At 41.8% G+C, this 107,641-nt stretch overlaps 3 protein-coding genes across 9 annotated transcripts; 1 reads left to right on the plus strand and 2 right to left on the minus strand.

The window, feature by feature from the left end:
- Positions 1-25,599: 25,599 nt before the first annotated feature.
- cobll1a (cordon-bleu WH2 repeat protein-like 1a) lies at positions 25,600-36,728 on the minus strand. Of its 5 annotated transcripts, XR_007571150.1 has the most exons (11): positions 35,578-35,761; positions 34,434-34,597; positions 33,352-33,553; positions 32,931-33,204; positions 32,496-32,537; positions 32,328-32,410; positions 32,033-32,227; positions 31,620-31,719; positions 27,628-29,187; positions 26,479-26,584; positions 25,600-26,328 (listed from the first exon to the last, which is right to left on the minus strand). XR_007571150.1 is itself a non-coding variant. In XM_050063689.1 (10 exons), the coding sequence occupies exons 2-10, from the start codon at positions 34,523-34,525 to the stop codon at positions 26,577-26,579; spliced, it is 2,556 nt and encodes an 851-aa protein (XP_049919646.1). In that variant the 5' UTR covers positions 34,526-34,597; positions 36,618-36,728; the 3' UTR covers positions 25,600-26,576. The 5 variants fall into 5 exon arrangements, 4 of the variants coding, with proteins under 4 accessions (XP_049919646.1, XP_049919647.1, XP_049919648.1 ...); XM_050063689.1 differs by lacking the exon at positions 35,578-35,761 and adding an exon at positions 36,618-36,728 and having other exon boundaries at positions 25,600-26,584; XM_050063690.1 differs by lacking the exon at positions 35,578-35,761 and adding an exon at positions 35,773-35,874 and having other exon boundaries at positions 25,600-26,584.
- An 8,649-nt stretch (positions 36,729-45,377) lies between these two features.
- scn1lab (sodium channel, voltage-gated, type I like, alpha b) lies at positions 45,378-87,224 on the plus strand. Its single transcript, XM_050063376.1, has 27 exons — positions 45,378-45,639; positions 50,742-51,061; positions 54,014-54,131; positions 54,434-54,524; positions 55,210-55,338; positions 56,195-56,286; positions 59,545-59,838; positions 60,686-60,749; positions 62,154-62,295; positions 62,712-62,918; positions 64,474-64,752; positions 65,068-65,409; positions 66,355-66,487; positions 66,603-66,841; positions 66,941-67,114; positions 68,659-69,015; positions 69,192-69,716; positions 73,899-74,034; positions 74,652-74,806; positions 75,051-75,224; positions 76,234-76,356; positions 77,310-77,585; positions 79,402-79,455; positions 79,547-79,684; positions 82,034-82,138; positions 82,242-82,512; positions 82,594-87,224. Exons 2-27 carry the CDS (start codon positions 50,795-50,797, stop codon positions 83,775-83,777), a joined length of 6,069 nt encoding a protein of 2,022 aa, XP_049919333.1. The 5' UTR covers positions 45,378-45,639; positions 50,742-50,794; the 3' UTR covers positions 83,778-87,224.
- A 3,101-nt stretch (positions 87,225-90,325) lies between these two features.
- On the minus strand, positions 90,326-100,224 carry LOC126402037 (cysteine/serine-rich nuclear protein 3-like). 3 transcript variants are annotated; one of them, XM_050063687.1, is made up of 5 exons: positions 99,923-100,224; positions 96,829-96,999; positions 95,062-95,318; positions 94,542-94,838; positions 90,326-93,202 (listed from the first exon to the last, which is right to left on the minus strand). In XM_050063687.1, the coding sequence occupies exons 2-5, from the start codon at positions 96,974-96,976 to the stop codon at positions 92,084-92,086; spliced, it is 1,821 nt and encodes a 606-aa protein (XP_049919644.1). In that variant the 5' UTR covers positions 96,977-96,999; positions 99,923-100,224; the 3' UTR covers positions 90,326-92,083. The 3 variants fall into 3 exon arrangements, with proteins under 3 accessions (XP_049919644.1, XP_049919643.1, XP_049919642.1); XM_050063686.1 differs by having other exon boundaries at positions 94,530-94,838; XM_050063685.1 differs by having other exon boundaries at positions 94,527-94,838.
- Between the last annotated feature and the right edge of the window lie 7,417 nt (positions 100,225-107,641).

Genomic DNA, 107,641 nt, shown 5'->3' on the forward strand with positions numbered 1-107,641 from the left:
CAATTTGTTGGAATCATGCCTCCTGAATCCTTCCAACTGAGGTGACGAGTTCAATGTTATCACATTCATTTGTCAGAACGGACGTAGTTATTAAAATGTGACCCAGGTTGAAAAATACCATAATTTCCTTTGTAGGATACGGACATCCTGAAAACAACACCAGTGCTTGGGCCACAAGGCACACATCAACTTTTTTATTCATATGTGGTGTATGGATGTTGGAATAAAAACACAACTCTTGCTTTTTGAGCCATTATGTGAAAAAACATATTTTGTAAAAATCAAAAACTGATACTTCAGCTACACTACGTCCTTGTAAGACGAAAGTAAACATTCCAGCACTTCACTAGTTTCATTTTTGAAAAACACTTTGGAAATAAACAGCAGTAATAACCATGCCTTTAACGGATCATCCTTCACCTTCTCTCCCTTTAGATTCTCAAGTCCCAACACTTCAAAATATCACATTAAAATCATTTTTAATCTTTTCTGACAAAAAGCGAACAACAAATCATTGTGAGCTTTGCTTCCCTGATGCAATGTCAGAAAACCATGTGTGCCCATCAGCTTGCGTCTTGAAAACCTTGTGCACTGACAGAAAAATCCCCTCCTTCCCCTATAGACGACATCATCTTATGTGGCGGGTGAAACACTCGTTAGTGCCATAAGAAAGGAGGAGAGGGGAGGACGGCACTTCTCAGACAGCTGTGTCCCTGACAGACAATGGATGGCCCAGGCCCATCTGGATGCAGCAGCCCTGGACCAACATGATGTATACATCTTCACTAGCCAATGGGTGCCATCAATCCCCCCATCACCATGGTGACTGGCGGTGACAGCTAGCCGAGGACCACGGCCTCTATCTAACTATCATCTGTCTATCTTTATCTTATTAGGCATGTAAACAAACACATTATTGGGATATTAGCAGATAATAGGCTCTGAACAGACCCACATATTTGCAGTTAGGTTTAGTTCTGGTCCCAACAGACTACTTTTTCTCAGTGTCATCGCTCAGTCAAACTGAAACACACAAACATCATACATACGAGGATGAATCATGTAGGATATGTATCAATAAATACATTAAAATATCACTGAAGAAGATGCTTAGGCCTGCATGACTTGATAGTAGACAACAAACTGAAGTTAGGGACCGTCTCAAAAGTGCAAGCAAAAGGGCAAGAGGGTTTTCAACTTTTGTCATTGCATGCTTTCTTAAAAAAATGCAGTATTGTGGCCTGTTTTTTGTCAGTAGCTTTGCCACTATCTATCTATCTATCTATCTATCTATCTATCTATCTATCTATCTATCTGTCTATCCGTCCATCTGTTCGTCCATACTGTTTGTCCTGTTCTGCCATCTATTCACATGATGTTTTGAATTCAATATTATCCTTTTAGCGGTCCCTGCTTTTGAGTTGAGTGTTTGCAACATTCCTCTCTAATCTCCATCTTTAAAAAAAATAACAGGCAACCTTGTCAGCCGAGCAGTGGAGATGCAAAGAGGAATTGGAGGAACGGCCTTGCTACAGGACCATTCTGAATATGTTAACAGCGCCGCTTCCCTTGAACTGTCACAACTTGAAAATCCACCGTGTTAAGAGCTTCACATGCAGGCAGCCATGAATATCTGCCGTTTCCGTAGACTTGGCCACAGAGGCCCTTAAAAAGCACTTGTTGTAATACATGACCAATTTCCCTGCAGCGAGTGCAGGGGAGTATTAACATCTCCTCAGCCTGGTTCGGTTTTAATGTGATGGAGATGTTATTAGAGCCATCACAGGCCCAAATGAATGGCCAGTGGAAGCGCCACAGCAGGAGAGAGAGGGGGGAACACATCGACCTTCGCCTCACCAAGGACAAGGACACTTGTGCTCGTAAAAAGGGGTGGTTCAATTGTTCACACCAGCCATGGCTGCTGAACCAAGCCTTGGAGTCAGGCTTACATGACCATATTACACTCACTTAGTCGGCTCGTATTTCACTGGATTTCTCTGATTGGTGAGTTTGTTAATCTAGCATTTCTTTGTTACATAAATACACCAATAAACTGTAAAAAAAAAAAAAAAAAAAAAAAAAAAAAAAAAAAAAAAAAACCCAGCAACTACAAATTATTGATCATTTCAGGGGGACATCTACATTTCTAATCATTTATAAGATAGGAAATTATAACTAACTTCACGGTGGAGGCATGAAATCAAATCATTTTGTTATATAGGAGTAATTAATATGTGGTGCTGTGTATGTGAAGTTGACTGTGATTTACCTCACACTTTAACTTGTGTAATAAAAAGACTTTAATATCTCTGCAATCCATTTGATTAATTTTGCTGTCCTGCATTGTTGTGTTGAGCAATTCTCCCTGTGACAAGAGGTGCTCTCGTCTTTGAACAGTTATCCTGTCTCCCTGCTCCTTTGAAGTATAATTATTTCACTTTAATTAGAAGCGAATCATGCTTAGTAAACACAAAAACACGGTCTCTTCAGATTAATAGGCCGGGGTAATGCGTTAGGCACGAGGAGTTGCTTTGAATGGGCTTTGGCTCCGCTCCAATTCGGGCATGATTCTCATTGTGCAGCAGCTCCCAGCCTTGACGAACTGACCAGTGACTAGCGGTTGCAGAGGGGGAGAGTGAAGATACAGGCCTGTGTCTAACACTGAATTCTCCTATTGTTTCAACACAGAACATGTTGTTCTTTGTTGTCTGCTATTAATAATACATTGGCCACAATCTGTAAGTCTAATACGGCAGAATTAGGAATGAGGCACCTTGTTCAAAACCCAAACTGAGTGTTACATAACGTATGCACATGCAGGGAGCCTTTTCTGTCATGCAGAATTTAAGATTCTTGATTAAAGTTACATGCTTATTTCAGCAAATTAATTTACAGTCTAATATGCAGCCAAGGGTGTAGATCTTATTTTGTGGGGAGGACACAACAGGGAGGAAACGGTGGAGGTTGGGGGTCCTTCCCAAGTAAATTTTGAGCGTCAATCATGTAATTTCCTGCATTCTGGTGATTTTTTTATGCACCAATTTTTGCTTTTTCTGCTTCAGGTAAAGTGGAAAAGCCTCTCCTACAGTCGTTTCTGTGTTGGGAGGGGACAAGAGCACATGTTTAAACATGTTCTAAATATTGAGAGGGACTTGTCCCCTGCGTCCACTCCCCTCGACCTCAACACTGGGGAGGGCACTCACGAAATGGGTGTTTGGGGGTCCTCATCCAGGAAATTTTTAAGGTCAAACACTTAATTTTCACATTTTGCTAATTTTTAAACACCAATTTTTGCCTTTCCTGAATCAATTTCAGGTGGAAATGTCTTCCTTTTAGTCAAAATTGGGGGGGCAAATACATGTTCTAAATATTCAGTGTATCCTCATACAACTGCTTGTATGACATCCTTCATCCTTGTACTTAAAGTAAAGTTACGTACTTAATGTAAAGTTACGGAGGGTAGGTTTTATACTATTTATACTGTATGTTGTGTTACATGGACCTGTGTCTGCAATAAAGCTTTATTATTATTAGGAAAAGAAAAATGGTGATGTCATACCTTAAAATGACTCAAAGTTCACACGGTTTTGAACACTGGTCTCCTGGGGAAAGTCCTGTGTTTTGTGACCTATCCACCACCCCAACCTACATCCTTACGGGGCCGCTTCCTTTTTTATACCCATCAGTGTGTAGGTCACGTAATCACAGACTTCCCAAACACATAGGGTTTAGATTAATTACCTGCTCGTGATTACATGGACTGTGTACGAATTTTGGTGCTTTACTTTTCGTAGGAAAGCGTACGAACAGTACATGGGAACAGTCTGAAATATCAAAGGGGAGGTGTCCCCCCCACCCCCAATGAAATCTACGCCTATGTAAGCAACCTTTTACCTACACTCCACCTTTAAATTAGAATACAAAATGGGCCTTTAGTGCAATCGGGTGCAATTCCTCAAAATACTTTGAAAGAAGAAAAAAGCAACGCAGGCTTTGTAGTTCAAATCAGCTGAGCACAACATCCCTTTGGTCGTACAGTTTACTGAATCCAAGCTGGATTATTTCATATCAAACAATCTTTAGATGAATTTAGATTACAGGAAATCTAACAACCTTTCCTTAACACATTCAATTACACTATCAAACTGAAAAGATAAAATGCTCTAATATTTACTTGCCAGTTTCAGCAGCTATGTGGAGGGAGGGAGTGGAGGAGGGGGGTGTCGCTCTCCCAGCAACTAATTACTTAAGCAGTTGTCAAAGGTTTGAAGCTCGCTCTTGAATTCCAATGAACACTGTCCATGGACAGCGGTGGTTTTGCATATATTATGAATATTTCAGCTTCTCCCAGTAACCTTGGTGTCGTTTGGCAGATAGGGGCTGGCAGAGAGCCATTTAAAAGCTTCTCTGTTGCAGAAGGGAGGAGACAGGGTATTAAGCTTTATCTATACTTGACATTTCGAAGCATTTGTAATTAATTCATATAGAAAATCTTTCCCCCTTTTTCTAAATGACTGGCCGTGAATGGTCTGCAGCACAAGGTAACCGCCATTGTTTCTGTGAGAGGACACACACCAAAGTGGTACATGTCAAAATCACATATCAAAATAAAGACAAAAGCTCACTAAATCAAATCAAGTTTTTCTTAAGCAAACATATAGACATCTCTGTTTACACATGCTATTCAAGATTCAAGGGAAGAGCTCGCACGCAGCCGGACCCTGAATACAATCACAGAGGTTTGAGTGTGAATAAAGATGCATGTGTAAATGTTTAGGAATGTGGACGCGCAGCCAGATGGACAAAACTAAAGTCTGTCTGCATGTCACAACTCCTGGCACAGAGCCAAAGACGCAGGTGTGTGTGTCTCTGTGTGTGTGTGTGTGTGTGTGTGTGTGTGTAAAATCTTATCCATTTGATAAATAAGAAGCACCTGAAGTTAATCCTTAAATATAAAAAGTTTTCTAAATTAATTCTAAAAAATATAACCACCATGATATATTTGTGCACTTTCATTCTGCTCTTCCTTCCTTGCACACAGAGAGATTAATACATTTCTATACTTCGTCATGTTTGGGTTGGTTAACTGAAAAGGCCGGCATGAACTACTGAAAGAAATGAGTCAGACCTTCAGATAGCCTGAACAAACAGCCCGTACACTGAATAGTTCTGCAGTTCTTGTTCTCCATTGCTGGCCACCAGCAACCACTTGCATCCACCTTGAAATCATAAAAGCAGCCGTCATTCCACAACGCTCTGAAAAGCCTCTCATGCAGCAGCTCCTTAGCTTGTTGGCAAGACATTTAATTGGTTTAATAATTTAATGGTAAAATAAGTGAAAGGATAAAATGTATCAAAACTGAGGACAAAACGTGGCACCTACGTTACGTTACCTGCAACTTGACCCACAAAAGTTTGGCTGGTGTGAACACCTCTCTCTCGGGCGAAAGTCGGTGTTTGTTGGACCCATCCACCACCCCTCCTGCTGGCCCTTGTCGGACTTTCGCCGCTGTGTTTCCCCCTGACGCCGTCTGGAATGATACCCGGATGAGCTGAGCGGCACTGAGTCCCTCCATCTTGTGTGTGTTTGAGTGTGTTTTGTAGAGTGGGGCAGAGAAGGTGGAAGGTGGACTATTGCACGTAATGTTTCTGTAAGTCATTAATAACTTAGCTTTACTCAGAGTGACGCGGGCCCTGCTGGTTGACTGGCGAATCACTAATCACCCAACCTACAGGCAGCACAATAGATGGTGTGAATCATTCAGTCAGTCAGTCATCATCAGGCTGTCAGTGCACACAATGTTCGGGCAATTTGAGTTTGCTTTTCTGGAAATATTATGTTATTTTCTCTTCTTGAGAAAAAATTAGACCTATAGTAGTGGATTTGAATTACTATTAAAGGATAAACCTCAGTGTGTTTTAGAAATTACTGTTATTCCATTTTACTTTAAGTTATTTGATTTGAAGGACTGTGAAGCTGCATAACATAGGCCTATCAAAATATGTTTTTGATGGTTCCACTGCTTACATTTCATCATTGTGATCATGGGTACAATCACAGATTAAAATCTGACAGTTGTCCCACAGTGTGTTACAGCAGCATTAAAATAAGGAGAATCGAAGCAGATTTTTTAAAGTAACCCAAAAGCTACTTTCCATGGTTACTATATAATTTATATATGCAGTAATTGGTTTTCTCAAAACATTCTACACAAGATCTCTTCCTGCTAGTATCCAAAGATGTGAGTACATTTTAAAGAAGACTGAATCTGTAAATAACTCTGTACAGAGTACATGACAATACGTAGGTCGTAGGTATTCACTTTTTCAAAATGCTCTTTAGTGATTCAATAAATACCATCCTCAGTTCTCCCTGATAGACGGTTAGCTCTTCAGTGGCTCAGCCTCTTTCCTGGAGGTGATGTCAGTCCACTGAGATGACTACGCAAGTGTAAAGCCTTCAATCTGCGGCCGTGCCTCATCTAAAGCCGGACCCATCCACACCATTGTGTCCATTTTCTAAAAGAGTGAGTGAGTTAGAGCAGCGTGGGGGTAGTGAGCGAGCCTCCGAGTGTGTTTGTGTGTGCGCATTTGTTTGTGTGTGTGTGTGGAGAGAGTGTGCCTGTCCAAGAGGTTGCCAACTGGCATTAGGGGAATGTGAATCAGTGGAGGGACCACCGCGGTGGTATCCAGTGGTGTTGTGAGTGTGTCCCCCTCAACGCGCACAGCTTCCCCCCCACCTCCACCCCTGTGTTCTCTTTCACAGCCCACCCCCTCCCCAATCCTTGTCCCTTGTTTCTGCCTCCAGCTTTAGCACTTCCTAGTTTAGTTCTGCCTGAGCGCAGAGCAGCTCTCTCTCCAATTTAGTGAGTGGCAGGGAAGATGCAGACTGACACCATACTGATTCAGTGGAGTGTGTGTACTTGTGTGTGTGCGCGGGATGTGTGAGCCATTATGTGTGGGTTAATTGAAGGGAGAACAAACCGCTAAGAGTGAGAGAGGGAAAAAAATGAAGACATAAATAAGGTTTAAGAGTGTATATGTGTGTAAGGAAGAAAAAGGGCGCATTAGCAGCTGAACAATATCTTGATTTCACCTCTATAATCTTTCTAAAATTATCCGCAACTGTTGCCACATGACCCGCGTGTGTCTTTTCTAATTAATAACCCATTCATGTGAGAGAAAAGAAGACAAAAAGAGGCTTTTAAAAAAGGATCAAATCATATCTTTTATCAGCTGCGATGCCATATCTCTAAATCCTTTCTTTTCATAGCGAAGACTGGTGTTTGCACAGGGGCTGCTTCCATGTGAAGCCTGTATGTGTAGAAAGCTATAGCTCTCTATGAGAAGGCCAGCTCTCAGTCTTCAGGGTGCCATCCTGTGGCAACATCAGAAGAAATGTCAAAGATTTTGAAGGCTTGGTTAAATACAACTGGATTTCTTTGCCTTAAACCTTCAATGACATTTTTGGCTGTCGGAAAGGTCAGCGTGCAGCTCCTGTGAAATGCTAGCTCTTTTGGGGTGAACTTCAATACAGGATAATAAATCCCTCTCTCTATTTTTCCCTCCATGCTTACAGCGCTGGCCTTACCACAATAGCCCGTCAACAAGTAGGGAAACATACGTGGCTTGATGGATATTTCTGTGCGTACTGTCTTCTGTGTGATAAATCTCTCCGTCCTAAAGCAATAATGATGAAATTTTTACTGAACTCCACCTCACAACTGTTAAACAGAGATATTAATGTCTGCAGAGTTATTAAAAAGAACACATAAAGCCAAATTTTAAGTGAATTACATTTACCTTCAGAATAATGGATGTAAGTGCAGTGTTTATCCATCAAAGTCAGCACCGGTTATGAACCCAGCTTTAACTTTGTCAATCTCCAAATAAAGTTTTTTTTTAAGTTAATTTACACGTGAATTCACCAAGGACTTAAGCCTTAACATTTCACCCTTACAATTTACAGTTTGTTATCCTTTTTATAATCATGATAATGTGTCAGTCTTGACTGGAGGTTCAGGGCAAGCTCCATTTTGAAAGCTCATTCCATGAGCACCATTCAGAATACTGTAATTACTTGTGAAATGCCTGTCAATGCATACTCGTGAGTTATGCATATGAAAATATGTTGTTAGGTAAAACCTCAAAATGAGAAATAAGTAAAAAAAAAAAAAAAAAAAAAAGGTTAAAAAATTTTGAGCAGTTGTCATGGAGATGGTTAAGAGGTTATCCTTTGTAGACCATCTTTAGAGAGAGGGGTCAGGAGCTGCACTCCGATACAACCACCCATTCAGCCAAGTGTTGGGCAGTGACACAGTATTTAGTGGCATGAGAAAGTAACTTTTGTAACTCTTTTAGTTACTTTTCAGTAATGAGTAGTGTCATGGATTACAATTTAAATTCCATTAAGCCCAGCCATATCACAGTTTACCTCAAGGGGCTTTACAGTATGTGACTCGCCCCAAAAAGAGCAACGGGCGACGTCTAATAAATGCCATGTGTACAGAATAGACCAACATAATAAATTACAATATAGACAATCAAAATAAGATACACAGAGTGTAAACATATTTGAGGAAGATGGATCCTGGAGGATGTCAAGCAGCCTCCAGGTGTCTCCAAATAGCTTGAGCTTGATCCACACATTTCACAAGGGTAACGGCACACAATTTGGCTCCATTAACTTACTTTTAGTTCACAGATAAGAAACAATAAATTGTGAAGATAATAAAGCCTTCACAAAATAACATTTTAAGTCTTGTGTGTGATTTATCCCTCAGGGATTTACACTTCGGAATTTATTCATATGTATATTTATTCATTCTGTGCTGCTTGTATGTCATGACATGTCAGCTTCATTAAAAGCATAGCTGCAAATTAAAGCAACAATAGAGACAATACATCTGTGATCAGTTTCCTAATTTAATTTTATCAATTTTTTCAATCTATTCCTCTTTTCCAATTTCTTGTTTTATTTTATGGAAGTGATCAATGCAAGTGTACTTGTCCTTTAAACTAAATAAAAAATAAAAGCTAACAAAACAAAAGACGCGTTCGTTCGTTACAGGCGTATCAGTTTGTAGAACAAGATTGTAAAACAGTTTTGAACAGTTAGAACAAGAGGATGCACTACAACGTGCAAATCACTCCTTCTTGTGGCTGCCTGCGCTTTCCCTGTCCTAGCGGCCGCAACTTACACTCTCTTCATCTACTTCATCTCCAGATTGGGAACTTGCAGGCAGGGCCAGCAGGAGAAATGATACTGCACTTAAGCAAAAATCTTTTTGGGTGTATGAGCCAGGCGAGCAACTCCATTGAACTGAATAGGCACCATCTTGACATCCTATATCTAGGTATTATAGTAAATCCATGGTGTGAACCCACACAGCTTAACTGTGTGGATGGGACCCCTGAACAGCTGCATGCTCTGGACTGAGCCGTGTAATGGATGTAACAAGTCATGTAACTACTTACATTTTTGTACCTAGTGTAATAAAAGTCACGACATTACTTTTAAAAGGGTAATTGACTTCATTTTCAAATTACTTAACAAATGGTAAATGGACCTGCACTTGTACAGCACCTTTCTAGTCCTCCGACCACTCAAAGCGCTTTTTACACTACGAGTCACATTCACCCATTCACACACACATTCACACACTGGTGGCTGAGGCAACCATACAAGGTGCCACCTGCTACTCAGTTTTAAACACACACACACCAGTGGAACAGCCACAAGGAGCATATTGGGCTTCAGTATCTTGCTCAAGGATACTTGGGATACTTTGACATGTGGATCGGAGCCAGGGATCAAACCACACAAGTATAAATGCTGTGGCGTAGGCTCTGCATAGAGCTGACGCACAAGTATGAATCCTGCTTTACAACTAACTTAACTTCATCCAATGGATCCAACAACTGCAGTTCCTCTAATGGCCACATGGGGCTGGCTCCAAAATCGAGTCAATCCCTGTAGACCCTGATGTTAAAATGCCAAACTTCACAGCAGAAATCAATGTTTCTTCATTAGCAAGTGAACTGGACATTGTGTTGAGATTTTTTTTAGGTAAAAAATAGTGTAACTAGAAAAAAGTCTACTGTATCAAAGTGCAAGAAAAAAATCTAACTTATTTACTTATTATTGGTGAAGGAGCAGCATCATGGTACTTTCCACAAAGATGTAATTAAAATATTGATCCTGTAGCAGGTATTGGTTTGCAGTCACTTTTCATTAGTTGCAGTTGTTTTCACAGCTGTGACTGCAGTCCCTGAGTCACTTCCACTGAAAAACAACATTATAGTATTGTAAAGAGTAAGCACAGGGCCAAGACAGTAGGAGCAGGGTACGCTGAAACAATAACAGCGCTCGAGGATGTCTCATTTTTGTGCAGTTCACAAGAGGTAAATGTGCCACAGACATAAGTAATCAAGCTGCAACTTGAGTCGGATAATATTTTGTAGTTCAACTGTCTGGCTGTAATTTTACCCCTGGCTTTACCAGAGGATGTTGCACTCCACCATCCACAGTGATGCACAATTACTCCTTCAATATGATGCCACACAAAGACGATTTGGAGAGATGGAGAATCTGATGAAAAGCACTGAACAGGAATTAAATCATGTTTTCCACACCATAGGTTCAGAAAATGGTGCTTGAGACACTGGAGAGCCCAGCGGCGGATTCCAATCTGTGGGCTGAAATTGGAAATGAACAGCAGTGCCGTCTCCATTCTGACAGCCTCGTGTCAATAAAAGTCAGTTTCCCTCCATTGCTTCCCATCGCTGACCACAAAGGGACTTTTGTCAGCTACAGTCAGAGCGCCGCACGGCTAACATTTTGCTAACGTGCAGCAAATGGTGATTGCGTTCACAACCAGTGAGATCTGAACGATTAATCTGAACATACATGCAGACAGGGTGCGACAGAAAGAGGAAAACAACGTCTTTAATACCACCACCTGTGCCCGTAAGTGCCATATTATACAGCAGTGAATTGGTCGTTTTCTGCAGTCAGAGTGAACAGCACTCGCCAGCTCCCTGTGCAGAGATCATATAATGTGATTTATGGTTCTGGAGTGAATTATGGAAACACTGACCTTCCCTTTACATCCCATCAAACAGATAACTGGCCAGTAAGTTGCTGTTATGATAGGAGGAGGGGGAAGAACACTGTCATGCCTGTTTACATGTTTTGATGCAGGCGAATGGCAAATAGGACAAGATTCATATCGGACTCTGCCTTTGATATATGAATAGGAGTCAAAAATTTGGCTGTGGAGAAACTGAGTGTTTTTTTTTCCTATCATGTCCACACATTTGCAGCAATGCTACCAGCTCTGGCCTTGGTCTTACAAAATGCCATTAAAGGTAGTATCTCACATTTTTCTTTTTTTTAACAGAATGTCATGACAATACCATCTCTGAGATTTTTTTTTTTTTTACTATTTTGAAAAAAAAAAAAAAAATCTCCCCCACCTTTGTTTGCACTTTCAATTTGCATATCAAAGAAATCCCATCGGGACCTGCTTTGCATATTTACATCTGATTAGTAACTTTAAATGAACATGTCAAAAATGGTCGAGTTTTCTTTTTTGAATGTGCGAGGACTACCTAGCTTGTATAATTAGTGCCAGCACATGTAACATAGCCAAAAAACAAAACAAGCTGATTTCAAACAACACAAGAGGCACCTTTTATATTGCCTTTCATTAGGCATACTCAAATATTCCTGTCTCACCTTGGACCTCAAAGCTTGCTAAATGATAACTCCCTTCGAATGATAAAGACAAAAATATGTACTGTATGTTTGTGGTAATATTTCTTTGCAATGACATTAGGTCTTGTAAATTCTATCAGTTTGCTTCTGATGGGAATATTTTTAGATGTACGGAGGAAGAGTTTGAAAAGAGAACGGTTGGGTTCAAGGTCAGTTAGTTCTGTGACAAAAACAATCTGTCTGCTTACCGTCATATAGTTCAAAGTCACAATAGGGTAAAGTGATATTCTGTCTTCTTACCTGACAGCAGAGTATGTCTCAATGCTGACATGTTATTCCTCTCATTTTAGAGACCAGAAGTGAGATCTAAAACCAAATTTAAACATTTTATTTTGCCTGTGTTTTGTCACATGTGGGAGGGAAAGGAGAGACAGACTCAAGGGCCTGTGCTTTCTTATTTCCACCGAGTTGACATGTTTGACGCCTCCTGTGTGTTTGTGTGTGTGTGTGTGTGTGGGTGAAATTTAAACCAAACTTTTCCCTGATGAAACTTCTGGAAGGAAGAGCTCTCCTGCAGGCCACGGTGTGCACACAGGGAGCCCAAAAATGAACTAACTATGTGATTATTAATTGGAGTCTATTTTGATTCAGTATTCCACGCTGCATATCGTCACGGGTCCTCAGTGGGATTGTGTCTGCGTAGCGGTGTGTTGGGGGGAAGCAGTCTGGAAGGCTGTGCCGTTTGGAGCACGGCTCGCTACCCGCACATCGGCATACCAATGAGTGGGGTTAAGAAGGCACGGCTCCTCGCGGAGACACCGTTCCTTCAGCAGACCCAATCCGCCAAGTCTCCACGGACCTATTTCCAAAAGCTGCTCCTAATGTGGGCCTGTGTCAATCACCCCCACAGACAGCTCCCCCTCGCCCCCCTCTCCTGTCCATATGAAATAGTCATACATTAGGAACCAGGGGAGAGCACCTTGCTGTCTAGGAGTCCTCATGTATTCTAATGCAATTCAAAAGCTATGGGTAGTTAAGTGGAAGACAGTTGCTGGTTGTTACACCCGCTCACTGGAAGCGCTTCCTTCTTTTTTGGCTTTCAAAGAGTCGAATTTCGACATGTAAGAATTCGGCTGTCTTTTGTCTCTGTTTGTTTGTTTATGAAGAGTCATACTGTGCAGGCAAGGAGAGGATTTAACAGAGGAAGCGTCGCTCTGTCAGCGAGTGGACGGGGGCTAGATATTGGATGTCGCCGTGACATGTTTATGTGACAACATCATTTGACAGCTCTGACACTCCATAGACAAACACCTTCAAAAGAGTCGACAGTATACCTGCTCAAAAAATATAGGGATACCTTTTTGCTGCCAAATGTACACCAAGTTGACGGGCTAATTTTATTTTATTTTTAAACAGGGCTTGGAGTGTATTTCAAACATCAGGGTTACATTTGGCAGATGTGCCTTTAATACACAACTTAATGCTGCTCGACTGGAATAAGCAAAATCTTAGTCTTAGGTGATCAAAAAAGTTAAGATGTTGGCAAAGAAAGGATAAATTTACTCTTCCTGTAGTTTTATCTTCATCGAGAATTCAAATTTTTGATTTATTCTTCCTATATAATGAACAAATCCCAAAACAAAACAGTCCTTTACATTGTAAGTGAAGATTTAAGGGACTGTGTAAAAATTATTAGGGGATCAAAAAAGAGAAAAGGTTATATATTTTTTACTTTTGCTTAATGAGTGTCTTTTCTTTCTTTCCTCAACGTAGATTTGTATTCAATTTTACCCTTCTCTTAACTGGTAACAGTGACAAGTTCAAAATGATACACCATTTTGAAAAAACTAACATTGAAAATTCATGACGAAATTAGCACAAATGAAAGCTAAAGTTTGGAACAAAACTTCCAAGGTTATTTAACTTAAGCAAACAACCCCACAACATCCACCACATCTCCGTTTAAATGTTGCCAAATCCGGATTTGTGCACAGAAATACATGACATCCCCCATTTCCAACCGAGCCCCGCCCATTTACACGGATAAAACAAACTAAAACAAAAAAAATAATACAGAAAACCTGGCAAAGCTGTTCTAATTTTGGCAGAGAATTGTGTGTTCATGTGGGATCCCATCACTTATAATAAGAAGATGACTGAAAAAAAAAAACTTTAAACAAGTTGTACCAATTCAACACTGTGTTATTTTAAGGGAAGGGTGTTGTCTTTTTTTCTAAATTAAGAGGAGGGTCCATTTTTTTTTTAGTCAAGATGGGGAGTGAACCATAAGATTTAACCACCCTCACCACATCAAATAATTTTCATACAGTTCCTAGATATTTAAAAACGGGACGTTTGTTTTTGATTTAATATTTTTGTGATTATTTGTTGATTGGAAAATTACAGAATATTACGAAATCTTTAATCTATTGTAAATGTTGGAAGTCCAGGATTCATCAGATTACTAGGTTAACGGGTACAGCTGGAAATGCACGACTGTTAAATCCACTCCACCGACAGAAAAAGTTGAAAAAGTGAAGAGGATCATCCTTTCTATCCTGTATTGACTCCTGATTTATTGCAGCCTGGAGTCTTATCACTCTACAACTAACACATTATCCCACTGTCAGGAGTCGTACTGCGGTGCCACGGAGGCAGCCGCCGCTAAGTTCCTCCACGACCAAGGATCCAATCTCCTCTGGGGTCAAAGTACATAGGGCTTCCATGGCTGGTCCAATAGCACCATGCTTGGCTGAGTGCAGCCCACGCTGGGCCCGAGGTATAGTGGCAAGTCCACGGGACGTGAGGTAGGATGAGTAAACCACAGGGATCTGAGTGGATTTACTCTCCTGCCAGCATCCTTTTTGGTTGGTAGTGGACCTATTGTGCTGGCTCGATGCGTTATAAGCAACACGGAGACAAAGAGGGACTTGGGGAGACAGCACATAAAGGCAGGCAGAAGATGGTGCTTAGAGATGTGGAGCAACAAGGACACATTTCTATTAATTCATTAAAAATTGTTTCTCTATCATATGGCAAAAATTAAGCCCCATAGAAAGAACGAACTGAAGGCCATCAGCCTGTAAATTATCAACACTTGAAGTATAGTTTTTGGTTCATGTTTACTGCCATACAACTTGACTCAGAACTTAATTTTACATATCTGAAAAGAAGTTGATAACCCAATTAATTGTGAAGAAGTCTGCTATGTAGAGAATGTGGATTTATTTTAAATAGATTCATTTAAGATAAAATGCTGAAGGCTACTCCTCAGAGAATATCATTCTACTCACATCTAAAACTTAATTGATTTGTTCCCGTTTATTGTTCTGACCTGAAATTAAGTTTTAGAGCGCTGACAATGAAATAAAGCACCGCATTAGTTATCTAGTTACAGACCTACCTCGAGACTAGTCTTTGAGAATTCGTGTTGGAATAAAAAAAAAAAAGAGGGGTCACAGGAGGATTATAAAACGTTCTCGCTGAAGAAACCGCTTTGAAAAGTTGTTTCTTTATGATGCCCAAACCTTAAATACCGACACAGAGTGAGGCACTGTGCTGCGGCTCAATAGCAGCAGCAGTAATGAACAATTCAGATGGTTGTTTGTGCCTGTGTGTTATGATTTATTGAGAAGCGCCTGACTTAGGCTACCTTTCGTCTTCACCTTTATCCGCGCTTTCAGAGTTACGTAATTAATTTTCGATTCAGTGAGGTACCTGCGAAGCTGTTGAAGGCTACAGAGATTCAGTGTTCCTCCTCGGTGGCACAAGATAGTACAATTAGACTCTGCTTGTACTGTTTTCTCTTCCTGGTAATGAACCAGTTAAAGTGCAGATACAATGCACTCCCCTGCCTGGAAATTTTTATCTCTTTTACTGAAAGAATTACCATTTATTAGCAAGTTTAAATAAGGGACTGTACAAAAATTATCAGGGTGTCAAAAAAGAGGCAAGGTTATTTTGTGTTTTCTATGGTTTGTAATGTGCAATTTGGTGGATAAACCATCTCCAAAATGTTTTAATCTTTAATAAACTAAAAAGAAACGTTGTCTTTCTGCCATTTTTCAGATAATCACATGGTTTTTAAAATAGCTTATTTAGAATAAGTGTTGGAAGAAGTATTTAGGCCCTTTTTAAGTACAAGTACCGAGACAAAAAGGCGGTAATCATAATATATATTTGGGGGGGAACGTAAACCCCAGACCCTGCGGCAGATTTGGTCAACCTCCCCTCACCAGTGCCGACTCTATGGCTATGGCCTTGCAATACAACACTGGAAGCATCAAAAGTAAAAGTTTTCACAATGCCCCCAGTAAGTGTTGCATCTAAAATGGTACACCATCTAAAATTCTTTGAGCACTTTAGGTTTTATGATTAAACCAGTTGTATCCATTCAGCGCATGTTTTACTTGGGATATCTGGTGTTTTTAATACATCTAGAGAAGACCTTGAAGGCCACCTGAATCAGCCGCCTTTCCAAACCACAAATAGTTTCCTTCGGTCCCTATTGTTACCTCAAAACAAACTCTTTTTAAGTTGTGCACACTTTCCAGAATTCCATCCTTCAATTCAACTGGACGCAGAACAACCTAAAGTCCTTTTTTAAACAGTATCAAGCAGACTTGCTATATAGCATGAAGCCCAGTGGAGGAATTTATCATTACTGTGCGAAGCCTGATGGTATGTGTGCTTTTAAAATTAATGACGGAAGCACTCTGACTTTTAGTCCATCTAAAATTTTCATTAAATTTCATTATTCAGCTGTCTCTGTGGCCCTGAATTAATAAACTCCAGGTATCATACCATGAATTCATATTACATTTGAGACGGATAGAGCCAGGTATGCAGCCCCCCCGCCCCCCCCTTTTTTTCCTTTACAATATCCTAAAAAAACATACAATTAAAAGTAAGTTCAAAGCACTTTCCTCGGTGCTGAACTTTGGTTATTGCCATGAAAATAGATTGTGAGGACAAACTAAAGGCTGCTGCCTTGTAAGGCTGCCGTACACACACACACACACACACACACACACACACACACACACACACACATTCAGGTGCTATTTTTACAGATGCTCAAGTCAATGGTTCCAACATATATCATTCAATTGGCTGGGAAAGCATCTCTTTTCAGTGACACTGACAAATGAAGAGCACATGATAAAGACTTTCCTTCAGCGGCTGAAAACCTGTAATTTCTAAAAGGCTACCATCAGGCAATAGTCAGCACTGCTCCTAACTGTCTTTTTTATTTATTAATAACCTTATTATATTTTATATTTAGGGAAAGAAATGAGGCACATGAAAGCTGGTGGAAAAAAAACTTGGTTGAAGCTTCTTAAACTAACACAGCTCAGGCAGGAGTCAGAAACATGAATAAAACTTGTGCCAAATTATTCCTGGATGACATCTGGGGCCACTTTGTCAAAAAGACCTTCTGTTTACTGCTTTTTTACATAAAATATCTGCATCAATACAAAGTGGGTTTTTGGATGTTTCCCCTTATTTCATATTGTACAGAAAAAGCCTGCCAGAATTCTTAAAAAACATCCTCAGATAAAATGGCGAAGTCCATATATCTTCACTTCACAATCACGATTTCCTGCACGCAATAACAGATTCTGAATAGAAGATTCCTGCTGTGTGTAGAGTTCATGTTTGTTTACCCTAAGTGTGATGGCACTGAGGTTAAAGCTACCTTTAGGCTTAATAAAGAGCCAAAGCTGGAAGGTGGCGGGAACACCTGTTAATAGCGCTGCCCCGACGGTTTTTCTTCAACAGACTCTTCAAAATGAGATTTGAAAGCAGCAGTGCATCAGGCTCCGCAGCTTCCACCTTAAACTTGTAGCAAGATGTAACGCGTGCGTACCGCAGCACAACAATGCATAAGATAAGAAAGGATATTGTAAATAATACGCTTTGGAGAGGGAAGGTTCAGTGTCTGCAGAGGAGGAGGAGGTATGGGAAGCGATGCTCAGGTTGGGTCTGGGCAGTCACTGCTCAGGCCTGGTGAGAGGTAAACTCAGGGAACAGTTATCAACACAGACTTCAGGTGAGAAAAGTCATTAACTGCATTCAAAGATAGTCTTTTATCTTTTCCCTCTGGAAGCAAAGCGCTTCTGTACTCCCGCTGGCCTAGAATGGATTCCTGCCAGATCTTTCTCTCCTGTGTCTCCTTGACTTTTTCGATCCCTCTCGTTTTAATAAAGGAAACAACGTATTACTGATAGACTGTGGATATATAAAAAATAAACCACATACTGGAGTCGATTCCCACAACACAGGCAGCTTTTGGTTGTACTTCCATCTGAGGCTAAATATGAACCTGAGGACTAATCCCAGGTAGCAAAACAATGATGTCATAATAAGCAATGTGAAGACTGTGCTCTTGGATTCGGCTTCTCAAAAAGCAGTGTCAGGTGTGTGTTAGCACCACCATATGGAAAATGCCCACACACTGACTGATTACAAAGACGCTTGTCAAATGGAGATAAATACATATATTAGACAGCCAAAATATGACAAAGAGTTAAAGATTTGGAAAAATATTAACATTTACACTTTATTTTTTAAGGGATTTAAATAAGCATTCAGACAACAGCATGGCCAGGGGGAGCTGTGTGAAGTCCATGGATGGATTATGACACAATGGGGCCCTGGGCACAGATATAGAAAAGGCCCCACCATCTCTCCCAGTGTAGGACACACACAGACTTAATTGTTGTTTACCCTCTTTTTGTGAATTATTTTGAATTTCTTTGTAGTCGTAATGCATCTTTGTGTCTTTATGTAGCCATTTTGTTTCTCTTTGTAGTTGTTTAGTCTTTTTTTTGGTTGTTTTGTGTCTCTGAGGTAATTTTGTGTCTTTTTTTGGTTGTTTTGTGTCTGAGATAATTTTGTGTCTTTTTTAGTTGTTTTGTGTCTCTTCGTAGTTGTTTCGTGTCTGTTTGAGGTCATTTTGTGTCTTTTTTTGGTTGTTTTGTGTCTCTGAGGTACTTTTGTGTCTTTTTTTAGTTGTTTTGTGTCTCTTTGAGGTCATTTTGTGTCTTTTTTTGGTTGTTTTGGGTCTCTTTGGTTATTTTGTCCCTTTTTGTAGCTTTTTTGTGTATCTCTGAGAAAATTTTATCTTTTTCAGTTGCGTTGTGTCTCTTTGTAGTAGTTTTGTGTCTCTTTGAGGTAATTTTGTGTCTTTTTCAGTTGTTTTTTTGTCTCTTAGTGGTTATTTTGCCCCCTTTTGTACTTATTTTGTGTTTGTTTGCTGTTTCATTTCATCTCTTTGTCATCATTTTTGTCTCTTTGTGGTCTTTCTGACTGTCTTGAGTGACACTTTGAAGCTGAAGGTCAGTGGGGTCCCTGACACTTTGGGCCCCTGGGCCTGTGCCCAGCAGGTCTGTGCGATAATGGTTCCATTGTGATGTCACTTGAGTCAGTGTCTGTTGGGTCTGAAGACTACAAGTATGAAAATGAAACATTTTTTTGGAGGTGTTGAGTTCAAGAGAAGTGCGGCTACATTAGCTGCTACTAGCATAACACACCCAAATCTGCGACCAAAGTGACAGTGGTCAAGTTGCATTGTGGGTAATGTAGATTCCATGTTGTGGGGTAAAAAAGACAGTATCTTTGTCTGTTTTGCATCAATTTTGATGTTCTCTTTTTATTTCAGTCAAGTGGAAAACCCTACAGTGATGTAAAGTTAGGTATTTTGAAGTTTGAATCTTCAGATATCCTACCTGAATAAATGCTGCCACGGTTAAAAGAAAAAAGTTATACATCAGAGCTGTCATTATAGGACAGTGACTCAATTGTTCAGTGTGTAATTTTACAATAAAAAAGCCTGACAAATGGAACACTGAGGATTATATGTTCTATAATAAGTGTTAAATTAGCCATTCCTCTTAAAGAACTGATGATATAAGTGCCAGAAGCCTATTGAAGAGGCCCATGTATGTTACAGAGAACAGGACAACTACGAAGACAGCGGAGACAAATGTAACTAATTGTCATATAACCTCAAATTGGGGGCATAAAAGTGTCTAAATAATGGCAGCTAATTTGCCTTGTATTGTGCTTTCTTGATGGGTTTAAATTGAATGAGTCAGGATCCATTCTGGCGTAATGTGAAAGCTGGGGCACTGGTTCACACCGGAGACATTCAAGGTCGAGCTACTCCAAATGAAGGGGTGACGGGGGAGTGAAGAGATTTAAAGTAAGGCAGCTGAGTCAATGGACGGCCGGGGTGCAAATTTGGCACCATATTCATGTAACCTTGAATTATTGTTTTGTTTTTTTCTGCACTGAAAGCTTTTCTACTGGCCCTTCTCAAAAATATATCCTTTTTTGTCACCCACATTAATGACACAATCAGTCAGGAAAAATTGCAGTCACAAATTATTCATTGTAATCCTCCATTTTAGGACCCTAATGCCTCTAATTGGGCTTTTATGACTTACAAACTGTATCTTCCTCTCTTTTTTTTCTATTTTTCCCCTCTGGCGTTTGTTTTTCTTCCTTCCCGCCATGCTGTGGAGTGACATTGAGCCTCTCCCTGTCGGGGTGCTCTCTTGTCTCACTCCAGTGCACATTTTCGCTGTCCCCTCTCCTCCTCCCCTAGACAATGAGCTTTTGACTGAATACATTATCTGAGCTGTTGTTCTGTTTGTTGTTGTTTTAGCATCCAAGAAAAGAGATGAATTATTAATGATGACAGACAAAAAAGAAAGAGGAAGAATAAAAAGCTCTAGTATTTTTAGGAATGCTGCTGAGTGCTGCGGCTCCATCAAGAGGCCTGCAAATAAGACTGTAAAAGGTAGTATTTTAATAATGCAGCCTGTGACTTACAGTGTCGTTTTGTTGTATGAATCAGGTACCAATAAATATTTACTGGTTTCCTCCTGGTATGTTACATTTTAAAGAAAAGGGGAAATATATTTTTGCTGAGACAGTTAATACTGGGTACAGGAGTGGTAAGAAAACTAAAGTTTGGGCAAACTGGTCAACACTTCATATAACTGACTTCTTACTGTGACTAAAAGGGGTAGAACAGCCAGCACTTTATATTACAGCCCACACATCTCGTTCTTATTGTGTAGTTACAGTCTGCACACTTTGTTCTTACCTCGTCATTAGAACACACACACCTTGTTCTCACTGTGTAATCACGGCCTGCAGACTTCATTCATTTATTTTTTAACTCAAGAAAGGTACATTTATTTTCTACTCCAGCGTACCCATAATAAGCTGATACAGCAGTGATCTTTTGACTTGTATTTTTTTTGTCCTACAAATTGCATTTAAGTGTGTATGTGTATTTTAAATTCTTTCAAGTTTCAAGTTTATTGTATATTGTGACAGGACGTATATCTCTATAGTACTTACTGTCATACGGACACCAGATTTTCTGTTACCCAATAACTGCAATGCCATTTTTACTGTACTTGATCCATTACTCAAAGGGAAAGCACCTAAACTGTGGTCAATCCAAAGATTTTAAACTAAATTACCTATGCAGTAAGCTAGATTTAAACTAGTAAAGTCCCTTTTAAGCACAATTCTGACTGACAATTCCCCATTATTCTAAGATTTGTACCCCTTTTTCTTTGAGCTTCCCACCCCAAAACTTAATTGCTGTACCCTAACATTGGTGAGTTTCATATTTCATTCCACTACATTTAAGTACCAGCAGGAACCTAATTCATACCTTGTATTATGCTATAAATCACAGGGTGTTTTTTTAATGCGTTACCACAGTAAACTTGAAATAAGTTGGAAGCACTCTGAGGCCTGAGTTAGACATATACAAAAAAAATGTGGGTGCAGTGCAGTTCAACATAGCTCTTAGTCAAGCCCTAAAAATAAAGCTTCTTACCTAAGTGTATAACATTATTCTTAACACAAGATAATTCCTGCTAATCTGTAACAACTTTAACAATCGTTGTTGACTGTCCCGTGCTTATATCTCAATACCACCATCAAAGTCAATGTATTTCTCAGGTCCATCTTAATACCACAGATCTGAAGCAGGGATTACTGTGCCCCCTCTTGGTTATACATCAGCACTGCATTGTCATACAGAGCATCATTACAAGCAAGTTCTTATAGTGAGATTATGGCCAACTGGTGTGATCATTAGAGTGATTAGAGTTGAGCAGCAGCGAAGCCAAAGACATACACAAGGGTGTCACAACAGACGGAGAAAAATACATTGTTTTACATTAAAGTGCTTTTATTGTATAGAACCAAGAGGGCAGGGCCGTCTGTTTTGATCAAAGCAGCAGCCCCCGGTGACAAATTAACCGCAGTGATTGTGTCAGTTTGTCACTGCATTGAATCTGAGACGTCGCCCATTCATCACGGAGGAGAGACGCATTTTCCCCCCTTCTCTCAGGATTCAGTGATAAGGGATGAATGAAGAAAAATGACAGAGAGATAGGGCTTGTCCACTATCTATCACGGAGCAACAGGGGCCGTCTACTGTACGTTCAACCATCAAACGCTGCTTCTGCTTTTGTTCCTAGTTGCTTATTTTATATAGTGCTGCCAAGCATCATGAATCAAACCGGCTTGACTTTGCGGTTTGTGTCAGAAATGTTTCACTACGTCCTTTAACGTACGAGCAACAGTGGATTGTGATTTAAAAGGCTTCAGTTGCAGTAGAGAGCCTTGAAATGTGATTGATTTTAACACCATGCAGCTCTGTTTTGGACATCTATTTTTTCCTGTTGTTTGTATTTTTAGCGCCTCTTTAAGTCCTTCTTCCCTCAACCAGGGAAAAAAAAAAGCCCTGCCTGTTTGGAGTTTACAGGATCAAAGAAGAGGTAAATATCATTTCCATAACATTTGAACCAGTTAACCACCAGCACAATGCAGATAAACACTACTGTAAGCGCCTGACAATGCCAATGAGGCAGGAACTCTGTGATTTGCCGCTCCGCCAAAGAGGAGGGAAGCGAGCGCAAACATGGAGGAGGTGAGAGGTCAACTGTGCTCTCCCCGCATCACTTTCCAAGCAGCCCCTCAAGCAGTGGTGATGTTTTAGGCAACCGTGCCTCACTTTGGGGGGAGGCCTGATGGATGCCATTCCCAAGGTGAATGGAAAGAATAGCATTAAGCTGCACCACACTGCCTGGGGAGAGCTACACTGCTTTGGGTGATTCATCTATTGATTATTTCTACCCAAGCATGGAGGTGCCATGTAAACACACATATATTAGTAGTCTACAATGCACATGTGCGCCCCTGACACACATGCAGACACAGTGGATTCAGTGAAGCACGCCTCGGGGCCTACTCACTGTTTTATAATCACATTCCGACTTCTACCAGCTCGTGGGCATCTTCAAACCACAAGGCAGATGCATCTGATGGATAGCTAAATAGAGATGAATGAAGAGATGAAGGAATAAATAAATGATAAATGTGGATTACCGCTATTTGTGTGGGCCAACTATTGTGTTATTGATCAGAGCTGGTGTTTTTTTTTATGTATACTCGCAGTAGGCTACAGTATGTGGGCCAAGTTATATTGTTATGCTCATTCTGTGCTAAACAAAATGTGTAAAATTGGATTTTTTTGCTCAGTGTAGTGCTGAGGATATCCATGTTTTATCATGGGATGACAAAGGAATAACAATGTTCAATGATTTCTGTGCCCCATGCAATTCATGAGGAAACTTTTATGTGAACAAAAGGCAGACTTTGGAAACTTCACTTTCACAACTTCCCTCGGAACTTCTGTATGAGCTTTCACAAAAACATTTTAGGTGTAAGACCAGTGTGAATATTGCTTTTAGATTAGTCTAATCCAAGTTAGACAGTCCAAGAAAATAAAGACTGACTTATTCTGAGCCTAAAAAGTTCTGTGTAGATTTTGGGGAGGATGCAGGGGAGACTTTCCCCTCCAATAAAAACATATAGCAGAGGAAATTTGAGACATTTGCACCATAAAATAAATAAAAACATGGCTTATAATTTGTTATTGTTTGTAAAATGACTTTGTAACTGTTAAATCTTTCAGAAGACATTTCTGCAGGAGTGAACAGAGCCAAGGAGTTTGATGCATTTGCTCCTTCAGGAATTTGTATAATTTGTTTTTAAAAAGTCTTAAATTCGTGTCAAATTAGATTCACTTAAGATAATCAAGAATTAGACAGTTTCATACAACAGATGAATTCAGACATCTATCTGAAGTCTGACTCTTAGTTTGATGCTGGTTTCTCCAATGCACTCTATTTTAATGAAATCAATTCGTAGCCCTTCTAATTTTCACAGATCTGGATCTAATGACCTTAACTGGCAAAGTGTTTGGACAATACTACTAAAGATCCTGCACAAAGACTAAAATATTTCAAACTCTTACATCATTTTTACATCATTAACATATGCACTGGGAGAGTCCTGCTGTTCCACTCGATGCCATTTACTTAATTTGCTCATACTTTGTTGCCCCAAATTCTTACAATTAATGAATTATTCTTCCTCGAGACTATAAACACAACAATGGATCTTTCTGAAAGCAGAATGCATGAGACTACATATCAAACAATTTAACCCCTTTATTTTGGTTTTTCTTTTTAAGTTTAAGTATTTTCCTTTTAACGAAATGGGAGGAAGCTGGTGCAGAGCTATCTAATGGTGCTCTTTTGAATATATAACAGCAAGTTCCCAAGGAAAAGTCTTAAAAGGCTCTGAATTCATTAATCCAAAAACAAGGCTTTAGTTAGTATTTAAATGTCTTAAATCAATTTTTTTTTTAAACACCTGATGTTGCAAAGTAAAATCTCAAAATAATTTATAACATCTTTTTTTTTGGTGGTGTGGGTGCGGTAAGGTGATTATAAAAAGATTCATGTATATACAATATATTGTCAATCGTCTTCACTCAAAAGTAACACACGACACGAGCTTGAAAAAAAAAAAAAAAAGTCTGGTTGTGGCCAATTGATCCATGTTTGTTCAGGTGTGTAAGTTTAAACAAGAGTGATCCACTGAGTGATTCTGCATGCACGCCACGGCCTCCTCATCAATTTGTTAGAACCAGGAAGTGCTCATGTGACTGAGGTGTCCTCCAGGGTTTAGAATAGCCCGTTTGTTAATGTCTCTCTCCCGAGACAATAATCAACAAAACCTCTTTGTGCAGACGTTTTTGTTCAAAGGTTCATCTGTGCTGATAGCATCTTATGTCACGTGCTGGATCATGAATGTACATGACAGCGTAGCATTTCATGTTATACCGCATTATAAATCCAGCTTTCTTTTGTCTGCATAATCATGAACATCACTGCTCGGGTTGAAATCCAACCTTTCACTGCTAAAAAAGGATAATGCCAGAGTTGTCACTTACATTTGATATCATTGCTTTGGGCAGAAAAAGAGCTCCTCTCCGGCATGTGTGTGTCTCTCTTTCCACAGACTTTCTTTCTTTTTTTTTTAAACGTTAGACATGGCTCTCTCCCTTAGGGGCGGTAATGGCATTCTCCATGACAACGGCAGTGTGACACGGCTGTGCCCTTGAGGGCCGGGCGCCCCCTCTGGGGGGAGCGCCGCGGAAACACGACAGGGTCAACGGTCACCTCCCATCATCCACCAGCAACCCGTCCTCCTGTTTCTCTGCCTCTCTCTCTCCCTCTCTCCTCAGGTGGAGCAAGGAATGTTAGAGAGAGAAAGAAAGTCTTGAAGCAAGCCCACTCAGTCCAGGCCTGGCAAACGTGGAGCTTTAGCCACAGGCGGTTCTGGCTAGGTCTCTACCTCGCATAGCTCCTTGCTGTTCCTCCAAGGCCAGGGCTGGATCAATACGTATAGTAGTGCGGATTCTTTTGGCACCCAAGTATAGCTATGCAGTATTGCCCTGAGGTATGGGTCCGTTAAAGACATAACAGTGTGTGCATGTGAGCAAAGTGGACTGAGTTTATTCAGGAAGGTGTTGAGATGCTTGGCATAAAACTGATGTTTCCAACAAGGATGTTTTTTTGTTGTTATTGCTGGAAATGCAGGAAATTCTCATGTCCCCATTAAATACTGTATGTAGTTTTTATTCTGGGAAAGTCTTTGAAATGGATGTGGACAGAGATAACCTTCGGAAAAATCCTAAGACATTTAAAGATGATTTAATATTAGAATAATGTGTCATTCATGCTCCTGAGTAATTAGAAAACAATATTTATGGTTATTTCTTTAAGAATAATACAAAATGTGTCACTTGTGTTACATCCAGCAGAACTCCAATGATGAAAAAGACCTCACAAATGGATGCTGTCAGGATTTTCATTTCAGAAACAATGCTCTTCTGCCACCTGCTGACTAAAAAGCAAACCAGTCTGAGTTCATGATTTTACTGCATTCTTCATGTCTGGAAGCAGACAAACGTACACCCCGAGGGAGACAACACATCCCGGCAAACACATTCAATAAGCCTATTATTGTGAGTACATCACATCTTTTGTTTTACACAAACAAAAATTAAAAAGCTCTCACGTCAGCGTTGTGTCCGCTTTGGCACGTCTTCAATGACAATTCAAAAGGGAAGTAAAGAAAAAAAACAGGACACTGTCAGTTCAACAGCTCGCGTCCTGTGCGTTTGGCTTTCCTTAGAACAGAAAATGTTCATGTTCAACCTGTGAACATAAAGTCCAACATAAAATGAGACAACAAGGTGTCTTGCACAAAAATGAAAGAGAGAAAAATAAAAACAATCGTAGAAAGAAACCAAGTCGGTTGCTTGTCGTCATAGAACAGTTTGTCTGCGTAGAAATGATTCAGCTGACCTTTTGTTTAAGTTATCTGGAGGTCACATGCCGGCGTCCTCGCTCTGATTCCTCACCCTAAACACGGACTTCTGTTCAAAGATGTGTGAGGTAACCAGTCAGGCACCTGCAGCAGAGAGAAATATTTACATCACATCTAGTCATATACTTGTCATCATGCTTTCAGTGTCTCCATTATATTTTCTATTCCAAGAGAGCTTAAAAAATATACGTCTATTTCTTCTTTCTCAATGTTAGAGAATCTACTGTGTGACATTTATAATTCTGTGTGTACAGTGAAGTTTCACTATGAAGGTAAACAAGCAACTGTTATTCTTCAAATTTTTAAGGCTTTATAACACTTCAGATGCATTTTTATTTATTTATTTTATTTGTTTTCTATTAGTTTTTATTTTCATTTCATTTTTAAATTTTGTTTTCCATTCAGGTTAGATGAAGTTAGTTGCCAGAGTGGGGTTGCTCCTTTCAGTTTAATTCTTGTTGTTTCAAAATATTTCATTTTATTTGTCAGTAGCATTTTATTATAATGTGGAGGGTATTTGTCAGGAGCAAGATTTAAGAATTTCAGAAAAGGTATTACAATACAAACACAACTAAGGACTAATTTCCCTGACATTTTAAAGTAAAGTAAAAAACACTCAGTCAAAATTGAGCCTTATTTAATCTACAAGGTTAAACACTGTCACACAAAGTAAAAAGCATGTTATAAGAGCCATTCAAAATTTGTAATCACATCTTTTAATAACTATATCTGATTTTAGCTTCAGTAAACATATGCATCAGCTGACAAAGACTAAAACTAAAGACACTTCCTGTATATTTTAATTTCATTTTAGTTAGTTCTGTAAGTGCACATTATCATTTGTTAGTTTTCTTTTTTTAAATCTAGTTTTCGTCAGCTATACTGATCTTGTTTCTGAGACCAGATATTTCACCTTAACGCTGAATACTACAAGAAAGCAAAGGACCTCTAATGTCAATATTTCTGCTTATTATAATGTTTTGTCATTTATTTTGTCAGAATTTGTTCTGTTTGTAAGATTTCCATTGAAATGTACCACATATAAATTATGGTGCAGGACATCTAGAGGGTTTTAATAAGGTTCCACATATTAATATCTCAGTGATTACTGTGTGTGTGGTACGCACCGTACTGGTACGTGGACCTGGGTGGTGAGGGAAGTGTGCTGTGTGGACCGCCGGGGGCCTGAGGGCCTAAACTTTTTCCACGGCTCTGGGACCTCTGCACGGCCAACGCTACTGCCTGTGCGAATCTGGACGGGGCCGCACTCATCTTATCCAGAGGTTTTGGTGCAGCTGCAGACTGGTCTGTGGCCGTGGCTGTAGTGGGCTCGTTTTCATGGTCCTCACTGAATGCATTGGTTTGTCCGTTGGAGGTCGGACTTGGGGGCACAGAAGATGGCAGAGAGGAAGCTGTGGTTTGTTCTCTCTCCGCCTCCATGACCTCTGTGTCAAAGAAGACAGGTGGAGGAGGGGGAGGGAAACATTCCTCATCTTCATCCCCTTCTTGGACCACTTCCTCCTCAACTTCCTTCTCATCGTTTTCCTCTTCTTGGACCACTTCCTCCTCAGCTTCTTCCTTAACGTCATCTTCTTCTTGGACCACTTCCTCCTCAGCTTCTTCCTTAACGTCATCTTCTTTTTGGACCACTTCCTCCTCAGCTTCTTCCTTAACATCATCTTCTTTTTGGACCACTTCCTCCTCAGCTTCCTTCTCATCATCATCATCTTCTTGAACCACTACCTCCTCTGCGTCCTTCACATCGTCATCCTCTTCTTGTACTACTACCTCCTCAACTTCCTCCTCATCAGTGTATGAACCACAGTGGTCGACATCTGCCCTTCCAGACTGTCCATTGAGGCTTTGAAACTCAGTCTGATCCTCTGAGTTGATCTGAACATCACTTGTAAGTTCTCCATCAATGCAGTCTGGCTGTGCTGCTGCTGTCACCTCTGTGGTATCTTCAGGTTCATCCTCCTCCATCTGCTTTTCATCAGCCTCAGACAGAGGTGAACCTGGACTATCCTGATGGTGAAGTGGAGGTGAAAGATAAGCTGGCCTGTCAGAAGTCTGATTGGAAGGTTCTGGACTCTGCGGCGGTGTTTCAGCCTCCAATCTGTCAGGAGGGCACAGATCCTCCTCAGTCTCAACCTTGGGAGAAGCTTCACTCTCAGGGTTATCTTCTACTGCTATCTTGTCTGAGGTGACTTCTGGATCATGAGACTTCGGTTTCTTTGCAGGAACCACTTTGAATGTGGTCATTCCCTTCCTGTGTACAGGATCCTCCCAGTCATTCTCAGTGGGGAGGTTGGACGTTATAACAGGTTCAAGCTCTGCACAGAAAACCCCATTATCTGAACACCTCTGCGTTGCGGACATATAGGAGGAGCCAGTGTGTAGTTTGGAGAAGGTGGCAGAGTTACTCAAACGCTTGACTAGTGTTCCTTTGGAAACAGAGGACGTCAGGATTTTGGCAAGAGCACAGCGGGCCTCGGATAAGTCTTTCCCACGAAACGAAGGCAGATATGGCTCAGCAGCTTCATGGAGGTGAGCGAATGATGGACGGGAGGAGGATGAGCGTGGATGTGATGGATGTGGTGATGAAGATGAGGATAGTGGGAGGTTTACATAGTCTGACTCTTCGCTTTCTCTCAGCTCCTCCACAGTGTTCAGGGAGTTTACAGTCCCTGGAGAAACAGGAGAGGCTGAATTATTCAAATTAAGGGTTTTCACAAGCCCTTTTTAGCACCAAGTTTCATTCCATGGTCTGATAATGGCCTTCTCAACCTGACAATGGGCGTGAAAGGCCCCTCCTAAACCATATCTGTGATGCTTATCACCACTGATAACGGCCATTCAATGGTCTTATAACAGCCATGTCGGCTGCTTAGTTGAAAGTTCCTAGAGACCTAAACAAATTTTAAAAATGAAACCAAGTAATAAAGTTAAATTAATTGTTCCCATTTTTATTGGAGTAAGATAAATACTAATTAATAATGAATAAACCCTGCATATAAAACTGTAAAATGTCACATTATTCATCATGATTGAAGAATCATAATGAACCACAAACATACACAATATGTAGATCTACATAAAAGAGACAGAAATGAGCATGTAACATTAAAAATGATTTTAGAAAAGACAACATTTATCATTTTACAAATTGGTCTGGAAAAACAGTCGTTGTTCACAGGTGTACCGCAAGAGTTGATTAATTTACCAAATACTACTGTGATCTGGCTTCTGTTATGAAGTAAAGGCACAGCAATTAGTTTACAAAGTCTAAACAACTGAAACGAGAACACACGGAAAAGAGAAAAAAGAAAGATACAGAATTTTCACAAAAAATAACAGAATAAGCAGACAAAAACAAAAACAGGACAAATAATAAATAGCAATCAAGTGCAGCAGGCAACAGTGACACACATCCGTAAAAGCCACTAAGATGGGAAAGAGGAAGAAGAGGCCAGCGCAGGAGGAGGACGCAGAGGAGGAATAGGGATGGTGGAAGGAGGAGAGGAAAAGGAGACGGCAGCAGCAGCAGCAGCCCTCAATCACCCCCCTCAGGTAACACAGAGTCTGTAAGCAGGGAGGAGAGAAAGCTCGGCTTTAGGGCAGCGGTCTTCAGTCTAAAGATGTCCAACAAACACAATTCCAAGACGTGTACAGCTAAGTCTATTAATGACACAAAATTCTGTTTAGTCAGTGTGCAGCCCTGTCTCCTAGATATAACCTTTAACATTTAATCAAAATCATGACCTTTCCTTCCCCTAACCGAAGTTCTTTCGTTGCCTAAACTAAGACAGTAGTCAGGACATGAACCTGAAGTTCTGGTGTAAAGATCCTGCGCTTTGTACGTCCACCGTCCTCCCCAACCTACTCCTGCCAAAGCCTACGAGGCACATAAATGTAGTGTTTCATTACCTAAAACAATCTGAAGACAGCATTTAAGAAAGCAGTTTAATAATACACAAACATAATTTCTAGGAAACAGGGTTGGCCTGAAGCTCCCAGTGATAAAAAACTTCTTCCGTCTAACATGAAAATGCCATTTTGAACTCTCAGAGACCATGTTTGTGAACGTGTAGGAGGACAGCTCAAGAATGTGATCAACAACTCTTGGCTGGGAGTTGTTTTCTCAGCCTAGGATTGACACCAACTCAGCAGAGTGCTGCATGATCGTGGCAAAGAAAACAAGGGAGTGAAGCAAAGACACTGCTGAGGGCAATTTAGCCAGATAATTACAACACTTTATGTTTTAAACTTCTTTTCTTTTATGTTCCTTTTTTAAACCAATGCCACCTGAGTGCATAATGCAGTGTTTCTCACTTAATTACAGATCCCTAATAACCTACGTCTCCTAACAGCATGGTCATTGTCCATTCAAGTCAGTGACAGCAGATCAGTGGAAAGGAGCTGTGCACAGAGAGAACCAAGGTGGGGAAAGCATATCAGACAGACTAATACAGGGGAATGAAAGCTTGGACAATAGAGGGATTTATCTTGGAACAAACTAAAGCCAGTGCGTTCTATAGACATGGCTCTCCGGGTCACTTTAATTGCCCTGAACAGGGTTAAATTGTTCTGACTGATAAAAGCTGCGTTTTGCGCTGGATTTAACTGCAGAATCTTCTTGTCTGACCGTATTCGGTTTGACATTTTAATCTTGATTTAACTTCAATCTCTCTTGACCTCGCGTGGCGCTGGCTGAAGCCGTGAGGATTTGGCAGATACAAGAACTCACCCCTCTCTAAACCCATTTTGATTTCCCCCTGACATACTGTAAAAGGTCAATTGGGATTATCGTACAAGCATATTTCATAACTTCCGCGATTTCAATGATACTGCCTCCACAGTCACCACCAGATGGCAAAACAAACAGAAAGCTTACCAGTGGGATCAGGCTGCATTTGGACTGTCAATATTAACTCAGAATCGACTTTTATGTAATGGCACTGACCCTAATTTATACCTTTAAAATGCCAGAATTAACACCCATTTTATTGGGTTGGCAGGCTCAGATCTTAATCATTAGAATTAAAATGTGTCCAGCACAGGATCCAGTAAATGTCAATCACTAAAGCCAAAGGTCATCAATCATCAATGAAGGTTTTACCTTTAACCTGGGTGTCTGCCTGCAGCTCCTGGTGGCCGTTTGCACAGGGAGGGGGTGGGGCCCTCCTCTTGGTTCTCTTTAAGGTGGATTCTGCAGACCTCTACAGAGAGACAGTTGAATGGCATCGGTGCTTCTTCATTTATATCACAAACTTGGCCCATGCACGAATTTTCCACCATGTTTATTTAAATCTATTAAAAGGGGGGGCTGTAATGCTCATTTACGGGTCCATACACATATTTTGGGTTTCTACTAGAGCATGTTTATATGATTTAATGTTAAATTTTTCTCATACTGTCTGTGTTGGAACAACTGTAATCACCCTCTGTCCAAAACTCTAAAACAAAACTCTTTGTTTTAGTTAGAATGAGACGAACAAAAGAAGAAGACTTTCCTCCCCACCATCAACCCACCTGTGATCCTCCTATATGACAGGTGCCAAGGTTGTTTGGGACGCTCTGTGACGCACCCATGGGCGGCTGAGGGGCTCGCCTCTTCTTGGGCATGTCTGTTGGCAGGGTGTTAGAAGGGGAAACACCCTGCTCATTATTATTGACTCCCCCTTGTTTGATGAGACCAGGAGAAGCTGGGGCACTCCTTGCCCCCTCCTACAAAGAGGGAAATATTTGGTCACAAGCAGAAAAGGTTAGAAAATCTACATTCAAGTGTAGATTCACATTTCTCCTACAAGCTGATAACACACTGTACCCTTTCAGCGTTGTTCTTTCTTCGTCTGAATAAGCTGAGAAACCCTGTGTTCTCCTTCTGTTTCTTCTCCTTCTTTGGCAGGTCTGTGTAATAATAGAAGATCTTGATCAGTAACGGGTGGGTAGCAGAGCGGGCGGATAACACTGAGACTGTGCATGAATGTGTTACCTTGTAGCGGAGGTGGTGAGATGACCTCTGTTGGCGTGACAGCTGTTTCAGACAGAAAACAATGCCATTATCAGGTCAGATTGTACAGTATGAGCAGATATATTTAGAAGCAGGTATACAGTAGGAGTGAAATGTCTTCTAAACATTCTTTTAGATAAGCTTTATTGACTGCAGGGTTTTGTCAGAGCACCAAAAGTATAAAACAAAACTAAAAGACAAACTTTGTGGTGCCAATTTAGGTACACAAAGGCTCAGTTCCAATACACCCCCCATGCCCTGCCAACTGAGCCTGTAACACTCTGTTTAGTGTGTCCATGTGTAGTGGTATGGTGTTCTGATTAATCCTCAAGACTGGGGATGGATTTCATCTGTATTTGAAATACTCAGAGGGGCACATAATGTATTGTTTTCATATTAATGTATCCTCTAACATACCTGCTTCAGGTGTTTTGGGTTGGTGCTGGTGGTCAGTAGGCTCCTTACCAGCTGTGTCTTTGGCAAACACTTCCCTCAGGCCGTGGTCATTTAAGGTCTTGGTCAGGTCCAGCGTCTCTTTGGACTGAGAGTCTCTCAGTAAGACGGTCGTTTCCACTTGAAACTCACACTTGTCACACACCACTGGCAGCAGCACCTCAAGGGGCACTCTGGGGTTCACTCGCACCACAGCCTTATGGGACTTATTGTAGTTGATCAACAGACGTACAGATGCCTGCAAAGAGAAAGTACAGTTTCTACTTATCTTATGCAGCTAAGGAAGATAAAGACAGATAAATACTGAATTTCCATTAGTTAGGACTTAAATTATGTTTGTGTCCGTTCACTATGAAGCTGATAGACACAACTTTTTTTATGCTACCTCAGGCATGTACGGCTTCCTGATCTTTTCCTCCACCCCTCTGGGCTTCAGCACAATCTTCTCCGCTTCCAGTGAGCCAATAGGAGAGTTTGGTTTGAAGTTGATGTTGTTCTTGTTGGGCGACAGAACCTCAACAGTGTAGTCCGATGGATTCAGGTGGTAACTTGCACAGAGGGTCACCAGTAAGTCCATCACTGGTTTACTGTGAAGAGGAGAAAATTCAAAGGAAATAAATGACCATAAATAACCTGTGAGTGTTATGTGTGATTATGTGATTGTTGTGTTATGATTACAGCATGATTAAAGTATGCAGGTGCAAGTTTATCATACAACTAGAACTTTACACAGAGGAAACATACCAATCATTGGCAGTAAAACTATTTAAATAGCTTTTTATCAGCAAACTTGACTCAATTTCCACTTGTGGCCAAGACCAGGACAAGGTTAAAGGGGCACTTGTCAGGGATTTCAGCTCGTTCTCATTCCAAGGGGATCAAATATAGACACTTTCTCACACTGCTTAGTGCGTGATATGATTTCCAAAGACACTCTTTAACATCATTATGAGATGCACTGGGCTTTTAACTGACTCCAGTGTAAACCCATCTACAGCAATGCTTGATGCTGAGACCTCCTGACACAGTATAAAGGGTGAGAAAGTCAGCGTAGGGTGGGATGAAGGGGAGGTGGATGGGTCTAACAAAACTGGACTTTCATCCAGGAGAACATAGTTCATACAGTGATTGAAAACAACATTAACCGCTTGTTACAATATGTTTCAACTGTGCGTCACATGGATATGCTAAAGGGGGCCCTGTATTATGAGGCACCAAGGAGTGTAATAAAATGTCAGTATTAAACGACTTTGGAATGACAATTGGGGATTTGCCAGAGACAGATGAAAAAATTTAAAATCAATGCAGGTGAGGCCAAGACATCCTGTTTTAACCCCTCATATGGGTCAAGCTCCAAGAACACTGACTCCTACATTTCCCATAATGCAGTCTACACTAGCACAACCAAGACAGGTCCAAGGCATCAAACAATGGCATTTTTTTTAAAAAGCTTGTAATATGGCCTACCTTCCATGCACTGTGGCACTCTTCTCCATCCCCCCTGGCAGGACCACAGACAGAGAGTGGTCCCTCTCCAATGGATTCACTTGCTCATCCATCTCAATGGACCTCAAGGGCTGTCAAAACCCTCTCTCTAGATCTGAAGCTGATCCCAGTGTCAGGTAAACCTCCTGAAAGGAAAGAAATCCTTTTTAGTGGAAAAACATACCTCATGTCTAAGAGAGTTGAGGCTTCGTCTCTAGAAACACCACACGGTCAGTGACAGGGTTGCCTAGCGCTAGTGTGAAATATCTTACAGCTGCTCTAAAACATTTCAACAATGAGATTTGAAGGCTCGACTCTAACTCCCATAGATACACCGAAAAATCTAATGTTCACCGTCGAGCTGCGACTCATGACTAATTTCATTTTCTGTTAATCTGCTGTTAGTTTTCTTGATTAATCATTTGATCTTTAAAATGTCAGAAAATAAACGCATTAGTGTCTTGAAGACTTTCTCCTGGGACCAAGTGGCCAACCAATAGTCAACAATTTATCATCACAGAAGACCAGGAAAACCTGCAGTCACATTTTAAACAAGGGCGTAGGTTTTGATTCATCATCTAGGGGTGTCTTATATGAAAGGGTGGGCTTGGTGGTCCTCAGACAGAAAATTTAGAGCATTAAACACTTAATTACCTGCATTCTGGAGAATTTTTAAAAGCCTGCCTTTTCTGCATCAATTTATAGTGTAAATGTCTTTTATTATTTTCAAAATAAAAGTCCTCAGCTACTTTTATGTTTTTTTTATAAGGGGATCCAAATGCATATGCTCCTTGAGCTCCCCCAAATCTACACCTCTGCTTTTAAGATAAAACAGTTATCATCATTGTTACTGATTTTCTTTGTCCATTTATTGATTGAGAAATAGATTATTTCAACTCTAAGTCACAGTACAGTTAATCAGACTAATCTAATCGACACTGATGCTCTGCCAAACACAGATTCATCTTTATTAAAAGCTATTAACCTGAATATTTGTTTTGGTAACGTCACAAATGAACCCTTAAAATTGTAGGCTAACGTTACCTTTGAAACTCACGTTGCAAGCCTATGAAAAGGCAAGCAAATTAAATATTAACGTTATGTCAAATGTAAACGGTTACGTTACCTGAAAAGCCTCTTCCTCAAACCTAAAACATGACAGTCCAATTTCATCGACTGAAGTATTTCCACTTGAAACTGTTGCTAACTTAGCTAACTTTTCCCGAATACTACGGAGCAACTTCCAACGGTAGCCGACGGTGTTCATTTAAATAAGGAGACTCCTCGCCTCTCCGAGAATTAAACCTCTCTCTGACCTCACCTTTGACCTTTTGTAGTTCTTTTATCATGTCACTGGAACAGTCTATTTAAACAGTTTGATTAAAGTCAACGCCCTCGGTGTATTTTAGGCAATGGCAGTGCACCGGAGCGTGCCAGCAAAACAGCTGTGTGTAACTGTTCATCAACACGCGCGTGCTACTGTTCCTTCAGCGCGCGGGCACTGAGGCGCGCGCATGTGAAGAGGTCGCTGAGGACAGCGCGAGCACATCTACACATTAAATAACGTAGTTTCTTAGTTATTTGAATGTATTCAAACATAGTTTATGTTTATTTACATGCGGTTTAATGTAGAAATTAAATATGTAACATGTCAGTTTATATTAAAAATTTGAATCATTCATTATTTATTTAGCTGTTTACATGATTATGTATTCATGCTAAAACATAGCCTATTTTATTTATAATTATGTGATAGTTGCTATGCTTATTCATACTAATTCTGCTAAATACAAGTATTAGAGTAAGCTTAATTAATACATTTCTTCCCAAAGTACAGTATATCAGCACTAGAAGCACTGGTTCAGTGGTAGAAAAAGCCAAATAATCTTCAGTGCTATTTTTCTGAGAAACTATATAGTTAACATCTATGTGAATAATACTACATGACATCATAAAAGGCCATGTTTGTCCACAATGAGTCTTCACAAGCTCCATGCAGTCCCTGTCTGTCTTCAGCCATGTTGTTCAAGCAGTAAGATCCAAATAAGCTTAAACTGTTTCCCCAGGAAGAGGGATTAGTGCTTCTAAATGGCTGCGCCTCTCCATGCAAACACACTCAGAAACTCTCAACTGACTATATAAGCATCCATAGCCTTTTGCACTTACCTGTGTCCGCAGATTCTTCCCATTCTCTGTCAACTCTTGTGTGTTGTTAAGTGGCAGGAGGAGAGCGGCTGAGGAAGAGAGAGGTGCTTTCCCCTGTAATCCCTGTTTAGCAAAGCTACCACACCTACAGGCCCTGCCCAGTCATGTGACATCACTTTGCATGTTTGTTTGAGTGTATGCTGTGGTGGTGGCTGTCGTGAGAGGGGATATCTGCGTGAGCATGCGCCTGGTAACCTGGTGAGCCAGTCTACAATGTGAAAGATCCTCCCTAACTGCATCATTCGTAAAAGAGTATACCATTCAATTTGTGAAAAGGACTCTAATCCACATAAGCTACTGATCCTCTCTACACAGTCGGACCTGGTATAACCATTGTTGATCAGCCATATACTATAGTCCACCATTCTGGACAGCATACAGACACAATTTCAACCACAGAACTTAATAAGCAATCATGTAAAAAGAAATGTAAAAAGGAGGTCCACAATAACCACAGCCACTATATTGGGCTTTCATTTTTGCACGATAGTGTCTTTGCTCCACTGGAAAATCACACTCTCCTGCTCCCGCTCGGCTCTCTCTGTCACTTTTCCTCTCTCCACCTCTATGTTTAACCCATCTGAATGTTCATGTCAGTCCTCGCAGAGCTGTTAGGGTCTTCTGGGAAACTTAGTGAATCACTAATTGACAAGAAGTAGTTCAGGCAATTTGATGGAGGGGAGTAGACCAAATATAACCACTGGGATGCATTACACCAGTGGTTCCCAACCTGGGGGTCTGAACCCCCACAAGAGATCTTGATATAAATTTAAGGGATCACACAGCGATTACTTAAAAAAGGAGACCCAGTGGATAATTTGACCTCTTCAGGCCCCAAAATATATTCATATAAAACATGACAGAAGCATGTATTATGTATTATGTTATGTATCAAATTTTAAGCGTCTTTGAGCACTTGTAAAAGCGCGTTATAAATAAATTTATTATTATTATGTATTGGTGACAACTACAAATGACAACTTGTAAACACATACAACCTGTGACAAGGGGTAACAAGTTAACAGCTTTATGATCCTATCATCATGATGATGTTTTAGGGGATCATAAAATGTTGGGAACCTTTGCATTACAGATCAAAAATTGGGTAAGCTATATCTAACATTGTACAAAAATATAAGGGTGGAGCTTTCCATTTGTGACATTACATCAGAAATAACAACGTAAGTTTCAGCCTGCTTATATGACATTTAGCGCATTAGTATATCAGCAAAGATGTAGCGGGGTATAGTGATTTTGCCAAGTGTCGGGACAACAACTGTCTCAGCCAATCAACGTTTGTGATGTCATCAAAGAGCGCCCTGCTGCCAGGGCCCTGCAAGATATAAATGGCTGTGCTAAGAGACGCAAATTACAAGAAGAGACACAACCTGAAAATTTTACTTTAGTTCACACTAGTCTGCTACTACAAACATTAAAATACTTGCTTTTTAGATTAATTGTTAGTATTTCGCCACCATGGAAAAATAAGCTAACATTAGCTTGCAAAGGTGAGCTAACAGTTAGCCAGCTAGGGCGCTAGCTGCCTAGCATTAATCCTTGATCATAACAGAATACTCTAACTTTAACTTTCATTCCTGCTCCTTTGAGAAAGGCCACTATGTAAGGGATAATGTATAATGAGCCGGTGAATACTGGGAAAATAACTCCCGACAGGGGAATAGAACCCCGACGCGCAGCTAAAGTTCTGTTCCCCTGAAGGGAGTTGTTTTCCCAGTATTCACCGGCTCATTATACATTATCCTGCTTATTACACGGCTAATTATCAGTTAAATAAATAATTTGAGACAGAGTATTGATTAATTATACGTTTTTTATTCATTTATAAATTAAATCGGGAGGAGAAAAAAAAATGCTGGCAACAGCTTAATCTCCTTGTCAGGGCAGTGTCCCTAGCAACGCTGGGCTACATAGCAACGGTCACTACACAGTAATATCAGACCTCTGAATGCCGCGACTGACCAATCAGAATACAGCATTTAATAGAGCCGTGTAATTAAAGAAAATATGTTCTTTGTTTGGATTGTTAAAAGGACAGTGAGTCATAGATGTTTGTTTCTGTGAGTGGGCTAGCTGTTGCGGGCTAGCATTAGCATGCTATGTTGTCGCAGTGTATGGAGTGAATACGTTAGCTGCTAGCCGCCAGCTGCAGCCACCTCCATGTTGAAAACTGTGTGCAGACAACTCCTGCACTCTGAATTTTACATATCGTCCCTTTAATATTTGTGTATAATATCAGAGTACATTTTATACATTGAATATTTTATATATATTTGCTGTTAAAGATGTACTTTGCCAGTGTAAACAGGTTAGCATGATAACATTAGCATTTACAGCCTCACAGAGCCACTACAGCTCTTAGCCTTGCCAGATTTGCCTGTTCAATTAAATAACTTCAGATTTATTGGCAGTGCAGACTGCTTAACCCCTGCGTCTGTATATTTATGACACGTGTGTTTCCTAAAGGTTGACATTCAGATGAATTAGCCTATGTAATACTCTGTAGCACAGGCTTTGTAATTTATATCTAAAATACACAGTTATAGATTTAATCAATATGTCACAAATCAAGTCTCTGTTATCCCATTATTTACATGTTGAGTCATTCTTGTTTATTGTTTACAGTAATTAGTTGTGCTGTATGTAGGGTAGAGTAATTATAGGACAGTTATTTACCTACAGCTTTGATTCAGAGAGGGATTTCCTGGATTTTGTAATGAGTGATTAGTCAGGCCTTCTTACAGAGACCATTCATAACACACTAATGAATTACAGAAACTCAAATGGATGTCAGCCCTGGGGTAGACTGAAGTAGCATCATACAAAGCTCTTGATTTATCTACATACACTAAGTGATCGGTTGCAGGCAGTTAAGTGGGAGTTTTAATCAAATTAAGCACAAGGAACACATGTTCACACCTACTGTAATCTTGTAATCTCATTGTGAGGTCTGTCGGTGGAGACTCAATGGGATTCTACCGTAGATGTCTGCAGTAAACAGATCGCAGTGCAACTGTCTGGGTTAATGAACTTCTTTTGATGACTAACAGATGAACAGAAAGCCTGTTAGTCACACCATCTAGTCTGTCGCTCTGTATCATCACTAACCATGTTGTGAAATGGAAGACGGCTCGGAAAAATGTATTGACTTCAAGACAGAGATAGATTAAACTCAGGCCTATAGTATGATTTCCACCCTGGACCTGTCATGGCGTGACACTGGCGAGCTTTATTTTTCCTGTCAGAGGAAATCAAAATGGAAACAATATGAATTCATTTCCCCGTGTTATCTTCTGTTAACATTCATATAGGCTGATGTAAACTCTTTTCTTGAACAGAGTCAGTAAACTCAGGAAGTTTGTTCCCAGCAGTGTACAGAATGTGTACTGCTCCATCCTTGACCTGTCTGTCCGTCTGAACATGACGGACACAACTTTCTCTTTTTGCTGTTTTCCAGTTTTACTGTAACATAGACATCAAAGGTGGCACAGCCAGAGGCAGAGGGCTAGATTAGAGTTTCAATTGCTAAATGGAAACATTAGTCTAAAATGCTACAACCTATTTTTGACATGCCGCTGTTTGAACAAGGCTTCAACATTCATCACTCTGCTACTAATGAAACATGCAGCGAAGTCACAGAGAGCTGCCAAGAAGGAAAACCCAGCTTTGGAAACACTGTTCACACTGGTGGAATATAACAAGGGAAACACTGAATATGTGGCAGCTTTCCATGTGTTCCTCGGCATTATGCGTTTGTATTTTTGACTGTAAACCATAAATACTTGTTTCAAAATTTCAAGTAATGTCCTAGAATCTCATTATCGTCAAGTTGAGAGTGTTGTGTACACACATGCAGCCAATTTTGTATGATTTTGGGTTGAGCCAGTGTTTGATGGCTTCATCTGTGATTACAAGGACCAATTTTAAAGGGTTATGCTTTCCATTCTGGCACTCTGACAGCCATGGCATGGCCCTAAGAGGCGAAACTCAAGGCAAAAAAAAATCACCACCACCACCACCACCACCACCACCACCAAAAGTCCACTTAATAAATATATTTCTCTCAAAATTTGGTGTCAAATTTGTTAAAACCCTTGCAAGTGAGCAACCGACTTTAGTGGGCAACTGCTCGTCGTCGATGGCGTCTGGCACTTTGGAGATGTGTTCTCTTCACAGATGCATCCTGGTTTACACTGTCCAGGACAGGTGGCGCTTATGGCGTTGTGTGGGCGAGTGGTTTGCTAATGCTAATGTTGTGAACAGAGTGCCCTATAGTGGAGGTGGGGTTATGGTATAGGCTGGCATAAACTATGGATGACTAACACAGGAGCATTTTATAATGGTAATTTGAATGCACAGAGATCTGTGATGAGATCCTGAGACCAATCGTCATGCCATTTATCAGCTGCCACGACCTCGTGTTGTAGCATTATAGTGCAGGGCCCCATGATGCAAGGATCTGTACAAGCTGAAAACAACCCCATTCTTGCATGGCTAGTGATCCACTGAGCATGTTTGGGATGCTCTCAGCATGTACGACAGTGTGTTCCCCTTCCTGACAACATACAGCAACTTCACACAGCCACTGAAGAGGAGTGGACCAACATTCAACAGGCTACAATCAACAACCTGATCAACTTTATGTGCGGGAGATGTGTTGAACCAAATACTGACTGATTCTTTGGGGGTATCTGTGACCCCAAAAAAGCATTTTCTGTAGCGCTAGTCATGTGAAATCCTAATAAATGTCTTTTGTCAAGAACAAACTGCACATTTTAGAGTGAGACCTTTTAATTGTGACCATCCCAAGGCACACCTGTGCTGTAATCATGCTGTTTAATCAGCACTAACTAAGTGCTCACTAACACAAATTTGTGACCAAAACTTTGAGACAGAAAGTCTCCAATCTTTCACTTAAACCTGTGAAAAAATGGGAGCAAAAACAAAAATACTTCATTTAAAGTTTTGCTCAGTGTGTACATAAAAAACTAACAATAGAGAGTCCCTGTGCATGAATGCATAAATGCTGCAGCAGTGAAACAAATAACTTGAAACAATAAGATGTGTTTAAAGGAATTGTCAGTTATGTTCTCATGGTGAAGTGAAACTACTTGCACCCATGTGAGAGTGACATGCAACACTGAGCGCTTAAGGGTGTGTCCACCTCTGGCGACTTTGAGGGATGTAGTTAAATGAGTTTGAATCACACAACTATGCAATGAATCCATATAAAACATTTAAGTTTTGTTGACCTTTCTGCTTTACACAGACGACAACAGTTTCACAAGAGCTCCATTTTACTTGCAGCTTCCATAAGATACTTGATTCCAGTGTGTGCTTTATGTAATCATGTTTGGGTGTAATTTTGCCAAGTGTCCAGCAGATGGCATAAATGCACAAGAAAAATCCAGAGGACTCATTGAGCACTGACGTCTGCACCCCAATGTGGTGTCCATGCTCCACGTGAGCACGCACATGCCAGTTTCCTAACACCTCAATCTGAACTTTCATTACATCAAAATTATTATAAATTATTGATTGTGTTGCCAATACAACAACTTTTAGAGATTAAAAAGCTTTTACCTTAAGTTTGGTTTCAGTTATTGCACACATTGCCACTGCTGAAAAAGCTTTTAAAAAGTAGGCCTAATATATTTTCTTAAAAATAACAACACCTGTAATGTAGCTTTATGGGGCTATTAAAAAAAATAGGCAACTTTTAATTTGAAACTGAATAACTACAGAGATTTTATGATAAATATGTAGAATTATAACCTTAAGGAAGTGATAATTAGGACAAGCAGCTACCAAAATAAAACAAATCTGAATAGTTAAATACAGTTCAGTATAAAGTAGCCTATTGATTTATTCAGTCTGCCTTCAAAAATAAAAATAATAACACAGTCTATGTAATTTATGGTTGTCCTATGACACTAACAACAGGTTGCTCTCCTCCCCTTTGACTCTGGTGTTTTCTAGAAGTGTACATCCAGGCCATCTTGCGACAGTCACATCTATAAGGACATTCATTCCCAGCCTGCGATGCCTATCCAACCGGAAGCGCGGATTGATTTCTCCATGGCAAGGGCGGCTAAAAAAAATCAAAGGAGCGCTTATTAAATGATAATCCAGTCAACCCCCGGACGGGATTGCACAAAAGGAACGACGCATTTGAGTCCCAAATTGACAGGCTATCCGCTTAAATAAAGGATTATTCTTTTGGATATGGGATCTACCTTCAGGGTCCCCACCTGCTGGGCACCGTAATGGTGGTGAGTATCCACATCTTTGGAGGAGAGTCTCTCAGGCGCACTGATGTGACAGCTCACACTTACTGATAAATAACCGCGCTTTGGTTTTATTTCCCTCTAGAGAAAATACTTGTCATGTATTTTGTGTGAATTGGATCAATACAAACAGCGTGTGGTGATTTTAAAACCGTTTATATGACATTATTCCGCTATTTGCGCGCGTGACGCTCCGTGCAGCCACCGTGTATCAGAAAGGTGCTATTTAATAAGCTTTTCCCTTTTAAAATGTCATTTTAATTACGCATAATGTTAGTCTCCATTTAATTGGCTTATTATAAAGCAGTTATGGACCATCTGCGCGTAAAGGACACACTCCCCTTCATTTCCAAATGGACGAAATGAACGAAAATAACCTCCACGTCGTGACAAACAATATGAGCTTCAAATATAAGCACCCCCCCCCGATGTGCTGGGAGGGAATAAAGGCCCATTTGGTGTAAAAATGTGTCCTAATCATACCATGTGACGCGACAAGAGCCAACATTTGCATATGGTTCATATATAAAACAGGGAGAGAGGTGACAGAAAAGGTCTGTTTCTATTTTTGGGAAGTCAGGATTGAGTACAAGCATTAGACACATCTGGCAAGGACACGCCCAGACTCATTCAGACCCATTGAGTGTTTCATGGTGGGACTTCTTGTACCTTTTACGTCAGCGAGCCCAAATACACTTATAGTTTTACATATATCACATTTGATAAGACCCGGGAATGTGAGCACTTGAGTTACTGCTTCAGTATTCAGTAGTGGAAGGGACTGTTCGTTACTAATGAGGGGAGGAGGTGGTGCAAAAAGGGGGAGGCATGTATATTTTTGATTTAACCCATGTTTAACCAGGGAAGACCTGACCAAGACAGCAGAACGCAAAAAGTTGCAGCCAAACAATTACACAATAAAAAACATAAACATATACAGTAACACATAGAAATAGGAGAACACCTACGCACAATGACAAGATCCAGCCTACTCATTCATCCTTGTAGTTAGAGAGCTTTCAGATCAGGCAGAGAGACCAATTTACGTAGTTTCAAATCTTTATGTAGGTTATTCCAGGTGAGAGGAGTTGAGCACATAAAAGCTTTCTTTCCCAGCTCAGTGTGAGCACTAAGAACAGACAACAAAATTAAGTCTTGACATCTTTTGTATTTATTTTGGCACCATTTTTAAAAAGAAAATATGCATGTTTACTTTCATTTCCGACAGTCGTTGAACACATTATGTGGGACAAACGCTTCAGTCAGAAAGAAAACCATCACCAAATCTGAGCTTAGAATAATGACATTTCATCAAAATCACTGTCATTTAAAAGTTTGCCAAAAATAAACGCTTTGCTTAAACTAACCAGCAGTGAAAACCAAGGCTTTTCCCCCAAGATTTGTTTATGGAGATTTTCCAAATAGAGCCATAGAAAGCACAATAATATTTGTCAATCCAATAAGGAAACAACAAAAACGTAAGTCGTAAGTAAAAAAAAGAACAATACAAAAGGGCTAAAACAAGACAAATACTACAAACCAAATCAGTACTCAGAACAAGACAAAGAACAAAACAACGTAGGAGTAAAATCAAAATATAAAAATATTCATTCATTCATTTCTGTAACCGCTTTTCCGATTGAGGGTCGCAGGGGGCTGGAGCCTATCCCAGCTGACATAGGGCGAGAGGCGGGGTACACCCTGGACAGGTCACCAGGCTATCACAGGGCGGACACATAGAGACAGACAACACCTACGGACATTTTAGAGTCAATTAACCTGCATGTCTTTGGACTGTGGGAGGAAGAAGAGAAAACCCACGCTGACACAGGGAGAACATGCAAACTGGGATCGAACCAGGAACCCTCTTGCTGTGAGGTGACAGTGATAAAAAAAATCACACTAAATACTAAAACATATAGTCATGGTCGTTGGTCGGACACTCGCCTGTCACATCACAATTTAAAAAACAGGAATTAATTCAGGAATATCTGGAAATACCAGCTCTTATATGTACTTGAAAAAGGGATCTGAGGCTTTTTTTCAACTCTAGGATTTCAATTTTAACTTACAAACATCCATGGGGATGTTTTTAAAATGTAATAATTATAATTATGTCACTCAGGGAGGCTCAAGGAAAAATATTTATAGCTTCTGGGAGGGTTGAAAAACCAAGTCACACTTCAGCCTCTCCCCTCCTCTAATAAGTAGAGAACAGTCTCTAAAAGTAGGCCTATATGGAATATGGAGGTGAGGGGGAAACAAGTATAACACAATAGGATTTTTTTTCTGGGAGGCATTTCAGCCTCAGTTGAAGGACGCCATGTGGCCCCCGGACCTCAGTTTGGGCACCACAGGTTCCCAGGGGATGTTGATGGGTGGCTGCCGCCGCTGAAGCGACTGAGCGGCTCAACCTCAGTCGGTGTCTCACCGGTGTGTACGTGCCTTCTCTCGTTGTTTTCCGCTGCTGGGTGTCGTCGTGCTGCTGGTGGCGTATCTGTAGGGGAGGAGGAGGACATGACGGCCAACGCTAATCCGACAGGTTTTTTGGCAAACACAAAAAGAGTCGGTTTTCGGAGCCCCTGAGAAAACGAGGAGACATCATCATCATCATCAACATGGCGACAGCTGCTGCTGCTGCGGCCCCAGCGGCTCGCTTTGAAACCGAGACGATTAAGGTGACACCCGTCGTCTCTGTATTTTTGATTTATCATTAGCCTTAGCAGCTACTGAGCTACATACTTCCATGCTAGCCTCTATCTGGAGCTAATAAGATAGTCAATACAGCAAATATAGCATTTGCTTAGCTCGTTACAGGTGATAGAGGAGATGGAGACGTCCTCAAAGTGCTTTAAGGTCACGATAAACTCGATGTAGAGTCGCAAATGTGTATTAATATTACGCATGTTTGTGTTAATGTAGTGAAACATGTTTCAAATGTCAAATATATCAGTTCATTTTCTGAGGCATTTGTGCTCCTCTCCTATAAGCACCATGGACAGCAGCGCCCTTTTGACTCCATGTCAGCTGCAGTTGTAGTCACTCAGGTGAAATGTGGGTAACTCAGGTGGATTTATCAGAGCACAGAGCAAATGTCTACCTCAAGAACACTCCAGAGATGGTGTGTGTGTGTTGTTGTCTCACACACTCAGGCAGGTTTCCACTTGGTGTTTGCTCTCTGAGGCAGCTGCTCTCTCTTTAGCACCATGGACAGTGAAACATCTGTCTGCTGAAAGAGGGCAGATACACTCAAGGGCACTTTAAAGGGTGCTTTACTGCTGTTGAGGTGTGGATGTGTTGTGATAGGTGCCTAAAAGAACAGGTTTCTAACATGCTCACATGTAGATAAAGACAGCCATGTGCTGCATGGCTCACCATACTGTCCAAAACTGAGTCCTGCAGCTCATTCAGCTGAAGTTAAAGCACAAATCAAGCCTGTATTGTCCCATGTCTTTACAGATTTCACAACAGAGGTGGGATCTAGTCATTGTTTTGCAGGTTAGAAGTAAGTCTCAAGTCTTGCACTCAAGTCCCAAGTCCTAAACAAGTCATAATGCGCTTATTATTAAAAGTAATGCCAATGTGACATTTACAAAAGTCGAAATGCTTTCTAAAATGTGCAGTTACTTAGCTCTCAGGCTAATGTTACTTCAAATGTCAAGCAAAGTTGGAAGTTGTTGGGTCCACGTTTTGCATACTGTGATTCGTTTTTTGTTGACCGCAAAGTAGTTTTTGCACATGAGCAGATTTATTTTTGGTTTCATTTTTCATTGTTCTCTTCTGCAACTTTATTGGATGCTGTTGGAGTGGCTCATTAAGTGTCGACTTGCAAGAAATTAATACTGTTAAGTTAATTCAGGAAATGACGGGAAATTAATTTATTAGTGGCACACTTTTTAAATCACATACGTTAAGATCTTTGGGCTTGGGGGAATGTTTCAAGTAATGTCAAGTCAATCGAAGTCACAAGTCATAGGTGTTAAGATCCAGATTCAGTTTTCTTCATTGTCATTGTACAAACATACAATGAAATTCAGGTGCATTTAAGGACCGGGTAGAGTGCTGAGCTGCCGTCCAAGTCAAGTTGCAGGTCTTTGATTTTGTCAAATAGAGTGTGAAATCATTAAGTCTGTGACTCAAGTCTGACTCATTTCATTTCATGTGAGTCAAGTCAACACCTTTGCCATTTGGTGCAAAGTCCCTCTTTGTGCGTCTTCGGACAGTGTAGCTTATGTTAAAGGTTAGTAACACGGGGAATTTGTACAAAAGAAGAGTAACATGGACGACACATATTTAATTTGTCTAAATCAGACTGCTGAAGCCTTATGGTAGCTTGCTTTTGTACAGAACAGTGGACATTGGAATTACACCAGGAGGTGATGCGTTCATGGTCCGTACTCTTCTTACAGCAAACATAAACTTGCTTTAGAGATTTAGAGTATAATATAGACATTATTTAGAAGGTTGTAAATGTGAAAACAAGACTGAGGTAAATTATTCTCCATTTGCCAAAGGCTTTTGATCCCTTAGTCATCATGCCAATGTGCAAAAACCCTTAAAATAATCTAAGAATTTGTTTTAAGTGCTGTGTCCATGTGCAGCCCAGTCGCCAGAGCACAATGTTGGCATTTTTATTTCTTCAAACCACAGATACCTTACATTTATACATTGCATATATATATATCATATCAAGGTTTCTAAAGTGATGTAGTTTATGAGCTGACTTTGTTACAGGGAGGTAGAGGGGATGGTGGATGGCATGACAGCTAGACTAGACACCTGCCAAGCTGCAGACAACTACTGAAGTACAACAAACAATGAAACCAGTTGCTTGTTAGTGAGTCATTACTTTCTTTGCAGTTGCTTTTTAGCCACCAAAGGTGGGTGATTTTTAGCGACCTGTCACTGTGTTTCCTCCCAGGATAGTGCCACAAAAAGCAGTTGTTTTTACTGAGACATAGCTGCGTTTCCTGCCAGGATGGTGCCACAAAAAGCAGTTGTTTTTACCAAGACATAGCTGCGTTTCCTGCCAGGATAGTGCCACAAAAAGCAGTTGTTTTTACCAAGACATAGCTGCGTTTCCTGCCAGGATAGTGCCACAAATAGCGGTTGTTTTTACCAAGACATTGTTGCGTTTACATGCATTTATTCTGGCAATTGGGTTGCCACATGTGAACCAGATTACCTCTGCTCTCATAGATACTGTGATTCCTTTCAGTGCCACGATACACAAGTGCAGAAATGTCAGCGGTCCCTATATGTTTTCAGTCTGTCATGTTATATTTGACTCCAGGGATGACCACGCTGAAAGCTGAGCTCAGAGGTGGGTGTGGATGTTGGGCCTACGGGCTCCATCAGGATTCGCAATCCTACCACCACCCTGCAGCTCATGCTAGACAAGCTGTCAGGCCACACATCATGACAGTGGGTCCCGGGGCAGTCGTTGGGACACAAGCAGATGTGTTTCATGAGCTTCCCCTATGGGAGAAGCTTCAATTAATTCACAGTTTAGGCCTGATGAATTCTTAGAAACAGCACATTTGCTGGCTTCTGCGGCTTTTAATGAGCCTCCACTCCAGTAACAAAGGATGTTATGACTGGTTCACCGCAGTTTATAAGCCATATCACTTATCTGTTGTGTTGTTGCTTCCAATTCTACCCTCTCATCAGGAAATGGTTTAAATGTGGGCATAGAAATACTTGGTTAATTCCTCAGTGGTAATTTCAGTCGATGTGAAGCAACAGGAGGATGTGTAAAAAAAAATTAGGGATGAGTTTATATGTGCTGTGCCATTGTTAGATGTGGCATAAAGTCTAAACCTGGTTACACTCATACTTAGATCATGGCTAAGCATCACTATGATTCTGGGATGTCACTGTGCTCCAGACTTTCCCTTGAACCGCTCGCTGCTCAGGCGCGGGCTGAATGTCAAAATAGCTTAAAATTGTCTCCTGCTCTACCCCTGCGTTTTAAAATGGAAAGAAGAGGAGGTTGTAGGGCAGTCTCTGTTCCTCTATTTCTATTTAGAAAAAGGGAAGAAAAGCTGACAAGTCAAGGAGACATTACTTTTGAGATTCTGCCAGAGGGGAGGTTCCTGTTTTCTGGGCCAGGACACTGTCCCACGAGGAACTAACCCCACCTTTGAGACTGATAATGGCTCACCAGGGTTTTTTGGGTAGATCTTGTTTGTGTGCCTTCCCACTATTTCCTGTGGGACCACGATGGGCTTCTGAGTGTGATAGATAAATGGTTCACAACTCATTTTCTGTCTAATTTGAGACCATCCACCAATTGATTATGCGATAAAAGGACAGTGCAGCTATAAGTAGACTTAGAGAGAACAATAAATGGGGCAAAGTGAAAAGATAATGTTCACTGAGAGTCTATTTGTCATGTTTCTGTTACCCAGTGAGTCAGCTGAAGGCATGCCGCCAACGTTAGACCCCCTATTAACTGCCTCTTTAAAGCCTCCACCCTACCTATGACCTCCCACTGCGTTGATTGAAATGTTCCACCCAGCGGTCAGCGTGACACACAGCACAATATTTATTCTGCCTCAAACACTAGAAGCACATCAACGTGCCTTCAGCACATTTGTCCACATGATGATTCTGACGTAAAATCTTGTCAGCGGTTATAAAACACTCTTGTGTTATGCAGTGAGGTAAACTGGTAGTTTTTACAAATGCCTGTGAAAAGAGCTTTCTTCTTTTCCAGCATCTCAAATCCATGTCTGTATGACTCCCCTAATGTCCACATGCTTGTTGTAAGTCACCTTCAGACATCCGCCACTTTATGTAAATGTTATGGCACTTCAACATGCCAGTCTAATGCATGACCGAGTACATGAGTCACTTTTATGTAAAAGTCTTGACGGCAATCTTACCAAGTTGGGCCTAGAAACAGTTGTGTAACACTTTGAATATAGCACACGTGTGTTTGAATGACATCTCTTTTACAGCTTGATGAAATAGGTAAGAGTAAGTTCTAGTCCCCCCACTCTGAAGCCCTTCTCAGACAGAGAATATGTAGCCGTGCTGGGCTACATCTCTACCCAGTGTGTGCTTCTCATCTATTACACTCCAGTCACAGACAGAAGCATCTAATTTTTCTGAAAGATATACCCAGAGATTGATGTAAAACCCAGAAGGTCATTTAACATCATTTACTGTACTGCTGTTGTGAAGTTATTTCCAGGATACTGACATACTCCACCAACCATCTAGATGAAGAAATATTCAGTCTGCTGCACGATAAAAAAAAAACCTTTAACCAATTTCCCAAGTTATTACTGTAATTCCTTTTAAGGTAACCAAAAATGACATAGGTTCTTCTTCTTTTGTAAAACACAAACTAGGAAGAAGACACATTCATATAAAGCAATGTAACTGATAGTAACATCTTTGATTTTGGTTCACGTTGTACAAATTGAGCACGGGGTAAGTCATTTTCAGCTGACATGTTTGTTCAGCATTTCGCTAGACCGCTGTAGCAGGCAACAATAAAACTGTGATGTAATTCCTGCAGGCAATTGAGCACCATCAATTTACGTCCATTAAAAGTCTTTGTTTTGCCACTGACAGGCTCAGATTGTTATTCTAAGTGTCTGACAACATTCTTCTTCATCAAGCTGTTTAAGTGATCTCATTTGTCCAGGTAGGGTTTACAGTTTTCAGCGTGTTCCAGGCAGATAACCTCCACAGGTGAATTTACCAACTATTTTCAGAAGCCCGGTCATGACCGCTGACCCATTTCCCCCTTGCTCCCTTCTCGCTGCAGCTCCCTGCCCCAGCTGAGCCCCTCGCTGCCCTCTGAAGGAGCAGGATGACAAGATGGCACAGCTGCTTGTACCGCCCGGACCTGACAGCTTCCGCCCCTTCGTCCCCGAGTCGCTGGCCGCCATCGAGAGGCGCATCGCCGAGGAGGAGGCTCGGAGACCACGGGCGGAGCGACGCATTGACAGCGACGATGAAAATGGGCCCAAGCCCAACAGTGACCTGGAGGCGGGGAAATCTCTCCCCTTCATCTATGGGGACATCCCTCCCCGCCTGGTGTCCACCCCTCTGGAGGACTTGGATCCCTTCTACAGCAATGAGAAGGTCTGTTTCAAAGTTAATAAAAGAATCACTTCCGGTCCATCTTATGAAAGGAAAATGTTTATAATAATGTGAATGGGAACCTTGAAGACTTGTTCTTGAGTGTGCTGGCCTTGAAGCATTATGATGCATACTGATTTAACTTTCAATTAGAGTGTGACTCAAGCAGTGAATTTTGTTATCCAAGCTTCTGAGCCCCTAAAAGCTTTAAGTGAATGGCCCTGATGCTCTTGACAAACTAAGACAGACAAAGCTAAGTGCAGTTTGCCCCTGATTTGCCAATTTGATTTGGCAATTTTTGTGCCAAATATATGCATATTACCTCATTTAAATACGTGCAAATAACACCGGAGCACCAAGACACAATCTGCTTGGCAGCGCAGTTAGTGGAGCATTTCACCCTCTGCGCGTGCTTTGTGAATTAGACGGTATCTGTTTGCTCCATTTTTACCGGTATTGAATTCAAATATGTTCTTAACAGACATTCAATTCTAGTACATTTGTAAACTTACTGCAAAAAATAAAGTTCTTAAGAGTCAAAAAATGCCTTAGAGACAAAGTGTATTCATAAGATTGAGGGTTTTGCTTGCCTGGTGTCCAGACATATCTGAGAGCTGATGTTCTATCATGTATCTGGTTCCCCTTCAAACAGTTTTTGTAGCCAACCTGGCCCTATCTGCCTCATTATCAACCATTTATCTCATATGGTGCAGGTTTGATAAGATTATTGACAGAACAGGGCTCTGAGGTATTTTCCTGAACAGCCAAGATTGCTGATGTTAAATCGCCTCAGTGTAAAACTAACTGGACATTATATTTCACACAACAGCACCTAAAGGGAAACTCTGGTGATTTTCATCCAGCTCTGTGTCAACGCAACACAGGCAATGAATGCAAATGAACAACTCTCAGCCTCCTCCTGTGCAGCCTGGAGCTTTGGGCACTGACAACATAAAGGGAAGTCAAACACTGTTCATCTGCACACACTCCTATGACACAGAGCTGGTTGAAAATTGTCAGATTTTCCCTTTAAAGCTTTTGGTGATAAGAAATGTGTTTTCCATACTTCTGACTGGATTTGGTTGTAGATCTATCCAGTTGTGTCCAGAGGTATTTTGGTCTATGCCTGTTGCCGCCTCTCTAAACAAACCAAAGCTCTTCTGGGGACCGAAATGTATAAAGAAAAACACAACTAGTTAACGAATAATCATACTCAACAGTTTAAAAGAAGCAAAGAAAAGGGTTGGAGCTCCCAGTCAAACAGAACAAAAGATGGGGAAGTTGCTGAGCGTCGGTGGCTTAGTGGTAGAGCAGGCATCCCATGTACAAGGCTGTTGCCACAGCGGCCCGGGTTCGACTCCAGCCTGTGGCCCTTTGCTGCATGTCACCCCCTCTCTGTCTCCCCCCTTTCACACCTGTCTGTCCTATCAATTAAAGGCTAAAATGCCCAAAAAAACATTAAAAAATATAAATAAATAACAAAACCCAACACTGTAAAACATACTGGGGACGAAAAAAGAAGGGGAAAGATTCCCTGAAAATCTGTGCTGCAGTCGAGCTTACATTTAAAAAAGGCACACCCTGCTCCTCAGGTCCCTTTTGTTCTCTCCTGATGGCTGATTACTCTCAAGTGCTCCACTCCGGCAGAGGAAGACAGGTAGAAGGGAGCCAGGGAAATAGAGGGAGAAACAAATAACAAAAACCCACCCACAAGCAGTGCGCAGTACGTCACATGCAGAGCTACACCTAACAACGCCCCTTAGAAACTGAAAATGATCAGAGAGGTTCTGGTGATGCCAAGCTTGGGTTTACAATAGTAAAATGCTGCTTACACATAAATGCATCGATGACAGTAATGCTATTAATTTCTCTCATTATGAGGAGTTTTACTTTTGATACTTTAGGAACATATTACTGACAACACTGCAGTTTTATTTCAACATGTCGGGAAGTACTTCAGGCCTGACTATCCTACCACACCTCTAAACCTCTCACTGACTAACATGTTATATCTTTTTAGTCTAAGCTGTACAAAAAACAAAATGTAAAATCAAAAGTTGTGTTTTACAGGATATTTGTTGGACCGTGAGACAGAATGTGTTAATTAATGAGCTTTTGTTACTTTGGATAGAGCTGGGCCTGGCTGTTCCCACCATCTCCATTTCTGATGCTAAGCTGAGCTAACAGGCTGCTGGCTCTAGCTTCATGTGTAGGGTGCAGACATCAAAAATATTTTTACATAGTGGTTGTGCTACTTTTGATTAACTAAAAGATCTGACTATTTCTAGTAACGACTTTATCGTAAAATGGCCAATACTTTACTACATTAAACAGCAGGCGAGGTGCAAAACCCATTCCAACAGTAATGAGCTCAGCCAAGTCAGAGCCTTTAAAGCGCGGGCCAACAGAGGTGCTAAATGCTAATCTGAGCCGCTGTGCCAGTTGATCTGCAGTGCCAACATGTCCTGCCTGAGGTGGACTCATCCAGCTCTGTTATAATAACAGCCAGCTTAGTCTGCTCTGCTCTTATGACTAATCACACATGGCATGATAAGCAGACACTGTGAGCCAGTTTACACCTGGTGTGAACATGCGTGTCTGTGATCAGAACACATGTGGACAGCCAAGACACATGGACATTCATGTCTGTGTCCGTCATGTCTCTCCAGCTGACCACTTGTGTTCGGATTGAGTATGTATTAATGTCATAGTCCTCGTCGCTGACGCATCAGGGCGCATTACACTATAAAAGATAAGTGGCCAAATGGCTCTCCATAACAGGCTCTATAGGACACAAGCTTAAAGACATGTAAATTTATGATATGTAATTTCAGTACGATTTTACATCTCCCCTGGGTGCTGCATCTCTCACATACACCACATGAGGTGAGCCGGGAAAAGACAAGGCTGTGTGTGAAGCGGATTTTAACACGTTTTGTTCTGTCTCTCTTTCAGACCTTCATAGTATTGAATCGCGGGAAGGCAATCTTCCGTTTCAACGCCACTCCTGCCTTGTACATCTTAAACCCCTTCAACCCTCTGAGGAGGGTAGCTATTAGAGTTTTAGTACACTCATATCCTTTAACAGTTTGCCACGGACTTGGATTAAAGGGTTTATCAGACAAAAGAGGGATTTACATGATGAAGACGACTTAATGTCATGATTGGTTTAGACTTTCTATACAGACATGAGTCATGAAGGACATTTTAGATTATGGATGACTGTAAACATGCTTTTTCATTCTTACTGTAGCCGTTATGGTTGGGGAGATGTTAGTTTGCTGTCAGGTTTGGTTGTAGTCTATCACACATAGCCTAAAGCAGTTAATGCTCAAAAACCCAGATGTTCAGTTGTGTTCCTTGACTCTGTCTCCACGATGTTCAGCATGTTGATCATGTTCACCATCCTGACCAACTGTGCTTTCATGACCCTCAGTAATCCCCCGGAATGGGCCAAGAATGTAGAGTAAGTCCGCATTTTCTCTAATTTTTGTCTGTAGAATAAGGCTTTTTGGTTTTGGTGTAGATATGACATGTCACACACACGCACACTATAATCAGCACGACATTCACTTTCTGGAGATGTCATGATGATGTCTTTGTGGGTAAACATATACAAATCTGCTCAGATGAAAGACAGTCCTTTACGTTATATTCATGTTTGAATAAAAGGTCTTTACGAGACGGCAGGGTTTGATCCACAGGTAAGCAGTCAAAAAATGCTAGTCTGAGTCTAAGAAACTGAAGAATGGTCTAATAAACACTAGGAAAACACACTGGAACATTTACTGAAACAGGAAAGATGAACTGGCACAGACAAAAGGGAGCACACAGACTAAATACACCAGGAAGGAAGGTGATAACAAGAGACAGGAGACAGCAGGGCTGACAAGGAACAGGTGAAACACATCAGGGCGGGGCAGTCATTCAAACAGACGGGTGACACATTAGAGCAGGAAGCAAAGTAGGGTGAGTATATCAAAATAAAACAGAGAACAATAACTGAAATTAAAAGGAAAACAATCAGGACACACTGCAGCAAATATAGGAGATAATGTAATAATGTCACCTTCCCTCTGAGCAGTGGAGACGGTAACCAACATCATTGTCTTCTCCTCCTCTCTCCCCACACTTCCTCGCTTGTTCACCAGGTACACATTCACAGGGATTTACACCTTCGAGTCCCTCATAAAGATCCTGGCCAGGGGCTTCTGTGTCGGGAAGTTCACTTTCCTGCGGGACCCGTGGAACTGGCTGGATTTCAGTGTTATCCTCATGGCGTAAGTATTCTGACAAGCACAGTTAGGATCAGCTTAACATGATCTGGCGTAGATTAAGAGGCCGAATGCTTTTAATGCTAATCAGCCCAGCAGCCTATTACAGTAAGTCCTGCTGAATGTGAGAAGGAGAGCAGGGAGAATGAAGAGGGGCATGATTATCTGCAGATTAGATGTGTATGTTTTGAAATCATGGCCAGAAATCTGCTCCGTCGTAATGGATGTGAGCCCCTAAAGCGTGGAGTATCCTGGCCCATATTTGTCCCACGCCTCAATGACTTCAGCTACTTGTCTTGAAGCTAGAGAATAAAGCCTTCAGCATTAGGTTACACTGTGAATGATTTTTGTGATCATGAGAAGGATTACTCATTGCTCTCATAATATAATATAACCGTAATCTTGTTTAAGAGATTCCTGTAATTCATAATGCTGTTATGAGAGGTGGTTATGTTTCTCAGATGTTGTGCACGTGTGATGGGTTTCTGCCTGTGTCTTGCTGTGTAGTAACTGTGCATTTGATCCTGCAGGTATATAACAGAGTTTGTAAACCTAGGCAATGTTTCAGCTCTGCGCACGTTCAGAGTATTGCGAGCTTTGAAAACTATCTCAGTAATACCAGGTAAGGCTGCCCGCGCCTGCTGCCAGCACTCCTGCCATTTGTCCTCTGTGTGTGACCATTTGCCGTTCCCTCCTCTTCCCCTCCCCTTCTTCCTTTTGTCTCGTCACGCCATGTGTGTGGGTGCCTGATTTGTGCGTGTGTGTGCGTATGTGCGTGTGTGTCCCACACCTTTCCCCGAAACGCCCCTCTACCCGACTCCCCTCCCTCCTCCTCCTCCTCCTTCCCTCCCTTCCCTTACAGATATGTCACAGAGTTTGTGGACCTGGGCAATGTCTCAGCACTGCGAACCTTCAGGGTTCTGCGAGCCTTGAAAACTATATCAGTCATCCCAGGTGAGAGAGCCATCAAGGCCCATAGGGTTAATGAAATGCTATCAGCTAACTGGCGTTTCGCTAACATCCAAGCAACCCCCCCCTCGTCCCTTCTCAGCTCATCTCACTGTAGCTAAGCCTGATGACGCCCGTCGCCGTCCCTCATGCTGCCTTCGTCCCAAGGCCCGTAAAAGCTGGAATCTGGCTCCAATCTGCACAGATTGACAGGATTCTTAGCTTTTAGACACATCCTTTAAGGCAGAATTCTTTTTGGTTGAAATTTATTCTTGCCTTGGGAGACTCACAAGTAGATTTTGTGCACTATTTGTTTTTTCCTTTTTGCATGAGACATTGCAAAAGCCGATTTTCTGGTGGCAAGCACTTGTGCGTGCAGGGCTCCTCCTTACCTTGTTTTTCCTGTGCATGTCCTGTTCAGTGTTGTGTGTTTTTGGGGGGAAATTGTGACATGGTGAGTGGTGGTTGGGTAATGGCATACTAAGCACTAACACTATTCACATCACAAACTAACAAAAAAGGTCATATGTAAACCATCCAGGAGAACTTGTCATTGGCTCTTTGTATAAACAGGATCATCCAATTCCACAGCTTACATCAGAGTCCTGCACGGGTCCAGTTTTCAAGATCCGCCCCGACCCGACCCGGGGACGTACAAACCCGCACCCGAACCGCAAACCCGCCCATCAGGCCAATTAGTACCGCAACCCGGTCCGACCCGTTGAAACACAACCCGCAGCCCGACCCGTAACCCGGATTTAAAGTAATCATTTTGGGTCATATTGGCTGAATATTGAACAGCATATCGCCACAGTTAAGGTGCCAGTGAGTAAACAACGACCTGAATGAAGCAGCTCTCACAATAAAAACTAACTAAAATAAGAACTTTACATGTGTAATAATAGACTTACTTTCTGTCCAGAGCGACGTTCAGCAGTTACGAGCCGTCACGTGTTTTTAGAATCCATCGAGGAGAGAAGTAATTATCAGGGAAACACTTCAGAAACATTATAAAGTGATAGTTGTACGTTTTATCCACTTATTTCTCAAATACCTAAATAATTATTTACTGTTTTGGAAGCGGCGCTTGTTAGACGGTGGCAGCCATGTTGATTCTGTTGTCCAATCACAAATTGTGTTATTAGATGGTGAAACGCGTGTAAACAGCTGAACCAATGACCGTTGCGAAATATCCTCAGAGAGTAAATAATGACCAAGATAGTTATCTGTAGTTTACCGAACGAATGACTGATGTGTTTATCTAAAACCCGCGATCCAACCCACATGTTATTTTTTCCACCCAGATCCGAACCCAGGAAAAAAAAAAAAAAAAACACCCGCAAATCAGCTGTTTTTGCGGGTACCCGTCGGCCGACCCAGTGCAGGACTCTGGCTTACATTACATATTCTAGCTGCCACGACCACATTTGGACCCAGTTCAAACATTTTGGGCTCTATTTATGTGGCAGTGCAAAGCCAAGCACATGTTGATGTTTCCTTGACCCTTAAATACATTCTGCTTGTCCTTTAATATTTATATGCAGAGCACAGTGCACGTGGCACAGAGGTGGGAGAAGAGGTGCAACCATAGACAGACTGTGTTTGCAGTGCTTTGGCTTTAAATAAATGCAAGTAATCAGAGGGAGTGGAGGTTTTTCTGGATAAAAAGCACTATAACGTTTATATTTCTGAACTGAGAACATTTCCAGTTAATCAGAATTTCAGTAGTTTGGCTATAATCACTGCTGGAAGTTAGGCTAACATGATCTGAAATACTCAACGTTAACATGACATGGTGGAAAACAATTCATCTTAAGGAACTGTAAAAAATTAACGTTTGTCAAGCATAGATTTGTCTTATAATCCTTGTTTAGTTCTTGTGGAGATGTCACTTTATTGCATAATTTAATGTTGAAGTAGACAACTTTTTCAAAGAGTGCTAGCCAGCTAAAGCTGCCATGACTCGATCACAACAGATTATTGTACCTTTCGCCACTGCTCATTTTAGAAAGGCCACCCCAAAAAGTTTAGATTATCAAAAGGACAGTGGATTGTAGATGTTTGTTTCTGGCTGCCAACCACTGCCAACATTAACGAGCCGTCATTTTCCCAGGGTCATACCTGGGTGCAGATGGAAACTAATCAAAATTCACATTACATAAAGACCATGTTTTCTTGCAGTGGCCTGTCTAAAATGAGAAGTGGTGGAAGGTACTATATTCTGTTAAAGGAGTTGATGATAAGTACACAGTGTTAGTTAGCTATTTTTTTTCTTCTACACATAGATCATAAACCCTTGAACATTATAGTGACTTATTGCAATCAGTTAAGAAACACTATAATACTTTTATCCAGAAAAACAAAGCTTACCACTTGCATCTGCTTACAGACAAGTCTTGCACTCTCCAGTACATCTATGGGTGCAACAAGCTTGAGTGGTGTTTGGTGAAGAATGGGTTTTAAAAGTTGAGAATAGTCATCTGAAGACCAGGTGTAGTTTGACATTTTGGGAAAAAGGCCAACTGGATTTATTGATTTAATACCACTCCTGCATGCTAAGTATAAAGCTAGAGCCAGGCGCTGATTAGCTTAGCTTAGCATAGAGACTGGAAGCAGATGGGAACAGCTAGCCTGGCCCTGTCCAAAGTTAAAAAATACATCCTTTCACACGCATAAAGCTCAATCATAAAGACACTGTATCTCATTTGTTTTATCTGTCCAAAAGCCACATCATAAAGACTGAAGGTTGTGGTATTATAAGGAGTTATGCTCTAGAGCTTTTTAGGCACAAGACTAGTGATGTGAATGGCTGAGAGGATATTTACCACTTCACTCAATCCCCCTGTGCATAGCGCTGTGCCTTTATGGATTAAAACAACCTCACTGACCTTGTGCTTTGCGACTGCACTAAAAAGAGCTCAGTTTAATGTTTTTGTGGCAATCCAACCAGGAGTACACATTTATGGAACATTATATCAAATATTTATTAATGATTATTTCCCCAGAGCCCAATACCATAGCACTATAATGGGCTAACATTCTCTAGTGGTTCATCCATGATTAGCAGAGATCTGTGTCAGCCTGGTTCCTGTATGACAGCACACAGTTCATACAGGAACCTCCACTGCAGATCCCCCTGGCTGCTTGCTGCTGTGAGCTCTTATTAGCAGCTTCTTCTCTATACAAGCTTGTGGCTGTAATTAGCAGGCAGTAATCATCCTGCGATGTCCCCCTCCCGCCCCCTTTGCCCTCTCTCCCATCTAGGCCTGAAGACCATCGTTGGTGCACTGATCCAGTCGGTAAAAAAGCTGTCGGACGTCATGATCCTCACCGTGTTCTGCCTCAGCGTCTTCGCCCTCATCGGCCTGCAGCTCTTCATGGGCAACCTGAGGCAGAAGTGCGTGCGTGTGCCAGTCGCCATCAACGCCAGCAGCAATACCAACATCACCGCTGATGACACAATGCTTTTCAACAACAGCCTGCTGGAGTTTAACACCACAGTTGTGCAGAACACGACGGAGGACTCCTTCAACTGGACAGAGTACATCAGTGATGAGCGTAAGTGATGTGAAAGTGCTGCTACATGTCCGCTAGGAGCACATAGGGGTTAACAGGGGTCAAGTTAGTGCCCCAGACGGCCTGAATCAGATACTGGCTACTTTGTACGCAGAGATGGGTCAGGATGTTGTGGTGGTGGTTGTGTAGGGGAGGTCAGGCGGCCTGGCCTGCTGCCGTGATCAGGAGTGACAGCAGTGGCTGGGAGCAGGGGCTGCGCTCTCTAACAAGGGCTGGTGGGAGAACGCAGCAAATGTGGCGGATAATCGCCACAACAATAAAACCCTCTACTTTCACCCCCTCACTACCCTTCATCACTCTCCCATAGCCCATCTGTGTGGCATGAGCCGCCTAAAGTGCTAGAGGAGGGTGAGTCACTGACCGCCAGCAGGATATCGAGGAGACGTGCACCAGCTACGTGACAAGCTGATGCCGGAGCAAGAGGAGAAGACAAGGAGACAGACAGAGCTGATTAAAAATGCAAAGATGTTATAAAGCCTGGCACCATTATTGCATCAATGATGTTTGTCCCTAAAAATCTGATGTGATTTCGTGACAGTTATTTGGTAGATGAGGACAAGACTGCACCCAGAGTTACATGATGCACACACACAAAAACACACAAGGAAGACTAATGGGGTTGGGTGGTTAAACAGACAAATCACCACCTTCCTCTCTGTCTCTCAGCCAATGTACAATATCACACCACACACAGAAAGTGAAGGGAGCCCCACAGGGTGCATATTGTCTCTCTGTACCCACATCGATCTGTTCTGTATTCTCAAATGCGCTGCTTCACTCCTGTGACGTGGTCCTGACCGACTGTCCCTCTGTCCCCCCTCTCCTCTAGGTAATTACTATTTCCTCCCTGGCCGTAGGGATGCTCTGCTCTGTGGGAACGGCAGTGGCGCTGGGTAAGGCTCGACATGTTTTATTTATATGGCCAATTAGATGCACCACAAAGCTGAGCATACACAATTAGTGTCGACACTCACCACCGCGCTGAGGCATTACGGGAATCTTAACCGCTGGTTAACTAGGGGTGCATTTCATCTAATGTGTTGTGGCAAATGTTAAAACTTCTTCCTTTATGCTTTATGTTAATATTGAAGCGTTTATCAAAGAGTCACTCCAAGAAGGCACACAGACAGTTGCAGTTCCAAGATTTGTGACTGAAAGGAGGGTAACCCTGCAGAACATACTCTCGTATACAGTGTACGGTCCAGGGTCACGCCCAGACTGTTCGGCCTTATGAAGCATATTTAGATGAAAGCAAAATGTCCGCAAGCATCTAAAGCAACTCCAGTTGCTGGTGACTTACTGCACCTCTGGATATACCCTGACATGGATGGCTAAGAATCTTTACAGACACATGTCAAGAAAGATTGCACTCAATATCATGCAAACCACTTTGGCTCCTTAGAAGCTTTTAGACCACTGTTGAAGGGAGGCAATACGTCTTTAAGTGCAGGTATTTAATTTGATCAGATATATAAGTGTTGGTCTCCAACTTTAAGTGAAGTCTGATTCAACAGGAAGTCTCATGTATAGCACATCTTACTGATATTATAAATCCTTAGAATGCTCTATGGTCAGTCTTACTTTCAGGGTGCTTTCAGGCCTGGAGTTGTCTTGCTTTGGTCCGAATCAGGAACTAATTTCGTTAGAAAGTTGCATAATTGTCCAGAGTTGGTTCGTGTTGCAGCATTTACAAGCTCAGATCGAGGTCGGACCACGTTCTCACCACAAACAAACCGCACCAGAGTTCGTTTGTAACCAGACCGAGACCACCTCTTCAAGAAGGTCTCAGTCCACTTGTTATGGTGCGCACCCAACTGCGACTTCTGTGTTCACACCTGCCCAAACAAACCGCACTCAGGGGGCAAATGAACTTGAGTTTGTTTGAACCAAACCAAACAGGGCAGGTTTGAAAGCACCCTTAATGCTTTATACATTTGGATTAATTAAGCTTTCATGTACACCATGTTGCTCTTACAAAATTGCTACGCGATGATTAAGTTATATCAGGGTTCCCACGGATCCTTAAGAAAGTCTTAAAAGCGATTGAATTCATTCATCTAAAGATAAGACCTTAGTTGGTATCAAGCCCATATAGCTGAGAGCTTTGCAGTGGCCTGAGTTCCCCTTGCCTTTTGCTGCGTGTCTGTTGGAAAAACACAAGTGAAGAGGTGCATTTGGCTGCGTTAAGGTCGTGCATACAAATTTAATGGTAATTAAACTGATAATTATCTGTTAAAATTTTACACATGACACCTGTGATGCAAAGTATTGTCCATAACACCTGTGTGTCTCTACAGACTCTGTCCAGAGGGCTTTACATGTATCAAAGCTGGTCGCAATCCAGACTACGACTACACCAGCTTCGACACCTTCAGCTGGGCATTCCTCTCCCTGTTCCGACTCATGACCCAGGACTACTGGGAAAACCTCTACCAGCAGGTCGGTTGAACTCATGGCTGAGCATTATAGAGTATGGCTGTTGATGGTTAACGCATCATATCTTAACGTACATCTGTTTTATTAGAGCATTTACATGCTCAACAACAAAAGCATGAACAATAAATGCCTGGCCTTCAGTCAGTAAATATTTAAGCAAACATTCAGTGAGTTTGGTGATTGTTTTTTCACCAGGGTGTGTCATTGTGCAATTATAGACTAGGCCTGTTATGTAAGGCTGTTTTGTGTTTTGTTTTGTGCTGCAGCAGCACAGTGCGGCAACTTGACATTTGCAAAGTCACCAAACAATCGGATGACCACAACTGAACAAAGAAGAATCCATCTATGGCATCTTTCTTAGACTCGCATACATAGGTTGATTGTTTTAATGATATGTCTGTTTTTCTTGGATCCATCAGACTTTGCGTGCGGCAGGAAAACCCTACATGATCTTCTTCGTGCTGGTGATCTTCCTGGGCTCCTTTTACCTGGTCAACCTGATCCTGGCCGTGGTGGCCATGGCGTACGACGAGCAGAACCAGGCGACCATCGAGGAGGCCCAGCAGAAGGAGGAGGAGTTCCAGGCCATGCTGGAGCAGCTGAAGAGGCAACAGGAGGAGGCACAGGCAGGACATTCATCTTTGTCTGTTCAAACTCAAGTTAGAACCACGACGCAGGCTACCAGTCGCTCTATGCGTCCATTTCATTAGAGTGATTATCGCAGAAATTTCATTTGAAACCGATTTGTTGGAAAGCAAAAGCATTTATTGAGAAGTCCATTAGGAAAATGATGTTTTTAAACTGCTTAAGTGCCAATTTGGAGCACAGCTGAGTGGCTGGGAGTAACTGGAGAGACTCTGTTGATTCTTGGGCTTAAAGTCTTGTGCCAGCTGCCAAACCAGTGTTGCCCTGAGCAACGGAGGGATTCACTGTCCTGAGTGACTGACACCCCTCTGCCGCTCCCTCAGGGGTCAGGAGTCCTTGGTCAACCTACAGAGAGGAAAATTAGCAGATGGACATTGAGTGCAAGTGAATTGCTGGATAATGGAAATAGAAATAACCGGTTATTTTGAAGCTTGTGATGACAAAGCCAGACAGTCTATTTCGGTCCTGCTGCGCATGCAACATGATGAATGTTCATGGTACCAGACTGCATCTGGGAAATTTACTGTTGGAAAATGGGAATGTACAATTTTGAAGCAGATAGGTAGAGTAACATATGTCCTAGAGGGCACTGAACCTCTGAATGATTGGTGATATACAGCAGTGATTCCCAACCAGGGATGTCTGCATTTCATAGTACAATACTACACATTTCGTCTCATTTTCATTAGTGGAAGGTCAGGTACATTGTCTTCTATCTTGCTGCCTTGCTTAATGTTTCGTTTCAGACCTAATCCCCCCCTTTTGCTCAGTCTTTCAAAGGCCATTCTGCTCGACTCAACGCTGTCTTATCAGGCGCGTGCATATTCAGATTGTTGGTGCTGTTGTTGCCATGACAGTCTCTTAAATCCTCGTATTTAAGTGCTGTGTGTTTTGTGGGACTGGTAGAAATTCTCTCCATGAGAGCAAAGATAAAAGGTGGAAAAGAGGAAGTATAAACATCTAAATTAAGTGACATGCTGTATTCTTTGATTGCTTAATTATTGGATATACCGTCTCTGATATTTTTGGCCATGCTGTAACCGTATGGAAATGTTTTACCCACTCACATCCCCCAGCCTCGCCTCTAAAAAGCATTTCATGACGATAAAGCCTAATATGAAACAGTATGTCTGCTCATGCACATGGTAGTAAATCATATTCCTTAAGGGAGGATGTAAGAAATTCTGTGCCTCTGATGTTTTTCTAAGCAGTGATTTGATTAATGCTGCTTGGCTTCTAAGAGTAGGATCCCCCATTTGTTGATAAAACAAAGCGGCTGTTACCTAACCCAGCATCAACACAACTCTTTCTCGACGAGTATTACAAATGCAAGAATTCAGAAGTGTTTTGGTTTGCATGAAAACATTCAGGCATCCATTTTTAGAAGGTGTCTGAGGCTTATTTGGCTCTTCATGCTGCTGCCGTTGCTCCTGCTCTCAGCTGCCAGGCTCTCTCCTCCGCTCCGGTCCGCGAGAGCCTCCGAGACAGGCGCTGGGTCGCCATGACAACTGTGTTTGTGCTCTGATTGGCTGGCAGGTTGCCGCGGCAGCAGCCACGGAGAGCGGCGAGTACAGCGGGAGAGGGGGCCCCACCTCTGAGTCCTCCTCGGGGACGTCTAAGCTCAGCTCGAAAAGTGCCAAGGAGCGACGCAACAGGCGGAAGAAGAGGAAGCAGAGGGAGGAGGAGGAGGAGAGGGGGGTGCGCGACAAGTTCCACAAGTCTGAGTCTGAGGACAGCATCAAGAGGACCAGCTTCCGCTTCTCCATTGATGCCAACAGACTTTCTTATGAGAAAAGATGCTCCTCACCCAACCAGGTAAATATTGTCCTGACAAACAGGATTTGTCAGTGAGTTTTACCTGACTTTTGGCGGCTAAAATTAGCATGATATCTGTCTTTTAAAACATTTCACACATGTCACATCATGCCATTAAATAAAGCTTCTTAAGACAAAACAAACATGTAAAACCACGGATGAATTTTAACTTAATTTGAACCCTGTATATTTCTATTGATTCCGTTTTGTCAATGAAAGCAATAGTTAAGCATTGGGAGTCCAGGAAATACTCGTATCCATTACCCACCCTCTAACCCCAGTTTCCCTTTCTTTTTCTCCGTCTCTCACTGTCAGTCTCTCCTCAGTATCCGTGGATCCCTCTTCTCACCACGCAGGAACAGCCGCGCCAGCCTGTTCAGCTTCCGTGGCCGGGCACGCGACATGGGCTCCGAGAACGACTTCGCCGATGACGAGCACAGCACCTTCGAGGAGAGCGACAGCCGTCGGGGCTCCCTGTTCTTGCCACGCCGTCTGGAGCGCCGCTGCAGTGCTGTCAGCCAGACCAGCCTCGGGGCACCCCGGATCGTGCTGCCCGCCAACGGGAAGATGCACTGCGCCGTGGACTGCAACGGTGTAGTGTCGCTGGTCGGTGGAACTTCTGTAACAACCTCCCCTGTAGGTCTCCTGCTGCCTGAGGTGAGGTTGACCTGCATGCAGTTCCTTTTATTCCCATCCTTTTGTTCTGATGTTGGTGATGAGTGAAATGTCATCAAACGCTTGAGAAGCAACTCCCAAGAATCAAATCCTTGTTTTGGTGCATTTTTCAAACCAAAAAGTCTCCATTCTATATATTTTTTTATTGTCAACGAATCTCATAAAAACGCCAAAATGAAAAGTTCTTGAATCAAAAGTTCTTTCATCAGCACTTTCCCAGCTCCCTACCCCATCTGTGGTTCTCAGTCCCAAGCCCACTGGTTCCTACTGAAGTCTTAAATCTTTTATAGCAGGTCACAGATACATATTTTCACTTTGTATTAGCTGTTGGAACGGCAAGCATGAACATTTTACACACAATACTTGTCAGTAGGGTACATTCATTGTTGGTTAGGCTGTGCAAGAAAATCACCAGACTCATGTCTTTCCTATGTTCCAAGGGTTCTGTGTTCCCCAAATTTATAGAACACATAAGGGAAACATGACAAAGGGCCCTATGCTCCCCAGCTCTGTATTTGCTTCGTATGGCATGGGTTAGATTAGGTAAGGTTAGAGAGTGATGTAATAGTACTGTCACAGATCTGTCTAAATATAGTTGCTCCTTCTGTCAATTAATTGCCATCCAAGAAATTATAAAGCTATGATAAGAATTAATTAATTGAAAAAATAAAAACTAACCAATTAAGGAAGGAAACGGGCTAAGTGAGGATGAGAGAAGAGGTTTGGGGCCAGGTTTTTCCCGTTTCTAAACAGTTCAAGGTCAGGAAAGAGGTCTAATGCCATCTCCAAACAGGTTAAAGTTAGGAAGAAAAGAAAAAGACACTTCAACACTTGTTTGACTTGTGTTCTATACACACCTCCCTTTCTGCAAAACATTGCTCAGATATCATGATTTATTTTATTTGTTTTATTTCATTTATTTTCCAGGGGACGACCACAGACACTGAGCTGAAGAAACGCCGGTCGGGTTTTCACCAGCCGTCCATGGATTATTTGGATGAACCTGGAGGCAGGCAGAGAGCCATGAGTGTGGCCAGTATCCTCACTAACACCATGGAAGGTCTGGATCAGGCAATATATTTTTGGTCTTTCTCGTCTTGTTTTCTTCCTGGAGAACCAGCATCAATTGAGATGTATGTCGTTATCATAAAGTGTGGTCCTTTCTCCTTTTCCAGAGCTTGAAGAGTCGAGACAGAAGTGCCCCCCCTGCTGGTACAGATTTGCCAACACCTGTCTGATCTGGGATTGTTGCCCCCAATGGCTGAAAATCAAGGAGGTCGTCAGCTTGGTGGTTATGGACCCATTCGTGGATCTGGCCATCACAATCTGCATTGTCCTCAACACTCTTTTCATGGCCATGGAGCATTACCCCATGACTAAAGAGTTTGATAACGTTCTCTCAGTTGGAAACCTGGCAAGTATTGATATGCTTACAAACTCTGAAAGCACAAAACCAGATGAACATAGATGCAGACTCAGGTGTAAAATTAGAATTCTGCATCTTTGTTGTCAGGTGTTCACGGGCATCTTCACAGCAGAGATGTGCTTCAAGATCATCGCTCTGGATCCCTACTACTACTTCCAGGAGGGTTGGAACATCTTTGACGGCATCATCGTCAGTCTCAGTCTCATGGAGCTCGGCTTGGCCAACGTAGAAGGCCTGTCTGTGCTCAGGTCTTTCAGATTGGTAAGAGCGCTGGTTGCTGATCTTACTACAAAAGCTGCATTACATGATTCATGTTATCTTAGATGATGATGCCCTGATGGACCTGTGCTCCTAGGGTCAGGCCACAATGGCGCTCTCAATAACACTCATGTTATTAATGATGTAATGAGAGCTTTTGTGCAGAGCATGAAAAGCCCCACTGAGAGTTGGCTTGGCCTTTGGGGCACAGTGTGTTTTTTCTGCTCACCTGATGAGCTTTCTGTGATTGTTGATGTGCTGCTACACTCTGTGAGGGCACAGTCAGTGTTCTATTACACACTGAGATAGGAAATAAACACACATAGACAAGCTGATAAACAATACCACAGCAGAGGTCAACCGAGAAGGCAGATTTAATAAAGATAGTTTGGAACAGGAAAATGCTGCCAGCTGATTAATTGGCAGATATCATCCCTACACCCCACCCACTGAGGAAAAATTTGGCAGTGTCGGAAAAGCGATAAATGCCTAAATAAATTTAGATATCTGGAGCATAGACTGTAAAAATAAAGGACGTAGCCACTGGTAAATCACCCATTGGTTTGTGGACTCCCATTTTGAAGCCTCGAGTTCGGCATTTCAGCCGATGCCATCCTGTTGTTGTTTTTTTTGTTTGTTTGTTTTGTTTTTAAAGCCGGAAATGACCATTTTTGGACAAGAGACTGAAGCTGAGGGGTGAATGTAACTGAGACGCAGCTAATAATTTTCCTCAAAGTCAACCTGACATTCTCAGGAGCACAATGATGTCACCTTGAATCTGTGTATGAAAAACTGCAGTACTTTGGTGTATTTTGTAATTGGGGCTGAAAAATTTCAATGTAATTTGTAACAAGATACTTTAGAGTGGAGTCATTTTGTGTTTTCAGAATACTCAAAATACTTTCTCCATGATTCATGAAACATAAAAAAATAGGACTAGGTCAAAACGCTTGAGGGCTTTTAATTTGAAACAGGATGTGCCAGCATTCAGTCAATCACAGACTCACAGACTTTAATTCTAGCACTGTAGCGCTAGACCTGCTGTTGCAGTCAAGCCAAAAAATGAATGTAAATACAGCATAAAATCAGGAACAATACACTTAGACACAGTCACACAACAGAAGGGAGCTGCTTTCTCTGGAGCCTTTATCTACTGATCATTTAACAACCCCTCCCTTCCAGCTTTGGTTGGTGATGTATATCCCCGAGTGAATGGTGGAGACACTATCAGAGCCAAGTTCTGCTGATAACGATAGTTTTAAAAACGTCCTGGCACTGCCGATTAATAGGCAAAACTGATAACTCGATCAACCTCTATACCACAGCGTCGGAATCTTTCGGTCTGGTGATAAAGCAATAGTTTGACATTGTGGGAATATGCTTATAAGCTTTTTTGCTTTCGATGAGACTGATCACCACTCTTTACTTGTGCAATATCCAAATAAAATGTAATTATACCTAGTTAAAGTTTATTCATCTGTTGAATGTTAATCATCAAGCAAAAATCCAGAAAATCACACAGTGCTTTTAATGTTGGTTTAAAACAGCTGAGGGTCTTCAAACTGGCCAAGTCATGGCCCACTTTGAACATGCTGATCAAGATCATCGGTAACTCAGTGGGAGCTCTGGGGAACCTGACTCTGGTGCTGGCCATCATCGTCTTCATCTTTGCCGTCGTGGGCATGCAGCTGTTTGGCAAGAGCTACAAGGAGTGTGTGTGTAAGATCTCTGAAGACTGCGAGCTGCCCCGCTGGCACATGCATGACTTTTTCCACTCCTTCCTCATTGTGTTCCGGGTGCTGTGCGGAGAGTGGATCGAGACCATGTGGGACTGCATGGAGGTGGCTGGACAGACCATGTGCCTGATCGTCTTCATGATGGTTATGGTCATTGGAAACCTGGTGGTATGGGTTCTTCCTCTTTATGTCCTTTCTATAGTCCAGATAACACTGTTAAGATCATGGCAATAGCTTTAACTGAGCTTGAAGTTTTTGGATTGGTTAGAAAGTCAAGTCGCTCTGTGTACATGCAACAAAATCATGCAGAATTCATTTTCCTGCCTCATGTCTGTTCTCCCCAGGTTCTAAACCTGTTCCTGGCTCTCCTCCTGAGCTCATTCAGCGCCGACAACCTGGCAGCAACCGACGACGACAGTGAGATGAACAACCTGCAGATTGCAGTGGGCCGGATCCAGCGAGGCATCGCGTTCGTCAAATCCACAGTGCGGCAGTTCCTCCAGAGCCTCTGCTTTGGCGGGGGCGGTAAGGGCTCCGCTCTGGCTGAGGAGAGCAAACCCTTGGATGAACTGCACAGCAATGGCAAGGGCAACTGCATCTCCAACCACACAGTGGAGATCACCAAAGACCCCAGTGGGGTGTACATGACGGAGGGCAATGGACGGCCAGGTGGAGGGCTGGTAGTTGGGGTTGAGGTTGGTGGGGACACTACTGAGAAGTACCCAATGGAGGAATGCGACTACATGTCATTTATTCACAACCCCAGCTTGACAGTCACGGTGCCCATCGCTGTGGGTGAGTCGGACTTCGAGAACTTAAACACAGAAGATTTCAGCAGCGACTCGTCAGATGTGGAGGGAAGCAAAGAGGTAAGAAGAAAGATTGATTGTATGACTGACATTTCTTGAGTGACACAGCTTTTGTGTTTGATTAGCTCCTCTATATGTGTAATAGTTAACACCCGAGCCAGACGATGAATGAGTGTCAAGTTTGCATAGAGATAGCCTTTTCAGAAAAATGTCCAACAGTCAAGCAGTTTGAAAATAACACACCTGCTGACTCATTTGTACATGCATCCTGCTGAGGGAATCTTCTGGAGTTTACACTCAGTTCTGAAGCCCTTGGCAGCAAAAGAAAGACTCACAAATAATGACTCAAATGTGCCTTTGACCTATGTAGCAGGTGCACTCTTTTAGATGCACTCATTAGAATGTATGTGTCAGTGTGTTTGTGTACAGTGTTACATGGTTGACCTGCAAGCAAATGCAGTTCAGTGTGATACACACCTGCGTAAGAGACTGCTAAAGTCACGTTCCAACATGTACAGTACATGTGTGCATGTGTTAAAATGAAATTAATGAAGCAGCAAACTGCAATTTAAACAAAACCAAATACTTCCCTACTGGCATATATTTGTGGTAGTGTCACTTTTCTGTAATTCATTGCCTGTTTTAAAAGAGCAAAAGCCAGGTTTCGCTGATAAGTGTTGCCAGGCTGACAGAGCATTGGGACTGTGCTCCCTGATGATGTCAACCTGCCACGGTGGGTGTGGTGCCAATTCCCTGTGATTCAAAAACAACCCAGGAGGCTATTTCTAGCTATGGCACCACATGCTCCATATCTGGATCAGACTATGCTCTCTCACGTCACTGCTGATCCTGACACCCTGTAGCCAGGGGCTGGTGAAATGTTAGTAACACCAGTTGAAAGACATTTGGACATTTTGTGCCTATTGTGTCATAGAGTTCAACTCAAAAAACAGTCAAATCAGAGACAGGCAGTATAAACTTATGCATTTAGCGTTACACAATGAACATTTGGTGTGTCTGTTCTGTGAGATGACTATTAAGTGTCGTTGCTAGTGTAACAAAAAATCTATCACAGGAATACTTCACCCCCAAATGAGCGTTTGTGTATAAATTACTCACCCTGTCCTACGTTGAATTTGTGAAGAAAACTTTGTCCGTGGGTCTGCATTTAACAACTGCAAAACATCCCTTTACAAACTCTTTACAAACACAACTTGTGTAGAGTAATCCAAGTCTCATTTGTCCAGACGTTTGCTCAGTATTTCCCAAACATCCCTTTCCGACAGGGAATTGAACTAAAAGTTAAACTAACCTATGCTCTCTTTAAAGCCAGACTTCATTGAGAAAAACAGACAAGTCTCACTCACAAGTCAGTGCCCTGTTGGAAAGGGCTGTCTGTTGGGGAAGTACTGAGCATATGACTGGATAAATGGGGTTTTGATTATCCTGCATGAGCTGTGTGAGAGTTTATATTATTGATATAGTTTTGCTGTTATGGAACGCTGCCCCCAGCCCTGCGATAGTCTGGCGACCTGTCCAGGGTGTACCCTGCCTCTCGCCCGATGTCAGCTGGGATAGGCTCCAGCCCCCCCGCGACCCTCAAGAGGATGAAGCGGTTAGAAGGTGAATGAATGAATGAACGCTGCCCCCATGACTTCAGTTCATCAAGAATTTTCTCTAGTTTTTGGTTTCTTCGTTCAGCTGAGGCATGCCACAAAAACAAAGTTTTCTTTACAAATTCAGCGTAACAAGTAATTGATATACAAAAAGTTATGTGGGTGTTGAAGTATTCCTTTAAGAAAAAATGCTTTCAGGGAAATCTGAATTGTTCTCTGTGGCTAACATGTTCTCCCACTGTGCCTTGCGGCTGACCAGTGAAAGCAGACTTGAGGTTGTATGCTGGCTTTTAGTGTGTTTGACTTACTTTGTTTAACCCCCCATTTGTTATTGCAGCTGTGTCACAGGCGCTCTCAAGGTTTTCAGTGAGAGGAGAATTGTAAGGACCACTTTATTGTACCATAGCACTAACCATGAGGACTGCCTATGCCATTTACAGACAAACAACATATTTTTCTTTCAATGGATTGCCCGTTTTTCGTTCTTTGCCTGGTCTGCCCTCCGTCCCCCCACCCCAACCCCACCCTCTTTGTTTTATACCCTCCCCCCCCACCCCTTCTCCATACAGCAGCACACTCAATGCTGTAATCTTTTTCCCTTTACCCCCCCATCCCCCCGCCCCTTTCATAATTTATCTCCAAGCATCAGGCTGTATTGCAGTTACAAACCATTAGGAATGAGCAACACCACCCTTTTTCCATCGATAGACAAACTCATCTAACATGATCTTTGCTTTTGATTTCATTGCTTGGTTTTGACTTGGTTTTGGGACTTGATTGGCATCCAACACTCCGAGCTTGAGAATGAAGGAAGAGAGGAAGAGGTGGAGGAGGAAGAGAATAAGGGGAAAAAAGAGAGATGGAATGGAGGAATGAATTTTGCTGTAGTTTGACAAAATTCATTTGTCTGGTTCATAGCCCATGCATACACACGTTAAATACATGTACATACCCGTTTTCTGTGATATTTGAATAATAGTGAAATGATGAAAGATTCTTTCCAGAATTCTTTCCAAGGAGATCATTTTGAAGCGCTGATTTTTGCAGGGTGGCAAAACAGATAACACATGGCAACTTATATTTAATCAGACTTATTAATGATTACTATGAGGATGATTTCTTAATTTTTTTATTGTCAAATATAAACTTGAAGAAACTCCATCCCAGATTACATTTAATCCAAGCAGAGATGGTGCATGTAAACAATTATTGTGGATTAGTCGGCCCAGTACTTTGTGGCTCTACACCTGTGTTATCCACTTTCGTTCCACTGCAAATATCTCGTCACACAACTTGTGCAAATACAGTAAAACATGCCAACAAAATCTGCCAAATAAAAGCATGTTAGGTTAAGAGTGAAAGCCTCATATAATCCATGCCCAGGAGAGTTAAAATGGGTCTCTTGCTGAAGGACAGAAAGAGAAACCGGAGGGAAACAACCCCTCCACAGCGATGCCCTTGTGAGCAGCATGCTTCCATCATTCCCATGCCGTATTAGCTGGGTCCCACGGCAATCAGAGCTGCTGCACTGTCTAGGATGACATGTTACTTCACTTCACACGCCAGACAGATCAGACATGAGGCCACATAACACCATGTTTGCCCAAAGAAAAACAGACAGGAAGCCTAACGACACCAAAAAGTCTCACTATATGCAGATGATATTGTGATGTACATTAAAAAAAGATCACTGCATTTTAGGGTTTTAGAGGAGTGTTACCAGGGTTCAAAATTCAGAGTTAGCAAGGAAGACAGATGAACTTGACAGCAGCAGCAACACTTGTCCTCACATGTGTTGCATATTGCTGAGAAGAGGGACCTAAATCGTTGACTACCACACTTAGTCCTGTATGTTTTCTGGGTATGCATGGGAGCTAATTCAACATAGAAATGGAACAACTACAAAAAAAAAAAAGCCAGACCACATGCTGTCTTATAAACAGTGCACAGTACTGGTTTTTGCTGGTAAGCTAATGTGGTTATCCGTCTACTTCAACAACAACAGAAGAAGCTTGTACACTGCTTTCAAGGAATGGAAATAACGTGTTTTCATGTCACTCAGGAAAATGTTCAGCAGTCCTTCTGTGGGTGGATTCTAGCTTTGAGGTTGGGGGAAATTATTATTCATAGCTGTCTTTTTTGTAAATGGGATAAATTTGGGGCCCATTTGGGGTCATTTTTCAGTGGACATGAAAATACTTCAGCACACGTTCTGCTTGGTACTATTTCAGGCTTGGATTGATAATGCACTGGAATACTGCATGCACTCTTCCTCGAACTGAGGTCACATCAAATGTACCCACAGCGCATTTCTGTAACGCCAACCTCTCTGTGCCTTGTGTTGCCACATAATCTGATTTGAGCCATCAGATAAAACTAATGTCAAAGCCTGTAGGTACATTTGATCGATGCTGCATGTGATGATGATAATACGATGACTTTAAAGAGCCCAACTCTGTGAGCTATGACAGTGCCTCGTCTCCATGCTAAGGTATATAGCTGTGGCACTGGAGTACATGTGAATGGAGAATCACAATGATAACCAGCTCAGAAGGTTGGCTCCTTTAACCACTGAACTTGTGAGGCACCTAACTTTCTACTCTCATCTTCTTCCTCGTCCATGCAGAAGCTTGACGTAGAGCCCCAACCTCTGAGCTCATCGGAGGGGAGCACAGTTGATATTCGCCCCCCAGGAGATGGGGTGGATTCAGTGGAGCTGGAGCCAGAGGAGTCACTGGACCCAGAGGCCTGCTTCACAGAGGGTGAGAGGGATGTTAGGGTGATAGGCAGGGGATAGTGGTGGTGATGGGTAGAGGGAAAGTGGGACAGAGCAAGAAAGGTGGGAGCTGAAATGCTTGTACAGCACATTTCAAGACGCACAGTAAATCGCATTAACTGCTTGTGTATAGCACCGGTGTGTTATACTCAGCACTGAGTGACAGTGAATACAAATGCTCGGCAGGACAGAAAGAAAAGTGGTCTGTGAGATTGTCTTGGTTTGTGATGTAACCTGACGTTTAGTTTGACACACCACCAGTGCAATTCTGGATCTGCAAGTACCTCCTCGCAGTCTTTCCTGAGTGTGGAATACAGAAATAAAATGTTATGAGCAATGGTTTAGTGGTGTCTAAACCATAGTAGTAGCTGGGAAGACACATTCATTTGCATTACTTTTACCATTTTCTTGAGATTTGTGGTTCGATTCTAAATTTGTATGGAAACTGACTGAGTAAGAAAAGATGGGTGTTGTTTCTGTTGAGTCTAAGCTTGTCACATGGCTCGTTTAATCATGCTATCTCCTTTAGTCTACATGGACCTCATATTAATTTCCATGGCCATTTCATATGCCTCTCCCTCTACATTTCCCACATGCCTGCAGGCTGTGTGAGCAGGTTCCAGTGCTGCCAGATCAATGAGGATGGAGACCGTTTTAAGCACTGGTGGACACTCAGAAAAACCTGCTTTATCATAGTGGAGCACAACTGGTTTGAATCCTTCATCATATTCATGATCCTGCTCAGCAGCGGAGCACTGGTAAGTCTGTGTTTCTGTATGTGTGTGTATTTACCTTTCTTTAAGACCCAAATTCAGTAATAATCTTTAATACTTTTTTTTTGATAAATCATTGCTTACATTATTAACAGCATGTTGGGTAAGTGGTTCGTCCTAACACATCAGAGCAACAGTCTCCTGGGTTTGAATCTCAATCATGGTCACACCTGATTCCCACCTCATTGATTCCACCTACAGTGTTTACAATTATTTCCATTCTGTACAGGCGTTTGAGGACATTTACATTGAGCAGAGGAGGACCATTAAAACAGTGCTGGAGTACGCAGACAAGGTCTTCACTTACGTCTTCATTCTGGAAATGCTGTTGAAGTGGGTGGCATACGGCTTTGTCAAGTACTTCACCAACGCCTGGTGCTGGCTCGACTTCCTCATCGTAGACGTATGTATATTAGTCCATGTGAAAGTAAAGCTCACAATCTGGTATTATATCAAAGACAGTTCTGACTTAGGAATAGTCTGATAATTTGGGAAATACATGCTTTCTGGCTGCTTATGTTTATGCTAACTGTGGGGATAAAGCCAAGATATGATTATCTTAGCACTATTTTGTGTACAAATTAAAGAAGTAAGAAGTAATGTGTTAATCCACTTCAGAGGTATTGGTTTGAGCTTTAGACAGAACGAGGCTAGCTGTTTTCCCCTGTCTCTATTCTTCATGCTCAGTTAGCTAGGCTAAGCTAATAGCTTCCTGTAGCTACATATTTAGTGCACAGACATTAGAGTGGTATCTATCTCATCTAAAGGCACGGACACACCAAACCGACATCAAAAGTCTGTATTTGTCAATCAAAAAGGTAAAACTGGAAGAAACAACAGGGCCGGTTCAAGATGCTAGTCAGCCAGTTAGCACATAAATGTGTTACCGTGCGCCAGTGAACAGTAATACTAACAATTACAAACTATTTCTGCTGAAGAGCTCAGTGGCTAAAAAATAGTCTTGCCTGATATAGCAAGTTTGTTTTGATCTCACACCCTGACTTTAACCATTTGTTTACTTTCCTCACTTCTGGTTCTCTTCTCGTGCGCTGAGCTGAACTGCCAGTCAGAGGGATTTCATTCACCAACAGGCTAAACTGTCTGCGATGCTGATTCAACATGTTGAAAGCATATAAGAGTATTTCCCAAAATGCCAAACTATTCCGTTAATGGTTATCATACAGATATGAATAGTCAGTTTAGGTCATTGTTCATTATTGTCACATCTCTTTATCTAAAATTTCAATTCATTTTTAAACACTTTAAATTCTTAATGATCTCTCTCACTGTGTGCAGACTCATCATAAATGCCTAATCAGCCATCTTGTTCAAACACTCAGACTGACACTCTGCAGAGACCTTTTTCATTCCTCCCCTCCACCCCGCTTGTCTCTGTCATCGTCGTCTCACAGGTGTCCCTGGTCAGCCTCGTAGCCAACGCTCTGGGCTACTCTGAGCTCACCGCCATCAAGTCTCTGAGGACACTGCGAGCCCTGCGGCCCCTGAGGGCCCTGTCTCGGTTTGAGGGCATGAGGGTAAGGACGTCTTGGAGTAACAGCGGCACAAAACCCACCTGTTAATAATGATTGTGGGCAAGCTGAAAGCCTGCATGTGTGTTTATTTTCCCAAAAAACATTTACTGTTAAAATGTCACAGACTTTAACAGGATATTAACCTGCTGAGGCTCGACCACATTCTGCTGCTTTCAGCTGGCCCATGCATTTATTATTTTCTCAGTGTCTGTTTGTCCTCAGCTCAGGACTGCTAAAAGAAAATGCCACAGTATAATTTATATTTCCATATTCAGTTAATGTTTGATATCTGTTAAATGTTACTAGCTTGTTAGGGAGCCTGACTGTAAGACTGCATGCTTATTACTTCTGTAGACTTATCTTTTCCTTGCAATTCAGCACTGTACTTCTTCTATCTGCATGACTTTCTGCACATTGTGTCAATGGATTACTGTATATAGCTGTTCTCAGGCATTGTTCTCTGACGTTGCTTGTGTGGTGCCTTTGACCTGTAATTTTTTTCTTTGTTGTGTGTCTTTTTTCATTTACAGTCAAACAAAATGTTGTGACTTCATCCCGCCTCTCTAAGGTTTTTTTCTGTTTTGCTTTTTTACTTATCAAATGTTAACTTTTTCACCTATCCACCTTCTTCTTTCCAACTGTCATGTTGTTAGACTCTCTCTGTAGAGATGTTTGGTGCTAAGAGCTTTATGTGTGCAGACATTACATATTAGATAGAGCTTTGAATAATATAGGGTTGTTAGGAATTTTTAAATCAGTCTTGGCTTTTGTTCTGAAAACCGTAGAATCAGCTTTACAGCTCAATCAAATCTGGTGTCTTACTTAAGAATAAGTGATTAGATGATTGTAATGGCCACTTATCTAAAATCAAACAGCCTCTCTATTTTGGCAAGCAGAGATCTCCGTTTGACCGCCAGGAGCGTGCTGAGTTTGTCCGTGTGCTTCCACCTCTCCAGGTTGTGGTGAACGCGCTGCTGGGGGCCATCCCCTCCATCATGAACGTGCTGTTGGTCTGCCTCATCTTCTGGCTCATCTTCAGCATCATGGGTGTCAACCTGTTTGCAGGGAAGTACTATTACTGTGTCAACACCACCACGGACGAGATCTTCCCCATCGACGTCGTCAACAACAAAAGCGACTGCATGAACTTGGTCAACGCCAGCGCCCGCTGGAAGAATGTCAAAATCAACTTTGACAATGTCGGAGCCGGCTACCTGGCTCTGCTGCAAGTGGTGAGTCTAGATTCAGTGACACAGTTGGCATTATGAAAACGAAATGTCAAGGTATACATCTGTGTCTAGAAGGGTTTAGGATGCAACTCTCTGGCTTCTACTTTTGTCATACAGTTGACCGCACCTAAGTCACACAGAGGACACGTTAAGCAATTATTTTCCATCATTGACTGATTTTAAACTTAAAAACAATGGAACAAACGGCACTTCCCAATGACCCAAACCCACCACAGAAAACAACTTTAAAACAACACTAAACCCACACTGTGACAGTCCCCACATCACATGCCTCCCTCCTCTGCTGCTTGTACGGGAATGTTTTCTTCCCAGGCCAGGTGCGCCTCGTTGAGCAATGCAGCACACCTGTGCAGAGCTACAGCCGAGATAAAAGGGACACCAGCCATAACACCCACACCATTAAGACAATGAATAAATAGTTTGTCACACGACTGCAATACACACTGCGACAAATTACCACTATTTATTCATTGAAATTAAGTGCACTGGGCATTTAAAATGAGGAAATTAGTGCTTCTTCCCAGAGCTCTATGTTAAGATAAAACAGCTGAATACACAGATCAAAAGCACACAATCCACAAGACTCCAGAATCCAAAACGCGCTCAAGTCTGGAACGTGTTCAAGCCTCAATATGAAGCACAAGAGGTGTTGTTAAGTCACAACAGATTGGGAGTGCTGCTGACAGAAGGTGTCAACTTCTAATGCGGAACAAACAAGATCTTAGCACACATGGCCTTTTAACAAAGGGATGTCTTCAGATGGATTTATTTGTCCAACTTACAGTCCTTAAAATATTCGCTTTACTGTCATATTATATAACAGGAAAAATAATCTCAAAATATCATATCAGAGAAGCTGCAACTGCTTGAAAAATAACTGAATAACTGAAACGATTATCAAAATATTTAGCGGTTAATTTTCTGTCGAGCTACTAACTGAATCGTTGCAGCTCTTACACCTCATATTAATATTGTCAAAAAATGGCACCAGTCTTAAATATTCCAATAATATACAACAGATAATGACAAAATGATGTGATTGAGTGTTGTGATGATGCAATCATGTTGCAAACCCTCTGTGGGCTGTGGCACACCTCTCCATGGAGAATAAAGATTTTCTTTTCTTCCTCTGTCCAAATCCACACTCAGCCACACTCACTCTTATCTTAAAAGCCCTCTACAAGTGAAGGAAATGCACTTTTCAATAGAATTTGAAGAATTAGATAAATACAAATACCTAATATGAGAGTAGGATAATTCTTGCAGCTGTAATGATGTTCACCATCATTAAAACAGGTGGTTATTTTATTTTTTTTAGCTTTTCTGTGTATTTTTCACCCTAGAGGACAGCAGGTGCTCTCAATTTTGTAGGTAAATGTGCTCTGTCATGTATCTTTGCAGCCACCATATGGCAAAGTTTGAAGGCCTTTGTTCAGGCCTTTGTTACAGAAACAATATGGATTCATTCATCTCATCAATCTCTCAAAATCTTCTCTTTCCCCAACAGTGTATTCAACTCAATATGTGTTTCAGGCTTCAATGTGACTGAAAATAAAAAAATAAGTCACATATATGAGGTAATTCTGTTCTAGTCCCAAGCAGACAGTTTAGATAATAACTGAAAAGTGGGAAATATTAACCCAAACTCATTAAAATTCTCTCACAGAATGTTGCAACAACAGGGCATTCCCAAAGCCACCTTATATCCCAAATAACATCTTGCATTATTGGACCAAAATGAGGACCGAAATGATCTCCTACAGACTGACACACTGACTCTCCTCTCATCTGCTCTCAGGCAACCTTTAAGGGTTGGATGGACATCATGTATGCAGCCGTGGACTCTCGAAATGTAAGTCTCTCGGTGCCTAACAGAGGGACTTTTAAGTTGTGGTTATGACAGCCAGTCACATGTTTAATTTGTCCTGTCTTGCCTCTTGCAGGTGGAAGACCAGCCTGAATACGAAGTGAACTTGTACATGTACCTCTACTTTGTCATCTTTATCATCTTCGGCTCCTTCTTCACCCTCAACCTGTTCATCGGTGTCATCATCGACAACTTCAACCAGCAGAAGAAGAAGATGAGTTGCATTTAGTAACAGTCGCTGTCAGATAATGTAAACTCAGCTACTAGTCCTTCACACTTGAGTGGAGCCAAGCGATATGGCCAAAAACTAAAATCCTGCTTATACAGCTCTGGGAACACATCAGAGAAGAAAAACAGCCATCACTTTTTCTGTTTTATTTTTAGATGTAATAATATTTCAAAGCAGAGATGAAATCTCAGGTGGTCCCAGGCGTTTGGTCCACGCTGCTCGCTGTTATTAATGTTGACACACAGCTTTGGTTCTGCGCTGTGTTGGTATTACATGTGCAGTGGAACAGGTACCAGTCCTGTGCCACACTGTGCCAACTCCATGCACAGCCCGGATACAAAGCAGCCCAGATTTAGAGCCACAGCAGCGGTGTTAAAGAAAGAACTGAGCTGCAGAATAATGATTATCTGCAGCACGGTGAGGACCTGCTGCTGCCAAGGATTACTGAGGGGGCATGAGTCACTGAGAAACACCCAGCCTGCAGACACACACACACACACATATATATATACATATGTACACACACACACACACACGCAGTGTCACAGTGAGTGTAGTCTGGAAATGTGTCCTTCATTCAACCAAGCACTAACAAGTATGATTAGCAACAGCCAAGAGAGGAAGGGGGGAGGGGGCGACCTGACTGACTGACTGACTGAGACACTGTATTATGAGTTCAGCTGCCCCGCGGCCACAGCGTCACACAGATGGTTGTTCGGTGTTGACACCAGTCCTCCCTCCAGACATGCATCATACACTCAGCAAGCAGCACTGAGAGTGTGATGTGTGCCTCATGTATCATATCAGGAGGGAGATTCATTGCGTTGATTAATGAGAGTAAAGTGACTGCGCTGGCTGAAATTTGGAAATGATTTAATAGTGTCTTTGGCACTTATTCATTTTTAAAGTGTATTTGAGCTTAATTTTGATAGAATTGTGATGCAGAGAGTCTACAAAATGTATTTACCCTCAGATCAAATACAAATACAGTTTTCAAGAGATTTAATTTTGAGACACTGTCCCTGTGAAAACTGAGAGCTGGAGAGCTAATCAATCACACCTGCAGAACGATCTTGGAGGTTTATCCTGCAGGTGTAATTGATTCTGTTGATTAATGATCACATGACTTGTCCTTTAAAAAGGGACCTGATTGCTGTCGTACATACTCTGATGGAGGCAGACATGCTGGTTGTAGTGAGGCAGCGAACCCAACTGAGCTTCAGTGCAGGAGAAGTGCACCTGTTTCCTCTCACCACCTGATGGATTGGTTGGTTTCGGTGCCTGTATGGAGTTACAAGACACCAGACAGCAGCAACCAAAATGGTCCCCTGACAAATCATAATGTCTAAATGCAAAATGAGAACAGACAATATTCAATTTATATTACAGAGGTGTCTTATTACGAGGGATACAGTGTTCTCCGTCTTCGGCATCAGACATTGTCTATGAATCCCTTCAGACTGTCATAACAATCGAAGGATTTTAGCTGATTTTTTGATGGTGGACTCAGTTTCTCTGCCTTCTCTGTAAATTTGATTTGACATTCGGCTCTGCGTAGTAATAAGGGCAACATCTAATGACTATTTTCACTATGGATGAATGCCAAAAAAAATCCTGAAAAATGTCCACAATTTCCCACATCCCTTTCCTTGTTTGTCCAACAACAGTTCAAACCCAAGATAGAATTTACTATCATGTAAGCCTGAGACAAACAATTCACATCTGAAAGCAAGAACCAGTGAACTAAATATACAGATTGTCTGTAAATCTCAAGGCATTAAAGAAAACAAAAATGGGGATGAATTCATCTCGTAATGTGCCTAACTTTAGTGGATTATAACACATCAGATATGGAATTAATCTACAGATGCTCCGAGTCAAAATGAGACTATACTTTTCTATGAATGTTAATTTTTAAGCTACGACAACAGATGACTTGTTGTTTTTAGCCGAACCAATTTCCGTAAAAAAATTGCAGCCCCTAGTGGTCAGTTGAGAGAAGTGATCAGTCATTGACAGTATAAAACATGAAAAAAAAAATAGCCTTTTCAAAAACTGTGAATCTCCGCAACAACAGGAGGTCCTTGAACATACAGTTATTCATGTACATTCAAAATATGAGGCTGATTGGTCCAGTATTTGCAAGATTAGCCACAAACAGACAGAAACACACACACACACAACCAAGTGCATGATCCCTTTGCATTACGCCTGGCAGAGATAACAAAACCTAGATATTTGTAAGTCATGTGCTCGCTCTGTTGTTTACATTGTTCTCCTAAATGTAAGATTCTTCTATGTGGTTGTAATCAAAATTTGTTTTGCTCCCTTTACTTTGGAGGTCAGGACATCTTCATGACAGAAGAACAGAAGAAATACTACAACGCCATGAAGAAGCTGGGTTCCAAGAAACCACAGAAACCTATACCTCGCCCAACAGTAAGACTCTTAGTGCTCAGACTCTCAGTTCTTCCTAATTAAGTACAAGTGGTGGTGTAAAATAACCTCTGCCTTCCTGTCTGTTGTCCTGCTCTGCCCTCAGAATGCGTTTCAAGGCTGTGTGTTCGACTGCATCACAAAGCAGGCCTTCGACATCGTGATCATGATCCTCATCTGCCTTAACATGGTGACCATGATGGTGGAGACGGATGACCAGACGCCTGACATGGACAAAATTCTTTACTGGATCAACCTGGTCTTCATCGTGCTCTTCACTGGGGAGTGTGTGCTCAAGATGATCTCTCTGCGTCACTATTACTTCACCATCGGGTGGAATATATTTGACTTTGTGGTGGTGATCTTGTCCATTGTAGGTAAGGAGACGTTTCAGTTGCCTCAGCTGTCCAGTGGATTTGAAGTAAAATTATATGCTGAATGTTTTTTTGCTTTTGCAGGTATGTTTTTATCTGAAGTTATCGAGAAGTACTTTGTGTCCCCGACGCTGTTCCGAGTGATCCGTCTGGCCAGGATAGGCCGCATCCTCCGCCTTATCAAAGGTGCCAAAGGCATCCGGACGCTTCTCTTTGCCTTGATGATGTCACTCCCTGCCTTGTTTAACATCGGCCTCCTCCTCTTCCTGGTCATGTTCATCTACGCCATCTTCGGCATGTCCAACTTTGCCTACGTCAAGCGGGAGGCAGGAATCGACGACATGTTCAATTTCGAGACCTTTGGGAACAGCATGATCTGTTTGTTTCAGATCACCACCTCCGCCGGGTGGGACGGCCTCCTCGCACCCATACTGAACAAGAGGGAGCCCGACTGCGACAGCCAGATGGAGCACCCGGGCAACTCCTACAAAGGCAACTGCGGAAACCCATCAGTGGGCATCTTCTTCTTCGTCAGCTACATCATCATCTGCTTCCTCATCGTGGTTAACATGTACATTGCCGTCATCCTGGAGAACTTCAGTGTCGCCACAGAGGAGAGCGCCGAGCCACTAAGCGAAGATGACTTTGAAATGTTCTACGAAGTGTGGGAGCGCTTTGATCCCGACGCCACTCAGTTCATGGAGTACAGCAAGCTCTCTGACTTTGCAGATGCTCTAGATCCTCCGCTGCGCATGCCCAAGCCTAATATGATCCAGCTCATCTCTATGGATCTGCCAATGGTGAGCGGAGAGCGCATCCACTGCCTCGACATCCTGTTTGCCTTCACCAAGCGAGTGTTGGGCGAAGGCGGCGAGATGGACGTGTTACGTGGGCAGATGGAGGAGCGCTTCATGGCATCTAACCCCTCTAAGGTGTCTTATGAGCCCATCACCACCACCCTCCGCCGCAAACAGGAGGACATGGCGGCCATAATCATCCAGAGAGCCTTCCGGCGCTACATGATCCGCGTGGCCATGAAGAAGGCCTCCGCCCTCTACAAGGAGCAACTGAAGGAGGGCATCCGCGACCCCGACAAGGACGTGATGGTCATCAGCAAGTTTAATGAGAACTCCACCTCGGAAAAAACGGACATGACCCCCTCCACAGCCTCGCCGCCCTCCTACAACAGTGTGACAAAATCAGACAAGGACAAATATGAGAAAGAAAAAAGTGAAAAGGAAAACAAAGGGAAAGACAGAAAGAAATAAACTTTTTAAATAGGAACAAAAAATAATAATGCATCAGAGACATGGGGGAAATTTGTTTACAGCTTCTAAAGGGGGTAGGTAGATGTACGCTTGTGTGCTGATTGTTAAAATACAAGGGAACGCTATGCCAGGTAGGCCTACAATGGGAGTGTGGTGATGTTTTATGTGAATACATGGGGTCTTCTCAGAGGGGATGTGGAAACAAATGATCCAGCAGACACTGCCAGAAATGGAACGGAACATGGAAAAAGCCTCTCTGCAAAACGCTTGTGATTTTCCTATTGGTTGTTGTTACTATCTGACACACTTGAGTGTACTGTTCAGTTGTCTGTAGCTAGTGCTGCTGCTACTACTATAAATCCAGTGTCTTGAATTTAACAATCGCTGTAACAAGTACTCTGCATTTTTTTTATTTTTTTTGGCTCTTTTTTTTGGTTACAAGGTTTGTTTTTTTTATGAGAAAGAATGTTTTCTACTTTTTTGTGTTCTTCTCGTGAGAATGTGTCCACTGCTTTCACTGTTGTAAAATCACCAAGGGCAGATAAAGTAAATGCTGGAAACCGCGACAACCGTCTGAAACTACAGTGCAGGGGCCAGCGCCAGAATGCTCTCGGTTCATACAGTATACAGAGCTGAAACAAACAGCATACCGCTGAAGTGCAATGAGCAGATACATTGTGTTCACTGGTGTGCCATCAGTGATTGTTGAAATCTGTATTGTGCTTCTATCTGGACTGCCATCTCCCCGTTTCAGTAGAAAACACAAGTCTCTGAATACAGAGAAGCTGAATGTATGCAAGGAATGAGACACGTGTAAAGAAATGGTTTGACGTTTTAGGACATAATCTTAGTCACTCTGTTTGCTGAGAGTTAGATGAGAAGATTAGTATGTACCACGCTCATGTCCGGCCTTTGCCTTTGTCATAGCAGGAAAAGCACAGGTGTAATCCATGACATCAAAAATGGCTCCATTCAGTTCAGGTGAGCTAGTTACGAGCCCTGGGATTGTGCATTGTGGCTCACCATCATGGTTTACTGGGACACTTTCACAGAGCAGAGTCGTTGTCAGTGTTTCACCATAAACTGTTTAGAATAATGGACATAGCCACCTTGACGTCACCCATTGGTCTGAGAACATTTTGAAGCCTTAAGTTTGGCATTTTTGCCGTTGCCATCTTGGTTTTTGGAGCCAGGAGTGACCAGGGTGGAGAGAACCCCAACACTACCTGCTAGCATGGTTAGACAGCTGCAGCTATGGGTAACTGTGATATCACTAATGCTAACGCTAATTGTTGCTAACAGAAAACAGTCGTAAAACTATAGAACAAAATGTACTTTCTGGAAAAACTGAACACCCAACTCCTTAGAGGGTCTTTAAGTGCAACCTCACCACAAAAATGTTAATTAATTTTCATGAACTGAAAACACACTGAAACAGCAATAGCAATGACTACGCCTATACTCTGTGAATCTGAAGTTATATTATGGTTACATTACCTAACAGTTTTTTGCACCAGGCTGTAAACATGCTTATGTGGGTATTTTAACATGGTAGTCTATGGGGATTGACTCACTTTTGGAGCCAGCCTCAAGTGGCCATTAGTGGAACTGCAGTTTTTGGCACGTCCACATTGCCTTCATTTTTCAGCCCCAGAGGTTGCCACTTTTCTTATGTCTTTGTGTCAGATAGCCATGGCTGAAGGCACTATGTTTCGTCCGTCTGTCTGTCTAATTCCTATGAACGCAATATCACAAGAACACCTTGACGGAATTTTGAAATTCGGTACAAATGTCCACTTGGCCTCAAAAATGAGTTCAAGGTCACTGTGACCTCACAAAGCATGTTTTGGCCAAAACTCAAGAATTCATACGCTAATCATGACCAAATTTTACACACATGTTCAATAGGATAAAATGATGAAGTGGTGACATTTTATATCCAAAAGGTCAAAGGTCAACTTCACTGTGACACCACAACGTTCTGCAGAAACACTTTTCTGTCCATTATATAACATCATATCTCAGGAACAGAATTTGGTCAGACACTGAATTGGTGACTCTAATCTTGGGTGTCCACCTTGAAACTGTTGGGGGGAAGATGTGTGTGTGCAGCATCACAGACACAGATGTAAACTGTAAGAGTAACTTGACCAGGTTTGCAGAGGCATATAAACACAAGGCGGTAAATATAGTTTCACCTGTGCTGCTATGACAAGTCTGTGCATGTCTGCTGTGAGAAGGACCTGTTACATGTTACATCTCTTGACCAACCTTGTCACATGTGCATGGCTCACACAGTGTAGATCCTTCAGCAGTGGTTCAGGCAATTTATACCTGCTCCTAGTCCAATCCTAGCTGTACCCCCATGCGAGTAGTATCAATCTTCTCATCTACCTCTCAGCAAGAAAGCAAAGAAGCCTATCTCCTAAAACGTCAAAACCGTTCGTTTAAGGTGACACTCATATCTACTCTGTCGTATTGCAGTGTCTCTAACACATTTGTTGTCCTCCCCTTTATCGTCCCAGAGCTCCTGTAAAGAAAAAACCTAAAGTAATGAAATATTCTAAAAAGAAAATGTCAATCTTTCTAACTGCTCTCAAGCTAGAATGTGACAATATATCACATTTAAAGGTTATAATATCACAAATGTTTGTATGACCTTCATGTTGTTTAAATTGAGACACGAGTGGTTTTAATGTAGTGGTTTGGTTTGTAAATAATATTGCTATTTGGGCCCACAGTATGCATCACACTTACATTTGATGTAAGAGCACTTTTTATCCCCACTGCTATGTAATACCACGTGTGGCGGTCATACATGTAAGTGTGCGTGTGTGCGAGACGTGTGTCTATGTGTTTATTTGTAAGAAAGGGAGAATGTAAGCATCTATCTCTTTATGTGAGCGCGTGTGTTTGTGTGCATCTGGGGTCTGCGGGGTGTTCCACCGATTATAAATAACATTTTTACTGTAGATATGAGTGCATTTTTCCAGTCCTCGGATTTGATTTACATTTTTTCTAGAACTCGTTTTTTCCTTTCTGCACTGTAACACACGATGAAACACATGTATGGTCCCCATATCTGTAGATAGACACCATGAAGCAATCAGTAGCCATCTCTCATTGCGCTTGTAGTGTTTTAGTGAACTGCATGCAAGAAGTGACTACTGTCCACTCATATGGTAATATAATTTCAAAGCCAAAAGAATAAAGGACATATTTTTTGTAAATGCTTGTTTATTTTCTCCATTTCCTTTGCAGTCTTTTCTCTGTTCGATGGTTCAAAAGGTTTTTCTGTGAGTGACACACGCTCTTTGGTCTGTGATCCGAACCTGACGTATGGACTTTGGTTGAACAGGATCATTCATGTGGTTCAAGTACATGTTACACCTAACTATGTATCGATTTGCAAAATGTGACAAGTGACTTTTTTTTGTTATAACCAAAGATGTGGCAACAAAAGACAAAATCTAGATTTCCAAAATAAAACCTATTTTGGGAAGCATACTTTGCATGCAGGATGCATTCATTGTGAGGTGAGAGCTCGTGTTGCTGGAGGCATGATGGGAGGAGGCGAGAGGCTCAGCATATTCAATGATGTTTAAACAGATACTTAGCTACCGAGATGACGGCCTGTTTTCATTCACTGGATAATTAACTGAATATATTGGAGGCAGCTGAGATCCCAGTAAGCTCTGCCAGAGGGTGAAACAGAGCCACAAGGGTACAGTGGCAGATCTTCCTATAGGTGAGGGTGCACTCAGAGGAGGGGCCCCCTGCACATTAAAAAAATCGAACATAAAGGAAGTAAATGGTTGAGCGGAGACAACTCAATATGATTACCAACTCGTCAAATTGTTTGTGATTTAGTTGTCAGACACCAAGACAAAAAGGCACCTTTGCAGCGGTATGATACGCCGTCAAGCAGCGTCAGTTTATAACACCACTGGATGCTAACAATAAAACAAAAGGAGCTGGAAAGTCCCTCTAGGGTGGGCAGGAGGCGGGACGGATGGGTCCAACAAACCCAGGACTTTCACCCGGAGCCACGCTGGTCGCTTCCAGTGTGAATGTTGAGCCAGACCATGATGTTTCTTTGATAAACCTAACCACGTGCTTAAGTTGTGCAAGAAAATAAATGCAAATATAAGGCATCTAACAAACAGAATCTGTACATTTCTTGTGAAATTGGAAGTGTATTTGAAAAGACAGTGCATGTAATGAGCGTAAATGTCCACGCCGTCTCGGAACGTCAACAACAGATGTAGGAGGTGATGTTGTGCATCACATGTAGAAATGAAAGGCCACTGACAAGGCAGCGATATTTGACGAGTTGGGATGGCAAAACGTTGGTGTTGTCTATTTCTCATTAGCTCTTGTCTTTTTGAGTAATAAATATCAAAATATAACAATAACAATAATGATGATAATAAAGTATTGGCAGGGGGCTTGTTTAGGGCGTCAAAAGTGCACTGCACACATGGATGTTTTGTGTGTTGTAATTATACACAATTACACTCCAAAATGTTGCTTTTTTAAAAATGTATCTAAAACACTAGAAATGTTTAATAAAGGGCAAAATACCTGGAACATTTTATTTCATGCTAGTCAGCATCTTTAAGCAGCTATAATCTTTTTTAATACATTGTAATATAGTTCTAGCCAGAAACTGATTTACTCATATCACGAGCCTCTTGTCCATGAGTAGATGCACTCTTCCTTCTGAATGGTGATACAACTGGTGGCTGTAGTTCGGTAGAAAGAAAATAGTTCCTACATGAAACTGCTCACAACAAGGTCTGTGGATTATCTTGAGTAACCAGGTCATGATTTCTGTACAGAGACATTGCTGTTGAGTTTTCCAAATGTATTATTATGGTGTTTTGAGCACCACAAGCTGAGTGCCAACTAGTTCTGTTATATTGGAGAGAAGGCAGACATCTCTACAGCTGATATCTCCAACACTCGGCAACTCACACCTAAACAATCTAGATGAACAAAAAGTGCCACAGGTAAGAGGAGGAATATGTATTTTTAATTTGAGTTTCTTCTGGAGCTTTCAGACACCTCTCCTGTCCTTCATCATCCTGTTTATGACCATCTGTTGTTTCATAACTAAAGATACAATCTGAAGCTGACAACTGAGCAACTGATCTTCATGTGCTGATGAAGGCCACAGGATGAGGCTGAAAGCACTTGAAGATAAATAGTGAGTGGTAAAAATAAAGCAGATTTATATTTCTGAAAGGCAGCAAAGAGAAAATGTAGTGAGTCACAGCTGAGCATCCTTGGTGGGATCAGAGGGTTGGAGAGACTGAGGGAATGTGGCTGAATGAGTGGATGTTAGAATATGCTTCAGGAAAAACAAATTGTCCTTTAAAGGTGAATTTTAAACAATATATGCAGTGTTAAACATATTAGCTGTTAAACTTATTGCTCAGCGTGTGCTCCACATTATGCAGAATCGAGTGCCATCTGCCAAGAGAGCCAGACAGACATGTACAGGCAGATAGAGAAGGTGGCGATGGGATAGACGGGAGAGAGATGGAGGTGAAAAGCTGTGACTACCCCCACCCAGCAGCCCCCTACAAACGCCTTCCTGCTCCTGCTTCTCCCTTCCTGTTGCCTGGCAACCAAACATTACAGCTCCCCTGCCTGTGATTGATCAGCAGCGTCTCTGAGCTTGCTTACCCACAATACCTTGCTAGCTTAAAGCAAGCAGGCATTCCCTGTTTGCTCCAACCCCCAGACCTTAGCAGTTTGATTATATAAGGAAAGGGCGCAGTCAAGAGATGACCTTGTGTTCCTGATGAAATCCAATGCACTGCCTATACCGTGTGTGCCATTGTTGGAGGATCACTACTGAATGCATTAGTCTCTGGTGTGCCCAGCACCTGCTGCAGCTGTGTGGTTATGCAATGAGCCTGAACATATTTCTATACATGAATAGGCCAGCCATTGAGGTGAGAACACAGGGCTCCCTCCTGCTCCTGTCTGATCTCCGCCTCACCCAAACACAGTCTTGTTAATTCAGCAGTGCTCTCTAGAGGCAGCACGGTGCAACACAAACTGGAAGCACTGGTGGGGTGTATAGATGAGAATGTGACAGCAGGGTGACACAGCACTTAGACAGGAAAGCCACAGGTGTGACGTCACAGTGTCCCCAAAGCATGGCTTTACATTTTTTTTTGCAGTTTTCAGTGAGAAATAGATGATTAAAATACTTCTTGTTGCTGACAGAGGACAGATGTTCCGAGCAAAACTGATCATAGACTGTTCCGGACGCAGAAAACATGATCAACACATTTACTGACGTCAGAAAAGACAGGTTTAACCTCCTCATGTCTGAGGACGTCAGTGGCAAGCAAGAGGAAGTCAGTTGTTAGGTAACAGACGCCATCTGCTGGTAGAAAAATAGAATACACTGAGAAAATCAAATGCATTTTGTTTGTCCTGATGTAGAAATGATTGTTTTATTTATTAACATATTGTAAATTCCACCACTAACACAATGAATTAAACACCTTCAGTCTTAGATGGATGTTAAAAAGTGTTTTATTCACACTCATGGAAACATACAGTTGCTTTAAAAAGAACATGAAACACATTTGGCCCCCGGGGTTGGCAGTATTGAGAGACAAAGTTAATTGCTCTGACACAAGCCTTTACTCATCTGAAAACTGGAAACAGAGCAGCTTTATTACATCATTGACATGACTGTAAATAATAAAATAAAAATGCATAAAAGTGTTTTTCAGCAGATAAAATTAAACAGAATTTCGTTATCTCGAAGGTCATGATTTGGCATTATGTTTGTTAAATCTATAGCCTAGCCTAAGTCGTTGGCGACATTTTGATATGTTCACATTACAGTATAATTTACATTTTGACTATGAGAAGGTTGAAACATGGGCTTGAGATTGTTTTATCTTCTGTAAGATTGAAGAGACTGAAAGCAGCTGTAAACACACTACTGACACAGCATCACAGTTTAAGTTGATACAGCTAACACGGCAGCAAACAGGTGTGATTTGACACATAAGAATCATGTTAGAATCATCTGTCATCATGTCTGTGTCCACCTGATGAATGAAAGTTCAATGTTCACTCTTCTTTTGCTCTCATGCCACTCCTGAGAAATAAATATCTGTCTATTCAGCTGCTATAAATGATACACTATGTTTGCTTGCTCATTGCTGTTTGAAGGACAGGTGGTGTACAGTGGGTCAAATGTCAGTGATTTCGGTGTCAGACACCAACTCAAAAAGGGAGGTATGATACGCTGCCAGTCAGCATCAGTTTATAACATTGCTGGATGCCGTCAGTTGGAAACACTGCCAGTAACAATGTGATATACAGAGATGAAAAGTCTCTATGGGACTGGCAGGAGGGGAGAAAGATGGGTCAAACAAACCTGGACTTTCACCCAGGAGTCCGTTGTTCGTTTCCTATGTGAATTTTAAGCCAAACCATGACCGTTTTTTTTCTCAACCTTTTACTGACGTTGTACAGATCGCATCTAACGAGCAGAAACTATACATGTCCTGTGAAAACTGAAGCGTATTTTGAAAAGACAAAACGCATGAAACAAGCGTAAATTGCCACAGAGTCCCGGAATGTCAACCATAGACGCAGGAGGTTACCTAGCGCATCGCACTGTATGTGTATGTGGAAGTCCACAGACAAAGCGGTAATATTTGATGGGTTGGGATAAAATCACATTGAAAAAATGTCATTATCTCCTGACAGTAGTACATGAGATGGATAATCTGTAAAAATTTCAAAAATCCACCATGTCTGTTTCGCCAGTGACATCATTTTTAGTCTTGAAACATCTTAAGTAAACTGAACACATGCTATACAGACAGGCATTTAAGAACGATTAGCAGCAACGATGAGACACCAGCACAGTGGAAAATAGTGAAACAATACAAGCACCTCCAAATCTGGATTTGTCATAGATGCCAGTCACAACCAGGAAACATGCTGTCATGATCAAATACTTTGTAAGAGGGCATAAATTATACTCCATATAGTTACAGTCACATACAGAAATACTGTTTCATAGAGCTTTGTCAGTGAGCATGTTTTAGTTAATCGTCTAAACCAACAGTCTTAGAAAGGTTTAGAGACAACGTGATTTAAAATTAGATCACCTCTGAGCCTTCTGTGTCAAAATCTGTGTGACTCATTCTGTCTTTGGAAGTGCACTTATCAAGAATAAATCAAACGGATGGTTGTAGGTCACAATTCTTGACTAAAGATTTCCAAATATTAACTGATCCCTCTCTGAAGCATTTGAATCATCAGGTGCTCTCTGAGCATGACGTGTCTGTGATTTGATCAGCGTCTCCCTGCGTTTGCAGTCCCAGTTGCTCCTTTATCGGCTGCCTTATTTCCTCCTCCGTCTGCTCCACAGACCCAGCCTCAGTCTGTGAGTCATGGTGGTCTGGATTGTTCTGGAGGTCTGTTGAGAGCGGCTGTTCGTCGGCTGCACCAGCAGGGGCAGTGTTACTCTCACGGGTGTCTACATGTGAGCAAGTTTGGAGTGTCAGGGACTCTGTGGGGTCGGGGAAATGGCAGGGAATGCTCTGCTGCTCTGTTTGGCGGCGGAGTTCTGGGTTTATTTCAGACTCTAATGCGGTCTCTACTGTGGGGAGTGTGGGGGTGACGGTGACATTTTCACTGAGGAAAGCAGGACTGTCATTTACAGAGCTGTCCATTTGATAATGCTGCATGGAGGGAGTGCTGTGGAAGGGGTTACTGAGGCTCATGAGTGTGTTGTTAGTGTAACTCAGCACAGAGGGAAGTGGGACTGAGTAGGGTGGAGGACTCGTTCCGTGCAATGAGCAATCCCAATCTTCCTCCTCTTCCTCATCATCTTCCTCCTCATCGTCATCATCTTCTTCCTCATCCTCCTCGTCCTCTTCTTCTTCCTCGGGGTCGATTGTTTCTAAGCTGTGTGTGCTGCAGTCCGACAGCCCGCTGCAAACACTGCTGCCATCCTCGTCTTCCTCATACGCTTCATCATCCTCATCCTCTTCATCTTCCTCCTCCTCTTCCTCTTCCTCCTCCTCATCTAGATGTGAATCCGTGTCGCCTGTGTTCTGGAGGTGCATGATGGGAATGTGCGGCGTGCCACTCATCAATGGGAACTGCAGGTTCGGCGGCGGCTGCTGCTGCTGCTGCTGGACCAAGGAGGAGTCACCATGGTAACCGTTGCCATTGGTTACAAGCTGCTGCTCCGGTTGCTGCTGCTGATGCTGCTGCTGCTGCTGCTGCTCCTCGCGGCTCTTCTCCAGTTCCAGCTTCATGATGGTGTGCAGGAAGTGGGTGCGCACCCGGACCGGGTTGAACTCCAGGCGTCCCGTGTTGTTGCTGCAGCCTTCTTTGGTGCAGCCACAGGGGAAGGACATGCGGTCCACCTGAGGACAAAGACAAATTTATTCCACCAGTGTCAAACAGTGGCGACAGAAATGGTGAATTCAGCTGCCAATCATAGCTGATCATGCTTGAGAAGAAACTGCAAAATCCACCTTAATGAAGTAGAACTTCATGTACTAAATACCCTGAAAATCTTAACTTAACTATCCGTGATTTCTATGGTTTAAGTGTCATTAAAGGGTTGCACTTAATCATCTTTTGTATTCAAAAATCCTCCCAAACCTTGAAGATAAATTCTTAATGCATAAGCCCCAAAACAAGGCTGCTTTTCCAAGGCTCTGAACATTTTTATATTTTTAAACATTTTTGAAATACCAGGTTTCACCAGACAAATGTCAGATGAGAGGTAGAGTGCACTGAGGCTGTCTCAGAGGGTTGGCACTACAGGTACCAGGCCCTTTGTCAAATGGTAGACGGCACTACTCACTGTATTCTTAACATCTTTTAAGTACAATCAAATTTTGAATAGACCCGAATTTTTATGTAAGGAAATATTCACTATAATGAAACTGTGTATAGAAGCCCATGGGGGACTTTATTAAAAATGTTAATGTAAACTTGAAATGAAAATGTAATTCCAGAATAGAATTATAATTTTCCACATATTTAGGTGTTATTTGAGTAAGAATTAAAATGCAATAACTCAATTTATATTTAAATTTTCACATACTCATATGGGTGTTCTATGACCATATTAAAATGAAAACGGAAAAGCTGTTTGACATTTAATTTTTAAATTTGTACCCTGCTTTTCAGAGGGCAATATTCAAATACTGATTGAAATTTAAAATTTAAATTAAATTAAAAAAGTGAAAATTAAAACGTCATGACCTGACTTTTTTTTCCCCCACAGACTTAACCAGCTCTACTGTGAAAATTATTTCAATTTTAAGTCAAATTTGAAAATTACAATTCAATTTAAATACTGGAGCCAAATTTTCCTATTGTGCAAACATTATTTAAGTCACAACATAATTTAATAAAGTCCCTCATGGGCCTCCATACTGTTGTGCTGCCAAGTTTGTACTCGAAAAATGGAGGCTAGCAAGCTATGCTAACAAGCTTCTGCTCAGAAAGAAAACGCTAGTTAACCTAGTAAGCTAACGTTAGATGCTACTTTTCGTCGTATGCTATTTCAATACCTATGGTGTACTCGAGATAAATGAAGTGCTAAAATTACAAATGTGCCTACGCTATAGCGAATAACAACCCCCCTCCTGGTAAACTGCCTGTGTGTTTGACGTTGAAGAAGTTCTACTGCACAGACAGACATGAAAACACTTTAGTATTATAGATGGGCCTCACCACAGTTCCATTTACCTGGCACTTAATGCCGGCCAGGCTGCAAGCACAGGTCTCAGGGTCGCATATTCCCCGGCAGCGGCACCCACATTCCTCCCGGGACATGCGGAGGGCACGCAGCTCGTGCTTCTCCTCCACTTCAATGCGTCGGACCCCTGAGGCACGGAGAAGGACACGGCGTCTCCTGGTAGTCAGTGGCTGGAGGAAGAAGTAATCATCCACCTCCGTGTTGTCCACATCCAGGTCATCTTCGGAGATGTCATCCAGCGTCAGGTTGTCCGCCTCCACGGATGACACAGTGCCATTCTTAGTCAGCTGGAGCACAGGAAAGGTAAGGTAAATTAAGACTGGACCGGAAATGCAGGCCTACACATCCATTTAGACCCTCAGGATAATTACATGTGACAAACCCTTTTAACTAAGACTGGATACAGGACATGCAGAATGTATATTATGAATGCCCTTACTTTAAGGAGGAAAATTAACAAACAGATACAAAAACATGTTGAAGCTCAGTATATTGAGTTGTCCCACTGACTTTGAGTTTGACTGCATTGAGCTTCTCCTCTTTGAGGTGTTCCCTCAGCATGTTCCGGTGGCTCCGTTTCTGCTCCAGGGCAAACTCCCTGAGGGTGAAACGCTTCACCCCGCTGTGACGTGGTGACATCCCCAAGGTGCTGCCACCCTGTGTGGGCACGCTGGTGAAGCCCTGTCTACGGTTGAAGTAGTAGACTGTCACGCTTTCAAAGTGCACGTTGCGGCCTCGCAGTCGCTTAGACTTCTGCTGGAGAGTGGCTGGGATTAAAACAGAGAGGTGGGAACATACTGAGTAAAAAAAAGAACCAAGTCTGTACTTAAGTGCTTTGAAATACTATGAAATGCTAGCTAAAGAGAGACTATAACTTCTGTCAGTGATGAAGTGGAGGGTATACGCAGGTATATGGTTTACAGGTTTCCAGTATACCCATCTATCAGTCAAAAGTCCATTGGAATATACAGGAACCCCATTTCCTCCTTGGTGACCTACCCATCTACCTCGTAGTACACCCACCTCATCAACTACCACTACACCACTGACTTCTGTTCAGTCTTAAGCAAAATTACAGGATAATGGTAAATGTTAAGACGTCATGTAACAGTAGCACAAATAAAGATGAGTCATAACAAACTGACAAAGCAATATAAAATCTAAAGTTTGCTTATGTTAGCTTACATTAGCCACCATAAGCTAATGGTCATACCAGAACAAATAAGGCGGTGGAAGCAAAACCCTTGAGTGAATTGGACTGAGCCAGGGTGTGTTTTATTTCTTATTACTTCGACTTTTCATTTGTAAGAAGAATGTTATTTCCGAAGGTATCTAGAAATCTCCATAATTTAAACTGTAAAAAGAAGCTATTTGTTTTAACTCTAAAATTTAGTGTTCCAAAAGTTAGTGTGCAGGCTCTTGTAAAATTTAAAGTGAACTGAATTTGAGAAGACAAGTTGAGGTAATTTTGTAATGATTCAACTTGTCGCATATAGACAACAAAAGTGGTCCTAGAATAAATCCCTGGGGTGCATCACCAGTGAGGTGGGGCACATGTGAAGGACGTCATCCCACAAAAACTGAGAAACTACTGGTGGTGAGGCAGGAATTTAACAAGTTGAGAGCCATGTCCTTAGTACCAACCCAGTTTTCCTTTCATTCTTATATTATTGCATCTAATAAAACTTTTTCGAGTGAAGTTAATATTAAAATTTAGCAGCAACCAGAGTCAGATGTGAGGTGTAAATCACTGGTGACCATAATGGCAGCAGTTTCAGTACCATAAAACAGGCTAAAGCCAGATTGAAATTGTATAATATAATAGATCAAACATGATTCTTATTGATATCCCTGTTGCTGTTGAATTAGGGTGATCACATCTTGGCAAGTGTTTATGTCCAGCCCTGTTGGAACATTTGCTCCAGGGCCACTTATACTGTAGGTGGAAAGATTTTTGACTTATTGATTTTTTATTTATTAGATGCAAACAGCACATTGCTGGTGTATGTTGTCAAAGTGTCAAGTGCCAATAGGTATACATAAAATCTCCAAATGATCCCTACAGTAACCATGCTTTCTTTCTTTCTTCCTTTTTTGAGACACAGTGGTTGCACCTTTGATTCCACCTCATTTTAAATAGTTTCTTCTTCTCAATGTTCTTGTCAAAATGACACTTTAGAAATACTCTTCACGTGAGACTTCAAGTGATGGTAGTGCCTCTAATTGTACCAAAACACACTAGGTGCTGACAGGAGCAGTGTGGTAAGGTGATCTTACAGTCCAGCAGCCCAGAGGGAACAGGATGGTTGAGACTATCACTGCTGTTGCCACTGTCGCTGCAGGAAACCTCATCATCAGAGCCCTGTAGGGACAGGTAAGGGGACGGGCCCTCCTCAAGCTTCCTCTTCAAGATCCCACTCATCATGTGGCTCCTCCCGCTGGTCGCACCTGCACAAAAGACGAGGGGAAAGTTTCATGGGTGACCACAAAAATATATAGGCCATAATAATAATGATAATAATAACAGTAGGATTATAGCACATTCGATGCCGTAGGCAAGCTTACTCTGCCCCGCATCCCCCACCTCCACACACACGCAGAAAACAAATACAAAAAAAATTTCTTCTGTATTTATTGTATTTTATCCCAAAAAGATCAGAAGCTAATGAGAAATAACATAAATGAAAAACTTAGTTAACAGGCAATAATAATATTATATTAAATAACATCAGGTGGATTGTTGACACCAATTAAGATTAGGCATTTTAATTAGCCTCCTGAATCACCAGAAGAAGAATTTTGAAGAGCCACTAACTTAATCTGACTTATTTACAAAGAAAAAAACTCGTGGGTGGTGACACAAAGGGTTTCCAAAAAGTAATTATTTAGAAATCACTCAGCGCATTCAGGTTGCATTGTGGTTATTACAAGTGTTTTTATATTGTTCCAGTGTCCTCCTCAGGAGCTCAGGAATAATGATTTACTCTGTTTCTAATGGACTCTTAAAATGTTGGAAATGAAACAGACCATCCTGAGACTGGATTACCCATTTTACCCATTTATTGATCTAAATCCCATTTTTTTAATTACACCTGCTGATCAGCTGCATGCACTGAACTACAACTCAATTATGCCGACTTTAATCCAAAACTTTATGTTGAACTAGCAAGGCATTATCACAAAGCAGGCAGCAGAAAGGAGGTGTTTGATTTTATATTAGTGGGAAACTATCTGCACTGATGCTGGTATAGAATGTCACCCATTAAAATAAAAGTACTACTCAAATGAGGTCAGTCAATAGTTCAAAAAGATATGTAATTAAAAAATGTACATAAAAAATCGCAGGCTAATCATTATCATCTAGTATTACAGTGTACTGCAGTTCTTTGTGTGTGGTTTGTCCAAGTGGTATTGCCGTACTCCAGCAGTAGCTGTTGCTTAACTGCTGTGGGTAGGTACCATCACTGTATCTCTATGTCTTTATTTTCAAATATTAAAAAAAAGGCTGGGTTAACTTCAGGAGGGGTAAGACAAGAGATCTGAATACATTTTGTGCAGATCATTTCCTGTTAATATTGCATCAGAGATTTGCATTTCTGATATTTTTAGAAACTTTTTATATGACTCTCTCTGTGAATATACCTTGTGTCCAGATCCATACTAAAAATGTATGAATGGACAAAAGCCAAAAATGGTTTACGTCAAAAATATTTGACAATTTCGACAATCAGGCTTCGATCTCACCATCTGCATTGCCAATTCTCCATCTCCTTAATGTTTGTAAGCGTGGGTTAAAGTTTCTCCCATCAAGTCTATTTTCAGATATAGCAACTTTTGCGTGGGAAATGGCGTGCTCCTCTTTCAGGCCTCATTTTGTGTGTACGTGATGTTTCTAAATAAGAGCCCCGGTCTTCACTGTGCCCCTATCCTGTGAGATTTTTTTAAGTGTATACTGTATCTTGAAAAATGATGGAAACTTTCATTTACTTTTCATCACAAAATAAAGGAAATAAGATAAAGGCTGGTTGTATTATTATTATTATTATTATTAATTTATTTTTTTTATTTTTATTTTTATCACTTGTGGTGAATAAAGCCTTGTAACTCCCTATGAGGATTTGGCGACCCCTAGTTTTCATAGCATATCATAAAGAAATTATAAAAATGTGTGTGCGACCCTCAGTCATATGCTGGCTCCCTAAAACTTTGAGACCCTAAAATGGTCAGTTTAGTCGTTGAATTTGTAAAAAATATTCTTGGAAATTCCCCCAGACCCCCCTGGAGGGTTGGTTTGCAGAAGGTGTAGTTTGGTCCCCTGCCTACAATGTTAAATACATGATTTTGGCCCTGTGTTGAAGGAAATCTGGGTTAATTAAAGATGCTTTATGCAAAACTTGGCACCACACTGTCATGTGTTGTTAGGTGACCTTGCCAAACTTTGTGATGCTATAAACCCAGAGAATGACTCGTGTCAAATGAAGTGTCGCACTCATTAAGATTTTGATTAACTGATATTTTGTATTGGTTGCCTTTGTGGAAAATTAAAAGCACGCCAACACTTGTGATAAGAGATGATTTGCACACATGGTAAGTTCTCTCCCACGCTCCAAAAGCACTGCTGATAATGGGGAGTGTGTCTTTAGCCCTCTGCACTTTGTTGATACTTAAATTTCAAATTGGTAAAAACTGTTGAGCTGACTGCTTGGACTGGTGGAGGATTACATCATATGCAGCAGAGCTGGATGCTGGGCCAAGCTTTTCCTCCGGCTTTGTCTCCTTTCTCTTACTACCTACTGCAATATAATTATTCCTCTCTGCCATGTCCTTTACTGCCTTATCATCATTTCTAGTCCTCATTTTTTAAATCCTTACCTTCTTTTGTATAATTTAATATTATTACTAGTTCCCTTTCTCTATCCTCCCTGTGTCCAGCCTCCCTGGGGTTCAGTCCTTTACTCCAGCTCACTGCTTTTTAGGAAAAACTGTAAAACCAGAGAGATCTGTAGTAGAAGAGACCCTGAATGCATCATAACATCTCTCTATGTTTTTGATGTGACAGAGGGTGTTGCAGTTTTTCCTGGACCCAGAAGGGTTTCCTGTACTGTGTCTCTTTAACCTAAACGTCCCTGGTCGAGCTCTCTTAACCGGTGCCAAACCTGCGCACACACACACACACACACAACCCTGCTCACGTGTCTGCATGCATGCGCAACCTCCCACTCCCCATGCATGTCCCCATCCCAAACACTAACAGGGGAATTCTTATTGACAAATGTAAATCAGCATCACCCTGTGACGTGTTTAAATCCCTCAGCACCTGTGCTGCTGCGTGCGGGGAGGCTCTCTGTGAGTCTGTTTGACCGCCACTGACCTGTTTCCTTGGCTTGCCTTTGGTTTCCAGGAAGTCCTCGACTCTCTCCTCTGCATCACACAGTGTTCACCAGCAGCAGCCAAACATCCCCATGTGTCGTGATGATGCAGTGAGCGCTGCCATGATGCCTGCTTTCTCTCTCTCTCTCTCTCTCTCTCTCTGTGTTTCCAGCAGCCTCTGGCACTATTGTGCAACACTGAACACCTCTGCCTCTGTCACTATCTTATACGTTCCCCCTCTGCACCCTCATCCTATGCTCATACTGTCAAGTCTCTCACTGTCTGATTCTCTCCTGCTCTGTACTCTTTTCTCCCTCCCCCTCTCTCTCTCTCTCTCTCTCTCTCTCTCTCTCTCTCTCTCTCTCTCTCTCTCTCTCTCTCTCTCTCTCTCTCCTCACAAAGACTTGTTAGCTCGATGCTGCTGCCGGCTGGAGCGCTGGAGCTTGACTGAGGTGAAGCAAGCCCTTTGAGATCACAGAGAGAAGGGGGGGTAGTGGTGGTAGTGGTGGTGGATGTGATGGGGTGGGGGTGGAAAGTGTAGATTCTGTGTATGAACCACCTCTTTTCCACAGTCTTCAGGAGAATTAGTGACACAAATATATAACCAATACTTCCTACAATTACAACAAAGACAAACAAGTGGAAAATGAGTTTCTCCACCTGGTGTCACAGCGGATATCCTTTTTCCCCGCTCACTATAATATATTATTTCTCACATTTACTACTTTGCAGGGTGTTTGTAATGCAAATGTAATGCTTTTTGCTTTGTTATGCTCCTTCTTCTAGTTTCCATTAAGCTAATTTGAAATTTAAATTGATAGCAGAGACAAATAGATCAGAGGAGACAAGAGGAAATGGGGACAATGGCTGGGAAAAGAAAAAAACATATTCTGATTGTAAGGGTCACTGACATTCATCTGAGGGAAGAAAAGTGTGTCTATGACCAGAAAACGCACATCTGTGGCCACAGAACCAGTAACCATTCAATCCAGTTTGTGCAAAAATGTTATGTTGATCATTCACAGCTAAGTTCACAGGAATTAAAGCAGCAGTAGGTAATTTCAATTAAAATAACCTTTTGTCATATTTGCTATATATATAGAATAGTATAGTTATATTTGCTACACTATATCCTTACAATAGTACATGAGACAGATGATGTGAAAAATCATATTTCTCTGGCTCCCCCTATAGTGCTCCTAATGGCGTTTGCAAGAATCCACCAGGTCTGAACAGTAACAACCAATCAGAGCCGAGGAGTCTGTGAACCATCCATAGCCAAATGCTAGCACGGAGGTCCCCAGGAAAATCTGGTAGACAATAACCTTATATTCTTAGCTTCATAAATTGCACCTTAATTCACTAATGTGTAGGATTTTACTGACATGTTAGCCATTATTGCTACGAGCTGGTCTGAGCAGCTGGAAGCCTCTGGGCGTGCCTTTGGTGGTTGACCACTCTGGTGAAGTAGCCGTCTAACTACTGTAATGTTGCCAGGTTGGTTCAAACCATAGATGTCATTATGAGATGTCATTATTTGCCAGAAACGAATAAATGAATACTGAGGAAAATGCCCACACCATGACAAACCAGGCCAAAACGTTAGTCAGCCAACCCCAAGCTTATTTTAACTGACAAAATTATCCTAAAGCCCAGCTCAGACCAAAGATTGGCAATGAGATGAGTTGAAATATACAGCTACTTGTGATGTGCCATTCTGCAACAACTCTCTGTACTTCTGTTTCCAGCTTTGAGTTGTGCTTTCTATTTCCATCTTTTTAGGCTTATTTTGTGGCTGAATGTAATTTGTAGTTTCTTGAAATACGAGTGAGGATAGTGATGGAAGATAAGGGAAGGTCTTGGCGGGGATGGAGCACCTGCCGCAGCAAGCGAACACACCGTCTGTGGTCATTTTGACTTGACCAGCGGACTTCACTTCAAGCTGATTGGCTGTTGAACCAGTCGATGAGCGTTACGTTCTAAGTATATACAGTTTATAGTAAATTATTGAGTGGATTTACAGTTTATGACTCATTAATTAAATTAACCAAATCCCATAAATTCTACAAGAGTCAGAGAATGAGATGGCACGAACTACATTGTGAAGCTAACACTTTTTATTCTCTGTCTGGACTGGATTAAGCTATTACCACATATAGTTATGTGGAGTAGCCTAACTACCTGAGCTACCCATATGTCAGTTCATCAAAATGGATATTTATACGATTTTAAACAGAAGTTGAGGCTGGTGGGGTGTGTGTGTTTAAGCGTCATGTTCTGATCATATACAGAACACATGGAGGGATCAAACCAGTCAGACATGCCTGCAGACAGATGTCAATTAAAAACACAGTAGGAAACACAACATGCACAACAGGAGTGGACCAGCTGTTCAGGCGTCGGAGTCACATCATGTTCCAAACTGTCATAATCAACACAACACACAGTTACCAGCCATCCCATCACGTGCCACAGTGGGTGATGAAATATACCACCCAAGTGCTGTTTCACTTTTTGGCTTAGATCTCACAGTCAATAATTTGGAGGCAGCATGAAACATACATCATAAGAACAGCTTTCTTTGTTGCTCATGGATGATGACTCACTGCCTCTGTTCATGTGTGCAGATACATGTCATTTCCAGGTGTTTATCTGTGTACGCTCTGTGTTCAACAGAGATTTAATTAACACAAGTGTCGTTAACAGTAGCACTTGCAGAATGAACTAAAAGTCATTAACTGATGAATCAATCACTGACTAAATGTGTCCAATACTTACACAAACTGATGACAATCAGCCTCAGCTGTACTTTGTGTTAAGTGCTAAATATTTGCAAGTGACACCTTAAATCAAGATGGTGAACATGGTTAACATTGAACCTGCTACACCGTCAGCATTTTAGCATTATCATTATTAACAGGTTAGCATGCGGGTGTTAGCATTTAGCACAAAGCTGATTTGGTTCGGTTCACTTTCACACGGCACTTTTTAAAGCGGACCAAATCGCCTGTACAGCGTCACACAGTTACAACAGCTGCTCATTTGGGGGTGTTATGGCCCGAAACGACCACTGTCCAGGAATAAAAAAAAGCATGAGGAAGAAGAAAACCCGGTTCATCGATTGGCCAGGGCCAAAAATGGAAATCCATCCCCTTCAGCTGGCTTGGTCACCACAAAAAAACCAAACACCAAAATGCACTGCGCTTTACGTCACCTCCTCTCTTTGGTTCACTGGATAGTGCGTTTGCATTTCCCACTGTAAGCGAACCACACCAGGGCTCACTTCCAAGTGAACCGATACCGTCAGTTAACAAGCGACCAGGGTTCAAATGAGCGTTAACACCACTCCAAACGAACCAAACTATCCGTGGAAGCGGACCAGGGTTAGTTTAAAGCGGACCAAATAGCGCCAGTGTGAATGCGTCCTTCGTCTTGTTAGACAAATATAAGCTTGTTCTCATTCTCCAGTTGTCGCATACCAACGCTTTGTCACGCTCCTTGGCATGTGATACCAACGCCCAAGGCGTAAGTGTCTTTGTGAGACAAGAAAGGCTTGTTTTAACATAATGTTAAGTAACCTACATACAGGCATCATGTAGTTACGTCACTGGGAATTAAAACGACCATTACCCAATAACAAACATCCTAATTGTAATGCAAACCAAGTACTTCTGTTGTGTTTCAACGTGCTTCATCTAGGAGACCACCCTGCCTTACATACAGACACTGAAGGGTGCCTTATGCGTCAGTATCCAACACATTCTCACTCCGACCTCAACACATATTGCTGCTTGGTCGTGGACTTTCTTTCTGCATATGATGTGCAAGGTGGCCTGGGTGCGTCTGTTGTTGACGTTCTAGGACACCATGTCAACCTCAGCCTGTTACATGCATTGTGTCTTTTCAAAATAATCTTGTGCTTTCACAGGAAATGTACAGTCTCTTTCAAAATAAACACTCTTTGTCAGTAAAACACTGTGAGCTGACATTTTTTTCCTTCAACAAACGCATGTGGTTACTTTTAGCCAACAAGCACATGGTTAGATTAGAAAAATAACAGGATTTTGCTTTACATTCATACGGGAAATCAAGACCAGTGTCCCTGGTGGAAGTCGGTGATTGTTGGATCCATCCACCACCACTACTGCCTGCCCTATTTGGACTTTTCGCCCCCTTAGCTTCCACTGTTGTCCGGTTGCATTTCCCCCTTATGCCATCAGGCGCTGTTATACACTATCGGGGCCATATATATTAATAGTGTGACATAAAGAGACATTGTCTTAAATTTTGGATATCTTTAAGTGTTGCTTTTTCCTGGTTTTAAAGGCTGTATTACAGTAAAGAGATGTGATTTTAATGTCAAAAATATCATGATATTTAGTTTTTCCCATATCACCCAGCCCTAGAGCTTTGTAAAATCCAATATAAACTACATTTCTATTATAATTCTGTGATTAACCACCTATTACCCCCTCCCACAAACCCCTACACATTGTTGCTATAGCAATGCCAGACCCTGAATGTTCCTTCCTCCCATTATAGTCATGCTTGTGTTGAAAAATATCAGGAATAAAGCTACCTAGAGCCTTAGCCTTGAGTTTGTATGTACGGTACACACCAGACACACAGACACACATGCACACACACACACACTGTGTTAAAATGATTCATCTGTCAGGAAGACATTTTCTCTTTCAATCACAGCACAGGGGAAGTGGGAAATATGGACTCACAAGAAGCATCTGGGTTCTTCAATTAGTTTTACAGCTTTGTGACCTACTAAAATGAAATGTAATTGCTGCATTTATGGTAGATACCACCATGGTAGAAGCCTAGTTGTTGTAGTGTGATAATCATAGAAAAGGCCGAAAATTGGTTGTTGGAAACATATCTGTGAGGTGGAACACAATAGCAGTGCGTTAAGATGTGCGACAGCTGATTATTGTCCCCTCTCTCTGCAGTGGGGAGCTTCATCTATTAGTTGAAAGGGTAATTAAATAGTACTGAAGCTGTCAGGATGCTGTTTGCTGTTGGATGGAACTACCGGTGCGTGGAGTAAAATGTCCTTGACCATAAGGGCAAAATAACACATCACAACATAAATCAAGTGTTTGGTGTGAATAAATATTCTCATATCATTGCAGAGAAGCCACACATTCACTCTGTTTCATTTATTTCTTTGTGTGTGATCATTTCAGAAGTTGGCACTGTTGATTGATAATTAAAGGAGTGAAATGAAAAGTTCCTGCATTAAAAAGATAAATAAAAAACACTGAATTATCTGGAGGGGGTTTTATATGTTTTTTTATTTATTTATTTATTAATATTGTCGATATCTAATACCTGACCATCACTTGCTGTTTGAGATGGGCTTTTTTTTTTTTTTTTTGGTTTTGTGCTGTGCTCTGAATCCGCTTGTTTTCTCCTGGCAAGGATGGAGTGGCAATGTGCTGGAGAGACAGAGTGATCCTTCCAATCAGCTTCCATGGCAACGGGCCACGAGAGGGAGGGAGGGCGGGAGAGGGGGAGTTTGAGGAGGAGGAGGAGGAGGCAGCTAGAGGGGTTGTGGGGAGGTGGGGGCTGGGATGTGGCAGCTCCTAACGCTGAAGCATGAGGGGAAAGCTGGAAGAGGTCTGCTTTTTCACAGCGAGAGAAAGAAGACGGTGTGTGTGCTCGGAAATCTGAACAATGGGTGCGAAAAATTAGACATTAAAATAGCCGTCTATCAGGCACATCATTATATTTGACCATGCCATCCTATTCATTACAGGATACATCAAATGTCGTCACGATCATGGGATGGAAAACATGTAAAAATAACACACTAATGGCTATTCGCCTCTTCATACATCCTTTCAAAGTCAGTGCTGATGTGGCTCTTAAGGTCAACAGAGGACACTGCAACCATCTGTACATGTGACTGTGGCTGAGGCCATTAAGACTCCACATCTCCACACACAGCATCCTGTAATAAATAATGAACAAAACATACTATTGTTATTGTGTTCCATGTCTGCAGGATAAAAGACCTAAATAGTACCAGACAAAGTAATCACTGTAATTATCTCGTATTACTCCCTTAAAGGGACCTGCAGTGTGTCATTTGGAGCTCCAAAATGAGATTATAGTGATGTTACTGACATCTGCTGCATGATGACAGCATTCTTACAATATAACGACATTAGTGAGTTAGTCGTGACATCATTTAGGGGTATTCCTAATTGCAACCAGTGGTGGAAGACATACACAGACCTTAAAAAATAAAAGTATAGAGGCATTATCAGAGAAATTAAATGTGTTTAATTGTTATTGATGATGATTATAAGCAGCATTTTAATGATGTAGCTGGTTAAGGTGGAGCACTTTGTAACTGCTTTATACTAACTGCTGGGTAGTTCAGTATATATCCATGTATCAAGGCAAATATTGAGTATGTTAAGTCAATCTGCAAAGAGCTGTTATACATAAAGTGAATGTAGATAGTGAATGTATGCAGTAGCATGACACGGAAACACTCAAGTTAAGTAAAGTTGTTTTTTTGTCACATCCAGTCATATGGAGTCAGGCTAACAGTTACTGTAGTAAATAATGATACTATTTAATATCAAGAATGATGTTGTGATGGTTGAGGTTAGCATCGTTGTACCTCAGCAAAAAAAAAGGTTGCATCTACCTTAATTGATTACTGGTTTAATGCACCACCCAGTGAGCAAGTGACCCAAATAAAACACACCCAAGATGTTACATGACCGACAGGTGCATGCTCAGTCTGGCTAATATGCTCAATGCTAAAATGCTTGTGGTGGATCTTCCAATGGTGACTTCTGTGTTCACCCACCAACACAGAGCGGGTTCTGTTGTAGTTCCCGCACTGAAATTTAGTTAGTTAAGAACCCAAAAAGTTGGCTACCAGCTGGAACCACAAAGTAGCAGGTTTTCTTGGACCTAAAGTGTGAATCGTGATGACATCAGTGGGTGTGTCGTATTCTGCAGATTGGAAAGAGAGGATGGAGTCTTGCACAGAACAGTGGCATAGTCTTCTATGTCCTCTTATCCTTAATACTTGACCTGTGCTTGCTTTTTGGATAAAAACAAATATCTGTAGCTAATAACAGCACACAGCTGATCGATGAAATCTGCAGTTTTGCTGCAACTGTTTCTTCTGTGCATTGTGCAACACCCTCCGTTGATGACACATCCTTGAATAGAATGGTTCCACTCAAACCTGGTTTGCTAGATAGCACCAAGATTGCAACAATCCTGAACAGAACTGGTTAAAAAAGAGCTGATTTGGTGGAAAGGGGTAACAGGGAGTGAGGTGTGAGGACCTCCTGCTGTTTGTGACAGTCGTCCCTGATGTAACTGCAGATTGAAGTGCCAGGTTATTTAAGTTCTTTAGCCAAACAATGCTTGTTGCACCTGCTGCAGGGTCCATAGCTGTTTTATTCATTTTGTTTGATTGTCAAGTATTGCAGTTTTGCATGGAGACTCCATACATGAAGTCGAGGTAATGTCACTGTGTACCTGAGAATCTCAGTCAAATTTAATGGCTCAAAAAAAATAAATAAATAAAATGAAATGTAGCAACAGCCTGACGTTGTCCTGTCAGCTTATTTCATCCTTCTTATCAGATAACTGTTTGTGTGGTCGCATGACCTGCAACACAGGCTATGCTCAATGCACTTTAATTTGTAGCCTTAATCTGTTCTTTAACTTAAAA

This window comes from Epinephelus moara, chromosome 15, assembly GCF_006386435.1.
Source record: "Epinephelus moara isolate mb chromosome 15, YSFRI_EMoa_1.0, whole genome shotgun sequence".
Classification (NCBI taxonomy): domain Eukaryota; kingdom Metazoa; phylum Chordata; class Actinopteri; order Perciformes; family Serranidae; genus Epinephelus; species Epinephelus moara.

Bases quoted from the DNA above. Each gene is read 5' to 3' on its own strand.
- LOC126402037 (XM_050063685.1), bottom strand. From the start codon at position 96,976: ATGATGAGTGGGATCTTGAAGAGGAAGCTTGAGGAGGGCCCGTCCCCT. The intron at 95,319-96,828 runs GTAAGATCACCT...TTTTAATCCCAG, and splicing joins TCCCTCTGGGCTGCTGGACT to CCACTCTCCAGCAGAAGTCT. The intron at 93,203-94,526 runs GTGAGGCCCATC...CTTTGTCCTCAG, and splicing joins GCCAGGTAAATGGAACTGTG to GTGGACCGCATGTCCTTCCC.
- cobll1a (XM_050063689.1), bottom strand. From the start codon at position 34,525: ATGGATGAGCAAGTGAATCCATTGGAGAGGGACCACTCTCTGTCTGTG. The intron at 32,538-32,930 runs GTATGTTAGAGG...TGTCTGAAACAG, and splicing joins ACCCAAAACACCTGAAGCAG to CTGTCACGCCAACAGAGGTC. The intron at 29,188-31,619 runs GTAAAACCTTCA...CTGTTTCTCCAG, and splicing joins GGCAGACACCCAGGTTAAAG to GGACTGTAAACTCCCTGAAC.
- scn1lab (XM_050063376.1), top strand. From the start codon at position 50,795: ATGGCACAGCTGCTTGTACCGCCCGGACCTGACAGCTTCCGCCCCTTC. The intron at 60,750-62,153 runs GTAAGGCTCGAC...GTGTCTCTACAG, and splicing joins GGGAACGGCAGTGGCGCTGG to ACTCTGTCCAGAGGGCTTTA. The intron at 66,488-66,602 runs GTCTGGATCAGG...CTCCTTTTCCAG, and splicing joins CCTCACTAACACCATGGAAG to AGCTTGAAGAGTCGAGACAG.